Consider the following 121,896-nt stretch of genomic DNA (forward strand, 5'->3'; position numbering starts at 1 on the left):
GTTCCCATATGATAGTGTAGGCTTTTTCATATGGCAATGGGGGAAGCTTCCAAGAGAACAACTGGAAGCATGCATGCAAGGCCTCTTGAATTAGAGGCCTGGAACATGATTTCACTTCCACTGCATTTTGTTACTCAAAGCAAATCACAAAGCCAGCCCAGACTTGAGAGAGGAAAAATTGACTCCAACTCCTGATGGGAAATTCTGCAAAACTGCATTGCCAAGGGGTATGGAGACTGGAGGTGAATAATTGCAGCCAGTATTACAAACAATCTGCCACAGCCTAACATCTGGCCATAATTATTCACAGCCCTCTCACAGGCAAAATACACTCACCTCCTCCTGAGACATCCCAAGGTCTAATCTAATCACGGCAGTATGCTCAAAGTTCAGAATCTTGTGATCTACATCTGGTCTGGATGCAGCTCCTCTTGGCCTAGCGGCCTCTCTGACCTAAAAAGACAAGTTGTCTATCCCCTATGCAGCCAACCTACAACAGCGAAACAGGGCAGAATAACTACGACAGATACTCCCATTCCAAAAAGGTAAGGATCAAAGGCACGTAACATTCATGGTCCACAGATACTGTGAAATCTGGCCAAGCAAATGTTCCTATTAAGAGGTAGAACATACTCCTTGATTCAGGCCCAGTTTGAATCCCTGGAACTGGTTTCTCAAGAAATTGTTCTCCATGACCCTTGGCACTACTCTCTAGCTGTCCTTTTTTTAATTCTGCCAAGTCACCATGAGTATAGCTTCCTCAATGACATGTGGTCCAGCTGCCCTTCTGACACTCGGCTGACATCTAGCCAACCCCCAGAAGCAGAGCTGCCCCACTCAGTGCATGAAGGATTTCAACTGAGCCACTGAAGCGCACCTTAAATTGCAAACTCACTGAATCTGAGTTGAACAAATGATTGTTGTTTCAGCTACTTAATTTTAAGGTAATTTATTACACAGAAACAGGTAATTAACACATAAAGTTAAAAAAAAACAAAAAAACACAAGGCCAGGCCAGGTGGCTCATCCCTATAATCCTAAAACTTTGGAAGTCCAAGGAAGGAAGATCACTTGAGGCCAAGAGTTTGAGATCAGCCTGGACAACATAGCAAGATCTCATCTCTACAAAAAATAAAAAAAATTATTTGGCAGTGGTGGCTCATGCGTATAGTCCTAACTACTCAGTCTGCTGAGGCAAGAGGATCGCTTGAGCCTAGGAGTTTGAAGTTACAGTGAGCTATGGTGATGCCACTGCACTCTAGCCTGGGCAACAGAGCAAGACCCTATCTCAAAAAACAAAACAAAAAAACAGTACACCTACTGCAGTAGCTAAAGCAAAAAAGAAAAAAACAAACTATAGTCCTTATAAAGAGATAAAATAAACTTAACAGAAACATAAAAACAAGAGAAACAGAATCAAGCATATCACTTATTTCAGAAAATAATAAATCGGCTAAATCCCTCAGATAAAAGGCAAATAAATTTCAGTTCAAAATAAATTTCAACTATATGTGACTAACAACATTTCTAAAATGACATGATAGAGAACTGTCATAAAAAGGTGGGCAAATAAATATTAGACAAGTAGAAACAAAAACAAAAAAAGAAAGCAGGAATTGCATTATTAATAATTAAAGACCCAAAGCTTCAAAGTTATTAATGGCCTATTTACTTTTATAAAGGATAAACCAGGCCGGGTGCGGTGGCTCATGCCTGTAATCCTAGCACTCTGGGAGGCCGAAGCAGGCGGATCGCTCAAGGTCAAGAGTTTGAGACCAGCCTGAGCAAGAGCGAGACCCTGTCTCTACTAAAAATAGAAACAAATTATCTGGCTAACTAAAAATATATATAGAAAAAAATTAGCCAGGCATGGTGGCACATGCCTGTAGTCCCAGCTACTCGGGAGGCTGAGGCAGTAGGATCACTTGAGCTCTGAAGTTTGAGGTGGCTGTGAGCTAGGCTGATGCCACGGCACTCACTCTAGCCCGGGCAACAGAGCGAGACTCTGTCTGAAAAAAAAAAAAAGGATAAATCAATAAGAAATACATGGCTGTTGGAAATTATTATTATCAACAAAATATGTAAACATTATTATAAGTTTAAGGAAAACATGACAATAGATATTTATAAATTATTGAACTTGAATCCTATTAATAAGATTGATTTTTTTAGGATTCTGTATTTTATACAAATAAAGTGAACATACATTATTCTCAAGCATACCTAGAACGTGTCTAAAATCTATCATATAGTAGATAATAAAGAACACTTCAAGAAAGTGCCAGAAATTAAAAATTTCAAGGATTCATTTTCTGACCATAGAACAAGGGCTCTTAATCAAAAGTGTATAGGCTTCAGAAAATCCATGGACTTCCTGACAGCATTTTGTGTTTGTGAGCATTTTTCTCAGTGCTGAGGCTATAGTTTTCATCAAGTTTCCAAATAATCCCAATCTCTTGTAAAAATGAAATTGGGAACTACTAAATACTAATAAATGAAAAGTTAAAACTCCAATCACACAAAATTTCTTTATGGTCAGTATTAAATTTAATATGATACATTGTGAAAACTACTGATTGCATTTAATGAACAAATGTGTGTAATTGGAACCACTTTGGGTTTGGTAGTGGTTGTCATTATAGTGAGTTCCTCATGTGTATCACAATACATGGTTAGCTTACTGCTCTGTACGTATAATCTTTATCAATTAGAAATTTTTCCTTACAAATGAGAGAAAATCTAACTCAAAATAACTTAAGCAAAAAAAGGATTTAATGATAATGAAACTGGAAGTGCTAGGGATAGGTTCATCTTGATGCAGAAAATCAACCATTGTCCAACCCTATATCCTGGTCTATTCTCTAAGGCTCATTCCTTAGAGAAGCAAGAGAACTTGAACAACTCCAGAAACATACATAATCTCAGCTTCCCAAAATCTCCCTCTATAATCTCCCTCTATCCCAGAAGTCTCTGACACCTCAGTGGCTCTGATGGCATCACCTGAGTGGAGGACAGGGCAGAGTGGGGAATCTGACTGGCCACACCTGATTCATACATTGCCTGGCTCTCCCCCCAATCATGTTTACTGAGAGTGAGTGATAAGTGGATTCCAAGTTTAAAAATGGGAGTATTAACTAAAATAGCTGAGTGGATGACAGGAAAGAATAAATGTTACTAGTAACATCATACACACATTCTATTGAATATAAGAATTTCACATTTACATGTTTACTGTTTATTTTCTTCATTCTGTAGTTTCTTGAGGAAATGGGGCTGTTAAAATTGACAGATTTGCTGTAATAATTAAATTCTGTTCAAATGCCCTTCCTTTTTCTCACAACCCTCTATTTTCAAAACTAATAGAAATTCTACGTTTACTAGAATCTGGTAGTTCCAGGTGATAAAGATTTATGGAATAAAACTACCTATATTTGCATTATCACATAGTTCATATATTGAAACTAAAATTCAAATAAATGCCCAGATTTTAGCTATTCAACTAAATCTTGAAATTTTGATGTTTATCATTAATGATTCATGCATTTCAGTAAAATCAAATTAGAGTAATTCATTGTTCGTGTTCCTAGAAGATACTGAGATCTAAAAATAATTGAAATCTTTACTTACAAAGATGTTCTCTTATTTATAACTGAAATGACAATGTATGGAAATTCAGTAGAGATAATTAATAGGAGATAAAGGATTCTGAAAAAGAAGTTCAATAAAGTGGAAATGTCATGTGAAGGAAAAGGCATAATACGAAAGCAAAAAAGAAAGCTGGCACACTGAGAGGAAGACAAGGGACCAAGAAGTGTTCAAAGAATGTCTGAGAGCTTAACCTCCCTGACCTCAGCATAGCAGAGAAGAAAATAAAACTTATTTAATATTTCTTGGGCTTCAGAATGTATGGGAAATTGAAGGAACACAAGATAAATAATTTAGACTGTTTCAACCGAGATTGGCAAAACCCCAACCTGTCATAAACAGGGTTTTAAAAGCTTGATACTGCATAAATAATTTATAGTTTTTAAAGAAAAGTTCTAAATTTGAAACCCTGCATTAAATAGAAGTCTCTCTATCAACCACAGGGCCCTCATCTCCCTTCTGGAGCTGACTGAGATACTTTATGGAAAGGTCACCATCATAAATAAAAGCACAATATTTCACCTCTTATTTCCTATTTTTGCAAATGTAAACCAAACACAGGATATTTAAGAGATATGTCACAGCAATTTTTAAGCAAACAAGAACAACAAAAATGCTACCTATCTATTCTTATATTTATCATGGAAGCTATATACTAAATTACCCTATCTTTTTCTTTTCTATAGGAGGATAAGATTAATTCTGTATTTACCCAGGTTCCATATCATAAAATATATCCATGATGCAAGGAGTCTTTAAAGGGAAGCAAAAATTATAAATAAACTCTTTGGGAAAGAAGCTGAGCATAGAATCTTTCTAGAATTTATTTTTTATATTGTCTTGCTCACAACTAATTTGTCATAATTTTTTATATGACTTGCCTTTATTAAGCATATCCAAAGCATTCAAGTAGTATTATAGAGAAATATCTCTTTCTTTCCACATTCATGTTTCATTGGTTTATGTAACAATGCACTTGATTACATGATGAAAAAAACAAGTATAACTGACAAATGGGCTTGGGAACAAGCACAACTAATTTTCAGTAACACGTCAGGGCACCTGGTGAGAGCTGATCTGCACTGGCATAGCCATGACATTTCATGAATATCAGTCAAAATGTTTTGCAAGGGAAATAGAGACGGTTGCTTAACCAGGAGAGTCTCTTAAGTAAGTGGAGGTCAGATAAGAACACTTGCACAGTATAATAAGGAAAACTGCTATCTGTGTAGCGTTTGCTATAGACCTTGGCTCTATACCAAGTGCTTTGCTGACCGTTTGTCTGACTTAAATATATCAGCCGGTGGTGAGACATGGGTTCCATGTGATAATGTCCCTAACACATAAGCAGTTTAACTAATATTTTTTGAAGAGCAATCAAGGTGGACTTCCTAGAGTTTCTTTGCATTTAAAACCCTTCATAATTTAACATCAAATGACTTGGCCAATCTTTGAATACTTTCCCATCTGAACCTAAACTACAGCCAGCATTCCTACAGCGCAGCTGTGCAGGACAACAAAGGGTTAAGAGGGCTTTGCGCTCATACTGCCTGGGCTACAATTGTATTGCTCAGCCTTTTAAAGAGACAGTTTCCTTATCTATTAAAAAAATAGGGATAATACAATAATGAGGACAATACAGTCCCTACCTCATAAGTGAGATATTGCTTATAAAGTAGCAGTCCAATGCCTGGTGATCAATAAATGTTGCATATTGTTAATATTATTGTATTATTATGGTTTTAATTATAAAGAAGTTTGAGAAATGAAGGGCACTTCTCACTAATATTTTCTGACACTTAAAATAGGATGACTTTGAATGACTACTTACTATTTCTTTTCTTTATGTAATAGAATGCATATTTTTAAAAAATATATCCAACCCCCTAGACTGATTTAAAGTACTCTCAGTTTAAAAAAAAATAAAAAGACTAAAATACAACATACATGTAAAATTTTGAAGCCTGATGTGAGGCACCAAACTTTTGCCCAGTGTTAAGTAAACAATAATCAACAATCATCAAAATTTATAACATAATTCTATGTGCTTGACACTATGTCAAGTGCTTTCTATGGACTAACTCATTCGATTCCCCCAAAACAATGAAGTAAGCATCATCATTTATTCTTTTTTAAATGTGAAGAAAATGAAGCTTAGAGCAGTTAATAATTTGCCCAAAGTCACATGGCTGGTGAGTGGTGAGTCGGGATTTGAACTCAGTCTGACATCAGAGCCAAAGCTTAGAATCTCTGTGGTGTGCTGCCAGGATTCTTCACTGGAGAAGATCAAAAATGGCAGACTCACAAGGTGAGATCAGAGACCTCCTGGGCCAAGGTTGAAGGTTGCAAGTCCTACTGATGTTTCTCCATCCCTACTGTAAGTGATCTTGTCATAGGAATACGGGTGGTTTCTGTTATGTTTTGGGAGGAGAAAGGATCTGTGGGTCTTGGGAAGTAATTGAAATCTGGGGTGGTGTTAAATCTTTGTGAAAGCTTTTCTTTCTGAGAGAGGTCCATTTTAGGACAATGTCTGATTCTCACGGCTTGGGAAATGCTGATAACTGTAAAAATTCCCTAATATTCTTCTACCTAATCCTGCACTATGGGGCCCATAGTCATGACAGTGGAGGTGGGGGTAGGAAATGGGTCCTGAGTCCCTATCAATTATTAAGTTTTTAATTATAATGATTATTGTGGTTCGATTACCACAATTATTGTTCCCATTATCACTCATGGTCTTTATAAATGGCATCTCCTGCCTACTCTAAGACCCTGATATTTCCTATCACTTAAATAAATCTATCAAAATACACTCAGTCCCACCCCAGGTAGCTTTTCCTAACCATATTAGCTCCCCATGATTGCTCCTAGATGTGAATTCATATAACAGTTACTGTTTCCATCATGTTTCTCATGGCTGGTTATTTTTTATGCACACTTGACTTATCTCTACTTACACAGAGATTATAAATTGTTTGGGGACTGTGCTATATCTTCTGTGTCTCATTACCCACCTTCAGTATCTTTCTTATGAGAAGCATTCAACCAAAATGTACTGATTTTTCTACTGAAAGGAAACAACTGCAGTACAGCCATACTCAAAAATCAATTGGGCTTAGGATCTTTCTCACTCACTTTTGCAACTCTCATACCAAGGAGGAAGAAAAGTCAGTTATGCCAGCTGTGATGGGTAGAAATTTTATTCGTTGAAAGGATTTAAGATTTCACTCTTGAGATCCTGAAAGAAAAAAATTTAGTCACCCCATTCCTAACATAAACAACTCATCCCAAAATGAATAAATAGAAGAAATAGAGCCTTGACTATTTACCAATGTAATACTGCCGGAGACCTTTCAACATAATGTGGATTAGGAAGTGCAGGACCTGCGTACGAGGTACCAATGACGGCACTCGTGTTACTAAAGAGCCTCTGTCTGAAAAAATACAGTGTCAAACAAACCAAAGCTCAGACATGTTAGCTGCTTTTTCCCTAAAAATAGAGCTGGTTAATAGTTGAACTTAGGTGAGAACGTGTTTCTCATTTCTTGCATTGACTCTCATTAAACAGCCTACAAGTAACCATCAAACAGGTTTTGTTAATATTTTCATTTCATAAGACTTAACTCATTATGACATTTTCAAAAATTTCAGGCTACCATTAGAATCACTGTAGGATTTTTTAAAAACAGAATCAAGTTATTAAGGTCTGCCATGTGTCCCTTTCTCTCTTACCTAGGACCTTGATATTATAACCAAACATGGTATCTTAAGAATTACTTTTAAAAATCAATATTTTATTTATTTGTTTTTACTTTAAGCCTTAGGAAAAAGATTGATAGTTTAGTTATCCTATAATGGCAAATAAAGTTTTTCCTTTCTTAAAGAATTCCAAAACACATTTAAGATACCCTAGTAATTTTCTAGATGAAAAAAATTTTCTAGATGAAATAGAAAAAGATTTTCTTTTTCTGGAAAAATAAAGTAAGAATTACCCACATGGAAGACATAATTACCAAGCAAGAGGAAGAATGAATAAGAGCAACTCATTTTCTCATAGAGCAAAAGATACAAATTCTTACTATTAATGTGTGAGACAGCTATTTTGCTGGTGAACCTCTCTTTGAAACAAAAAATGTTGTCTTTACTTGACAGAAATTAAACTTTGCACTGAAAAATATGCACTTAAAAGAATCGAGGGATTTCTGAGAGGCATCTGGTGAAGATTTGCACAGCCTATCTCTGAGTCACCCCGAGAACCACCTTTTCCCCACCACCATCCATCCGCCAATCCGCCATTGAGTCCTGCCTGCTCTACCTACATCCCGCGTTGATCTCCGTTCATTTCTCTGTCTCCACTGCTACTTCCACATCCCAAGCCACTGTCATTTCTTACCTCTAGACTAGTAACACTTCTCCTTTTTTAATTTATTTTTCTTTTTTCCCTTGGTTATGGGTGCTTATATTTTCTTTTTTATACTTTTTCTAATTTCAAAATTTTATACAATGAACATACTTGATAACAAAAACATGAAAATGATATATTTAAATATATAAAATATGTATTTAGCACTCAGCTAAACACTTTTATGTCACCCTCAATTATCCACTCTACCAAAACTGTCCTTATTAAGGTCACAAATGACCCCTACATTCCTACATTAAAATTATCTTAAATAATTCTCTAGATGAAAAAAGATTTTCTTTTTCTAGGAAATCCTCTACACACCCAGTAGTCAATTCTTGGGCTTCATTTTATTTGATCTATTGAAAGCATTTGACACTCTCTCTTCCTTAACAACTTTCTTCCATTTGGCTTCTTACTCACCCAGTTTCCTTGGTTTTTCTTTTACTTCCCTGGCTGCTGCTTCTCAGGTATCTCTACTATTAATATTTCCTCCTCTTCCCCCTAAACCTTCACAATGGCCCAGGACTCAATCCTTGAACTGCTTCTTCAATCTCTCTGTGATTCAGTTTCACAGCTTTAAAACCAGATACCTCCTAAATGTATATCTCCCACTCAGACTTCTCCCCTGAAATTCTCCCTAATATATCAAAACCTCTACCTACCCTCTCCACTTGGATGTCTTAGGAATCCCAAACTTAGACATCCAGAACAGAACTCCTGTCCATCCCTTGGAATACTGAACCAATACATAGAGAACAGCAGCCCAGGAGAGACACCGGGACCTGCACAGACATAGCATGAGCAACCAAAACAATTTAATTGTATTTAGGCACCCAGATTTGGGGGTTATTTGTAACCACAGTATAAATTATGCTATCCTGACTGATTTCATCATTGGTACCACCGGGGGGCACTACCATAACAATAAACAATTAATATGTAACATTGGCTCAGTGGTTGGAGAGCAGGTAGTGAAGAAACTAATATTGGAGGCAGGAAAGATGGTGATTCATGCTATGTAGTGGCAAAATATTTGGTACAACTGCCATTTGGGAGATAGATCGTGTTATTAATGATCTTGCAGTTCCAAAGGTAGAGGTGGGAAAAATAGAACCAAATCCTATGATAGGTTTCTGTGGGTAGTGTTTGACAGGATATTACAAGAAATAAACTAGATCAGAAAAAACATTGTCTACCCTTCAAATAGGAGTGAAAAGGATCAACTAAAATGAGTTCAGAAATTTGAGGGCATGTTAGGTTAGAAGAGACAACTAATGTTCAAACAAAAACAGTAATAGATAAAATTGAGAAAGTCTTAAAAAAAAAAAAAAGCCAGGGAAGTTCATTAAAACTCAGTCTTAGCCGGGCACTGTGGCTCACGCCTGTAATCCTAGCACTTTGAGAGGCAGAGGCGGGTGGATCGTTTGAGGTCAGGAGGTCAAGACCAGCCTGAACAAGAGCGAGACCCTGTCTCTATTAAATAGAAAGAAATGATTTGCACAATGAAAAATATATATAGAAAAAATTAGCTGGACATGGTGGCACATGCCTGTAGTCCCAGCTATTTGGGAGGCTGAGGCAGAAGGATTGCTTGAGCCCAGGAGTTTGAGGTTGCTGTGAGCTAGGCTGATGCCACGGCACTCTAGCCTGGGCAACAGAGTGAGATTCTGTCTCAAAAAAAAAAAAAAAAAAAAAACCTCAGTCTTAAGCAATGATCAAAGTAAGAATACAGCTGCCATGACCATTATCAAAACCTCTGTGTGGTTTAAATGTCCTCAGATCATCCCATAAATTCTTTCAATTGATAAAATAGCAAAAGGAGATGCTAAATACTGCTTCTCACTAAAACTTAATAGACACAAAATCTTAAGCTGTTAAGTTTCCCCAGAGATGAATGCTCCAATCTCCTGCCTAGGCAGTACAAGCCTGTTGGGAGCAGTCTCAGCTGAGTGGAGGAAGTGAGAAAGCTGGAAGCTTGTTAACCCAATGTGAACAATCTCATTTAATTTCACTGCTTTCCCAGGTGACACCCATCTACCTGAGCTAAGTCAGATGTCCCAAAGCTCTCCAGAGAATAAACCTCCATTCTCCTGCTCAATGCATATGATACAGTTATCTATCATCTCCTATCCACAGTTCTTTTTTTCTTTCTGAGTTCATCCCCTTTTCCCCCCTTCTCTGTTGTTTTAGTGGAGTTACAGGAGGGAACAAAGATAAACATATGTGTCCCATGTACCATATTTAACAGGAAGTTACCTGATTTATTTCTTACCAACTTCCTACTTCTCCAGTGTCCTATAAACCATTCTCAACACTAGAGCCAGAATTTTCCTTTAAAACATAATCCACATCATTTCCTTATTTAAAACCTTCTGGTGGATTTCCGTTGCATCAGTATGGAATCCAACCCCCTAATCATAGTTTACAATCCACACGTGGTCTGAGCCTTGTATATATTTCTAATTACACCTCACATCATTTGTCCACTCATCATCCTCTGTGTTTAAGCCACTCTAAATTTCTGTATGTTCCTTGAAGGTGCCAAGACCATTTCCATCTTAAGATCTTTTCCCTTACTATTCCTTCTTCCAGGAATCTTCTACAGAAGGCCTCTATAAGGCCAGTTATTTATCATTTAGTTCGCAGCCAAATATGACTTCTGCAGAGAAGTGCCTAACCATGCAGGGTGCTCAATCTATCATAGCCTGATTCCAGCCCTTCCAGTCTCTCTACGTCATATTCCTTTGTTTTATTTTTTGTAGTGTTTGTTATTCTCTTAATTGTCCCATTAATATATGTTACATATATATTATCTATGTCTCCCTCCAGCCAAATCTCCTCCAAAAGAATATGAACTCAAGAGACCTTGTTGTCTTATTCATCAAAACTTACCTACCATGGAATATTACCTGGCAAGATTAGACACCCAGTATATTTTTAAATGAATAAATGTATGACTGAGCAAATCATTTCTGTATTATGTTCTAAATTAGAATTATTTATGTGCTTCATTCATCATTTAACTCCATCAATTTGGAGTTTTAAAAAAGCATATGGGAGTATTTTTTCCTTCTATCTATGATAAAAATAGCTTGCTGATGACTCCTGATGAGAACAAGAGATGCAGATAAAACACAAAACAATAATAATAATAATAATAATTAGAGTGCCACTGTCACAATAATTGAGGAAACAAGATTATGAACATAAAGGAACCACAGATAGGCAAGCCAACAGTCTATGAGTTCATTTTCTCTTTATTTGCTGACTGGAGATTAGAGATTGCAGGAGTAGAGACCAGAATTCCTAGCAGAAAAGAAACTCTGAAAAGAGGTGGAGAAGCCAGCAGAGCTTTTGGTAGTATTATTATAAAAAGAAAGAAATGCAGAACACTAGAAATGGTAAGAATGAGGAAAAAGCTATATTAATATTAATTGTACTAAGCAATAATAATAAGTCTTTAAAGATTTGCATATGTGTAGAATTAAAATGACTGACCAAACTAACATAAATGACAGGAGTTGGAGAAGTAAATGTAGTCAGTGTTCTAAGTATTTTACAAGTCTTGGAAGTGGAAAAAAAATACAAGTTTATATTTGACTCTATTAAGTAATGAATGCATGTTTTAATCACTAGGGTGACTACTGAAAGAATAAAAAAAAAAAGAATGTATAACTAAAAACCTACTTGGGAGGAAAGGGGAACATTTTAAAATTTTGATTAATCCAAAAGAAGGTAAAAAAGAGGAGAAAATATGATTAAAAGCAAGTGGAAAATTAGAAAATAAATGATAAGATGATAGATATAATCACATAAAATGTAAATGGACTAATTAGTCCAATAAAAGATTAATATTATTAGATTGATCTTTTAAAAACTATAATGCTGATTACCAGAAGCACGGAAAGGATAAAGACAAAGGATGGAAAATACGCAAATATGAATAAAGAGAAAGTAACTGTAGCTATTCTAATACAAGACAAAGTAGACTTGCAGACAACAAAGCAGACAAAAGCACACACTGGGGAAAAGAATCCTTCTTCAATAAATGAAGCTGGGAAAACTGGATAGCCACATGTAGAAGACTGAAACAGGATCCACACTTTTCACCTCTCACAAAAATCAACTCATGGTGAATAACAGACTTAAACCTAAGGCATGAAACTATAAGAATTCTAGAAGAAGATGTTGGAAAAACTTATAGACATTGGCCTAGGCAAAGAATTTATGAAGAAGACCCCAAAGGGAATCACAGCAACAACAAAAACAAATAAATGGGACATGATCAAATTTAAAAGCTTCTGCACAGCCAAGGAAACTATCATGAGAGCAAACAAACAACCTACAGAATGAGAGAAACTATTCGCATGTTACACATCCATGATAAAGGGCTGATAATTAGAATTTATATAGAACTCAGGAAAATCAGCAAGAAAAAATCAAAAGTGGGCAAAGGACATAAACACAAACTTTTCAGAAGATGATAGACTAATGGCTAACAAACATATGAAAAAATGGTCAACATCTCTAATCATCAGGAAAATGCAAATCAAAACTACCATGAGATATCACTTAGCTCCAGTGAGAATGGCCGTTATCAAAAAGTCTCAAAACAATAAATGTTGGCATGGATGTGGAGAGATAGGAACACTCATACACTGCTGGTGGGACTGCAAACTAGTACAGCCTTTGTGGAAAGCAATATAGGGATACCTTTAACAGATACAAGTAGACCTACCATTTGATCCAGCAATCTCATTACTGGGCATCTACCCAAAAGAACAAAAGACATTCTATAAAAAAGACATCTGCACTCAAATGTTTATAGCAGCACAATTCACAATTGCAAAGACGTGGAAACAACCCACATGCCCCTCAATACATGAGTGGATTAATAAAATGTGGTGTATGTATACCATGGAGTTCTACTCCGCCACAAAAAAACAATGGTGATATCGTACCTCTTGTATCATCCTGGATAGAGCTGGAGCTCATTCTTCTAAATGAAGTATACTAAGAATGGAAAAACAAGCACCACATGTACTCACTGTCAAATTGGTTTTAACTGATCAACACTTAAGTGCACATATAGTAATAACATTCATCGGGTATCAGGCAGATGGGACAGGGGAAGAGGGGATGGGTATATACACACCTAATTGGTGTGGTGCGCATTGTCTGGGGGATGGACACGCTTGAAGCTCTGACTCAGGTGGGGCAAGGGCAATATACGTAACCTAAACATTTGTACCCCCATAATATGCTGAAATTAAAAAAAATTAAAAAAGAAGATTAAAAAGAAAAAGAGAGAGAGAAACAGGACTTAACACCATCACTAAGTTCATACCCTTGAGCTTCTTGGGACAAAGGACTTTGTCCAGATTGATCACAATGGAATATCCTACTGAATTACAGTTGTCACTTGGTATACACAGAGGATTGGTTACCAGCCTCCAGCAGATACCCAAATCCACAGATATACACTTCCCTTATATACAATGGCATAGTATTTGTATATAACATACCCACATCGTCGTGTGCAATCTCTAGATTACATATTCTACCTAATACAATGTAAATACTTTATAAATCGTTGTCATATAGTATAAGTTTTTTATTTGAATTATTTATTATTGTTGTATTTTTTCTGTATATTTTTTATCCACAGACAGCTGAATCAGTGGCTGCAAAATCATCTCTGCCAGTCATCTCTGCATGCAACCATTAGGCAGCACTAACCTTATTTGTAAGGCACCACCTGCCAGGTCCCTCAAAGTCCTGGGAAAAATCCATGATAAATAATAAAGCAGACAAACAGAAAAGGCCAAAACTAGCTCTCAAGAATATACATTTCCTGCTGATTTGAATGGGAAAGGAGGAAAGAAAACATTTTATAGTATACAACAACATTACATTAATACAGAAATTTTATAAAGAGTGAATGTATCAAGTTACATCAAAATTGCTGACTTTTCATTTTGTACATATAAAGCAAATAGAATTATTTATTCTAAAATAGTTTGATGTCTAGATAGTATTGTATAGTTGTTTGTGGTCATTTTCCCTCATATTTTGTTTATTCTACCTATGCATTTCTATATTGTGGTGTTTCAAAACATTCTATTTTGAGTCTCAGTGCTTTTGTTTCCTGATATTACGACCAAAGACAAGTCATGCTAACTTCTTTCAGATTCAATGTCTTTATCTGTTTAATACTATGAGTGCTGTTCTGCCTTCTACACAGACTTCTTAGAAGGAAATTATATACATGAAAACTCTAGGAAAAATTGCATAAAATGTTTTCTAAGGATATTTCCAACTCAAAACCAATGCAAATAGGAATAATGTTTAAATAATTTGATTTTTTATTTCATTGACATTCAGTGCATTTATTCTAAGACAGTATATTATGTATTATTTATATACTTCTGTAGCTGGCATTTATATGTGTCCCAAACAGCTCCAGAATCCATCAATTACAGATTCTGAGAAGGAATCTTACTAATTTAAAAAATTAGTAAAGATAAAAGTAACTTTGACAAACATTATTAGTTTAACCTAAATGGCATCCAATAAGTAAAGAATACGCATTCTTTTCAAGTGCAGATGGAATTTTTATTCTGGACTATGAAACAAAATAATCTTGACAAAATATAAGATTTCCACTACTTGATTTCAATACTACTTCATTTCAAAGCTATATTGATTAATACAGTGTGCTTATAGTGTATGGTTAAGCAAATATCCCAATAAATTGGGAGACAGAAATAACCCCATACTTGTATGATCAACTGATTTCCAACAAAAGCATTGAAGGAGAAGTAGAATCTTTTTGCTAAATGGTGCTGTAACAAATGGATATCCATATGGACAAAAAAGAGCCACAATCCCTAATCCATACCATATATAAAAATTAAATTGATGTGGTTCATAGATATAAACATAAAAACTAAAACAGTAAAGTTTCTACAAAAAAATTTCACGTATCTTTCACCATCTTGGGATAGGCAAAACTTTTCAGGTAACTAAAAACATTATCCATAAAAGAAAATAATACTAAATTATACTTCATCGAATTAAAAATTTTTATTCATCAATGGATGTTCTAAAAAACTGAATAGACTGACCACAGACTTAGAAAAATATTTGAAATAAGTATATTTGGCAAAGGAAAGTGTAATATAAAAAATAGAAAAAAACTTGAACAGACACTTCACAAGGAAGATATCAGAAAGGCTGATTAGTTATTAGGGAAATGCAAATTAAAACCACCATAAGAGAGTACTACACAAGCACTGGAATGGCTACAACTAAAGACTAACAACACCAAATGTTAGTGAGAATGTAGATTAACCAGAACTATCCTACATTGGTAGGAGCATAAAACTACCCAAAAAAGGAGGTGCAGAGAAAGAAAGCATATACATACAAGTGTACATGTCACCAGTAGTAACCGTATGTGTCCTCAATGACAGATGCCAGGCCAGAAGGAACCTAAAACAAATACCAAGGACCAAAAGACCAAAGAAGAGGGAGGAGGAGAAGAAAAGGGTGCAGTAGTGGTATGTGTGCACACACAAGTGTACACACGTGTGTGTGAGATGGAGAAGTAGAGGGGAAATTCCATATCTGTGCCTGCAACAAAGGCAGGTGAACATAAAATGAAGAGCTGGATATGAAGGACAAACTTCTGTTTTGCAGAGGGGTAGCCCTGATTCCTACTTTCAGAAATAATTTATTTTTTTCATCTGTCATAACTATTCTGGAGAAAAGTATAAGCCATAATTTTCACAGAGTAATATTCTAATGGTTGGAGTCCTCTGTGAAAAGTAAAAGAGCATCAGGTTAATTAATGAAAGGAATGAGGGAATTTTACATATTTTAACAAATATGGTTCCTCTTGTTAAATTCTCTATACTGGAAGCTGCAGCACAAATTTGTCCTTGGCATTAGAATAAATTACAGCTCATCTTTTTCAAGGAGAACAGTATTCCTGCCCACCGTGCTCACTGGGGTTCAGCTGGGAACAGTTTAACAGATTACACAGTATTACTAAGTGCATACTGCTCTCATCTGATTGCTTTTCAATCAGAACCTCGCATCTTTTGCCAGATATAAATCAGCTTATATAAAAGAGCTTTGGAACACAAAGCCAATGAAATATTTTTTTTCTGGAGGTCTTAATGCAATCCTTATTTGATTATGAAATCCAAACCTGATCACTGTAATCTGGACAAAGTATAATGTGTTTCTGCAATATAAGTGATACAAAGCATAAAATATATGACCTTTTTATTAGACTGTAAAATATTCAAATTTAGTACCACCCTAAGTTGAAAAATTAGCCATAGTGTATTTTGTTACCTGTTCCAAATTATGTTGCATAATTACAAATAATCTCTAGTTCAATTCCCATGAATAACAGAGAAGATAGAGTATTGTTATGTGTATGAGTACATGGAAGGGGAATTGTGTTGGGGACAGAAAGGAAGCAGGAATAGACAATGGACAATAGGTAATAAAACTTTGCCTTCCTAATATTCAGGCTGGTGGTTTGGAAATATCCTCAAGTATTTTGAAATAGACTTCGTAGTCAAATTGCCTGGGTTCAAAATTCAAACCCTAGGACTAATTCAATCCAATGTCTCTCAAAAATTACTTCATGTCACTACGTTATAAAAAATAATAATATGGTTGAATCATGTCATATCTAAAAATTTTATTATTATTTTCAGATAAACTGAATATACAACATATGTGACACAATTGTGATCTCTACTTCTTTGCCATATTTTTAAGAATTTGCTATAATGTAAATAAAAGTGGAAAAGGCAAGTTCAATAGAATTAGATGCCTGAAATCATTTTTGAAAAGCATCAAGTTTATTACCCAGCTGTTACTCATTAGGTAGCTACCAGGTGGCAAGTACAGTACAGGGCACTAAGTTGTAGATAAATTAATAAATGGGGGTCAGGATGAACAGCAGTGGGAAAGAAGGGAGGGCAGGAGTTAGCAGTTGCTTAGTTGGATACTCAAGCCTATAACAAATCACAGAATGGGGAGAGTGAGCAGTCTATTCGTTAGAACGGAGCTTCCCACAATAAGAATAGCACTCATGAGACATGCTGTAATACAATTTTAGATGATACACAAATGAATACTTTTTATTTTACTGGTTATTTTTTATATTTTTTATTTTATAATGAGTAGAATAAAAGTATTATATAAATATATTTGTATATATTTATAATGATATTTATGTAAGTATGTATAAATACAGATATCTGGCCTTCCATAACTATAATTTTAGGGGTATAATTGATTAAAGTAATGTATTATAAAATAAGTGAGTTAAATTCAGTTTAAAGAAATATTGCATAATAATATAACTGTTAGGTATAGATGCCCAAAACCATGAATATGTCATTAAAATGACTGAACATGGGAAAATTTAAAAGGAAAAGATAAACCCCTGATATTTGTGCTGCCACTATTTTGAATTCATGGTCTCTTTCGTGATTCTATAATTTTTAAATTCTTAGACTGTAGAAGAAAAGCTCATCTCTAAACCAAGAGTTTAAGAATTATATACATGCACATGTATCCAGGCAAGTGTTTTCTCAGCAGGTGGACTCTCAAACAGTTATCAAAATGCAGGCAGTAAATAATCATAAAAGCTTCACAAAAAAATAAATGATACTAGAATAAGAGGTACAGATTAATTTTGGACCTCATTAGAAAACCATGAGCTTATGCACTGATCTTATGTGTGTTCAAAAAAATTTAGGGTAACCTCCCTAAGAAGATAAATGGAGCACGTAACTTTCAAACAGCCAGAGGAAGATTTTTTAACAGGTGTAATTAAAGCACAATCAATCCACAAAAGGCAAGAGAATAAGAAGAAAAGTAGGGAAGAAGGGAGTGGGAAAACATAAACTAAGATGACAGAAATAAATACAAGGTGAATAGATCCATTCCTTAAAGAGAGAGTGACATAGGAAGTCCCGTGTGGACAGGAACTGAATCTCCACCAGCTTTCAGTCAATATCAACCGGGAGATAAGTGAGTGAACAAGCTTGCAGGGAATCCCAGCATCCAGCCTTTGACTCTTCCAGACAGCATGGAGCAGGCTCAAGCCTGCCCTATCCAAATGTCTGACCCATAGAATTTATTTGTATAACAGGGAGGAAGGAAGGAAGGGATGGAGGGAGAATGGAAGGATGGACAGAAGAAAAGAAGGAAGGCGGGAAAAGAGAAAAAGAGGAAGGCAAGAAGACAGAGAGAGGAAGGAAAGAAATAGAACTCATAAATCATAAATCATTTAGAAACAAATGAAAAACAAGAGCACTACATATCAAAACTTGTGGGATGTAAACCAAAGCAATAATCTGAGGAAGATATTTAGCCTTAATTGTACTTGTTGCAAATCAAGAAAATGAAAAATAAATGAAATAAGATTAAAACTTCAAAATCTAATAAGAGCTAATAACAAAAACAGGTTTCAAAAAAAAGTAAAAGAATAAATTAACAAAGACAGAAGCAGATGTAGCCATAACAATTTCATTGACATAACCAAAAGCCACCTTTGAAAAATGTGAATAAAATAATATAATCTTTGCAGGTGGGATCAAAATAATAGAGTAAAAGTATTAATAAATAATATCAAGAATGCAAAAGGAATTTTAACTACAAACATAGAAAATATATTTGAAATAGTAATAAAATACTTATACTGCCACTTAAACTTGATCACCTTAGCTTGAAAATTTTTCTGGATAAATCTGTATTGTCAAAATTATTCCAACCTAATGAAGAAATTCTGAATATGACAATAATCATAGAATAAACTAAAAATAAACATGTCTAAGTACATGTGCATACAAATATATGCAAATGGTAGAAAACAGTCTGAGAATATTTATACCACACTACTAACAGTTCTTACTTCTGGGTAAGAAAATAAGATTTGAGCAGAGAGAAATATCCTTAACTTTTTATTTCCTTTTTCTGTATTGCTTAAAACTTTAACTATGGAAATTTATTTGTTCATTGTTCAAGTGAAACAAACAAACATAAACTCTTTAGCTATATAATACTGGATTTGTGTATTATTTTAGCATATTTTATAGACACATTTCCCTCTCAGTAACTTCTTTAGCTCAAATGATTTCTGTGAACTATAAAATATGCTTACAATTACAGAATATAAGCAAACCCATTTTCTTCTTTTTTCTTCTTTTTATTTTTTGGCACTGCTTCATGATGCTGACTAACCCACAAATTAAATTTATCAAATTACATGAATATCAATATGATTCTGTGTTTCCTAAAACAACGAGATAAATATAGAATACAGAGCTATGAAATGGAAACAGAACTTCACTTAGGTTGATTAATAAATGATTTGAAAATTCCATTTCTACAATTTGAGCAGTCTGACTGCTATACTGACTTTTGAGTGTCTTAGTGCTACACAGTAGAAAGCATTTAAGGTCAGAAGACCTTAATTGTATGAGTTTTGGTACATTATTTATCCTTCCTTACGTTTGTACTAATTGCACTTTCTAGTTCTATTGATTAAGTTATTCAACTTTCTTTATGTTCATTTTTTTCTTCTATAAAGTGGGAAAAGTAATCATACCTCTCCTCCCACCATTGATTCGAGGACCAAATGAGATCACGTGTGCAAAAGTTTTTTACAAGTCTGTAAAGCCCTCTACCAAATAATTAATATGGAAAGTAGTATTTCTTTCAGGTAAAAGACAAAAACAAAGACACAAAGGTAGAGCATAACCTTTTTAAATGCAACATTTATGCTGCTCCTTCTAATGCTAGATAAAAGAAATAGGCACCCTGTATTTTTTTATGTTATTACTCGTTAATGTGTACAAAAGTATTATACACAGTATACATTATTTATTGTTCTTTCTAAATGGGATCTGCTATGTTTAAGGAGAATTGAGAATTTACAAACTTTTTCTTAAATTACCCTCATTCAATGGTGTACCATATTACACCACAAGGGGGCAGCATTTCTTTTTTTAAATCCTCTGTCATAGAGCAGTGTAATTCACTGAGCTAGTGCAATGGAACATCTTTTAATAACATGTCAAGACTAAAACAATTTGGCATCCATGTCAACTATAACTCACAAACATCGGAAAAAATATAGTTTTATATTTCTGGAAACACTTGAATAATTCCTGAAACAGGAAGTTCATGGGTTAACACAGCTATAGAGATGGAATGCCTGCCAACCTGAACAGAAAAAAACAAATGCGTATTTCTGGCCCCAGCATGAAGCTGTCTTCATGCTAGAAGCAGGTGAAGGAGCACGTTGCTGTTTCAACAGCAGCAGCAGTTAGTAGCTGCAAAAGAAACAAAATCAAGTGTTACTTCACCATCCTAATAGAGTTCATTTGGGAAATATCAAATAAACTAAATGGTTGTTTCCCTGGAAACAGGCAGCAGGAATCCTTCCAAAGAACTCCCCACCCAATACTTACAGCACTGACTTATAGGAACTTCTGTTTAATCTATACAAGTACTGGAGATATATAGCCCAATATTTCTTTTCATGGCAGCTGTAATGGCATTTCATTCATGGGTCAAGTCATAGGTCAATGGGAATAACCTCTCTAATGGGCTGAAAAAGTAGAATGCGTAACACAACAGCACGAGCTGAAACTACTAATAGCTGGAATGATTCTAAATATAGGTCAAATGGCAGAGCAGACTAGCCTCCTCAAGGCAACGTGGTGTCATTAACATCTATTGAGTGTTCACCATGCCAGGCTATTGTAAGCTTCATTTAGCTCATTTATTCTTCTCATCAAGACTATGAGATAGATACTGGTACTGATGCACACATTAAATAAATAGCAAACGCTGGACTGGAGCCAAAATTAAACCCAGAAGGTCTAACTCCAGAGCCTGTGCTCTTAACTGCATGATAGACTACTTTTCACAAGGCTGAGTTCTGGACTAGTATTTGAGCAGCATGGATTCCAGTCTTCCACGGCCATTACACCTCTGAGGCCGGGAAAACTGCATCACGTCTGGGCCTCAGGATCCTCTACACTCCCACCCACCAACCACCCACCACCATCACCTCCATAAATAAAAGTACCGGAGTAGCTAGTGTACAAAGTTCTCTTTTTTTGGCTCAGTAATTTATGATAATGCTATGAAAGCAGATATCAGGTTGATGCAAAATGTAAGATTTGTATTTTTAGATATCTGCCTTCTGGGATTGTGATCACCAACAGCAGCAAAGAAAACTTGTTTTTTAAAAATTTCTCAGACTAAGGCATACAATAAATCATCAATTTACTTGTTTAAATAGGTTTACGGCTATTTCTTACCTGCAAACAGGTTTTGATATAGAGGGGTATCTATGAGCACTATATGTCTATAATTAGATAAGGAATGGGGGGTTCTACTATCAAGAAAGTAAAAAGGGAACTAACTGTGGAAGTGCCGGGAAGTAAACACGAACTTCACCTGCTATACTTCACAACTCTCACTTTAGCTGGCTCCAATCTTTCCACTGGAACTTAAATAATGTGACAGCTTTGAGAAGCTTCATAAAACAACGGAAATTGCATGTTGCTTTAAAGATATCCTGACTGCAGTTGCTGACCTTTCATTAAAATTTCCAGAAATTTAATGCAAGACACTGGGATATTATTAGGTAATCGTACAATCATTTTGAGAGGTCTTTGGATATTTTAATAGACTATCAACTCAGCATTAAATTATATATTTCACATTTATCATGAGTATTAAGATTAGTTCTTAAAAGTATAATTTCAAACTAGACATTTCTACAAGTTGGGCATACTTCCTTCTTTTAATGCATTTTTAAACGTTGAATATCTTAAGTCATTTGAGATTTTTAAACATGAAGTCAATTTATTTCTGCCATATTCCTGTTCTGGTCTGGGGTGTTGCCAGAAGCTTATCTCAAAAACAAAAACAAAACTTTTTTTTCAAACATAAATACCTGAATGCTCCATAAAAATTAGTCCTACATGATAGTTCTAAGAACTAAAGATATTCTTTCAGAGTCTAAGTAATATTGACAGAAAAAAGAAAATTTAGAGCTCAACTAAGTCTCCAAATTGCTAAAATTTCAGAGTTGAAATAAATGCTAGTGGATAATTCACAATTGCAAAGATGTGGAACCAACCTAAATGCCCATCAACTGAGGAGTGGACAAAGAAAATGTGGTACATGTATACCATGGAGTACTACTCGGCCATGGAAAGGAATAAAATAATGTCTTTTGCGGCAACTTGGATGGAACTGGAGGTCATTATCCTATGTGAAGTAACCCAGGAACAAAAAAAACCAAACACCACATGTCGTCACTTATAAGAGGGAGCTAAGCAAAGGGTATGCATGGTCACACAGAGTGACATAATGGACACTGGAGGCTCAGAAGGGGAAGGGTGGGGGGGGCGTGCAGGATGAAAAATTACCTGTCAGGTACGATGTACACTATTCAGGTGATAGGTACACTAAAAGTCTAGACTGCTCCACCATACAATTCATCCATGTAAAAAAAAAAAAAATTTGTACCCCCTCTAAATCTATTAAAATACAATTTAAAAAATAAATAAGTGCTAGTGGTTACAAAATAATACAGGGAGTAGTGTTTTAATGAAATTTTAAAGCTTTAGCATTTACCACTCTATTTATGAAGTAGTCATAGCATCCCAGAAGACTTTATAGTTTCTGATTCATGAATTAACTTTGGCCTTTTCCCCCATAATGTAACTGCTATTGAGAAAACTATAAATATTGGAGAGCAAGTTTCATTAAAGCTGAATAACCTTCCTCATCTATCCTCTTAATAATTCTCTTATGATTTGATGCATATACAAATTAGGAGCTTGCTCCATAAAAATTAGTCCTACATGATAGTTCTAAGAACTAAAGATATTCTTTCAAAGGCTGAGTAATACTGACAGAAATTTTGCCATTCAGCTTACATTGTATTTTCGTAGCTGGAAATAAAGAAGTAGGCATGTTATCTATGACGTGAAAGCAAAAAGAACTTCATTTTAGTAGTGTTATAATTTTCTGAAAATCGTACAAATGTTAGAAAATAGTCAACATAATTTTAATTATCTTAAAGATTGACATATCTATTAGTATCTTTATTTTTAAGGGTAATACAGAATTAAAGTATTAGTCAAAATATTCACAAATTCTTCTCTGAAATCCACTCTATTCTAGTAGTTCTCAAAAGGCATATTAAATCAAACCAAAAAGCCTTTTCCAGAGTCGTAAACTAAACTAGAAAACAGGATCCCAGAGAGTAAGAACACAATTTGCATACTAGTTCCATTTTGTGCCAAAATTAATTGAAAAGGTTGTTTGGATTGATTCTTAGCTTGTTATGAGCTACACTGAAACAAAACAACAAAAAAAGCAAAAGTACATCTAAGGCAAAAGTAATCAACTTTAATAAACTTCAAGCCATTTTGAATTTTAGTACCTTATTCTCTTCTTGCAGATGATGCTATTGTTTTCCTTAAGTTGTCATGTTTGAAAGGAGGAAAGGAAACTAACATTTATTATGTCCCAGCAAAGTGCCAAAAACTGTGAATTATCTCATTTAACACATATAATTTCCCTGCAAGGAATATATTACTTTCCAGAGATTCTGATGTGGGACTTCACATTTGAAAAGAATGGTGCTGTGCTATTTATTGGTGTGACTATAAAAGGCTGACCTGGGAGCAACAGTCTTTCCATAGCATAGTTCTAAATTCTTTATGTGGAAAAAAATGCCTGAACCAAGTGATTAACTCAGACTTTAGAAGCCATGGGATTAGCTGACAAGAATTTACCACTCAACAAATGTGTCCTGAATGCCCACAGAGGCCTTGGTTGGGAACTGGGACTAGAGGTAACACAGGGTCCCTGCCCTTACAGGGCTTGTCACTTAGGACATGGACAGAGAATTACTTAAGAATTAAGCACCTACTTAGGTTCCTTAAACATCGATCCCCAGATATGTTCTCTTTCTAACCCAAATTTCTCCCAAGTGCCTTCTAACTACAGACAACTAGGACAAATCTCAGGCTTCCTTCTGGTCTTTGGTGACACTTTCCTCTAGATGCCTTACATGTCAAGATAAACTGGACTCCCTTAGAGCACTGTGCTGTTCCTTAATGGTTTCAGGGACCCTTGGATCCCTGCCCCAGTTGCTGGATGGCAGCATCCAGTTATTTGAAATCCAGGCTTTCGGGACTAACTGCAAAAAAGCTTAGTGCTGCTGCTGGGACTGTACACAACTTGGAGATTACGTGTAACAGTCACTGTGTGGTATCATTTGAGGAATACCACAGTAGGTTCTTTTCTAGATCCCAGAGGGTCCTTGATTGCCTTTAACAGTGCCTGCAACTGCAACTGTAGTCACGCGGTCCCTTAGGTCTATAGGAGAGGCGACAGGTACACGGAAGGTACGTATTGCTCTTTCTCTCTGTGCCACAGCAGGCACCAGCTGTTGATGACAGCGCTCTCTCCAGGTGAGTGAGGATGCCACCTTAGCGGCTTCCCAACACAGCATTGCATCCATCTATTGAAGGAGACTCTCAGGCACATACATCCCTAATCTAGGGATTGCCACCTACTCACAGCCCTGGCTGAAAAAGGCATGTCAAAATGCAAATATCCAAATCCGAAAGGGAATTGCCACAGCAGATTCCAAACGCGGGCAGTGCTGCCGGTTAGAGAAAGAGGTCGCTAGCTCCAGACTGACACACGTAGTAAGCAGAGTCCTGAAACTCATTCTCTGACCAGATCTATGGTCTCCTTCAGACAACTGGAACTCCAATCTGACTTAAACACTCCTAGCTCAGGAGCTCCATGTGAGGACTGGTGCAAGAGCAGGGGCAAAGGTCAGGCCTTTCCCCAGTTCCAGAGAAAGTAATGGGCGTATCCCAAGGAGTGGCAGATCCCACTGGGGAAGGCAATGAAAGCGATCTCATCTGCAATAACAATTAAGCCCTGCATTGTGCTACTGCTTCCAACTATAAACAGCCCCAATCCCATTTTACCCCACACTCTAGGAAAGAAAACCTTTAATCTATCAAAATAAAAAGTTTAAAAATGTAAAATTCTCTCTCTCCTTTATTCGGGGCTAAAATTTTCACTAGAAAGCCATACAATCTCAGCAGAACCAGAGTAAGCAGAACAAAAACTAGCATATGAAAAGTTTCATTAAATGAAAATCAGTGTATTGCCTTTTTGATCCCATCTCCCAATCTCTCCTTCACACTCTGTTCCAGCAACATTGTTCTCCTTGCTGTCCTTTGAACATAACGGACACCCTCCTGCCATGGGGCTTTTGCACTGTTTCCCCGTAGGGCACGCAGAGGAACATGTGTGCTACTCACACAGCCACCCACCTCTCCTCCTTCATGCCTTTGCTCAAACACCACCTTCTCTAAGAAGCCCTCCTTAACAAACTATTGAAAATCACAATCTATTTCCCATTGCCCCTACCCCTGGCACCCCCAACCCCCCTTACCCTGCCTTATTTTTTTTCTTGGCATTTATCATGTTATATTAAACTATACTATTTAATTATTTATTATTGTGCAGGAAGGAGTTGACATAGAAAAGCTGATGTTGCTCTTCAGAAGGGCCTGCTTGGTGGGGCTGACCCTTGGCTGGGCCCGGGAACTTGAACTGTGAAGTTTTCTCTGTTTTACTAACTGCCAACGTTGTTTTGTATGCCTGGGGCACTGAATAACTGTGGCTGGTTGCATAAACAAAGAGTGCCTACCCGATGAGCCCTTAATAAAAATTCTGGACTCTGAGTCTCAAGCAGGATTTCCCATGAAGAAACAATGCCACTGAGCATGTGTTGCTGCATTTCATTGCTAAAGGAAGAAGTAAGTTCTGTGTGACACCTCGTACCTCCCACCTATCCTACCCCTCCTTCCAGACAACCCCTGGGAGAGAGGACTTTGGAAGGCTGTACCTGGACCTCTCCAGATTCTGCCTGATGCTTTTCTCCTTGCAGATCCTGATGGGTATCCACAGCTGTGAGCATAACTATGTCTGTGTCCCGTGAGTCCTTCCAGAAAGTCTGCAAACATGAGTGATTTTGGAATCTTCGAAAAAATTATGTTCATTGCTCATCATATTTCTTCCCCCATTAGAATATTAGTTCCTCAGAACAGGGATTTTAAAATCCCTTTAGCTCATCAATATATCATATATCAATAAAAATCTCTTTAGCTCATTGATATATCCCCAGTCCCTTGAGCAATGCCTACCATATAACAGGCATTTAGTAAACCTTTGTTGAATGAATGAATGAATGAGAAATAAAGCAAATAGTCTCCTAAGAAACAGATTTATTTCTAAAAAAATAAATAATTAAAATATCAATGTTTATCCCAAAAGATTTTTAACAGGACATTTCATCTATAAAAGGAGAACACTCTACTATCAGGAAAAACTGGTTTTAAATGAAAGGCAAGGACTGAATTACAAATATTATGGTGAGAGCAAACAGCAGATTGCATACTGCAGAAATACTGCAAACGTGAATGAGATCATCTAGAGAAATTCTCTTCGAACTCAGAAGAAAAAATAAAGAGACAAACATAGTAAGTGAAAAAGAATTTAGATTTCAACAGTCAAAATTATAAATACTCAAGGAGGAGAAATCCAGTTATCTACACTACACATAGTAGGTTCACAATAAGAAATTGTTGAATGAATTGAATGAAATAGGAAAAAATCAGATTAGCATTAATAGCTCCTCTTCAAATATAAAAGGAACTGAAATGTTTTAAAGGAAAAGACAATGACACAAGAATTCAATAGACAAGCAAAAGATCATATGTAAGGGCAACAAAAAGACTCCCAGATATTTAGTAATACAGAAAATATAAAAATTATGAACTCTTCCTAAAACATTTACTCAAAGAAATAACCCTGCTAACTAAAAAATTAATCAAGTAACAAATTAAAGTAGCAGAATAACTAGTACCAAGATAAAATCATGAAATAATAAAAGCCTTTCTAACAAATTAAGAAACAAGACAGGGACTTAACCATGGCAATTTTATTTAATTTGGTTTCAGCCAAGCTTTCCTCCAACCTTCATAAGTACTGAAACAAGGAGATCTCTTTACGCATGCCCACCCCCTGCCATGAGTGGAAGCAGAATGAGGCCTTCACCAAAATCCAAGAAGATGCTGGTGCCATACTTCTGTACTTTCCAACCTGCAAAACTATGAGCTAAATAAACCTCTTTTCTTCATAAATCACCCAGCTTCAAGTATTCTGTTATAGCAACATAAAGTGGGCTAAGACAGACATTTAAGTTTGTAAATTGTTCTATATCAGCATGGAATATAGAATCTCAAGTGGCGGTGATACTCATAAGCTCTTTAATAAATTTATTTTTGTGTGTTCTTAAAATAGGTAGAGTCCTATAGAGTATGAATCTCAAGCAGAGGGCCTCCTTGGCAGTACTAACCAGTATATCAAGGCTTAGAAAAAATCAGTGCTATAAATTTTGGAAAGAAGAAAGTGAAACTCACAATGTCTACACATGATTGTCCACCTAGAAAATACAATTGTATTGATTAAAAGCCTATGAGAATTATTTCAATAACCTTTAAAACATATAAATATGTTTTTAAAAGCACTGTACAACAATTAACCAAAAAATGCCATTCACAAAAGCAATAAAGACAACAAAACCTTATTAAACACGTGAATAAGTTGAAGATAGTTACATGAACAAAGCTATAAAACACCACTAAGTGGTATAAAAGGAGACTTGACTGAATGAAGGGATGAGCCACATCCTTGAATAGTATGCTGGACCACCTATTTAAAACTTGGCTAAGTTAGCACTCTGTTCCCAGATTCCTCTCTTCTGTGCAGTTCTGAGTTAGAATTGGCCAAAAGAGGTATTTGCATGAAATCTGGGAGATGGAAGTGAACCAGTAGCTATTGCTCTTTGAAGCTTATGGTAGTTATTTGCAGTGACAGAGAGATGCAGAGATTCTGATGAGTTCCAGCTTGTCCTCACTCTCTTCTGCTCCATGTCCTGCTGTTTTCCCTGACTGCTGCCCCTGCTGGCCAATACTGCTCCCAGCCCATCACCAGACACTTGGATGAAGACCCACGTGATTGTGATAGGTAGTCTCCAAAGAGAGCCACCATCAATTTCTCCTCTCCCTGGATGAGTTGTTTTGCCTTTTCCATCAATGGGTAGAATTTCTTTCTCCTCCCTTTGACACTGGACTAGACTTGTGACTTGATTTGGGCAATAGAATGCGGTGAAAGTGATGCTGTGAAACCCTGAGCCCAGACTTTAAGCAACTATAATTTCCACTTTTGTACTCTTAGAAGGATGCTGCCATGCTATAAGACAGTCCAAGCTATCTAGCTGGAGGGAAAGACCTATGGAGAAGACCTGAGGCATCTGTTTTAGTGGCTTCTCTAACAAAGAACCACGGACTTCATGACTTATAAACAACAGAAGTTTATTTCTTACAGTTTTGGAGGCTGGAAGTATGAGATCGGGGTGCCAGTATGGTCAGGTTCTAGTGAGGGCCCTCTTCCAAACTAAAGACGTCTATCTTTTTGTCATATCCTCACATGGTAAAAGCAGAGTGAGGAATCTCTCTGGTGTCCCTTTTGTAAGGACACTGCTCCCATTCATGAGGTTTCCACCTATTTATCTCCCAGAGATCCACTTCCTAATACCATCACATTGGGGTTAGAATTTCAACTTATTAATTTTGGGGAGGACACAAGTCTATAATAGCATCCTATCAACAGTGAATACTATGGCTCCAAAAGTGTGAGAGAGACCTTGGTCTTTCTAGCTCATGTCCTCCTACAGAGTTCCTAGTTGAGTACAGCCACATGAACAACCTCAGCCTACATATACTATGTGGAGCAGAAACACTGCCTGATTGAGCTAGGTCAACCCACAGAATTGTGAGAAATAGTAAATTGTTCTTGTTTTTAAATAAGAACAACTGTGGTGACTTGTTTCATGATTATAGGTCAATGAAACAGAAGGGAAAACATTCTGTAAAGGTTACAATAGTATTTTTTTTGTTCCTCTCTTTGGGTCTTAGATAAAAGTATGCTAAAGGTCATCTGAAGAACATTCAGTGATGACAGCAAATAATTTTTTGAAAACTAAAATAATGAGGACACACTTGCCCTACCAAACATTGGAACACTCTAAGCATTTAGTAATCAGAAAAAAAAATAATGACTACCATTTACCGAATGCTTACAACATCTTGGGCATTGTTGAAAGTATTGCCACAACAAGTAAATAGGTTATTTATGCTTCATGCCTTCAGATGAAAATTTAAAAGCAATTTTCTAAGTTTTTAATTATAATGATTTTTACAGGGCATCAACACTAACCTAGCATAAAAGATACTCAATAAAGGTACAAATTTATTAAGTTAGGCCAAGTCAGACTGTGAGAGTTTGTTAATGAATTGCGTATGTGGGACACTGCACCTGTTCACACAGTGTGTTAAATGAGTAATCATTAGAAGTGAAGAGGCTTCGGCCTTCTGAAAAGTGTCCTAAGGATCTAGAACAACCTTGGCTCTCATCTCTGGGAAAAAGGATCAGGAGAAAAGAACAAATACTCGACGATTTCAGACAGCCTAGCATAGTATTCTGTATGGTAGGGTGCAGCAGGAAAGGGTGAAGTGTGATCTCTCTGTCTAGCACATAAACTTTGCCTCAACAGTTGGGAAGAAAACTTACCTCTTGGGGGAAAGAGAAGATCTCCTACATTCAAAAATTAAAACTGAAAAAATCCTTTGAGATCAAAGAGTAATACATTTATTTCACAGATGAAGGAACCAATGCCCGGTGGGTAGTGTGATTTGCTCAGGGCCATATACTGGTGCCAGAATTATTCCCCAAGACCCCAAATCTCACTTTATCCCGGAATGATTCCTTCTGTACACCCTTTCTACACCAAACCCACTTGAGAATCAGCCTCTCCAGCACCTGCAACTTCACTGTTACGGACCGACAGCAACTGAAAGAAGGAAGAGAGAAAAGGTACAATCTGGTTGACGTTGCTTCCCAGTGCCTGGCTCTGTCCTCTCCACAGAACACACTCAGGAAACACTGATCAAGAGAAGGAAGTGAAATGCTTATTAGCCAACAGTTATCTTCAACTCTACTTAGCAAAGGCAAGCCATTTATAAAAGTAATTTTGTTGAATATGTCAATCATCTGTTAATATACAAGTATTGGTTTCCATCTATGCTAATAAGTTGGAAGACAGAATAATCTTACTCTTTGTGATTAAAAATTTGTTTTTCCAGTATAACTGGGGTTTTTGCTTTCACAATTAATATAGTCATAAAATAAAAATAATTTCTTCTTTTCATTTAACACCAAGAGGGCAAAATGTTTACTTATAATTAATGATCAAAATGATCCAAGATGGGCACCCTGCACTTTGCCTGAAATGCCATTTCGTCTGCAGAAATGTGACTCCTTGTTCATGAAGCCACATTAAGACCATATGTTTCTTTATTTAAAGACACCTGTTCACAAAAGGCAATGCCAGCATAAAATTAAAATTCAAAAGAGATCAGAATGTATTACTAACAAAAGGGTGCTTCAAGGTCATGGGCTTTGACAACATCCTAAACAAAGAAAATTTCCCTGAAGCCTTCAAAATGTATACCATGTCATAATATTTTCTTCTCTAAATATGTGTGCTGCTCATGTTTTTAGGAATTGTTCTGTCCTCAGTGTCACAGTGCTGTTAAAGCAAAGTCTCAGACATTCCCTAATCCTCCTTGGCATTCTCGGCAGAGAGCATCTATCAGTGTTTCTCATCAGTGATGCTTGCATAATTCAGCTAGAAAAATCCTTTATTATTCAGGACTGTCCCATCAACTGCTGTCCACTAGATGTCTACAGCATCCTCAGTCACAAAGGCAACCAAACACATCTTCATTTCTCAACTCAGGAGTCAGCCAGGCTACCCCTGGGCCCCTCTCCCAGCATGCCATGACCTGGACATTCTCTCAAAGCAGTAAATTAGGGCAATTATAGGACTCACCTTATTTGTTTCCTGTTGCTCAGGAACTACTTTCCTTTATCGTCTGATGTCTTAAAAACCATTGTTTCACATATTTTTCCCAGTTTTTTGTTTAATTCAGGCAGAACCATAACTCAAGTGTCTGTTATTTCACCTCGGCTAGAAGCAAAATCAACAATCAGTTATTTATTTTTTTATTTCAGCTTATTGTGGGGGTACAAAAGTTCAGGTTATATATATTGCCCATGTCCTGCCCATCCCCCTGAGTCAGAGCTTCAAGCGTGTCCATTCCCCAGACAGTGCGCCTGGCACTCACCATGTAGTCATACCTCCATCCCCTCCCCCCTCCCCCCACCTCCCCGAGTCAGAACATTCAAGCGTGACCATTCCCGAGACGGTGCACAACGCACTCATCATGTAGGCATACACCCATCCCCTCCCCCCACCCCCCACCTCAGTCTGATATCCAATTGGTATCATTCCCAAATGTGCATTTAGGTGATGATCAGGGAAACCAATTTTCTGGTGAGTACATGTGATGCTTGTTTTTCCATTCTTGGGATACTTCACTTAATATAATGGGTTCCAACTCTCTCCAGGAGAACCAAAGAGATGTCAAATCACCATTATTTCTTATAGCTGAGTAATACTACATGGTATACATATGCCACAATTTACTAATCCATTCGTGAATTGATGGGCATTTGGGTTGTTTCTACATCTTTGCAATTGTGAATTGTGCTGCTATAAACATTCAGGTACAGGTGTCTTTGTCATAGAATGACTTTTGTTCCTTTGGGTAGATGCCCAATAATGGGATTGCTGGATGGAATGGTAGGGCTACTTAAATCTGTTTAAGGTATTAAACTTAATATGAATATGATTCTGACTTAAAAAGAAAAACACAAGATACAGGTTTTGATGGGAATAAGGATGAAAAAAGACCTGAGGTTCAGGGTATATGAGGAGGAGAGGGCACCGAGGGTAGAAACAAGAAGGCGTTGGACACTAATCTGCCCTACCTACAGTTTTTTCTAGGGATGGCCTGGGAAATATAGTTCAAGAACTTCAGGATTATGTCTAGGTTTACGTTTATGATCCAGCATTGACAGTAATGAAAAAGCAATTCCTCACTCTCTAAGACTACCCTGCTTATGCTACACAAATAAGTTTAGATAAAGCCACCTTCTCTATGACAGGTGCTCTGTCGACTGTCCTTACGTCTGCACTTGCAGATGGGCAGCTCTCTGCAAGGCCTCCATGCTCCAACATGGAGTCATGGCCTTCTGCTCCCAGGACAGACTAAATTTATAGGCACTCCTGTGTTCTGCATCTGGGTGCCCACACCTCCTCCCAGCATCCTCCTCAGTCTCCCTGGGGTCACAGCGCATGTAATAGTTACCTGACTGATAAAAACCAGTTCTTGAAAGATGATTGCCATTCTAGCCTCCACAGCCTCATCTATCACATCCCCCTAAAGAATAAAGTAGGTGTGGAGATGAGTTTGAGAAACCTAGAGATTCCAAAAGTAGATTTTCCCAGTGCAATGAGCAGAGAGGCCACTTGAGGCCACTTTTTAATTATTTGACAGCAGTCTCCCAATAATAACATAGTATTATTTATATACACAATGATGTTTTCTTTATAAAGATACTAGAACCCTGGCTTAAATGCATTGGCAGGCTAGATGAAAAACCTGCGGTACAATAACGGACGCTGACTTATTCCAACAAGGAGATGTGAATCTTCTCTAGTGCTGGCCTGTGACTAAAAGTGAACCATTCCTTATCTCTTTATTTGAATAAAAACTAGATTTCTGTCGTCTGAATGTGAAGCCATGCACATCTCACAGATGTTATTTGAACGAACAGGGAGCTGTCAGCACAGCTCCGTTTAGGCAGCATGTTGCTTGGACTCTGGGCACGACAGAGCAGGGCGCAGTGTGGCAGGCGTGGATATCAGAGACGACGTGCTGAGTCAGTCCGTGCTTGGGGTTAAGTCCAGCGATGCAAGCCATTAAGAAGGAGGAAAAAATACCAAATAATAAATATGTTCTCCCTAAAGACCAGCCTCAGTCACTGACTCAGAAGAGAAAAAATAAGCTTACGTCTAAGAATTGGGTTGATACAGAGTCTGCTATGTAGCATAATATAATGAGCTCTAACTTACTCTTCACCCCAAGAGAACAGCAGTGCTTAAGATACCATTTCTGTAGGAAGTGGCTTTATGTGTCACTTTCTGTGTAAGGGGTAGATGTTACTCCAATACTTTTTATATACTTGAATCCAACTCCATATCCAGATATAAAATGTACCAGCACCATTAACTCTTCCTCACATCTTTAGCCAAATTCAACTACAGTCTCTGAATATCTTTACCTATAGGTTTGAGCTCAGGAATTACTAAGGCACTTATAACCAAGGCATGAAGTGCAAAAAGAATCTCCTTGTTGCTTGTTAAGTTAGTTTGCTGTCAAAAGTATGATTAATTTGGTAAGCATAAGCCCTTAGCTTCAGTGGGCCCTCCAGGTAGCACATACTCTCTAAATCCTTATGGGTTAGCCCAGCCTAGAAAATGTGCCTCAATTTCTTGCCTTGTATTCTAGTCTACTACTAGGGCTGTTCTGTTTAATGATTGTGAACCTGGTTAACTATTTGAAACTGCTTATTTATGGAGAGATGGAACCCTATCCCTTCCACTCTTGGCTTCAGTCTGGAGTCTGGTTAGGAACGATGTGATGATCTGGAGAATCTGTTATACCTGTCCAGCTGTGCACGTCAGCACTGCCTACCTCCTCCTGCCGCTGTCTTCCGCCTTCCAGACTGGACCACCATTGAGTCAAAGTGTATGCCGGACATTGTATTGCTGATTATCCAACTTGAAGGCAAACCCTAGAAGTGCTCTTATCTCTAAGCCCGCAGAACTGTAGATGGCCCATTAATGAGTTTTAAGCAATCTATGAACCCCCAACATTAATTTTATGTATGAATAGTTTTAAGCATACGCAAATGCATTCTCTTCAGAGTCCCTAAGGATCCACAGCCCAAAAGAAGTTTAGGATCCACCAGCCAAAAGAGAGGTCCATTTTCCCTGTTGCAGTCCCTCCCTGTCTTAGTTTCTTTCTCCTCCCTACTGATGAGGGCCACTGAAATCCCAAAAAGTATGACAAATGAGCTAGACAGAATTACAACAATGTCAGAGCAGGTTTTCTAGGTCAACCACATCATTCAGAAATATCCCCTTTACTCAAATTTCTTCTTCACATTTTCCACTGTGGTTAAGAAAAATCATCAACTGCTATTCCTTAATAGTACAGTATTCTGAAACAACTCCTTAATGGATGTTTAACTGCTTTTCACCCAATTAAAACATTTACTTTCAAATTCCACAAGGTGCCAGAGGAGGATGTCAATTTTCAAGAATATTCACTTGGTATTAATGTCCTCTAGGTTCATCCATGTTGTTGCAAATGACAGGATTTCCTTCTTTTTTAAGATTGAATGATATTCCTGCGTGTGTGTGTGTGTGTGTGTGTGTGTGTGTGTGTGTGTGTGTGTGTGTTTGTGTGCACATACACCTATGCCATATTTTCTTTATCCATTCATCTGTTGACACATAGGTTGTTTCCAAACCTTGGCTATTGTGAATAGTGCCATAATGAACACGGGAGTGAAGATAACTCTTTGAGATACTGATTTCAGTTCTCTTGGATATATACCCAGAAGAGGGATTGCTGGATCATATAGTTCTTCCAATTGTGGCCAGCTCCCTCCCACTTCTCCCTGGAAATGAAGTTAAGACAGCTCACTGCCTGGTTGATTTTGCAGGGAGATTACCAGGAAAGAAGAAAGACTCTTCTTCTTAGACTGTTCTTAGGCTATTCTATATTTGAAACCCTAATTAACAAATATTATGTTTTCTTTCACTAAAATGTAAATAAATTAAAACTACAACTTCCAACAAATGAGTTTCTTTTCAGTTGAACTATTTTTGCTGGAGAAAAAAAATAATAAAGATCATGGATATATGGGGATGTGTGTCAGAATTTGTATTGCTCTAAGTTGTTGTTGATTTTTTAAAAACCCAAATTTATACATATTTCTGTGGGGAACCGCATTCAGCAGTTCAGTGCAAACACTGTCATTACAGGGCAACATGTGGGCTTGTGTCTGAAAGGAGGCAGACCATGGTGGAGAATGCTGTCCCTGTTGCTAGTTTGGGGGGTAAAGTTTAAAAAAAAAATTAAAAACAAAACCAAAATGAAATAGGACAACAAAAAACACTTACAGGGCATCAGAGCATCCCTTTCCCCACCTCCCAAGCATACAGCCATGGCCTTGTCCTACACAAGCCTAGGGAGGGCGCAAGAACACACCTCCCCATTCCCCATATCCAGCCATGGAGTTGTAATTAGGTTAATAAATGTCTTTGAGATTGGGCAGCCAACATAAATAACTGAAATTGTGCATTTAGTAACAGGCAATATTGGGCACAGTGGAAAACTGAAGACTGCATACTCCATACCTAAAATCTTTCAAATTAAAAAAAAAAAAAAGAAATATCACATTAGCCAAATGACACACATCAATAGGGTAAACCCAGCTATAGTTTATCAGTTTGCTCCCTGGAACTTTCTCCTCCCACTGCCAGATCTAAGTTTCTGATACAGAATGTGGCTTGATGGGGATTCTTGGGACCTAGGGTCAGGGGCTCCTGGGGGTTATGATAAATAAGGCCACTATTTTGGCCAGCACCTTTTCACCTCCCTTCTTATCTCCAGAAATCCTCAAGAATTGGCCAAGCTACTTCTACTTTTAGTGCCACATCTTTTGCTTCTGTCTAGCCCTTTTCTCTGGCCAAATGAGACGCACAGTAATCTCACAGCATTTACCATATTCCCCTGTCCTAAAAGCAAGTGTGGAATGGAACTATGTTTGTGACTTTTATCATAGGTTTACTTTTAATAACTAAAGATAAAATGTGACTTAAAAGATTACTTACTATCTATCTAGGCTTTTTTTTTTTTCTTTCTTCTGCTTCAACTGTTATCTGCAAAGATAACAATGACATAGGTGATAACGGAAGATTTATGTAGTGAAATTGGCTTCATATTCAGAAGAATCCCCATGCATTTTATAACAGCATAAGAGGCATAGTCTCTAGGTAGGAAGCTGAATGGAGAAATGAGAGAGTCGTAGAGAGGTGATGAGCAATACTCTTAAATCTGAAATTACCCCAAGGCTGAGAGGACGAGAGTGTGACAGGAAGCAGCTGACTCAAGGGCTAACAGGCTCACTCCCTCCCCACCTCTCTTCAACTTTTCCCTACCTGTTTCCACAGAACCTACCTTAAAAGACAGTGAGAGAATGAGAAATGGAAGAAACAATTTTGAGAAAGCAAGAGCAAAGGAAAGATGGAGGGGAAAGAATAATCTGGGCTGGAGTAGACACAAGAAAGGTAGGAACCTGAGCAAAGGGAACTACCTCTGTGTAGCTCTTCCGATGAATGGGGAACCCATCAGGTATTGGGACCAAAGTCCAGTGTTGCCACTGTCAGCCAAACAAATATACTCATGGTGGACACTCTGCAAACATCATAGCAGTGATGTTAACTGAGCATTTCCAAAGTAATGTTCAGGATCAGCCACTACATTAGCAACAGTCTCCTCTTACTTCCTGTTAGTTGCATAGTTTCTGCTGTCATGTAATTCTAGACTACTCAAACAACTGAGAGTAACATTTGAAATATTCATTTGGCTTCAAACACAAGGCTATGTACACACACACACACACACACACACACACGTGTGTGTATGTGAGCGTGTGTGTGTTTATTCTGACTGGTTTATGTTACTGAAGTCAAGCACATAAAATTTCTATATTCCTTTGAAAAACCAATTAAACAAAATAACCAAAAGGCAAAAGTTCTGTTAAGCAAAGAACAAATCAATCCAAGAAAGTGAGGAAAAAAAGAGGGCAGAAGTTGGTCTGTAGCATTCATTTCTGTAAAACTAACCAGACCATATTAACTGGAACCAATGACCTTTACTATGTCAATAAGGAAAAAGGAAGTCAACATCTGAGATTGACAATTTTGCTTGGAAGCCTCTCTTAGGAATTTTTAACTTGGTTGGTTTAAATGTTCTCTGCCAGTTAAAATTATGCAATATTCTCAAAGATTAAAATATTCTTAGCAACTACATATCCTTGGAAAAAAATAAATTATGGGTTGTTTTTTAAGTGTTTTATTTAAGAATACCTTAAGTAGGCCTAACCACTAAATATTTATTTTAAAAATCTCATAAACATTTTCTAAATTACTATTTAGGGACATTGAGCATGAAGACCCAGAAGGTTCTCTATTACCCAAACATAAAACATATGAAGTAGTTCCTAATAATTTACTATGTAATAATTTTATAAGCCTGAGAATTTCCAAAAGTTATTAAAGCTATTTCATGGTGATCCACTCCCAGTTGGTCTTTTGATCAGCTACAAATCCAAGGCTTTGGAAACACAATCAAGAAGTATTATTCTGATTTAGGTAGTAAAATTTCATCAAGTTACTATGTAAATAAAACAAAGAACAAAAGACATGAATAGATCATTCACAGAAGAAGAAATCCAAATGGATAATAAGCATATGGAAAATGGTTTCATAACTCATAGTTCCTAAGAGCATGGAGCTCTAGACTCAGATTATCTAGATTCAAATCTAGGGTGTCACTTCCTAGCTGTGTGACCTTAGACAAGTCACTAATCTTTCTCTGCCTTAGTTTCATCTGTAAAATGAGGATGATTAGATAGCCTACCTCATAGGGATACTGTTCAGAAGAAAAGAGATAAGCCACAAAAAAGACGTAGTGAATAATCGTCATGGTATATGCATGCAACAAGTGTTGACTACTACAGGTTGAGTATGCCTTATCTGAAATGTTTGGGACCAAAAGTGTTTTGGATTTTAGATTTTTTCAGATTTTGGAATATTTACATTACCCTATGGGTATCATGCAGGCCTTTTTGACATTTTCTAAAGTATCTTTATACCACAGAGCAGAAAATAAGCAAAAAATACAGTGAGTCATGCACCTAGGTCTTGGCCCCATGGAAGGCATTAAGAGGAATCTGCATTGGAGCATCTGGCCTGCACACATGCCATTTTATGACCCTTTGTGGGTGTGCTTGCGTGTGGGAATGGGCCACGCACAGAAAAGATATATTGCAGCTGAAGGTGGATGGGAGGGTCTTTTTTCCCTCAGAGGTGCTGAATAAATCGTGTGTTGTGTTGTGTGCCGACGTTTTGACTACAAATCGTCTCACGAGGTGAGGTGTGGAATCTTCCCCTTGTGGTGTAACGGCAATGCTCAAAGTTTCCAAGTTTGGAACACTTCAGATTTCGGATTTTTGGATTACTGTACTACTAGTATGCTGTACTACTAGTATAAGGAAGTACTAGTATAAGGAAGTAGACTCAACCTCATTATTAATAATGAAACTGCAAATTAAAATGAGATTTCATTTTGCCATATTACAGTGGCAAAGTTAGATAGATCTATAGTACCCAGTGTTGGCAAGTGAATGAAGAAACTGGTATACATATATATAATAGGTGGGAATACATATTGGTTCTGCCCCCTTGGAAAGAATTGAGGATGAAGGAAGGGAGTTGTAGGAATGAAGTGAAGCAAATACAAACATGCAACATGCCTAAACTCTGTTTACTAGGGGACATGTTTTTATCATCATTGTCGTTTGGTTTGCTCTACTCCTTGCAAGCCATTACTGGAAGTTTTTCATTTAGGTATTGTATGTGACAAACTAAGATAAGATCAAAGGAAACTGAATACACAAACACATCCCATCTTTGTGTGAGAGCTCTTTTTAATCCAATGGCAGACAACACTTTTCTTTCAGTAAGTCCCTGCAGATCTTTAAATTAAATCTAGATTTAATAAAACATCTATCTATTGGTTCTGTACTGTAATTAAGTCTTTGATATATAATACTTAATCCATTTTCTTTTCTTTTCTCTCTCTCTCTTTCTTCTTTTTCTATTCGGAAATTTTCCCAAGACTTCATTCCTCTGACTTGAACCAGACTAACTTCATGTGTTATGGTGAAGAAATTCCTTTGGCCACAGCCTTTTTAAAAAAATAAATCAAACATAAAATAATAAAGTATTAAGTAGTGGTCATGGTGTAGTGGAAAGAAAACTGCAGTCCAGTCAAAAAGCTTAAGTTGTGCCATTTTGAGACCTCAGACAAGACTTAGGACTCAATTTTCTTATTTGTAAATCTTATCATCTTTAACTCCATCAGTCTTAATGTAGGTTAAGACTCTGGGGCAATGTCCAAAAGTCTGGTCTTTATTCCTTTCATTCTCAAGATGTGGGCCAACCTATTCTAGGAGAGTCTGGGGTTTGGGGAACAGGACTTTGGGTATTATTTTTACCTTTTATAATCAATATCACCTCTATTGTGACTCTAAGGGAGATTAGAGACCCCAAAAGGCCACTCTCTCTTCTAGAATTATTGCTATAGTCAGAGAATTAAAAGTGTCTCTAAAGACTGCTAAGTTTCTAAAGACTCATCTCTCAAATAAGAAAGCCCTACAAGCAACTCAAAGTGAATGTCCCATAGAATCCCTGTATTGCCAAGGACTTGTTCTGAGTAACCCTGAGGAACAGCAAGGGAGTACATGGAGCATTCATTTGGATCATTAAAAGTAATGTGTCCACCATTACTTGCTGTCATGGATGATGCAATCTGAGAAAGTGTCCCAAAGTAATAAATGGTGTTTTTTAAAATTAATTAGCCAATATAACATTTTGACTTTTATATGTCCTAAAATACAGAAATTGGTAATGCCTAGTTTGATGTCAACAGGGCAGAGTTAGCTGAAGAAAATTTATGAAAAAGCAAAAGTTTTCTTTGGCCCTCTCCAAACATCATTTATTTTATGCTTTGTCTCCTTGTGAATACCTCTCAGTACTCAAATGACTCTTAATGTCTCCTGGTGGAGTGGCCTCCTATGGAATATCCTTTTCCAACTGGCCCACAACAAGCAGGGTTTCATTACCTAGGTTCTTACTTGATACTAATTTCTAATTAAAATCTTGTCATATATTCTACCCTTACTAAACTCTTTTTTCAGTTTAAAAATTGTTTGTTACTAAGATGATAAAGTCTATTACACATTATTACTCAGTGATTCTATTATTGAACACTAATATATTTTTAAAAATTCATAATATCCACAGTATTTTTCCACAAGACCCTCTGCCAAGTTAGTGACCAGTCAATGTTCAGCAGCACCCCCATTTCAAATGTCTACAGCAGAGATGCTGTCATGTAACATGGCACAATGTCATGTTAAGAACATACAGTGAGGCCATCATGAAATGATGCCTTGAAAATACCGTTTTCCCAAATACAAGCAAGTGGAATGTTTTGTGAATGAAGTTAAAGGATTATAAGATCTGATGTTACATGCTGTGCTTTTCTTCTCTCCTGATAAACCTTTGGTAATCTAGCCTTTTGTTTCAGGACACCTTTCACTATAGTTAGCTGAGGGGACCAGAGTGCCAGGATGCACAGGTTCGACTCTTAAGGAAATTTTAAGGGATTATGAAAAAAGAGATATCTACATCTAATTCACCTGGGGAAAAAGTGAAGAAAAAAAAAAAAACAGATTCAGGATACCCAAATCTAACCCCTGTTTAGAAATGAAGAGTGCATTCAACCAAGAGTGTTTTTCTTATTGTCTCTTGGGAATCTAAGTACAGCAATAGTGACTAGAGGGTACATGGGTTTAATGGAAGCAAATAAGGTTTTTGAGTGGGTTATCCAGTTCTTTTACTAGCAATATATTACATTGCTCTGTAATTGTTTCTTGTTCTTTTCTTGTTTTGTGGCTTCCATACACCATACCTAAGCAATAAATCCCTCTCTCTATTTTTCTGCAGCTCACAAATAGAATTTCTTTTTGTTTTTAGCTTTTTGTAAGCTAAAAAAAAAAAAAAAAATCTTTCTCTTCTTTTTGTAGCCAGAATTCTGGGCTCCCCTTTGATCACTGGAAATTACATCAGTGGAAACCCAGAGATTTCAGGAGCAATAATTTTAACAAAATAAGTTCATATCAGTTGAGACATTCAGACTTTGTCAATGGAGACCTTTTAGCTTGCACCATTTTCCCATTAGGTGGCACAGGCACAGTAACCATGGCCTGGGGTATATGAGGACCTAAGAAAAGTGAGAATATAAAGGAGTTATTAACTGACAAACAAGAAAGGAAAAATAGACACTTCATTAATAGTTGGAGACTTTAATACTCAACTTTAAATAATGCATGAGACAACTACACAGATTAATAAGGAAATAGAAGACTGGAACACCATTATATACCACTACACTCAACAGGTATCTATATAATACTCCACCCAGCAATAACAGAATAGACATCCTTCTCAGGTGCTCATGGAAGATTCTCCAGGATAGACCATATGCTAGTTTATAAAATGAATCTCAAAAAAACTTTAAAGGTTATAAATAATACAAAGTATGTTCTCTAACCAAAATGGAATGAAAGTAGATACAATAACAGGAAAAAATTAGAAAATCACAAGTATGTGGAAGTTAAACAACATGCTCACAAATAGCCAATGGATCACTGAAGAAAGCAAAAGGGAAATCAGAAGATATTTTGAGATAAATAAAAATAAAGAAACAACATACCAAAACTTATGGGATGTAGCTAAAGCAGTGCTTAAATGGAAATTTATATCTGCAAATGCCTATATTAAGAAAGAAGAAAGATCTCAAGTCAAAAGCTCACCTCCCCACTCAAAACACTGGAAAAAGAAGAGCAAAATAAACTTAAAGCAGGTAGAGGAAGTAAATAATAACGAGTAGAGTAGAAATTAAGAAAATAGAGGATACAAAGACAATAGAGAAAATCAATGACATCAAAATCTGGTGGTGTTGGGAGGTCTTTTGTTGTGCTTTTAATTTTTTTTAAGCTAATCAAATGAAGCAGTGGGAGTGGAGAAGAAGCAAAAAATCGGTAACTGGTTGTGACCAATTAGTTCTAAACGTCACTGCACTCAGACCATCCCAAAATCTGTTTTTTGAAAAGATCAACAAAATTGACAAAATCTTAGATAGATGGACCAACGAAAAAAGAGAGACTCAAATTACTAGAATCAGAAATGAAAGATGAGCCATTACTAACAATGTTACAGAAATAAAAAGTATTATAAAGGAATTCTACAAAAATTATATGCTGATAAACTAGATTTCTTAAATGAAATGGACAAATTCCTAGAAAGACCTGAACTACTGAAACTGACTGAAAAAGAAATAGACAGTCTGTTGTAAGCTCTAGTTCTGGTTATAAAAGAAAAAGAATTTTAAAAAAAGAATGAAAGAAATAGTCTGAATAAACCTATAATAAGTAAAGAGTGAATTAGTAATCAAACAACTATCTTTTGTGATTACAAAACTACCCAGATGGCTTCACTGGTGAATTCTACCAAACACATAAAGAATTAATACCAATTCTTCACAAACCCTTCCAAAAAATAGGAAAATAGGAATACTTCCCAACTCATTTTATGAAGTCAGTATTACTCTAATACCAAAACCAGACAAAGATATCACAAGAAGAAAAAAGAAAACTACAGACTAATATCTCTTGTAAATATGAATGTAAATATCATCAACAAAATTCTAGCAAACTGAATCCAGTAACATATATAAATATATATATATATAATATAACCGAAAGGTATTTACCTCACAGATGCTAAGTAGGCTTAACATCTGAAAATCAGTTAATACAATACATCATATCAATAGAATAGAAAAATTCACATAATCATCCCCATAAGTGTAGAAAAGCATTTGAAAAAATCTAACATCTTTTCATGAAAAGACATTCATCAAATAAGGAATAGAAGATAACTTCCTCAATTTGGTAAAGGGCATCTTTGAAAAATGTACAGCTAACATTACACATAATGGTGAAACACTAGATGTCTTCCCCAGAGATCAATGTAAGAGATAAACAAAAACTGAAGTGTTTTTCTCAGTCTCATACAACTCACCACAGAGTACAGACACTCTGGTCTTCAAAATATGTGTGGCTTTTCTTCCCAATTGCCAATTCTCTGTTAGACACCAACTAGGTGTCCTATAATTTGATTCTATCTACCTGGAGATAGTGTCAGATCCCACGGGTTGAGGGCTCAGTTCCACATAACTTCCCCCTACTTTAAGTACCAGTTGCAAGCAGTAGGTTGTCACCTATCCTTCTGACTGACTGGTTATAAATTAGGGGTTCCCACAACCCCCTATTTGCGTTTGATGAATTTGTAAGGAAGGCTCACAGAATTCACAGATATACTTAAATTACATTCACCAGGGACACACTTAGGTTTACATTTATAATGAAGGATATTATAAAGAATATAGATGAACAGCCAATATGAAGAGATGCATACTGCAAGGGGTAGGGGAGGAGCTTGCAGAGCTTTCACGGCCTGTTTGGGTGCACCACCCTTCCAGCATCTCCATGTGTTCAGCAGTCCAGAAGCTCTCCAAACCCCATCCTTTGGGTTTTTTATGGAGGCTTAATTACATAGATATGATTGATTAAACCATTGGCCAATAGTGATCAACTCAGCTTTCAGCCCCTCTCCCCTCCCAGGAGGTTGAGGGATAGGACTAAAAGTTCTCTCAACACACATGGTTGATTCCCCTGATGACAATCCTCATTCTGAGGCTATCAAAGAACCCATTAAGAATTGCTTATTGAAACAAAGATGTTCCTATCACCCAGGAAATTCCAAGAGATTTAGGAGCTCTGTGTCAAGATGTTCTTAGGCCATTTGTGCTGCAAAAACAGAACACCACAGAGGTGATAATTTATAAATAACAAAAATTCATTTCTCACAGTTCTGGATGTTGGAAAATCCAAGATCAAGGCATCAACATTTGTTGTCTGGTGAAGGCCTTCTTGCTGCATCCTCAAATGACAGAAGGTGGAAGGGCAAAAAAGGGCGGAAGGGAAAGAAGGCAAAATGGGAACAAACACTGTGTCCTCACATGGCAGAAGGGTGAAAGAGCAACAGAGCATTCCCTTCAGCCTTGAGCCCTTTTATAAGGGTGGTAATTCCATTTATGAAGATGGCTCCTTCATGATTCAATTACATCTCTAAAGTTATCCTTCTTGATACTCCTGCATTAGAGATTAAGTTTCAACCTGAATTTTGGTGGGAACACCCTCATTCAAACTGCAGCATGCTTCTATCCCTCAGAAAATATACAAAGTTCTTAGGAGTTCTGTGTCAGGAATGGAGTCCAGGACCTAATATTTGAATAAGATTCTCCTAGCACCCCTATATAAAAGGGCTTTAGAAGCTCTATGTCAGAAATCAGGAACAGAGAAAAAAAAATATATATATATATATTATATCACAATATTGTAATCAGGAGCAAGACAAAAAATGTTCACTATTACCATTTTTATTCAACATTGTATTGAAGGACCTAGCAAGGACATTTAGTCAAGAAAAAGAAATAAAAGACAACCAGATTAGAAAGGAAGAAGTAAAACTATCTCTATTCACAGATGATATGATACTGTGAATAGAAAATCCTAAGGAATCCACTCAAAAACTATTAGAACTAATAAATTAGCTTGGCAAGGTTTGCAGGATGTGAGGTCAATATACAAAGGTTAATATTACTTCTACACACTAGCAATGAACAATCCAAAAATGAAATTAAGAGTACAATTTCATTCATAATAGCATCAAAAAGAATAAAATATTTAAGAATAAATTTAACAAAAGAAATGCAAAACTTATACTTTGAAACCTACAAAACACATTGAAAGAAATTAAAGAAGATCTCAATAAATGGAAAAAGTGCCATCATCATGGATTGGAAGACAATATTGTTATGATGGCAATACTCCCCAAACTGAGCTACAAATTTTCAACACAACACCTATGAAAATACCAGCTGACTACTTTGTAGAAATCTACAAACTGATTTTAAAATTCATATGGAATTACACGGAATCCAGAATAGACAAAAAAATCTTGAAAAAAAACAAAACAGGAAGACTCAAACTTCTTAATTTCAAAACTTATAACCAAGCAATGGTAATCATCACTGTGTGGCACTGGCAAAAGGATAGACATAGAGATGAATGGAATAGAATTGAGAGTCCAGAAAAAAAAATCATGTGTCTGTGGTCAACTGATTTTTAACAAGGGTGCCAAGACCATTTAATGTGGAGTCTTTTCAACAGATGATGCTGAGTTTACTGGACAGCCACACACAAAAGAATGAAGTTGGACCCTTTCCTCATACCACATACAAAAATCAATTCAAACTAAAGGCCTAAATATAAGAGCTAAAACTACAAAACTATTAGAGTAAATAAAATAGTAAATCTCGTGACCTTAGATTTTGCAAAAGATTCTTGGACATGACATCAAAAGCACAAGCAACAAAACGAAAAATAAAGTAGACATTATCAAAATTAGAAACATTTGTGCTTCAAAGGGTACCATTGAGAAAATGAAAGACAAACCACAGGGTGGGAAAAAATATTTGCAAATTATATATCTGATAAGGGACTTGTATACGAAATATACAAAGAAGTTTTACAGCTCAATAACAAAAAAACAAATTTAAAAATGGGCAAAAGCTCTGAATAGACATTTTTCCAAGGAAGCTGTAAAAACGGCCAACAAGCACTTGAAAAGCTGCTCAAAAACATGAGTCATCAGGAAAATGCAAATCAAAACCACAGTGAGATATCACTTTGCCCCCACTAGAAGGTGAGAATCAAAAGCCAAATATAACAAATGTTGGCAGGGATATGAAAGAATCAGAACCTTCATACACTCCTGGTAAGAATGTAAAATTGCATAGCCACTTTAGAAAAGAGTTTAGCATTTCCTCAAATGTTTAAACATAGAGTTGCCATAGGACGCAGCATTTCTACTCCTAGTATATGCCCAAAAGAATTGAAATCAGGTATTCTAATAGTTGAACCCAGATGTTCATAGCAGCACTGTTCATAATAACCAAAAGGTAGAAACAACCCAAACAGAAGAATAGACAAACAAAACATGATATATCCATGCAATGGGCACATCATTCAATCATAACAAGTAATGAACCACTGATACATGCTACAACATGGATGAATCTTGAATACATTAAGTGAAAGAAGCCAATCACAAAAGACCACATTTTATATTATTTTGTTCATATGAAATATTTGAAATTAGTAAATCTATAAAGATAGAAAGCAGGATAGTAGCTGCCTAGGGCTGGAAAGGAGGTGGAGGGTCAGAGGGATAATAGATAAAGCACATAAACTTTCTGAATTGATAAAGATGTTCTAAAATTGACAGTTATGATGGTCATTTGTAGCTGTGAATGTACTAAAAACCATTGAATTGTACACTTTAAATAAGTAAGTGGTATAAATGCTCCTTTTTAGAAAGAAATTGATCTATTTTTAACAATAAAAGTTATTGGCTTCAAACACAAAACAAAATAATTAAATATCTACAAAATAAATATTGGGTTTATTTCATTAACCATTAAATTTAATATTAATAGGGCAGGGCAGATCAAGATGGCTGAATAAAAACCTCCAGCGATTGTGCCTCCACATGAACACCACATTCAACTACTATCCATGCAAGCAAACAACTTCGGAAATCAGATGAAGTAATCATACTACCTGGTTTTAACATTATATCAAGGGCAGAAAAGGCAGTCTTCCATTGCCCACGCCACCCCTCCTTCATCCCCAAAAATGCTGCACCAGGACACTGAGTGGAAAGAGAATCTGAGTGCATGGGGAAGGAGAATGAAGTGATTGTGGGACTTTGCATTGAAACTCAGAGCCACCCTGGCACAGGGGAACACAGCACAGGGCAGAATTCTGCTAGTGCCCACAGCGGGAGCATTTAGACCAGCCTGGCCAAAGAGAAATCCTTCACCCTGAAACCAAACCTGAGTTACAGCTGGTCCCACCACCAGCTGACAAAAAGCAGACTGGGGCCTGGACAAAATTCATATGTTAAGCAGTCTTGCCACAAAGGCTGCAGTCATTGGGCAATTCATGTGGTTGTGCTGGCCCAGAGCCAGTGGACTTGGGGTGCATGTGACCCAGTGAGACACCAGCAGCTAGGGCTAAGCCAGTGCCTTTGCCATTCCTGCCCCACCTATATGCAGTGCGGCTCCTTTCCCACTGGGGGAAAGGGAAGGGCTCAGAGGACTCTGTTTTGCAACATGGGTACCAGCTCAGCAACAGTAAGCCACAGTAAAATAAAGTAGTACCAAGCAGACTCTGGAAGACCCTGAGACTAGGCCTTAGTTCATAGATGGCATTTCTAGACTCACTGTGAGCCAGAAGGAAACATGCTGCCCTGAAGGGGAGGACAGAGTCCTGGGAGGATTCACCACCTGCTGACTAAAGAGCCCTTGAGCTCTGAATAAACATCAGAAGTAGCCAGGGAACAGTCATCACTGGCTTTGGGTGAGACTGGGCTGGCTACAGGTGTGACCTAGTGCTGGTGGCCCTGAGGAAGTGACTGTGTTTCTCCTCCCCTAACTCTAGCAGCCCAGCACAGAGAATGAGGGAAAAGAGTGAGAGACACTATCTAGTAATCTGGGGAATTCCTCTATATCTTACTCAAGTCCAACAAGTTAGTATGACCAGGAGTCTGCAAGAGTCACAGCATTACTGGGCTTGGGGGACCCTCGGTACTGATACAGCTGTAGTGACCAAAGATTTAGATCACAACACTCAATTCCCTTTCGATATCTGCAAAGCCATCTCAAAAAGGACAGGTTCAAACAAGTCCAGACTACAAAGATTAAAATCAGTACCTAACCATTCAATGCCCAGACATAAATTAACATCCATAGCATCAAGAACACTCAAGAAAACATGACCTCACCAAATAAACTAAATAAGGAAGCAATGACCAATCCTGGAGCAATGGAGATATGTGAGCTTTCAGATAAAGAATTCAAAATAGCTGTCCTGAAGAATCTCAAATGACCTTTAAGGCAACACACAGAAGGAATTCAGAAGCCTATCGCAGAAATTTAATAAAGAGATTGAAATAATAAAATAAATCAAGCAGAAACTCTGGAGCTCAAGAATTCAATTGACAAACTGAGAAATACACCAGATTCTCTCAACAACAGACTTGACCAAGCAGAAGAAAGAATTAGTGAGCTTAAAGACAGGCTATTTGAAAATATACAGTCAAAAGGTGGGGGGGGGGAGTAAAAAAGAATGAAGCATGCCTACAAGATTTCAAAAATGGCCTCAAAGGGGCAAATCTAAGAGTCATTGACCTTAAGAGAAAGTAGAGAGAGAGATTGGGGTAGAAGCTTTATTTAAAGAAATGACAGAGAACTTTCTAAACCTAGAGAAAGATATCAATATTCAGCTACAAGGTCATAGAACACCAAGAAGATTTAACCCAAACAAGGCCACCTCAAGACATTTAATAATCAAGTTCCCAAAGGTCATGGATAAAATAAGGTCCTAAGGGAAGCAAGAAAAAAGAAAAAAATAACATATAATGGAGCTCTGATGTGTCTAGCGGAAGACTTCCCTGTGGAAACCTTACACAGGAGAAAATGGCATGACATATTTAAAGTGCAGAAGGAAAAAAACCCTTAACCCTAGAATATTAAATCCTGCAAAAATATCCTTCAAATATTAAGGAGAACTAAAGACTTTCCCAGACAAACAAAAGCTGAGGGATTTCATCAACACTAGACCTGTCCTACAAGAAATGCTAAAAAGAGTTATTCTGAGTTAATCTGAAAGAAAAGGGTGTTAACGAATCATAAGAAAATATCTGAAGGCATACAACTAACTGGGAACATTAAGTACACAAATACAGAATATTCTGTTGCTGTAATTGTGGTATATAAACCACTTATATGTTGAGTAGGAAGACTAAAATACAAACCTATCAAAAATAACTACAGCAACTTCTTGAGAGATAGTGTTGAAAAGATACGGATGGAAACAACACAAAGTTAAAAAGCAGGGTGGGAATGGAGTTAAAGGGTAGAATTTCTGTAAGATTTTTCTTTGCTTATTTATTTGTTTGTTTTTAAACAGAACTGTTATATATTTAAAATACTTGGTTATAAATTTTTTTTGCAAGCCTTATGGTAACCTCAAATCAAAAACTTATAACAGATACACAAAATATAAAAAGCAAGAAATTAAAATAACTACCAGAGAAAATCACTTTTAACAAAGGAAGACAGGAAGAAGGAAGAAAGAAGGAGAGGAACACAAAACGAGCAGAAATCAAATAATAACATGGCAGAAGTAAGTCCTTACCTATCAATAATACTATTGAATGTAAATGAATTAAACTCTCCAACCAAAAGACATACAGTGGTTGAATGGATTTAAAAAAAGAGCCAAATATATGTTGTCTGCAAGAAATTTAATTCACCTATAAAGACACATATAGACTTAAAATAAAGGGATGGAAAAAAGATATTCCATGCAAATGGAACCCACAAAAGAGCAGAAGTATTAATAGCTATATTCAATCACATGAAATAGATTTCAAGAGAAAAATTGTAAAAAGAGACAAATAAGGTCATTATATAATGATAAAGGGGTCAATTCAGCAAGAGAATATAACAAATCTAAATATATATGCACCCAATACTGGAGCACCAAGATAAATAAAGCAAATATTATTAGAGCTAAAGAGAGAGATAGACCTCAACACAGTAATTGTTGGAGACCTCAACACTCCACTTTCAACATTGGACAGATCATCCAGAGGAAAAAAATCAACAAAGAAACATTGGACTTCATCTGCACTAGAGACCAAATAGACTTAATAGATACTTACAGAACATTTCATCCAACAGCTACAGAACACATGTTTTCCTCAGTCTATGGATCATTCTCAAGGATAGACCATAGGTTAGGCCACAAAACAAGTCTGAAAAAATTCAAAGAAATTGAAATCACACCAACTATTAAGTATTTTCTCTGACCATAATTGAATAAAACTAGAAATCAGCAACAAAAGGAACATTAAAAACTATACAAACACATGGCAATTAAACAATATGCTCCTGAAATGACCAGTGGATCAATGAAGATATTTTTTTTCTTTTTTTTTTTTGAGACAGAGTCTCACTCCGTTGCCTGGGATAGAGTGCTGTGGCGTCAGCCCAGCTCACAGCAACCTCAGACCCCTGGGCTCAAGCAATCCTCCTGCCTCAGCCTCCTGAGTAGCTGGGACTACAGGCATGCACCACCATGCCCGGCTAATTTTTTCTATATATACATATTTTTTCAGTTGGACAGATAATTTCTTTCTATTTTTAGTAGAGACGGAGTCTCGCTCTTGCTCAGGCTGGTCTCGAACTCCTGAGCTCAAATGGTCCACCCACCTCGGCCTCCCAGAGTGCTAGGATTACAGGCGTGAGCCACTGTGCCTGGTCCCAATGAAGATATTGAGAAGGAAATTAAAAAAATTCTCAAAACAAATGAGAAAGGAGCTCCAACAACTCAGGAAAAATTCAAATAATCCAAATAAAAAATGGGCAAAGGATAGACATTTCTTAAAAGAAAACACACAAATGGCCAAAAAGTATATGAAAAAATTTTCAGCACCACTAGTCATCAAAGGAAGGTAAATCAAAACTACAATGAGATATCATCTCACCCCAGTTAAAATGAGTTTTATCAAAAAGACAGGCAGTAATGAATGCTGGAAATGATGTAGAGAAAGGGGAACCCCCATACACTGTTGGTGGGAATGTTAATTAATGCAACCACTATGGAAAACTGTAAGAAGTTTCCCCCCCAACCTAAAAATAGAGCTACCACATGATCCAGCAGTCCCACTGCTGGGTAAATATACAAAGATGAGGAAATCAGTATAATGAAAAGATATCTACACTCCCACGTTTATTGCAGCACTATTTACAATAGCCAAGATGTGGAATCAACCTAAGTGTCCATCAATGGATGAATCCATAAAGAAATTGTGGTACATATACATAATGGAATATTATACAGCCATAAAAAGAATGAAATCCTGCCATTTGCAACAACATTGATGGAACTGGATAACATTGTTAAGTGAAATAAGCCAAGAGCAGAAAGATAAATCTCACATGTTCTCACTCATATGCAGGAGCTAAATTTTAAAAATAATTGATCTCACGGAGACAGAGAGTAGAATGATGGTTACCAGAGGCTGGGAAGTGTAGCGGACAGGGGGAGATAAAGTGGGGATGGTTAATGAGTGCAAAAAAATAGTTAGACGGAATAGACAATATTTGATAGAACAACAAAGTGACTATAATCAACAATAAGTTAGGGTGCACTTAAAATAACTAAAAGAGTGAAATTGGAATGTTCCTAACACAAAGAAATTATAAATGCCTGAGGTGATAGATACCCCAATTACCCTGATCTGATTAATTCACATTGTATGCCTGTATCAAAATATCACATGTACCCTATAAAGATATATAACTATTATGTACCCATAATAATTAAAAATTTTAAAAATAAAAATAATAAATAAGGAAATAAATTTAATATTAATAATAATTTTAATTACCCTAGAGAGAAATTTATAGATTAGATTGTCTCATTTCAAAATAATTCCCTAGTAAGCACAATGATTCTTTAGAAATTGGAACTAACCATAAATTAAACAATTTCAAAAACAAAACTATAAAAAGCATTTACATTCTGTTCACTGCACAGATCCTGCATTTAATGTGGCATGTGGGCACATTTAAGTGAGTTTGATGTAATGTGAGACAGGATTTCCAAAAGTAAGTGCTGGAGACTAACAATGTCTTAAAATGTCTCTACTTTTACCATGCCTTTCCCCACAGGCACATGCCCAGACACTCTGCTGGCCAGTAAAAAACTCATACTGATTTCAATGCCATTCCTCTTGACTCACATTTTGGATTCCAGGGACTCTTAGCTCCAGCTTCCTCTTCCAGGTTTTGATCAGTAATTCTTTATTTGGCATCATTCACACACTGAGGTCTGTGCTTTCATATAAGGAATAAGAAAAATGTGAACAGATAAACCACTAGGAAACCAGCTCATTTTCATGCAAATATCTTCATGAAGAGAAAATGTCTTCTGTCAAGAAAAAAGAGGGTGGGTGTTGAGGCTCATGTCTGTAATCCCAGCACTTTGGGAGGCCAAGGCAGGAGGATCACTTGAGGCCAGGAGTTTGAACCAGCCTGGGTGACATAGTGAGACCCTGTCACTACAAAACATTTAAAAAATTAGCGGGGTGTGGTGGTATGTACCTGTAGTCACAGCTACTAGGGAGGCTGAGGAAGGACGATCTCTTGAGTCCAGGAATTTGAGGTTACAGTGACCTATGATCACGTCACTGTACTCCAGTCTGGGCAACACAGCGAGACTCTCTCTCTTAATTTTAAAAAAAGGGGGGTGCATTCTATGAATGACTGAAGTGAAATTAGGTATGGTTAAAATATCATTCTTCCTTGAGGTAAAACTGTAGCTATTTTAGTATTGTAAATTTGGCCAATCATAATCATAGGAAGCTAAGAGAGACTCTGGAGACAGAAAGACCTGGATTTGGATCCTTCATCTTTCATTTACTGGTTGTGAGATCTAGCATAAGTTGCCTAAGTCTTTGAACTCAGTTCTGCTATCCGTAAAAAGAATGGGATAACAAATTATACATACATAATAATATAATAAGGAAATCCAAGAATATGTCTAATACATAGACTTATGTCTAATACATAGACTTAAAGGTAGAATCCAAGAAAATGTTCAAGTTTACTTCAGGTCAAACAATAACTTCCACCTCACCTGGAGTTCATGGCCTTGTAGAACTAAGGGGCAACTTTCCTAGTCTGGTCAGTATGTTAAGAAAGTGCAGGTGTTTACTCAGGAGCACAGGCTATTATAAAAAGACATGATAACTGATAGCTGTCTTCAGATACCAGATGAGCTACAGTTTATAAAAGGAGACTAGGACTTAATATGGAATAAAAGTTATTGGGATATGGATTCACTATCTTCCCCACCTTCCTCTGCCCTGGAAACACTAATTCAGAAATTGTGATACAGACTATAAAGAGAGTTTGTTGGATGGAGTTTGGTATAGATAAATTCAGATTGAAATTTGTACCTTTGTTCTAGGGGTAGCAGAAAATTTAAATTTGGGGAAAGACAGTTCTTTAGTCAAAACACATTTTTTCTGTGCCTTCAGGTTATGCAAAACAAAGGAGAAACTGGGAATAGAGATGCTTAAGACAAAAAGAAATTTTTCTTCTATTTTCCTCGGGAGTGTTATCTCTGTAGAAATTATGATGCCATTGACTGGTTTGGGGGGGCGGTTACTATAAACTCTGGAAGACAGAGTTGAGGGGAAAATGAACCAAGCCCTGGATCATGGCATCAAAACAAGGAAAGGACAGAGATGGCTTGCTGAGGAACTTCTTTAGAAGGACATGACTAACGAACTAGGAAAAAAGGCAGCTGATGCTTTGTTTTAGGTTTTCTTTTTCTGAGTTATAATTTTCTATATGTTTATCTATGCATGTGTCATCTCATATATGCTTCTGTAAAGTTTTATAAAATGCTGTGCTTTAGGCAATTAAGGGTTAAGAGCCATAATGATCTTTGGGGCATTACTAAAGTGGGAAGCAAACAGCAAGCAGATGAAGTGTTTATGGCAATGAGTGATGAGTGGAAAGCCTGAAACAGTCATTTTGTGAAGAAAAGTGAGCAAAAACCAGCTAAAAATAATATGTTCACATTTATTGAGCCAGACACTTTTGAACAAATATGTTCTAAGTATTTTCACAGATTATCTCATTTGGTTCTCACAATAACCATATAACCTAATCCCCATGTTATAGGTAGGGAAACTGAGGTACAAAGATGCTAAGTAACTTGATCAAGATCAAATGGTAAGTGGCGGAGTCAAGGTACAAATTCTGGCAACTTTGCTTCCAGGCCAGTAACCTTAACCGTATAATATCCTGTCATTCAGGACAGGTTTGTGGAATAAGTACATATTCCATGTAGACTTCAGAAATCAGGAGGGAAACCTGATAAAAGACACTGTATGTCAATTCAGGTCCTTCACATCACAAAAGCTCTCCACTAGATAGAAAATTGGAAAGGAGAGAACAATTTCCTAAACCTCAAGATGCCTCTTACTGTGACCTATGCTTGGTAATAATTCCTATTTACAGATCAAAAACACAAGTATGAAAATGTACTTTATTTCTTTTTAATCCCCAGATGTCCAAATATATTGAACACTGACTTTTAGTTCAGCATTTTTCCTAGCATGGCTTTGTTTATATGATAGAATAGTTGTAGTATTCTAATATAGGATTAATTAATTTGTTGACTATAGATATATGACTTTAAAAATGCTACCAAGCAATATTAAATTTTAACTTAATCTAAACCTAAACCAGGCAGCAAAATCCCCTTTATTGCTTTTATGGGGCACTTTCATTCTGACTTAATCCAAAGATTACAGAATACATGCCACAGGATCGAATGAGATTGTAGAGATCTTCCCTCTTCATGATATAGTCTGGCCATTTTCCTTCCCTGGGTTGCTTATTCAAATGACCATAATTGTCACCAATTGTTCATTCAAAAGAAATAGAAAACAAAGACCTTTTTTTTTTTTTTTTGAGACAGAGTCTTGCTCTGTTGCCCGAGCTAGAGTGCCATGGCATCAGCCTAGCTCACAGCAACCTCAAACTCCTGGGCTCAAGCAGTCCTTCTGCCTCAGCCTCCCAAGCAGCTGGGACTACAGGCATGTGCCACCATGCCCAGATAATTTTTTCTACATATATTTTTAGCTGTCCAGATCATTTCTTTCTATATTTAGTAGAGACGGGGTCTCGCTATTGCTCAGGCTGGTCTCTAACTCCTGACCCCGAGTGATCCTTCTGCCTCAGCCTCCCAGAGTGCTAGGATTACAGGTGTGAGCCACCGCGGCCGGCCAACAAAGACCTTTTCAATATGTTATACATGACTGAAGGAGGAGAAAGCATTCACCCACTCTTCCTTCCTGGGACATGCCCTTTTTCTACTGTTCTCCCCAAATATTTAGTGTTTACCCAAACTTTTTGTTTCCATAACGATCTCTGATTTTGGAAACGAAATCAGGAAGACAAGACCAGCTGGCCTTGAGCTTCTCATTCCTCTGTATCTCTCTTCTGAGCAGTGAGCAAAGGAAATCAACTCCTTGCATGGGGGAAGGGTAGGGAAAGGAACCCTCTAGAAAGAAAAAATGGTAAATATTTCAAAAATGTTCTGTGTAGGGCACCATGCTCAGCATTTTACATAACCTTAATTCATCCTTAACTCTAATATCATTTATTATATTGTTTAATGTTATAAATGCTATTATTTAATCCTCATTTTTAGAGTTAAGAAACTGAGGCTTGGCAAATTGTGTTACTTAGATTTTGTGATACAGCAGCCTCTGAAATGACCTCCTCATACAATTGTCCCTGGGTATTCATGTGGGTTGCTTCCAGGACCCCTTGTGAGTACCAAAATCTGAGGATGCTCAAGCCCCTTATATATGTATGTATTTGTATATAACCTACACACATCCTCCCTTATACCTTAAATCATCTCTAGATTACTTATAGTACCTAACACAATGTAAATGCTATGTAAATAGTTGTTCTCCTGCACTGCTTTTTAATTTGTATTTGTTTATTGTTGTGTTGTTATTTTTTATTGTTTGGGTGTTTTTTTCCCCCAAAATATTATCTATCTGCAGTTGGTTGCATCTGTGGATGCAGAACCAGAGGATACAGACGGCAGACTGTATTCATACCCTCGGGTCATTCCTTCCCTCTGAACATGGGCTGACCCTAGTGACTTGATTCTAACAAACGGAATATGGCACAAATGATGGGATGTCACTTTTGAGATTAGGCTATGTCCTCTCTCATCCTTTCTCACTTGTTCATTCTGATAGAAACCAGATGCTGTGTTGTGCGCTGTGCCAGGGAGAGGTCCACGTTTGTGGTAAGAAGCTGATGTCTCCGTGCGGGGACCAGAGGCCTGCTAAGGACCCCATGAGTGAGCTTGGAAGCTGTCTTAGTTTGTTTGGGTTGATAAAACAAAAATTTCATAAACTGGGTGGTTTATAAACAACAAATATTTATTTCTCACAGTTCTGAAAGCCGGGAAGTCCGAGATCAAGCCGCCAGCAGATTTGGTGGCTGCGAGTGTCTTTTCCTCATGGCACCCTCTAGCTGCGGCCTCACACGGTGAAAGGGGAAGACAAGCTGCCTCCGCCCTATTTTATAAGAGCACTAATCCCACCCTCCAGGGCTTGGCCCTCATGACCTAAGCACCTCCCACAAGGCTCCACCTCCTAATACCATCGCCTTGGGGGTTAGGATTTCAATATATGAATTTGGGGGGGATGCAAACGTTCAGACCACAGCAGAAGCAATCCTCTCCCGGTCGAGGCTTGAAGTGACTAAAGCTCTGGCCAACACCTTAATTGCAGCCTTGTGAGAGGCCAAGAGCTAGAGGAGCTAGCTGAGCAGTACCTGAATTTCTGCCCCACACAAACTGTGTGATAATAAATACTGTTTTCATGTGTTAAGCAGCAATAAATAACTAATACAGCTGATAAATTTAAACGTAGATGACCTGACTTTGGACATCATGTTTTAATTATCATGCTTTCCTGCTCATTCTGACTTGGGATTGCTTCTCTTAGCTTCTTTCGCGGAGGCCATTTGCAGTCAGGCCTAGTAGGTGTCCCCTGCTTCCCAAGGGCCCAGGTGGCGCCAAGATTCTAGCACAGGGCACACACCATAATCAACTCTCGCATGTACTAAAGAAAGATTCCTGTCTTCTCGCTTGCACCACAAGGTCGTTATTGATAATTTCTATTGGAGTATAACTCAGAAATATCAATTCTTTTTACCATTTCACTTATTTCCACTTCTCTACTTTCTCTTTTTTCACTACTTTCATGCTCCTTTTTTGTTCTCTACTCGTAGACTCCATTTTTTTCTTCATCTCCACTTTCTCTCTCCTATAAACCATTTTCTCTGCTTCGGCTTTTACTCACAGAAGAAGGCACTATTTACTTTCTGGAAATATTAACATTTGTCAGAAAAGAACAGCTTTTTGGAATCAGTATCAGAAAGAAAAACACAGGTGGGGGGTGGGTTTGGGGGTGGGGCAAGAGAACCCTTTTTAGTGGGATTTTTGTTTTTGTTCCCACCCACCTCCCATATCAAAACATCCCCTGTGGCAGTTAAAAGCTGTTGGCTATCCCAATTAAAGTGTTTTTGTAGAAATTGTCAGAAATAGTTCCAAGAGCACTTTTAAGTTATTACATGTGGGTTACATAAGCACCGGAGACTCGTTAAAACATTCACCATATGATATGAATTAAGTGACACAACAGTGAGTCAAAGCTTTAGTTTTTCAGTGTGACTAACATGATCATCTGAGATTTAGGCACCCTGCGAAAAACATGTATCTTTAAAAAAATCAGTTAAAGAGTACATTTTGTTCCTTCTAGGAATCTATAGAGTCTATATTCCTAGCTTTTAAAAATATGGCTATAACTATTTTGCATTTGGGATAATTGTGCTTTTAAATATAGTTGTAGCAGGACCAGTCACATTATAAATTGGATATGGGAAGCAAAGGTAATTCCTTATTTGATTTAAATGAATCTTGTCTTCCAAGAGCTCCACCCTCTAGCTTGTGTGGAGGGAGAAAAAGAAAACTGTTAAGCCACTTTCCTGAACCCAAATGGATGGTATGATTTAAACAACACCTTTTCATATGCCTCATGCTAATTTAAGGAGCATGCAGGGTGGAACAGTTTTTCCTTAAGCTATGCAGACATTTAGCACCTCCTACCCTCTCTCTCTCCCTACCTCCTTTTCCTATAAAATGCCAGCAGCAGCCTCTTCTGGTAGAGGGACAACCTCAACTTTAACTGCCCTTACACATTTCCAAACACCCCCTTGTGGGTTAGTATTGCCCTCCTCGCTAAACAAAAAAAGATAAAAAAAAAAAAAAACCAACTAAATAATGCTCAGGTATTTAAGTAAACCTTTTAGTATGTCCAATCCATCCTTCCCCCCACCTCCTCTCCAAGGTGGCACCTGAGTTTTATAGGAAAAGGGGTTAGTGAGGATCCTGGGATCAGTTCAGTGCTCCTGGGTCCTCTGGTCTCCAAAGCAATGTTCATTACCCAGCTGGCTGGCCTTCACAGTAATATCAACAACTGGTGTCATTCATAGCTGGTCTCCGCATAAAAAGTCAACCCTTGTTGATACATGCTTAAATGAGAATCATTCTCAAATGTGACACTTCAAATATGGCCTTATTGCACAATTGATTTGTTCAATTACACCCTAGTATAATAAAAAAGGAAGAAATATTCTTATGGATCCCATGCAAAATTATATTGCTATGAAAGTAAGGAGACTCAGTAAAAACAGTTGTTTCTCAATTCTTAGGTGTCAGTGAGAATCAGATCCCAAAGGCAAAGACTACTACATTGAGGATTTGAAATAACTTCAGAAGAAAAAACAAAAATGAATCTCTCATATATCCACAAAAATAGAACGTAAATACCAAAAATATTCTGAATAACCACATTAAAATTTCTCTCATTAGTTTATTAAGTCCATTGTTAGTAATCCTTATTCCACTGGACCTTGGTTTGGCAGTTGGATTTGATGAAGTCTGACTTCTGGACAGAAAAGAGTCTGTCCTGACTTGGCCTTCTGGTACAGCCAGAAAGTTTTCTAAGCAATTTTACCTTGGAAGAGTGTATCTGAGAGTCTATTCTTTGAAATAGCTATAGTTTAGAGTACCTTTAGAGTACCTAGTACAGTCTTTTCCATAGGGCTCTGAGACTATCCTTTTTGGAGAGACAAAGACTAGCCTGTTGCCGAAACTAGGGTTTTCAGGTAAGCTTCAGAGGGAAGCAGAAACCTGTTTGAAAATGAGGCTGAATAGCTGTGGTCAATTTATTATAGTACCAGTAAATCAGAATGAATAAGAGTAAAATGTCCTATTAGCTATTTCATAAAATTTTGATCAATGCTTTCTGTAAAATAAGAACTTGTTTTAGACAGTGAGGGCAGTGACAAATCTCTAGGGGTCTTCCCTTAAAATCTATAATCTCTGAAATTTTCATATTAACTTAACCTAGGGAAGACTGAGCATCTCTTCTGATTTGACAGTTCTTCCCATGCAACTCTTATAATAGTATTGAGCTAATTAAGAAATATGGAGCATACCAAACAAACCTAATTATTTCTAGCATCTCTCTAGTGCTAGTACCTACTGTGAGAGATATAGAAACATACACCCTTGTGATGTTCTGACTTGTGGCCTCCAGATGTTAATGTTTTCAGATCTGCCTGAGAGCCCAGGTCATACTCTTCTTGGGGTGGCCCCAGCCAAGGGACAAGAAAGATTGTAGTACAAGGGCCTAAAATTTCACCCAATGCAAAACTCTTCTAATAGGTAATCCTTGCTCTGAACTTCTCTGATGGGCTTTCAGGGACTTTGTCAGTTTTGCATCATGGTGTGTTGACCTTTCCTGCTCAATCTGACTTTCAGCCTTTTATTTTCACAGATGTTACTCTCTAATAAACCTTTTACACTCCTGTCTCTATCTCAGTGTCTGCTTCTCAGAGGACCCAGCTGACACAGCTGTAGCAGGAATGATCCCAAAAAGCAAGTGGTAAGTTGAGATTTTGAGACTGGATCCCTCATTGTGTGAATGCCAGTGAAGAGCCCATCCCAGGTGGTATATGGAGCACAATTAGTCCCTGACACAATATAGTAGCCCGATCACTGAAACTTTTCACTGGTAGAGAACACTGGAAAATATTACTAGATAAGGAAGAATTTATTGACTTTGGGGTACTCTCTTGGGATATAGGATTAAACATCCTAGAAAGAATCCAAGAAGGTGAACCAAATTTGCTGCTAGGGTGACCAGACATCTGGAGAAAGTGATGGCCCATGCTAAAGAAAACTGAAATGCCTAAATTGCCATGAATGACCATGGAGGAAGGAAGTAAAAAGTCCAGGAAAGTGGACATGCTGGAGTGCATGTGAGGCCAGAAAATCTATCAGAAACTTATTTTCCATTTCAGGGCCAAGAGGACACATTATTTCCTAAGAGCATCAGGAATTTGCTAAATGGGGCATCAACATCACCAAGACATACAATGCTGGCTTTTTTCTACAGGTCAGCGCTGCCTGTAGGAGAGGCTGTCATGGAACTTGGCTCATTAGTAACAATGAGGATGATGGGGCCCTGAAGCAAGGGAGGCTGAGGCAATACTTGACCCCCAAAGCTATGGGGTCACAATTATTATAGTGACCCGCAGTATCAGAGCAGCAGCCAAGAGGAAGTTGTGAAGATGGTTAATAGAACATGGTGTTATTAGGAGTAAAATATATGGGAATCCAATGAGGGTGTTGCTTAATACACAAAATTAAAAGAAAGAATGGATGAGCAGGAGGCTGAGGGTGGTCACTCCAATAAAAAGTCACATCTTGCCCAGTACCTGGATCTCTGCCAGGTTTCAAGCCATTGATTGAGACTTGGCTGGGTCTTAGAAAGAAACACCTTGCAACACCATACCAAGTGTATAATGTAAGGATTCCTCTGGTCCTTCCCCAAAGAGATTCACTTGCACTTACTTGAAAGGGAATACACTGGGGAAAGCGAGTACCCATACATCCTGGGAACTACTGAATACAAGGTCACAACTAACATGGATACCTGAACATCTGAAGCAACACCACAGCTCTTCTGTTGGAATGTATACGGAGGGTATATGGAGGTCATGCCAATGAGTCTGTCCAGAGTCTGTCTCACAATGGGTCCACTGGGTTTACAAGACCAAGCCAGTGGACATTTACCCAGTCTTCAAGTGTATAATTGGCATTGACATACTTCATAGTTGGTGTAACTTCCATATATTGTCCTTGCCTCTGGAGTGAGTGCTATCATAGTGGGGAAGGCTAAGAAGTCTTTGAAACTGCCTCTCTTGTCAAGAGAGTAAATCTAAAATGATATCATATGCCAAGGGGATGACAGAGTTAAATTATATCCATAAGAATGTCAAGGATGCAGGAATGACAGTCTCCATCATACCCCCATTCTGCCCTTGCAGAAACCAGATGAATTAGGAGAATGACTAGTCTACCTCAAGCTCAACCAAGTAGCAGTCCTAATTGCAGTTGTCATGCCAAGCATAGTATCATTTCTAAAGCAGGATAATATGGTCCCTGGTACATGGTATGCAGCCATTGATTTGGAGAATGAGTTCTTTCTTATTCCAATCAAGAAAGAAATTAGAAATAGTTCATGTCCACATGAAATAAACTGATATCAATTTACATTAAAACTTTTGCCCTAGGGCTATGTTAACTCTCCTTTCTCTCATAATATAGTACAAAGAGATCTGGATCATCTGGAAATGCTGTAGAATATTATATCAGTCTGTTATATCAATGGCATCACACTGATCAAACAGGTTGAGTGATGACTAGCATGCTGGAGGTCTGAGCTTCAGAAAGTGAGAAATGAGCCCTACGAAGAATCAAAGACCTGCCCCTTCATTAAAGGTTTTAAGAGCCCAATTTTCAGGGTAGTGCTACGACAATCCCCTTCAAAATAAAACACAAATTGCTGCATCTTATATCCTCTACTAAAAAGGAGAAAACGCAGTGGCTAGAAGGCTTCTTTGGGTTCTATAAGCAACACACTCCACACCTAGGAACATTTATTTTCTCACCCATATACCAAGTGACATGAAAAGCTGCCAGCTTTGCAACCTGGCACAGGAAAGGATTCTGCAGCAGGTTTGAGCCATGATGCAAACAGCCTTGATACTCGGGCTATATTATCTGGTAGATCCTATGATGTTAGAGATGTCAGTGGTGGAAAAAATGTGGTATGAAATTTATGGAAATCTCAGTGGGAGAATCACAGTTCAGGTGACTGGGGTTCTGAATCGAGGTTGCAGGTCTTTTGAAAAACAGCTTTTGTCATGCTACTGGTAAAGAGGAAGTGTTTGACCATGGAACACTAAGTGATGCAAAATGAAATATGTCTTGTTGGACACACCATGTCATAAGTTCTGGGAAGCCCAGCTGTAATCCATCATTACATGAAAGTGTTACATTTGGGATGAAGCACAAAGACCAAAAAAATCACTCTACATAAGCAGATAATGCAAACTTCGATATCACCAATCACAGTTGCATCAATACTTCTCCCTCAGCTCATATTGATGACCATCTGGGCAGGGGGTGTGGATTTCAACAGTAAACTGAAGAAAGAAAAAAATAGTAAGCTTAGTTTATGGATGAGTTGCTAAGTATGTGAATGAAAGCTGAAATTGGAAAGCAGCTACATTACAGCCTCACTAAGAAATAGCCTTGAAGACAGTGAAGAGAAACAGTCTTCCTAATGGTCAGAGCTTTGAGCGGTGCACCTGGTCATCAATTTTGTGTAGAAGGAGAAGTGGCCTGAGGTTAGAATATAAATAGATTTATTTTAGGAAATGGCAAATAGCCTGGTTGGGTGGTCAGATGTCTGCAAAGAAAGAGATTAGATTTCAGACAAGCAGGTCGGAGAGGGTTAGAGGTACGTGGATATACATATTGGTGTGCGCAAAAAGTGTAAAAGATCTTTTTATCACATGTCAATGTCCACAAGAAAGTACACACTATGCAAAAGGCACTAAAAAGACACGTAGAAAAACATTATAATAGTTAGTTGATGTTAGCCTGTCTTTGTTAGTGGCTACCCCACTGCTGGCACAATAGGCGCATGAACAAAATGGCCAGGGTGGCAGAAACAGAGTTTATGCATGGGTTCATCAGTATGAAGCCCACCTACCACAGATGACCTACCTACTTTCTGCCTCATCTGAAAGTTCAACCTTTCATGGTGGGCTTTTGACATAACACTATTTCTTTACGAGATCAAATAGACCCTTGGAGGCAAATAGACTACCTTAGGATTTTTCCATCCTAGAAGGGGCAGCAGTTCTATCCCAGGGGAATAGACTAATTTTGGGGGGGGTATGCATTTGCATTTTATACTCAATAAGATTCATACAGCACCAGTATCTGGGGTCTTACACAATGCTTGATCCACAGGCATGGAATACAATATAACATAGCATTCACCCAGGACCCACTTCGTAACATGTCTGAAGATCTCTCTCTTTTTAAGATTTTCACTGAAAAGTGACAACTAAAGACTAATTTTTTTTCCAACTGCAGAGAAATAGTTTTACATTAAAGTAAATTCTGCTAAATACTAACAACTAGCAAGTTTCCAGTGAGCACCTGAATGTACTCGCTGACGCTTCTCTGTAAGAACTACAATTCCCATCGTACATCGCGGCGTTTCTCACTCTAAACTACAATTGCGCTTTCGTCATTTCCGTCCGCACCAGCGGTGAATGCTGGACTATGTAGCTCGTATCAACTTTTTTTTTTTTTTTTTTGTCGCCGTCTTGGTAAGGAGAGAGTGTGGCCTGATAGACTTATTTGAATCTGGCACTACGCTATAGTATTTAAAATAAATTAATAGGATAATGTATCAAAGCCGATTTAGCGTCAGCTATTTATGTATTTCATGCTCCGCCTTCTTACTGCCGGTGCCCGGGAAGGGGAAGTGACGTACATCCGGTGTAATGGCGGCGCGGTGGGGCTCCAGGTAATTATCGAATTTCGTGGACTCGCGGAAGATCCAGCTGGGGGTGGCGGATTGTCGAATTGGGTGGGAAGTGGAAGAGGCCCTGTAGTTGGTGCGGGCGCGCTAATACGGCTATGAACGGCACTGGGCTGCGCGTGGCTCTCCTTCCGCCACGCACGGGCCCGCGAGGTTGGTGTGTGAGAGCGGGTCGGGCCGGGGAGTCTCAGCCAGTGGGGTATGGGCGGCAATGAGCTCGCTCTCCGCCTGCGCGGATGGACCTGGCTGCCTAGGGCCGTTCCTGAGGCTGTCTTTTTGCAGTGTCTTTGTTTGCGAAGTCCTGCTCCAACACTGGTTCTCTCGCTGGCCTGTGCAGTGTGTTTCGGGTGCAGATTTCTAGAGTTTCTCAGGTCTATTGGGCTTGCAGAGGCCCGTTTCCTAGTGCCCGATTACCAGGGCTAGATGGATGGGATTAACTGTAGTTGATTAAAAGGTAGTGAAAGTACTGTCACTCTTACGCATTTTTCCGGTGTTACGTGCCTGTGACTGCTTTAAAATTTTACTAGTCGTTTCTTTTTTATTTGTTTGCCCAGTAAATACTGCTATCTCCAAGTAGTTAATCCTGGGGACACTTCGTCTCTTATTACGTGTCATCCTTTATCCTTCCTTAACTTCCTCCAATAAGATGATAACTCCCAAACTTCGGGTCTCCTCCAGTCTCCACCCCTCTATCGAGTTCCGGGTCCTACAGTACACTTACATATAACGGTAATATAATAGTTAATTTCACTGAGTCTAACTGCATTAACCACTTTATACCTATTTTCACTTAATCCTGACAATTCTTTGAGGTAAGTGGAGAACGGAGGATTTTGAGAAAGGCTATTCTTGATACAAGAATTAGGTTATTTAAAGTGTGTTAAGAGTTTCCTTTGCATTTTTAGGTGTACACAGACTAGAAATAGCAAATAAGCAAACTTGGTCTTCAAAAGATCAGTTAACTTGCCTTCTCTTGATCTGTATTTAGACTCCTCCTGTTTTAGGATTGCTTGTGAACACAGGAGTTAACATAAATTATCATCCCACGATGGAAAAGATAGATTTTGAACTGACATTAAAAGTGTGGTTTTGACCAGAAGCAGCATTGCTACAAGCGGTATCTGTAGGAGGAAGAAACCCACTTGTGTTGGTGCTGGGTGATGGACTAGTAATCCAAAGATTTCAGTTTTGGTTTAGCACTTATTAGGCCTGTCAACTGGGACAAGTTACCTAACGTCTCTAGTCTTAGCTTCCTCTCTGAAAAAAATGTAGATAATAATAATACCTACCTCAGTGGGTAGTTTTGATTATAGAGAAAAATAATACATATAAGGCACTGTGCACAATGCCTGGTATACAGTGTTAGTATATTATTGTTGTCACTACTGTGACACAGTTAATGTGTTCTCTCTGTGGCTCAATTCTTGTTCTTTGGTTCTGAATGTTGCCCTTCGGCTTTTAAGTGTCCATGTCACTTTTATGGAGTCTTTACCAACTCATTTGACTGGGGTTCTGAGAGTCTGTCTTGCTCATACTTTAGATCAGGAATCTTGATCTGATACCCTGGCCTTGTGGTTCCAAAAATGTAATCTTCAGAATCAGCAGCATCAATGTCTTGTTAGCAATGTAAATTATTGGGCTTCACCCCAGTTCTGTTGAGTTGGAAGCGTGGGAATAAGGGGCCATCAGTCTTTTTTTTTTTTTTAACCAAACTATCCAATTGATTTTCATGCCAGTTAGTTTGAGAAACACTGAGCTCTAGCTCATACCCTAGGGATATGCTATGTTTTACTTTCCTCCACCTCTCTCAGAATCAGATTTGCTGCCCTCCTTGCTCCGAAGCATTTGATCCATGGCCAGGCTTTCTTAGCTCTGTCAGCTTTCCCAGCTGCTGAATTTTTAGAGGTTAACTCTCTTCCCTGATGATTATACATTGCTGAGTGACCTACAGTAGCTTATAGCTGAGACCACTTGAAAGAGGACACAGTGGCACATTGTGTATTTGAAATACCCATGTCTTACCTTGAACAATATTTTTTTGTTTGTTACCCACTTAGAATGAATTTTGTAGTCTCTGGTACATCCCTAATTTGGTCATGGCTTGTTCATGGCTGGCCTAGAGCTAGAGAAAGAAGTGGTTATTCCTCTAATGACTTTGAGGGCTCCGTTTTTGAATTTCCCTACTTTTCTATTTAAGTCAGAATCCTAGCATGGGAAGGTGATGGAACAATAAGGCCTCAGGCATTATTTCAGCAAACTCGCAGACGTATACTTTTTCTCAGTATACACATTTCCCAAGTGGACATCGTAAAAGACATTTCAGTGCCTACAACAAAATGCAAATTTTCAAAGCATTTTCTTTAAAAATAGTTTATCAGGAGAGGAAGCATGGATTAAACGAAACCTTTGCTTTGTAACCACCTGAAAAGTTACCCTGTGAATCCTTCCTTGAATTAGTTTATTAGGACAGATATATTTCTAGACCTGGTGACAGGAGCCTCTGTAGTTGAATGTAGTGCTGTGTGTCTAGGGGCTACTTCCTAAATTTCTCTGTAGAGGCCGACAACACCTCCACATTTTCTTTAAATCAGACTATGGTTCACTAAATGGCTCTCTAATTAATCAGAAAGGCCACTTTCAAAGCTGTGCTGTGAGAGATTGTAGAATGTATTCAGCCAGTATACTTAATTAGCCAAGCTGAGAAACAGATTTGGGATGGAGGGGGAGTGATATGAATGTATGATCAAGGCATATGGCATACTCAGTAATTAGGCTTGTTTTTGTAATTTGACAGAACTGCACCTTTAGGGTCAGGTTTTCTTTTGTAGTGCCTGCAAAAGAACTGTTGCTTTGTTTTCCATGTTACTCAATGAGAAGTTTATTTAAGTTACTTTCCAGGTTAACATGGAGTGAAAACAAATAGGGGGATGGCACCTGAGAGTGCTATCTTGATGAAGTTGATGACAAATAGCTTGGTGATTACAAGAAGTAGGAGTTAATAGGTGGGACAAGGCTGCTGTTGTGTGCCTTAATAAGGAAGTTGGCAAAATGGCATTGTAGGGAGTTCTGTGTATGAAGAAATAGGAATAATCATCCAAATTTCACACTCTCTCCCTTTGATTTAATTTTAGAATTGGAACCTATTAAGTGGCAGGCACTGTCCTAGGTCCTAGATAGACCAGTGACCAAGAACCTCAATGATCCAGTGTACTCATACAAAGCCTTTCATACTTTAGCTTCATGAATCTCTCATGTTTCATCTTATTCATATTCAGTTTTCCATATATACCCTGTACTCAAACAGCTTGGAATCCACCTGGATTCTCCTATGTCACTGAGTCTTGACACATGCTTATCTCATTTCCTGAATCACCTTTTTCCCCTTTCCATATTTATAATTTGTATTTGTCCTTCAGGACTCAGATTCAAGACCCACTTCTTTCTGTATGCCCCAGACTCAGTTGTGCCTCCCCTTTTCCAGTAGTACTATGTTTATAATCCTGCTGCATCACTCAGGAGTGGGGAACCTGTGGCCTCAAGGCCACATGTGGCCCTCCAGAGCCCCAAGTGTGGCCCCTCAATTGCATCCAAACTTCACAAAACAAATCCGTTTATTAAAGGATTTGTTCTGTAAAATTTGGATTCAATCAAAAGGTTACACTCAAGGATTCTTGATGCCTTGTGTGCTGTTTAACTTATATATATCTCCCCACTCTACACAGGTACCGCTTAAAAGACCATGACCATACTTCTCTTTCTCTTAGCTTCATACTTCCTCATTTTCTCTGTAAGTGCCTTTCTTTCTTTTTTCTTCCCCCCCCCCTTTTTTTTTTTTTTTGCCCCAGGCTGGTCTCACACTCCTGGCCTCAAGCCGTCCTCCCGTCTCAGCCTCCTGAGTAGCTGGGGCTATAGGCACACACCACCATGTCCAGCTAATGAGTACTTTTCTGAGCCACTTAATATAAATATCAATTATGGCTCTACCTTCATGATTTTTTGGTCTTATTTTTCTGTACAAAATTTTTCATTTGTTGCAGCTTGCAGAAAGAGGGACTTTTCTGCACAAATATAAATTGTAACAAATGCAGGAAGCATTCAGTGGGTGATAAGAAGCACTAGAGCTATTTCTTTATCACAAGGCTTTTGCAAAGTGAAGTGAGGATTATGGTATAGGTTTGAAATTTAAGGTTTTATTTCATCTTTGTTATGAAAATGGGTATAAATTTAGCTTACTCACTAGACCAAGGAAAACCATAATGATACTATTTGTTCAATGAATGAGATGCTGGGGTTATTGAGGAAAGTTAAATCCTGTTGCCAGGCAGCTGAGCCATGAACCAAGGGATGTTATGGAGAAACTAAAACAAGAAGAGGTGGGCTTAGGAGGATATAAACACAAGTGATTGAAGGTATAGTAGTAGGAAGGATGTCCCTTAGGATCTGGTTTATTCAGTAGCAGAAGGATTGCTACTGAGGAACTTTTTTCTATTAGAGACTAATATACAGAGAAACATTGTTGGCATAATAGGCATAGAGCCAAAATTTGCATTTTAAAAACTTTAGAAAAGAACATTTGAAAAGTATGGAATAGTTTTAAAAGTAATGGAAAGAGGTTTTAATTTGAAAGCCTGGATTTTCCTGTGGGCAGCTTTGCAGATACTTAAAAGGATCCTTTTGCCCTGCATGAATGGAATACCATTTAGTAATATACATATGGAATTTTTAGAGGCAAGTTGGTAAAATTCTTGATAACCAGATCTTATTAGGTTAAAAACAATTTGCCTTCTTCTGAAATGAAACTAAGGTGGTCTCGTTATGGAATCTTCCCTAAATGGAGTCTTCCCTCAACCTCCTATATAATCACAGAAAGAATGGGGAGGAAATGGGCAGATTTGTTTCTCCTGTCTACTGAAGGGTAGAATCAATAGGATTTGGTGATTTACTGGGAGTGAGGAAAAGGAAATTGCCAGTTTGGAAGCTTAATAGGTCATATCTTAGAGGAAGAGCTGGTTTGAGATGGGGAGAAGGAAATGGTAAGTTCCAATTCAGATGTCCCTAGTTCAGAGTGCCTTTGGGACATCCACATAGAGGTTTCCTATAGCCAATTGGACATAAGGATTTGGAACTCTGTTGAGAAGATTAGGCTGGAGTGAAAAGTTGTTCTCACATGTCAGTTGAAGCTATGGGATGAGAGATGATCTTCCACAGAGAATATGGAGGAAGAAAAGATAAGGACTGTTCATTTGTTTAACAAATATGTATTGAGAGCCTCCAGCATTGGGAAGATAGCAATGAACAAAACAGACAAAAACCCATGAGCAAAGATAAACATCTAAGGGATAGTAAATGTTAAAGGGGTGGACAGAGGAAGAAAGGAAAAACCAATGAAGGTGGTGTCCCTGTAAGTTGAGAAGTGAGAACTTCAAGAAGAAGGGGATTAGCAGAACCAAACGCTAGAGCAATGTTAGATAAAAGAAGGAAGTTGCCTTGGATTTAGCAACAAGAAGTTCATTATGTAAGCTTGGTAAGTGCTGTGGAATACTGGAAAGGGAAAGCCAAATTATAGTGGGTAAGAGAAGTTAGTGGGAGGTTAAGAATTAGAGACATGAAGTGTGAACTTAACTATCAAACATCTCACCTAAGTTGGGAAAGAGAAAGAAAGTAGAACTAGAGAGGGGACAGGGTAAAGGGAATTTGCCCCATAAATGTCAGAATTTATTTTTAAATGAAACAGAAAAGAAGTTCAACATGTAGAGTTTTTCTTTAAAACAAACTCCAATGGATATGCTCACTTCAGCAGTACATAGACTAAAACTAACATGGAAATCAATACTGTAAATCAAGAGAAAGCTGATTGAAATGTTGAAACTAATAAAAATAGACAAACTCCTGCTCTCATACATTCTACATTCTGGTGAAAAGGAGCACATTAGGGGATCTTCCTATGTACCAAAAAAAAAAAATTAAAAAAACTTTAATAGTATATCCAAATGATCATATCACTCTTTAATTTCTTTGGTTGCTTAAATACAGACTAATATGGACTAACTTCATGATATGGGAAATGAATGGGGGATAATACCACCTCCCAGTTTATAATGAGTTGTTTACAGTGTAGATACTGGTATCACCAAGTTCATTAATTTTTTTTAACTCATCTGAGTTTTATTGTCTAAAGGTGTCCTAAAGTCTCAAATTTGGGCTGTCTCTTCTGTACAAAAGAGTTAGAGACCAGGCAAATGCTTTTATATTATGTTTATTCCTTATCACTTGCCTAAAAACAGAACAATATCCAGAACTATCCGTAGAACTTCTAGCCTTGGTCTTGAACTGCATCTCTTTAGTCATTTGGTTGGTTATGAGGCAGAGAGCATACCTGGTATATGCAATGACTAGGAAGCAAACAGCATCAAGTACGGGTCTGCACCTCTTTATTTGTAGTTCTTGGAGCCAGAAGTGTTTTGATATTCAAAATCTTTTAGATTTTAGAAAAGAAATACAGAACATATACTGTTTATTAAATAAAGCACCTTTTGGGGCCCAGGGCTACATCCTCTAATCAAACACACTCATATTTCCATGTGTCAAGAATCACATTAAATCTCAAGTTCTTACATGTCAAGTTTTGCTGCTAAATGAGTTGCCACAAGCTTAAGAAAAATCTTTGTATTTTTAGAGCTTTTCAGATTTCAGAATTGCAGGTAAAGGGTTGTCTACCTGTACCCAGTGACTTTTCCAGAAAGGGACAGGAGTGTTTTACCTTTTTATTATCTTGAAATTGTGAATCTATGCTGAAAGCAAATTACGAATCATTTTTTTCTTGTGTGATATATCATAGGACTAATTTTTCACTAATATGTACATATAAAAAGACAAGAAAAAAAGAAACAGTTTTCCAAACAAAAGGGTATTCGTTCAGTACAGATATGGAAAGTACATAGCAATCTTATATTATTAAAGAACTGTAGCAAATTTGTTAATCCTATTTGTTTTCCTGAGAAGGAAAATCATTATTTGGAAGGACAGGGGCTTGATTCCTTTTGCGGATTTTCCTGAGAATCCCATCACCACTACCACCCTCATTACATTTGTGCATTTAGAGTAAATTTAAGACAGCTTTTATTTTGAATATTATTTACTATTACTATTTTCCCCATTAGGCAAGTTTGTTTGTTTGGTTGTTTAAAAACCCTGTTTGAAATTCACCAAACCCACTGTTACTCTGTAGAATGTAAAGGAGCAAACTAAAGGGAATAAACTTTGTTGATTCCCCTTTTCTTTAGCAGTTTTATGATAGTGTCTTTCAGTGAGTTCCTTTAACTTGGATTGAGGACACCTAAAGGACAATGGTAGAAGTTGTTCTGCTACTGAAATAATCTAGAAAGCAGTGCATTTCAGCCATTAGTTGAGTATCTTCTCATCTTCTGAATTTTTGAGATAATTGTAAAATTGACAGTTTCATAGCTTCTAGTTAACAGTCTGGAGTACTTACAAATATTAAATATTTTGCTTGGTCATGCGTGCTAAAACTGAGAGAAAAATCGCCTTGATTTTTAAACTAGTGTTATATCTCTTATTGGAAAAGATCCTCCTTGCTCAGGAGAGCAAATATGGTTTTGCTGAGTTGCTTATTTGTGACAAGGGGAGAGAAATTTAATAATTCATCATAAAATCCACATAGTGATACTAAGAAGAGCAGAGAGAGCTATTAACTCTAGATGAATTGCTCTCATTGCAGGAATTTCCAATTATTCTAAGTATCAAGCATGCACATGTTGAACTCTTAGAATTTCCCTCAGGCATATTCTGTATAAATCTGGACAATGATAGTACGTTATGCATTTTTTTGTTAGAACTGCAGTAGCAGTCTACTTTACAATATTGTCAATTTCACACTTACATTTTGAGACACGGAAATGTAACAGATTGTACTTGATTGCCAGAAATAATTTGTTGATGAAGTTTGAAGGGGATTATTTGCTGATGAAGGATGAGAGGGGAAAGATGATGCTGATCAAAAAGAAACTCATTAAATTTAAATAAGGTAATTTGATATAAGATGTATAAAAAATTGCTTTTTTAAAAGTGTGTAGGTAGGTAGGTTGGGAAGAGAAACCGGTTTAAGGCCCCAAAGGAATAGTAAAGGAAAATTCTAAATCTTGTGCAATAGAGTCAAGTGATTTTTTTTTTTTTTTTTTGGCTCATGTTATACCTGGTCACAGTGAATTCTAGGGATGCTAATTAAATAAAGGAATCCTTAAAATTATTATGAATAGTTGAAAAGAAGCAGTGCTTCATTATATTAACATCACAATCTTTGCTATCTAGAACTTTAAAGGAGTGGATCAGTTTAGGAAAGGACAATTTTATAGACAATAGACACTGTGCCTGTTTACATTTTATAATTCTCAATTTGACTTCAATTTATTAATTTTGACATTCTCATTGGGGTGCAATATTAGATGGTTTGGCGTCAGATAAACCTGGCTTTGAATTTCAGCTCTACCATTTACTAGCTGTAATTTACTTGGACAGATTGCTTCAACTCTCTGTACCTCAGTTCTCCCATTGAAAAACAAGGCTAAAAAAATCACCAAAGCAGGATCATTGTAAGGATTGAATAAGATTGTATAAATGAATATAAATTGTGCCTATAATTTCTCCGGTTTAAAAAGTACTGACACAGTTATTCTTTTACATATATCTGTAACCTTCTTGCCGGTGAATTATTAAGGATTAATACATTTGGAATTTATATGTTCCTTTCCAGTTGATTTGTGACTAAATTCATCACTGTATAGTAGGTAGGCTGTGGGGTCTGTATATTCTACTTAAGTGGCTCATAGTTTAAGAACAATTGAGAACCAATGTTTGTCCTTCTAGATATGGAAAGCTGAGGAGAATTAGGGAAGAGCTGGATATTGGGATTACCCTGGGAATGCTTTCATAAAACTAGTGTGCCCAAGTTGTCTTCTTCCCTTTCCCACCCATCTTCTGATTTAGTAAGTCAGGTGAGCCCCAACATATAATATGTACAAGTAATTCTAGTGTCATGCACATTTTCATAATGCAGATTGATTTTAACATAGTGCCTTAATGAACCAGTTGTACACTATTAAGTAATGATCTGAAACTGACATGTAGGGGAAAAAAGCCCAACCAGTCACTAAGATGATGGATACCATCTTTCCCCTTTCATCCTTGCTTCAGTGGCTTAGTGTTTTGCTTATGGTTTATGGATTTGCTTCGTACACCTAGAATGTAAGCGTCATGTGGGCTGGAAATTTTGTTAGAGTTGTTAATTACTGTCTACCCAATGCCTAGAAAGATGCCAGGCAAATAATAGAAGTACAGTAAATATTATTTGTTGTTGAATAATACTGGATGATAAGGATGTTAGGAATGATATGATGATTGTGCTGGTAGAGGTAGAAAAAAATACCATTACCTTTGAGCAAAAGCAGGTTAAGTAAAGTTTTGAGTTTTATCACTGTATTCCTTTATAGCCATAGAAACAAGACCTTTGAACAGAGTCATGCAATTTGTATATGACACCAAGTCATCTTGTTAAGGCAAGTGGGGCCTAAATCCAGCTGAGATAAGGGTTCTTCCTTGCAGGGACCTCACCCGAGGTGAGAGAGGGGTAGCTTCTGTTTTAAATAATTTATCTATAGGTTTTTAAGCTGTATTTTTAAAAATTTATTGTTAGCCATTTCTCTAGGGAACACTATTTGTATCTTTAACTTTTCTTGGGCTACTTAGAGTTGATACTGCATCACCTCACAGAAGACGTAGAAACCTTGCATAGTGTACCGTATTAGTCCCCCATTCTATGTACTGATACATAATCCGTCTGCGTACATTGTAACACCGTCAAGACATTATATATTTTGTTTTAAAGTACTGTGTATTTTAGATAAAAGAAAAAGTAGTCTTTTCTATTTCCTGAGAAAGTTATTTTCAGTAATCTTCATTTCTTTCTGAAAAACTGAGTTTCCATATAGTATCATTTCCCTTTAGCCTGAAGAAGTTATTTTAGCATTTCTTGTAGTGCAGGTCTGCTGGTGATAAATTTTGTTGTTTCTCTTAGTTGTTTTTGTTTGTGTTTAATCAGTCAATGTCTTTATTTTGTCTTCATTCTTTAAATATTGTTTTTGTGGTGGGGAGGATCGGATGGGTATATACATACATAACGAGTGCGATGCGCACCGTCTAGGGGATGGACATGCCTGAAGCTCTGATGGGGGGGGGCAAGGGCAATATACATAACCTAAACTTTTGTACCCCCATAATATGCTGAAATTAAAAAAAAAGTCTAGGTTAACATTATTTTTCAGCACTTTAAAAATTATTCTACTGTCTTTCGATCTCTTTTAGTTTCTGATGAGAAGTCACCAGTAATTTGAATTGTTATTTCCCTGTAGGTAATGTGTTTTTTTCTCTTGCTGCTCTCAGAATTTTCTCCTTATCTTTGGTTTTCAGCAGTTTGACTATTGAACATGTCTATGACTATATGTGTAGGCGTGGTTTTCTTTATATTTATCCTGCCTGATGTTCTCTGAGCTTCTCGAATCTGTAAATTTATGTCTTTTACCAAATTTGGGGAAAACTTGACTATTTCTATCTTTTTTTTCTTGGACTTTAATTATAGATATATTGATCCTTTTAATAATGTCCCACATGATCCCGATACTGTTCAAATTTTTGTCTCTCTGTTTTTTAGATTGAATAATTCTGGTGAGTTATCCAGTGGATCTTCTGGTGAGTTATCCAGTGGATCTTTCATTTCATGTGTTTTCAGTACTAGAAATTTCTGTTTGCTTCCGTTTTATTGTTTCTCTTTGCTGATATTTCTTAGGCATATTTTCCTTTGCATCTTTCCATATGCTTTAAAAACCTTATATGCTAATTCCAGTATCTGGGTCATCTCAGCATTGGTTCCCTTTGCTTGTCTTTTCCCTTAAGATTGGGCCACATTTTTTTGATGAGTTATTTTTAATTGTATCCTAGATATTGTTACTTTATGTTATAGAGACTTTGTATTCTCTTATACTCATCTGAGAAGTGGTGACTTTTAGGCGGTTAACTTGACTGGACTTAAATTGCAAACTCTAGTCTCTTGAGTAGTAGTTGAAATCTTAGTTCAGTTCTTTTATCTTTTAGTAGGAATCCGTCCTGTACATGGTGTTTGTTCAGAGGTAGTTGGAGATTTGGGGGGAGTTTATACCCAGACGTGGGGATCCCCTTCACTGGCTCCCTCCCCTCCTAGATTTCCTCTCACTTTCCAGCAGCTGTAGTTGCTCGGAACTCTGTCCTCTTGTTCTTCAAATGAGAATGACTGCAGCTTTTCTGTCAAAGTTTAGCCACCCCTGCTTGGTACAAACTGCAGCTTGCCCTCAGGCTAAAGCAATATTAAAGGGGATAACTCACAGCATGTTACTTTCTCCCAGAGCCTCAGGTGGTTGTTGTGTGTTTTGTTAAGAGTTTATGGTTGTTATCTGTGAAAGGATTGGGTCCTATAGGAACTTCTTAGCCATTTCGGAAATGGAAGTTCAGGTACCCTTTTTAAATATTTGCACAGAGTTGCCACATAGGCTACCCAGTGGACCTGGAAACCAAAACACTTTTATTATTTAAATTCTTACAGAAAAATAGTACAGTTGTTGTATGTCTAAAACTTTCTAGTCTCTAACCTCTCTTTACCTATTGCAACAATTATTTCACTTTTGATAACACAAGTTTTATTAAGGTTGTAACTCCTGCCTTATATCAGAATAGACGATTTAAGGTAGGGGGACACGCCTCTTCTCTCCCTATTACTACCACCACTAAGTCTGATTTTATGAAGTGTTTTACGTAACTTATTCTGGGATTTTCTTCTTTGTTAATTAGAAACATAACATCTTTATGTTATGTTAGTATAGTATCCAGTAGGAAAAGTTACTCTGAAACTGAGTTCAAACAATGTCATTGTTGTGGGCATAGTAAAGTCCTAGATAGACTGGTCTGTTATGGCTGTTAGGGTTTAGGATCAGAGTAGCTCTTTAAAAAGGAAAAAAGAAAAAAAAAAAAGTTTTGGGACAACTTACCAGCCCAGAACAAGGCTGAGCTTTGCAAACAACTGTAATAGTAACTAATTGAAGAAAGAGGCTGCTCATGGGCTCATTGTGTGAAGTTAGGCACATTAGTTTATTTAACTGTTAGCTGCACATGCGTAAGCTGTGGAGTGCTTTACATTTCAATTATATTTCATAAATTCATAAGTTTATAAAGAATTTTGTTTATTGCTGTTACTAACCTTGATACCATGCTATAACCATTGTAGTGTAAACTTTCCTTCACTTAGTGATTTGTGTACATCCACATCTGATTAAATGGTAGCAGGTTACATCACTTCATAATGTCAAGTTATTTGTATATGTGGTCTAATGAAAAGAATACCTGAGTGTTCTTAGGCTAGATTTCCAGTTATAGTTCTGACTGGTATTATAACTTAGGACATTGAAATGACTTATTGACTTTCAGTGTTCTCATCTTTAAAAAGAAGGAATTGGGTCAAATAATCTGTAATACCCTTTCTAGCACCCAAATAAAATTTTTTTCCTACTTGTATTCAGTTATTTTGGTACTGAACACAGCTCTTTCTCTGTATTCTCCATGTCTTTTAATTCTTTCATTTTCTTCTATTTCATTTCATTTTTGTGATTTCATTACTTTATACCACATGCTTGAATGGCAATTCTATGTGAACATATCTATCAACTCAGCATTTTGCCAGAATTACTGAAATTTACTTAACAGAAGAATGTTCAAAGACATTTTAGCATTTAACATCAATGGCTCAGTTTAGTTTGAGCCAAATACTTAATTCTCATATGTGCATACATCTTAACCTTTTTGCCTTTAATAGATCAGATATATTTCTGTGTGGAGTATATTTGTTTCTGAATGATCATTATTACAAGAACATTGGATATTTCATTCTTAGTTTGCATAGAAGCATTGGATATTTTATACTCAATTTTTATAGAATTTCTCTTCTATAGTTTTCTCAGTTACATTTTTATAATATCACAATACTGTTTTATGATGTAGGTATAGGTCTCCCTCACTGAGGATGTTTTCAGTAAACTTAATTTGTTTTTAAATTAACTTTTGTTCCTCTCAGTCATTAGAATAAAACCTTCTATTTGCTCTCTTGTTCATGGACTTTTTCTACTAGTATGTATTAGATATACATCGCAATGTGGACCTATTTAAGGATTTTTTAAATGTTTAATTATTGATTATATCTGTGCTTATTGATTAAGAAAAATAAGGTGGTCAAATATTTGTTATATGGAAAGAATATATTATTATTTCACACACTTTATCAGTGTTAACAAAGCTTTCTTTGGTATATTTTGTAGGTGATGTTTGCAGACAGAAAAAGTAAACTGTCAAGGAATTCAGACCATTGAGTATTTGTTATTTGGACCAATTTGAGGAATCTTTGATTTATTTGTCAACTGCAACAGAAAATGAAAAGTAGTGTGGCACAGATAAAAGTAAGTGCTTGAAACTTACCATAGAGGATGTAAACATACAGTTAATTATTTATCCTTTAAACAAAAATGCATTTATAGAATTAGGACATTAGAACCAGGCAGTAGAATGGCATCGTGCATACAACTCACTTACACAATTTCAAATGTAGATACCTGGCCAGATGGGAGTAATAGTGGGCAAGAAGCCAATTGAGAGAATATACGGGGGATGTATGTGTGTGTGTACACATTTGCATGTACAATATCAGTGCCTGCACAAATCATGTGAGTGACCACATGTAAAAGAAAAATAAACAACATACAGTGTGGGGAGATTCCTGCATGTCTGTTTAACGATGTGAGTCTCTTGTTGCATATCTCATATGCATAAATGGGCTCTTTATTCTGTGCTGTACTTTAGACAGTACACATTCATTTATTCAACAAATACATATTGAATTCTAACTCTGTTACAGTGACTGTTCTAAGAACTTTGAACAAAATAGAAATCTTTGTTCTCATAGAGTTTACATTCTAGTAGGGGAGTACAGATAATAAATCATAAACTTGATAAATAAGTTATATAGAGTGCTTTGTACTATGAAGAAAAGAAATAGGATAGGATGAGGAGGACAGTAGCACTGAGGGAGAGCGTGGGGCCCATTGAAAAGGTAACCATTTGAACAGAGACTTGAAGGAGACAAGAGACTTAACCATGCAGATATCTGGCGGAAGAGTGTGCCAGGCAAAGGGAAAAGCAAATATAAAGGCAGAGAGTCTAGAGTGGTTGGAACAGGTTATGAGAAGCAGAAAGTTGTAGGATGTGAGGGCAGAGAAGTAACAGGGACCAGTAATTCCATCTGCTTTCAAAACTGTTTTGCCTGTGAGTAGACTGGGAAGGAGAGCAAACCATTCAGCTTCCTTTTCTTTTCAACTGCACGGACTTACAACCCAGCACCACTTCCTGGGCCTTGCAGTCAGTAAAGGGGAAGGTATATTTTTATTTGCTTATACATATAGGCACACCTCCATTCCTCTCCTCCACCAGGGCTGTACCCTTAAACTTCCTTCTTTAGAGAGAACCAGTAGACTACGAGCTCCTTGGCAGTAGGCACTAGGTACAAGGCCTGGTGTGTTAAGTGCTGTTAAACAGAACTGATAGACTTGTAGACAAAGGCATCCTCTGTTGACATCTTCTCCAACCTCTGTCAAGTGTGAGACAGTCTCCAGGCTCCCTGCTAGGGTAGATCCCCAGCCTTTGCTTGTGCACCTCCATTCGTAAGGGGCTCACTGTCTCCTAAGCTAGCTCCATCTGGAGTAGATACCCTCGTATTTTGTTCTGAAATTTACCTCTTTGGAATTTGTACTCATTGGTCTGTTGTTACTTAAACAGTTACTTTATTGAGGGCCCTATAGGTGCAGACTCTGTGTTAAGAGCCAGGGACAAAAAGAGAAAGGAGTTCTTGTGCAGAATTGGATCTTGACTGAGCCGAGTTAGATGAGAGCACTCAGGTCTTTAGACTGATGCCTTTTATACTGAGAAAGAAGTGTTTAGTCTTTCTCAGAATCCTCTTCTGTTTCTCTAGGCTTCCCTGTTGCAGTCCTGATGGATCCTCTGTGGGATCTCACCCCAGCCCAGGAGTAGGTGACTTTAGTCAACATGCTCTTCACAGTTACTTGCTTGGCCCTCCTGGCCAGTTCTGTTTAGTCTGCCTCTTCCTCTCCTTTCTGTTAGCTACAGCACATCCACTATCTGTGTTGGGGCCCACTCTTACTTGAGGGGAAGCTCAGATCTTCCCTTAGTGTTCTGAGGACTCATCTGTTAGATTCATAAAGCTTCAGCAGAGGAACCCTGTTTTTCCCTTGAATCTTACTGCAGCTTCTTTAGCTAGCTAGAAGCAAGCTCCCTACCTCTTCCAGCCCTCCTCTCCTTTCCTCTTGAAGACTTCTTCTCTGAGCCTAGTGGATCCTCAAAGCCACTGGACTCAGGCTTCCTGTTCCTCTTGTCTCCTAATACTGTTCTCTATGTTGTTAGAGACTACAATTGACTGCACGGTATCACGATATTTGTTTTGCTTAGTGAACAATTTAGAACTTTTTTAAAGGTAATTTTTACCGTATGTTATTTTGAACTATTGTACTGACTTATAATCTAAACTCTATGATAAGGGAAATCTAGCTTCTTAATACTTGGACCATACCCCCAAATGACTTTTAACTTATTCATCCACCAAAGCCGAAGTCAAGTCCCCCTTCACTGTCATCCCTCAGTACTCTGTGCCACTATGATTGTTCCCTACTCAAGATTTCCTGTTAGCACTTACTGTGTGTGCCAGTCATTTGTTACTTGATCATATTTACGAAATCCTTCTGATTCACGACTTCAATATTTTTGGTTTCTCCCTCTTGCTCACAACAGATGTTGTGGAGATGTGTTAAAAATCATTAGCACAGAATTGAGGTCTTCTCCCTAATGTAATCAAAATAATTGCCTTGCCTTGTAAAAGAAAAAGTAGGTAGTGCAGTTTTATTGTTCTGTCTCCTCTCCTCTCCTCTCCTCTCCTCTCCTCTCCTCTCCCCCCCCTCCTTTCCCTGCCCCCCTTCCTCTTATCTTCCTTTCCCCACAACACGCTCCACCTCCAGAACATATACTCTGTTATGTTTAATTGTGGAAATCTTGATAACTATCTCTCTCCTACAAGAGCAAAAGCTCCTTGAGGGTCTTTCATATCTTTTGTATGCTTCAGAATGTCTACACAGGAAGGACTATGTGTTATAATAAATGATCAATATAAATACTATGTTTTATGTTACCATTTAAGTTAATGAATCTTGTGCTCTATATGGCTTATGATATTGATGTGAAGCTTTATGGAAACCTATATCATGCATATTTAATAATCCTACTTAGCTGAGGCAGGAGAATCGCTTGAGCCCAGGAGTTTGAGGTTGCAGTGAGCCATGATGAAGCCACCGCACTCTAGCTGGTGAGACTCTGCCTCAAAAAAAAAAAAAAAAGAATACTGATTTTTGTCTCCTAAATCTTTAAATCCCTGTGTCAGAAAGGTTGACTGTATTGACAGGTGATTTTTGAATTTACTGTCTCCCTGGAATCTCTCTAACTGATTTTTTTTCTACAAGCAATATTTTTTGCTGAGTGTAGTTTTGATCAAAATATGTGTAACACAAGATTGGAAGGCAACATGCAGACTCATACACTATTGGCAGGACATTGGCTTAAGGGTAATTTGGCAATAGCTATCATATTTAAAAAATACATATTCTTTAATACACAATTCCATTTCTATATTATATTATAGGCATATTTATTCACTTAAAAGCAAACGAACTGACACTTTTAAAGAGCTTTTACAAGTAAAGGTATTAAAGACTGAAAACAACCTAAATGTCCAGTAGTAGGGGATTGGTTAATTAGAACAGAATGATTTATATGTGCTGATGTGGAATGATAAGATACATATAAATATATATATAAATTGAATCAATTAGGGTACAGCTGCTATGTATGATGTGATTCTATTTATGTACAAAAAGAAAAAGAAATTTTGCATATGCCTGGCATACTTCTAAAAAACTACGTATAGAAGAGTCTTCAACAATGATTGTTCCTGCAGAGGACTGCTGATTGGGAGAAGGAAACTGAACTTTTCTTGTGTGCCCTTTTATATTTTACCACATACCATGCTTTAAGTGGTGGGACTGGAAAAAAACAGGATTTTAAGATGGTTGGATTTAATGTAAAATAACAGCCAGACCGTGGCTACTTTAAATTATAAATTTTGATTACATACTATTCACCTACATAGATTAGTTAGTGCATACTATTTGAAAAATTTCAATAGTTAAAGAGAGTGTTTGGCAATTTACTTGTGATAATGTTAGACTCAAACTTCTGTTAATTAGACAGTCATAAAATCAGAGGAAGTTGGATCTTATTTACATTTCTACTCAGAATAGTTTTCTATTTTAAAATGCGTCTTTTTCTCATTAAGGAGGCAAGCATGTAAATTTGCAGAACAAGTTACTCGTTTGATTTATTTTTTCTTAGATTTCCAAATTAAGGTACTTTAACAAACACTGTTTTTTCTTTCCAGTAAGGTTAATTAAAATTATTTTAATTCTTAAAGGCTTGTCAGTATTAATGTTGACCATTTATATAAAAAAATTCTACCTGTATACAAAGATAAGTATTTTGGTATATTCAGTGTATTTAGATTTTTAAATTAAGATGTGTTCTCAAACTGGATGGTTCATATATCTGTCTCATGTTACATGTCTCATCAGTCTCATGTTACATGAAGTTACTTATTTGTATGTTGGTTGTTTTTCAAAGGATTTGCCATATTTGTATCTTAAAAATCATGTTTTTCAATTTCCTAGAGCCTAACATAGTATTGTACAAATCAGACACTCAAATAATGTTTGTTGAAAATAAAAATGAATTTTTGTAAATATGTTAGAGTCAGTTTCTTCTAGCTATTTGTTTTATCCATATTTAGTAACCTGTACTAAAGTTGTGGTTTTCATAAGCCAAAGGAGATATAGGTAAGTGCAGTATTATAAGACTTGAGCATAACCATAAAAATGACCTTTTGCTAGAAAACCTCTGGCCTTGGTCTTATTTTTCACCTGGAGGAGGCCATTACAAAAACACTGTTCTATAAATTTATAACTTTTTACGTAGAAATAAAATAATGAAGTAAGTGTCATCAAATATTTGAGAATTATTTTCTTCTACCTTGAATCTTTTTGGCTAAAAATTCAAGCATAAATCTGTAGCAAAAACAGATATCTGCCACAGACAGGCCCATCTAGGTTGGCCTGAAAATTCTGTTTTGTTTTATACTGTTTAGGTAACATGAATTATTCCTATGATTAAAAAACATTTTGATACAATTTTTTAAAGTATTAATACATCAATTTTCTGAGACATATATTCATTGTCTATTGTTTTTAATATAAATAATTTTTGAAATGTTCCCTCCCACTTTTTTCGCTTTAAAGCATTCTTCTGGTCATGACAGAAGGGAAAACTATAATTCGTATCAGAGGACCTCCTCTCCAGAAGACAGGTAAATAATTTGATATGTTCTGAATGCAATTTAGATTTTTTATAGTAAGTTTATATAATAATTTAGCTCTTTGTTTCTAATTTAGGGTGGACAACTTCTTTTGAATGGTTTTATAACCAGTATTATTTGAGAGGGCTACAGGAGGAATCATTATTGAATGACCATTTTAGGAATTTCTCATAAACAATTCTAGATTTTACATAATTTTTAGGTGAAAGAATAATTTTGATATCTGGAATACTAATAGAATGAAAGTTTATAAAATGGAAAACTGAGTTGAAATTACATTATTTTGAAGTACTTCTTTTGCTGTTATTGCTATCGATTAAATTTACATAGCTCTTTAGAGTTTCCGAAATATTTTTGTATAGATTGTATTATCTTATGTGAAGATCAACGATCCCAAAATGTTACCGTTAATGTGTGTTATGCATTTATATTAGGACTACAGTTATTTCACTTTGGACCATTAAAAGACCATTAAAAATATGGTCTATTAAAAATAATGACTATAAAAATAATTTTTTATGACTATCAAAAGTACTTTATGAAGGGAGAAGCATCCTCTAAACTTTCTTTCGGTTATCTGATCTCTTCATCATTCCCTGTTTACTTTCTTCTTATTCCACTCTGCTAAATATCTCTAAGAACCTTTGTTTTATGGATGTCAAGTTAATTGCCCTGGTTTGTGACTACTTACTACCTACTTACTTTCACCAATTATCTACTCTCTACGTTAAATATATATATATATATATATATATATATATATGTATATCTTTTTCTCTACGCACACAGACACATACACAGGTATATGTGTGTGTCTATAACTTAATTGTAGATGTGTATATAAAATATGGATTATGTCACTGTGTATTTATTATATGTATATTTATTTAACTTTTCTTAGGGCTCCCTGATTTTAAGATTCAAATAACAGATCTGGTGTTGTCTATCCTTGTTTGCTAGTAATTTGCATCTATTCTCACTGCTATCCAGTAATGCATTTTCAGGAATAACAGCTGATGAATATAGTTTTATGGAGTGGAGTTAAACTGGTCTTAAGAGGCCGACTGATGACATTGGTCTCTCATTAGTTCAGTGTTTTGGTAAATGAGCTAAGCAAAAGGAGTTATTTACAGGATAGCCTTTTTCCTGCCAGCTATATATGATATCCAGATATTCTCCTATTAAGGACAGTGTGAATCAGTATGAACAAGTTTGGTGAATTCTAGGAGTAGTTTTGCTGTATACAAGCTGAAAGCTTTTATAATCCTGACTGAATAAATGAGTGCTAGCAAGAGGAGATGCTTGTTAAAAACAAGATGTTGTTCAGTCATAGAGTAGCTCTAGCATTACCAATATATGACTTTCCTAAGTATTTATAGCATAGCTGTTTCAATGTAAAACTTTGGTTTTCTTATTTTATATGTTAGATATACAGAACAAGAAAGATCTCCACGGGATAGAGATTATTTTGATTATAGCAGGTCAGACTATGAGCATTCAAGAAGAGGACATTCTCATGATGGTAGCATGGAGTCACGGTTAGTATTGTGAATTTTAACTATAGATGTTAAAGCTGGGATTTGAACTCAGTTCTAACTACAAAGCCCGTGTTTTTTCCACAATCCCTGACTGTACTACTTTAGCATAACTGTACCTGTTTGGTCTAGTGTATGAACGTAAGTCTCATGTAATCCACGTGGTCGCACTATGAAGTAAGCAGGCTAGGTATTATGTAGGCTATAAAGGCTAACAGTCCAAAAATGTTTCTATTCAGACTCTAAGAATATTTTATAACTTTTGCACTTGAACACAAACAATAATTGTAAGGATATGATTTTATCAGCCAGCTAGCTGTCATATTTGCTGTTTCTCAGAAGAATCATAACCAATGTCAGTAAATCCCTGCTGTAGCTGTTGTCTTGGAACATGCTATATTTACAATAAGAAGCAACTCAATTGAAAATCAGTGCAGAGAATTGAGAGCACCTGCCTTTGTGACTACTTGGGGCTTATATTTTAAACCCCTTTTTTTCCCCCTCTGTTCACTCTGTCTTAGTTTATACAGACTGTCTGTCCTCCTTGGCTGTCGCTTGAGTATCTTATACCTTAGTTTCAAAACTGTTCCTCTGTAGCTACCTGGGAAGGTTATTGCTTTTCTCCCTCCATGTAGGTTGTATCATTATGAAAACAGGCCATCTCAAACATACCCTTTAGGTTTAGCTAAAATCTATTCCACAGTTTCCTAGTGATGCAGTAACGATGTGAAACTCTTGTTTACTGTATTCATATAACTCATGGTTACACAAAGCATGAACAGAATGATCTCAGTTTCCAAGGCAGTATATGTAAAAAGCAGCTAAGTAGGCAAACTTTTCTCTGGGGAAAGGCAGCAAAAAGCAAGGACTCATTCCTGTTAGTTCCTGTTGGTTTCAAAGAATGATTATTTTAAAAAGTGTTAGCTTAAGAAAGGATAATCACCTAAGTTAATAGGAAATAGTTATTACGGCTAGAAAAAAAATTTTTTTTTCACATTGTTGCAAATAACCAGGAGGTTTCTGATATTCTGAGATTTCTAATAAAAATACCAGTTCTATCAAGAAACAGTTTCAAATATTATATTCTTTATTATAGTCTTATACGTAAAATTGTCACTGTTAAGAGATAAACTCTAGTTTCTCCTTTATACAATTTATCATATATACCACAGGCCAACTTGTCTTCTTAAAACACTATTTTAATGTCATTGTCCCACTCAGGAACTTTTATGATTCCCCATCATCTCTAGTATAAAAACCTTAAAGTCTGTTGCTTGTCTTTTAAAATTTCACAGTCTGACTCAAACTCATCTTTCCAAATACTGTCATACATGATTCTTTGTTTCTTGATTGTTGTACTCCCTCTGGTCTTAACACCCCTGCTTAGTTTTCCAGTAGTTAATTCCCTTTTCTGTTGGTTGCACAGTGCCACCCTTCCTCTCTCTGCCCTTCCCCTCCTTCCCCTCCTCTAAATCCTATCAAGCCTTCAAGGCCTAATCTAAGTTACATTTTCTCTGTGAAGCACTTCCTTACCATTCTAAACCACTTTTCCTAGTCTGAATTTGTGGGGCCACTTATGTTCTCACTCATTTGGTGTGTAGTTCGTTGTCAGAATGGATTTTATATTGTCTTTTCTCCTTTAAAAAAAATTAATATTACAGAAGTAGGGACCGAGAAAAACGCAGAGAAAGAGAAAGAGATGCAGATCGGAAAAGGTCCCGGAAATCTCCATCTCCTGGGAGAAGAAGCCCAGAATCATCAGTAACCCAGAGTTCCTCTGCTCAGGATGAACCTACTGCAAAGAAGAAGAAAGATGAGCTGGATCCTCTCCTTACTCGCACTGGTGGAGCATATATTCCCCCTGCAAAGCTCAGGATGATGCAAGAACAGATTACAGATAAAAACAGGCATGTTGACATTACTAAATATACGTTGAAAAACAACTCGACTATGGTCTAATTAACCTTCGCTGTTGAGAATTTACATTAGTCCATAATGATAGAGACCTCAAGTTGGAGACCTCTTTCCTCTATTCCATAAGCTCCTTTGGAGTGTTGTGTACTACTTACCCTGACATTAGCTCATTATCCTTTTTTTTTTTTTGCATGAATGAATTAAAATGTTTGAGGGAAAGATTACTTACCCTTTTTTTTAGTATTTTCAAACTATTGCTCCTTACATTGTCTCATGCATAAATGTGCATTGATAGTGTCAATTTTTTATAGATAAGCAAGAGTACTATTCATGTTTTTAGGTTTAAAATGGCTCTTTTCAGTTGTATTAAACCAGGAGTCAGCAAACTTTTTCTATAAAAGGCCAGATAGTAAATATTTTAGGCTGTGAGTCATTCCGTCTCTATTGCTGCTACTCAACTTCACCATTGCAACATGAAAATTGTCATAGGTAATGTGTAAACAAATGTGTGTGACTGTGTTCCAGTAAAGCTTTATTTACAAAGCAGGTAGTAGGCTGCATTTGGCTCATGGGTGTAGTTTGCCATCCTCTGTACTAAGTTGGCAATGTTCTCTTTTTCCACCTTTTCTTTAGACCGTAATATCTCAGACTATGCTTTTTTGCTTCTCTAAGGTAAACAAAATTCATATATGAGCAGTCACACTCAAAGCACCCTTCCTTTTTCAAAATAATTGAGATGGTGAGGAGTTATTTAGGAAAGTATAGCTAAATTTTTAAAGATGTTTTCTCTAGTGGAATGAGATGATAACTAGGAAAAGTGTGTTCCCAAATTGAAATGGTTACTCAGTTGCCTGCTAATTAGTAAAAAGATTGGGATAGAAGGTAGCTACACTTCAAGAAAAACAGATTCAAGGTGAGCCAAGGAGAAATGTTTCCACATCTTTTCATGAGTGTTTTAATGGCAACTTGAAAAGTGCTTGAGAACCTTATATAAATAAAATCTAAATTTGTTTCAAGGATTAGCTAGAAGTGGAAATGTCATTTATATAAAAGAAACTATGAATATTTGAAATAAATTAAAAAGCTTGTAAGAGCTAAAAAGAGGCATTAGATGACATAAATTTAAAACTAAAAATTAAGTTTCTCTTTCTGTGTCATATTCTAGTACTTGGGAGTGGTATTTGGAGTGTTGTGTCGAGAAGGAATTTGGAGATGGCTTGTGTGGTTTGCGGGAGTTTCATGATTGTGTAGGTATTTTGCTCTTGCAGAAGGCAGTAATGGCAGCATTAGTGAGAAGTACTCAATTTCTCCAAACCAGTCCAAAGCAATCCTAATTGTAAAAGTCTAGAAATTTTGTTAATCCAAGTCTTGCTTCCTTATAAATTAAACGAGCAGAGAGACTCAGCAATATATACAACTTTAAGCAGATTACCAGAAGATTATTTTATATACAGCTGAGGTCTGTTCATAGGCTGTAAAGGGTACAAGGAGAAGTAGACATCTCTAACACGAATCTATAGTCTTTGCTATAATCAGGTGAATTGTAGGTTCTCTAATTAGGAAGTATAATTGTACTTGATGTGGTCTTTTGATCAGTTTAATAGGAGAAGTTGTGATTATATATCAGCAACATCTTATCAATCAATCTAATTGTTAAGTAATGGATCTTATTTTTCTAGAGATAGTGGCATATCAAAGGATTGGAGTTGGGGGATGGTGGAATGGTCTACCTTGGGTACAGGAAGTAAAGGGGTACATGATTTATAGAGAATTTGGAGACAATAATAAAATTAACTACAAGTTAGTGTGCTTTTTATCCTCACTGTCTGTTGGTAATTCTAAACTATGACAGTGATACAGTATTCTTCCCCGTCAGGGACTGCTCTCACCACCCTTGCTTGTTATACCACACCAGAACAGGAATTTTTAACCTACAAGACCTTCAAGAGGTCCATGAATAGAATTCAGGCAGTCCGTGAACTTGTATGGGAAAAAAATTGAATCTTTATTTTTACTATTCTCTAAGATTTAGCATTATTTTTCTATTAAGAATATAGGTAACATATCATAGTATTAACAGTCTGTTTGTTATGAATATCTCATAATATTGTTTATGGCCATGCTGCTTTGAAATTAGAGTAATTATTAGGCCTACTGCCACTTCTTGTTACTTAATGTGTTAAGCACATAGAATACTATCTGAAACTTTTGTTCTTTTCATGTTTTAAAAACTGTATTTCAATATGATCAATATCCTTGATAATGCTGTGTATTGTATATATTGTTTCAAGAAGTGTATTGGCTTCACTAAACTTCCAGAGAGGTGTATGGAAAAAAAAAGATTAAGACTTCTGAGGCTAAAATCAGATTCCACAGAAAAACAGTTTAAACTCTGTGGAATTGTAGACCTTTAAAAGACCTTAGACATTATCAAGTTCAACCTAAAGAAACTCATTGAGGCTAATTTACCCAAAATATAGTATTAGGTAAAAAATAATATCAGTAGGTATAGCTATGGGACTGTTGTATAAACATAGAGATGGTCTTGAAAATACTTAGTATTTTGGACTTTTTTCCTGTAGTTATTACCATTTCTTTATGGTTGAAAACATTTGATTTTATTGTTTCTGTCATGCTTTTATGAGAAGGAACATAATAAAATTTCCTTTTTGTGGTTTCTATTTGGGTATTTCATATTACAATCAAAATTTTTTAAAATTGCATTTATTTTAAAAGCTTTTCTTTAAAGACAAGTTTAAATGGAGCATTATAATGTAAAATACGCATGTATTGAATGACTAATAAATATACATTGACGTAGGAACAAAACATTATCCTTACTTATCCTTACATAATCTTATTGTTTTACTAAAGGGAAGTGATCTGTACTTAATATATGTACAGAAAATCAAATATGGTTTGGGATATGATCTGCTTATTCCTATAGATATCATATAGTTTACTGCACTTTGGGGTAATTTTGCAAAAATAATGTTAAAAGTAAAAGAACACTAAGTAGTTTTTATGGTCTTATATAGCCTCTTGTTATAATTGCTGACAAAGTTTTAATATTTATTGAAATCAATTCTTTTTAGCTTAGCATACCAGAGAATGAGCTGGGAGGCCCTAAAGAAGTCAATCAATGGTCTTATCAACAAAGTCAACATTTCCAATATAAGTATTATTATTCAAGAGCTTCTTCAAGAAAATATAGTTAGAGGAAGGTAAGTGTCAGCTATTTTGTTTGTAGTATTTCTGTTTAATTTTTTCAAAGGAACATAATATGTGCATGAGCAATAATCACCAATTTTTTTGTGCCACTTTATTTTAAAGGTAGTTGAAAATATTTATTTAAAATTCACTTCTTATAAAAATGTAGGCTATGAAGAAATAACTTGTATCTGTCTGTTAGAAGTTTTTTGGAGTTTTTGCTTTTTGAGAAACTTTGATTTACGTAATGATTTTTGCACAGACATTTGTCTACATCATGCCTCCAATAATTTAAACCCATGAGGAATAAAGAATATTAAAATGTACTACTTCAAACTAATTTAATTTTTTTCCTTTCTTTTTTTAATTGACAAGTAAAAATTGTATATATTTGTGTTGTGTAACATGATGTTTTGATATATGTATACATTCTGAAATGGATAATTAAGCTATTTAACATAAGTGTTGCCTCAAAAACCTATCATGTTTTTGTGGTGGGAACACTTAAAATCTATTCTTTTATCAGTTTTCAAGTGTGCAATATATTATTAGTAACTATAGCAACATACTATACAGTAAATCTCTAGAATTTATTCCTCCTGTCTAACTAAAATTTTGTGTCCATTAACCAGCTCATCTCCTCAATTTCCCCACCCCCCATCCTCTGGTAACCACCATTTTACACTGTTTCTATGAATTTGATTTTTTTAGATTCTACATATTGATGAGATCATGAAGTAGTTTTCTTTCTGTGTCTGACCTGTTTCACTTAGCATAATGTCATCCAGGTTCATCCATGTTGTTGCAAATTTCCTTCTTCCTTAAGGCTGACTAGTATTCCATTGTGTATATATACATTTTCTTTATCTATTTATTCGTCAACATTTACTTAGGTTTTTTCCATATATTGGCTATTGTGACTAATGCAGCAATGAATGAGGGAGTGCGAATATCTATTTGACATATTGATTTCGTTTCCTTTGGATGTATACCCAGTAGTGGGATTGCTGGATCATATGGTAGTTATTTTTACTTTTCTGAGGAGCTTCCATACTATGTTCCATAATGGCTGTCCTAATTTACAGTTCTACCAACAGTGTACAAGGGCTCCCTTTTCCCTACGTCTTTGGCAAAATTGCTATTGTTCACCTTTTTTATAACAGCCATTCTAACAGATGTGAGATGATATCTAACTGTGGTTTTAATTTGTATTTACCTGACGATTGGTGATAGTGAGCATTTTTTCATATACCTACTGCTCATTGGTACATCTTTTTTTGAGAAATGTTTGTTCAGTTCCTTTGCATATTTTTTAAATCAGGTTGTTTTCTTACTATTGTTGAGTTCCTTATATATTTTAGATATTAACTGCTGTATGTATGGTTTGCAAATATTTTCTCCCATCCTGTAGGTTGTCTCTTCACTCTGTTGTTTCCTTTGCTGTGCAGAAGGCTTTTAGTTTGATGCGATCCCATTTGTGTATTTTTACTTTTGTTGTGTGTGCTTTAAGGGTCCTATCCAAAAAATCATTGCTGAGACCAGTGTCATGGAGCTTTCCCCCTATGTTGTCTTCTATTAGCTTTATAGTTTCCAGGTCTTATGTTTAAGTCTTTAATCCATTTTGAATTGATGTTTGTATGTGGTGTGAAATGAAGGTCTATTTTCATTCTTCTGCATGTGGATGTCCAGTTTTCCTGGCAGCATTTATTGAAGAGACTATCTTTTCCTTATTGTGTGTTCTTGACACCTTTGTCAAAAATCAATTGACTAAGTGCATGGATTCATTTCTAGGCTCTCTATTCTGTTCTCTATTGGTCTATATATCTGTTTTTATGCTAGTACCATTCTGTTTTGATTACTATTGCTTTGTATTAGATTTCAAAATCAGGTAGTATGATCCTCTGGGTTTGTTCTTTTTGTTCAAGATTGCTTTGGCTATTCGGCATCTTTTGTGGTTCTATATAAATTTTAGGATTGTTTTTTCTATTTTATCAATAAGTTATAGTATTTAATGTACATAATCTTTCACCTCTATGGTTAAATTTATTTCTGAGTATTTTTTTTTTGGTAGCTATTGTAAATGGATTGTTTTCTTGATTTCTTTTTCAGATAGTTCATTGTTAGTGTATAGAAACACTACTGATTTTTTTATGTTGATTTTGTATCCTGTAACTTTACTGAATTTGCTTATTAGTTCTAACAGTTTGTGTTAGAGTCTTTAGAGTTTCTATATATAAGATCAGGTTGACTGCAAACAAGAATTCTCTCTTTCCAAGTTGGATGCCTTTTATTCTTTCTCTTGCCTAATTGCTCTGGTTAGACCTTCTAGTACCATGTTGAATAGAAGTGATAAGAATGGACCTCCTTGTCTTGTTCCAGATCTTAAAGGAAAGTTTTCAACTTTTCACTCTTGAATATAATGTTAGCTTTGGTCTTGTTATATATAGCCTTTATTCCAATTTAATTTCTAATAAAAGCAAAGTGAGAATGTGAGAGAAATGGGAAAGACGAGCAATGCATTTTAGAAAAGCAAGAGGGAATCATTTATTGTATTCTGTGTGGTTTTAAGCTGCTGGTGATATTTACAGGGGTCAGAAAATAGAAATATTCTGTATTCTGTTTATTACTTTAGAATTTGAAGTCTGTTTTCTCATGTCATTTTACATGACCTTAATCCATCTTTTTAAAAAATTGGGATATAAAGTAAGTACAAAGGTACAGAAAGTTGTCCAAGAGGTAGCCATTATCCTCAAAGGTATGCAGAGATGACTCCATGTTACTTAGAAAAAAAGCAGACTTAGAGAAGTTATATGGATCGCTTAAAATAATAATTTATAAACTGAGTTCTTTTTTTGTCATTTTCTACTCTAGTGATTCAATTGTCGTACTTAAACCTGCTAACTATTAAACATATTAACTGCTATGTGGGTTGTATTTAACTCATGCTAGTTTTTAGCCCAGGGCCTTGTGAAGCATATGTAACTCATACATCTCTTCACCTTGTGTGAACTGTTTTTCAAGTTGCATATAATTCATGCACAGAAAACATTAAAAAATAACAAATTTTTCATTATATTAGAAATTGTTTTCAGAGTTTTTGTTCTGTTTTTGTAATAAAACACTGTGGCCCCAAGGAAAATTTTTGTCTGCTAGTGTGGCAGTCAATGTGTTATAAGGCATTTTTTTCCTGACTTTTGACAGTCTAATATTTATTTGTCGTTCCATTGCTAAAAAAAACTTCAGTTACCCTACTTTGCATCTTCCTCTTCCTTATCAAATGCATATAGAAAAATGACCATTTCAAAATGATTTATAAGTAGGCACCTTTTATTTCTTGTCATTTTAGCATTAATCTTGTAATACATGTATTGTGTCTTTATCTCTCATAGGAGTATTTAGCCTTAAAGATGTAAACAACCCCAATTTGTCTTTAATCACAGAATTAATTTTATATAGATGATGGACCCATAGTAGAAACTTTATGTTGGCTAAATTTTGTATTTTTGAAATAGATGTTTCGTCACTTTTTTGAAAATGTTAAACAAATTATTTCTATCAATATTAAAAAACCCCTCAAATTCATGATTAGGTATAACAAACAGATTAGGAAAAGAGGAATTCTATTTAGAGAGAAAAAATTTTGAAGAAAAAATTGTAGTAAAACCTATTCTATTTTACAGAATTACAAATTCAAATTTTGTTTTCTCAAAAGCAGTTTTATTTATTAGTAACACAAACTCTTTCCATTTAGTCCTGATTGAGTTTTTATGATTATTTAAGAGGAGTAATACTACTGGATTTTAAGTGAGTTTCTTGTAATTAATTTGCTGATTATTATTGACTCTTTTTTTTTTACTTCTTTTTTAAACAGAGGACTGCTGTCCAGATCTGTTTTACAAGCACAGAGTGCTTCTCCAATCTTCACCCATGTTTATGCAGCATTAGTGGCAATTATCAACTCAAAATTTCCACAAATTGGCGAATTAATCCTGAAGAGGTTAATTCTTAATTTTCGAAAAGGCTATCGAAGAAATGATAAGGTATATATGAGTGGCTTGTAAGTAAACTGACACATAGGAACAGAATTCAGTGTCAACAAGAATAAGCAATGTTGATTTCTGCAAAGGAATGTGTTTTAAAAAGTGTGACTTCATGAGACCTTTTTTATTCTACTAAATTTCCCTGACCACTAATGATGAACCACAAAAATGGTGGCTATAACTGTAGAATTGTAAATTTAGGCAGAAGTAGCACTCTTTCACGTGTATTATTTTCATCTTATATAAAAATTAACCTTGTGTGTTACATGTTTTAAATAAAGTATGTTAGTAGGCTATAGATTCTACAGATAAATAAAAATTGCTTTTAGTTTATAGATTAAATCTTTCTCCACCTTTACTTTTCAGCAACTTTGTCTGACTGCTTCAAAATTTGTGGCACATCTTATTAACCAAAATGTGGTAAGTAATTATCTTTAAAACTTGGTCCCATGCAGTTGCATTAGACCACAGGCTTGATGTCATATAGGTGATACTTCCCTGTTTATTTATATTCCTTGGCATAAGTATCTTGAATCATATTTTAGTTTTAAAACTATAATAAGTGTATTTAATATTCTTTAGTATAAAGAGGAATTAGAACACTTAGATATTTTATCAAATTGATCTAACTTAATACCTTACATGGTAACTGGAATACAAATTATTCCTTCAGAGAATGTAATTTAATCCTTTTTATAAAGCAATAAAGTTGGTATCTCTTCTACTCCTTTCCCTGCACTTGGTGTTCATGAAAACTTAGTAAATACTGGTATTCTACAAAAACCTCCATTCCCTGCAGCTACATAGGTGTAGTCATATATTATTAGAATCAATTTATAAAATATAGTAGTTTAAATAATTTTCATGTATTTTAAAGATACATAATTTTATCATTTTATTGTTTAGTTTGTGTTTATTTTGTGTTCAACCGCTATTTCATGGTTTTAATTTAGCTTCAGTTTCACCTTGAAAATATTAATAGTAAAACTGCTCTTGTTCATACTCAAAGTTTTCCTTCATGTGTATATTATTATTTTAAATTTAATATTGGTATATAAGAGGAAGATTTTGAAGTCATACTTAAATTTTATTTTTCTAACATTAAATATTTTTATTCTTACCTACATGAAATTCTGTCCAGTGTTCACTCTCAGAAATCTTTTAGAATTTAACCTAATTAATAGTCATTATTACAATGATAACTTGCTACTTAAGACCATGGGAACTTAATTTCACATGTCTATAACAACAGAGATATGTTTGTTTCCGTTTTTAAATGTATATTATACTTATGTTAGAAATTTTTGGCATTTCTATAAAACAGTTAAAATGGTAAATATTTTGCATCTTCCCAGCTGTGGTACAGAGCAGTATTTTATCACTGATGTAAGACTATTTGATACCCCACTTCCCCTTGGAAAAAAATGCAGGATGTATTTTTGATACTGTGCACAAAGTGAAGAGGATATTCTCCTGAGTTGAAATTTAGATTTCTGTCCCAATCTCAAATAAGTGTCTGCCTTTAGAAAGGCATGTTTGATGTTTTGAACATTCTTTGTAGTTCATTTTCTTCTCACAGCAAAGCTTCTCAGTAAAATTTTGTTGCTACTCTACCTGGCATTGTTTATAAGTATCAATTTTTGAACATGGGCAGTATAAATAGTTTGATTTAATTTGAAAAAGGAGCAAGTATTTAAAACTGTTTTTGTGTACCAGAAACTGTTAAGATATTTTGTGATAAAATTAAGGACTATTTGCTAACAGAGTTGCTGATAGAATAAATTGAGAAATGGATATAAAGAACTGTGGTCATGGAGAAGGGTACTATAAAAGGAATCATTACTATTCCTCATGTAGGGATTATGAAAATAATTATCTCATTAAAAATTAGTATATGATTTTTTTGACTTACATTTTCAGTTTATGACACTTTCTGTGCATAATGTTTAAGAAGAATATTTCTTCTGGAAATAACTCAAATAGTTGTATTCAGCGTAGTAAATAAGATTTTTACAGTCATCTGAAAATTCTTAACAGATACATAATGAAAGTGTAGAAAAGTTATGTCCCACATTTTGAGTATCAGAATAAAATTTTGCCAATCATATGTGCAATATAATCATTGTAAACAGATCTAATCTTTTAAAATTATTTTCAATGTATGTTAATATATTGTAAAAGCATTTTCTCTTTTCCATATGTCCATATTCTACTTAAGGCACATGAGGTTTTATGCTTAGAGATGCTCACTTTGCTCCTTGAAAGACCAACAGATGATAGTGTTGAAGTAGCTATTGGTTTTCTCAAGGAATGTGGCCTCAAATTAACACAAGTGTCACCGAGAGGAATCAATGGTAAGTGTATATTCTTAGTTTGATGTTGAACCTTTGTTTGAGTGTTACAATATTTATTGCTCATTTTATTATTGTCTTTCTGTTTAGCTATATTTGAACGCCTTCGAAACATTCTGCATGAGTCTGAAATTGACAAAAGAGTTCAATATATGATTGAAGTAATGTTTGCTGTACGGAAGGATGGATTCAAGGACCACCCTATTATCCTAGAAGGACTTGACTTAGTGGAAGAAGACGATCAGTTCACCCATATGCTCCCTTTGGAAGATGACTATAATCCAGAAGATGTTCTTAGTAAATTGGGGAAGGGGTGGTCAGGAAGAAGGGCACCAACAAATGTAAATATAGAAAATAAACACTTTTAATTTATTTTTTTAAGATGTTTTCAAGATGGATCCTAATTTTATGGAGAATGAAGAGAAGTACAAAGCTATTAAGAAGGGTATGTAAAAGTTTGTAAAATAATTTATTTTGGAAAAGTAGAAGCAATTTAAATAGTTATAATACATTGATAGAAAGGAAATATTTATAGATCTCTGATTCCCACCCAGTGAAATTTCTGCTCTTCTGAAGTCATTCTTTTCACTCTTTCCCCATGGATTATTTTTTTCCTAATACTTGGCCATGGTATTGCTTCATTCTGAATGATAATATTTACTTCATTGTACCACTCTTCTTTCCTTCTATTTAAAGTATTCAACCCTTAAGTCTCATCCCTCTTAAGAAATCTTCATGGATTACTAGTAGCCTTTATTTAAGTTGTCTACCGTGTACAGTGTATGCTACCCAGTTTAATATTTAATTAGGTAGTATACTTTGTTGTAAAATGCTATACTTTGTTATTTCTCAAGGTCAGGTGGCCATCCTTCTGATAAGATCAGTCACAGTATTGGTGCCTGGTAAATTGATAATTATTACCACTGGTACATCATTAGTATATTGTAAGTACTAACTTTCAAGAGATTTTGATTTTGATTTTGTCCTTGACATTCATTACTAGCTAAGTAACCTGTAACAAGGTACTTGTAGGAGTAAGTGTTACTTGTCTGTGGAAGGGTAAATAAAATACAGTGCATTGTATTGGTACAGACAGTGATGGCTGTTACTATTTTCACATTTGTATTATTATTTTTTTCTTTAAAGCTAATATTCAGGCAAACTTACTTAATAGTTTTATGAGTTTATTTCCCTAAGTTGTGATTTTACCTGAGAAGTACTTATTGCTCTGGAAGCTTTGGGGAGGAGAGAGCAGAGACCCAGAACCCTGTCTTTGCCTACATTATATTCTTCAGTCATGCATAAAAGTGGAAGGTAAAGGTGGAAGAAGCCTTCCATTTCTATAATTATCCAAAAAATCTGGTACAATAAATAGGTTTCTCTTCTAAGATGCTAATTTCCTAAAAGCTTTTCACTGCATCTGGCCAGATTCATTTTTCTGTTATGATTTAGTTTCTAAATATAGAGAACACCTTAGACCATTTTGCCTTCTTTTCTTAGGAAGCTTTTTTCCTATAGTTTCCCTAAAAGATGCCAAATGGTTTTTATGAAATTCTTATTACCCCTGGTATAATTTTTTCTTTTTTAAACTGGGGAATTCCCTGTTCATTTCTTTAGAGTCTAGGCAATTGGCCAATGCCTGGAAAGTAGCGCTTTTCTTTATTACAACAGTTCTCAAATTCTTCAGTCTCATGATGTCTTTACACTATTGAAAATTATTGAGCACTCCAAAGAGCTTCTGTTTATGTGGGTTGTATCTATTTATATTTACTATAATAGAAATTAAAACAATGTAAAAGAATATTTATTGAATTATTTCAATATAATAGTAAACCTAGTACATGTTGACATAAATGTCATATTTTTATGAAAATTATTATTTTACAAGCAAAGAAATTTAGTGAGAAGAATGGCATGTTTTATATATTTTGTAAAGTTTAATGTCTGGCCTAATAGGAAACAGCTGGATTCTCATGTCTGCTTCTGTATTAAATCTATTGCAATAGGTTGTTTTGATTGAAGTACATGAAGGAAATCTAGCCTCAGACAGATATGTAGTAAGAAAAGGGAGGAGTATTTTAGTTGCCTTTTGAGATAATCACAAGTGTTTTTCCTTGAGAAAATCATCACATTGTGCATCTGTCTTTAACAGAAGTGCTATATATATGAACTGCATATATTTTGTCACTCAGATTATGATAAAGGCCTATACTCACGGGATGAGATTTAATAAAATTAGTATTTTACTTCTTCAAGGACATTCTTAAGTGAAACTGTTTTTTTTTCCTTTTGCAAGAGTGTGGCAGTAAAAAATGCATTGACTACCGGTGTAGTTTGGTGGTTTGATTTGTGCTTAGGATATAGCAGTTTTAACCCCCATTGCTTTTGGACCATCATCATAGATGGCAACACAGTGAAAAGGCAGATAATGTCTTGGTATTATTATGAAAATAGTTTTGACCTCACAGACCATCTGACAGTTCTCAGTGGTCCCCCAGGGACTCATAGACCCTTCCTTGAAACCACTACTTTTATTCAGTTAATGAAATCCAGTTGTGATTGCCTAAGTGATTCCAGTAAGTAGATTCTAAAGTGGAGAGATGAGAAGAGGATGATGTAAACGATTAGACAATTCATTTGACCTTCATTCTTTTGTAAAATATTCTTCTAGAGCTCACATTAAAAAAAATGGCCACAGCAGGAAGTAGGCACAGCTTTAGTAATTAGCACCTTAGAGTGACCCAGGTGTACTTGTATTTTAGGTCTCACAACATTTGGGAAAACAGCAGGAGTGCCTGTCTTCCTACTATTGAATACTAAATAATTCTCTTAAAAGTCTGTCTGAGCCATGTTGCATAATAATAAACTTAGATACATTACATTATTTCTTGAATTCACATTTGTTAGGAATATTCTTGAGATGTATATGTCAGATGAGGGCTTAATGATTTGTTCCTCACAGTATGAAGTTCTCTGCTCACATTAATTATGTGTCTTCTGATTTATACTATTTAAGTAAGAAGATATTTAAATATGAAGAATTTTTCTAAAAATGAGTTGTCCCTAAAACTTTGTGTTAAAAGCTCTCTGGTTATAATATAAATGCAAAAGTGAAGAATTAGCCAGGTTTGTAAAATCTTTTATCAAGCTAACAGAGCACCATTGGGCAAAATATAATTTTAGTTTTTGTTATATGTTTACTGCTAACATAATGGCTGGACTTATGTAATCCTAAGAGACTACAAGCATTGCTGTTTTCATCCAATTCTGAATATGGGTTGTATTATTATTTTAAGATGTGATCTAATAAAGTGCTCAACCTACCAGTTTTCTTAAAGGCTTTTAAATTTCTGTTTCTGTTTTACATATGAACAGTCTTTGGCTTCATTGCAGTGTTCAATTTAATAGGTATACATTTTAATAAAAATCTCATTACTATTTAAAGTGAACACTAAATTATGCAGTTATTTTCTCTCCCTTCTATGTCTTTCCAAGTACATTCTTAGCCTAAATTCCTGTTTTCTATATCTGACCTTATCTTTTTATAGTGGACTGTCTTATTTCTGATGATGAAATAGTATTTTGACTCTCGAATGCTAGTTTCCATTGTTAATATTTTTCCAGTGTTCTTACTCTTTTGGAATACCTTCATCTACTTGTTCTTTGTTTTTCTCATCTTCTCTTTGTTTCATGGCCATTTTTATCTGACAGAAAAATGACATATGGCTCTCTCTAGTCAAATCAGTTGTTAAAATGCTTTCTGACCACTTAGCCTATAACCCAAGGCTTGTGTGATCATCCTTGTTGACTGGTAAACTGTTAACACCACAGTGGATTTCAATGAACTCAGAATTATCTTCTCAGAATGAGATACATTTATAGTACTTGCTGCTTAATTGTTTTTTTCCTAAACTTACTTTGTTCTTATAGAAATTCTTGATGAAGGAGACAGTGACTCAAACACAGACCAAGATGCTGGAAGTAGTGAGGAGGAGGAGGAAGAGGAAGAAGAAGAAGGAGAAGAAGATGAAGAAGGTGAAAGTGTAGTTTATTCAAATAATGTTATAAAATACTCTAAAATTAAACTAATTCTAATGTAATCCTCTAAAACAGTGGTTCTCAATCTGTGAGAGGGGTTGGGAGGGATGCTGCTCGGCATCTAGTGGGTGAAGGCTAAGGATGCTGGTAAATATCCCACAAGTGACAAGACTGTCCTGCACAACAAAATAGGATCCAGTCCACAATGCCAGTATTGCCAAGGTTGAGAAACCGTGCTCTAAAAGTATTAAACAGTGAAATTCTTTTTTAACAGCATAATTTTAATTTGGCATATTATGCCTTTGATTACAGTGTAAACTATGAAAAAAGTGCATTCATGTCGAGTGCATGTGATTTACGTAGCCCTGACAGGAATGTGACAAATGAGAGTGACTGGATATTTACTATTCATTTTGGCAAAAGAGTGGGGAGGCCAAAAGCTACGTTTGCAGAAGCAGGCACGAGGATGCTCTCTCTCTTCAGCTTTGATTACATTATTTTAACAGGAAAAATACACTCAGAACCTTACTTTGTTTAAAACTCAGTGAAAACATCAGAACATATATAAACTGGTCATTATAAACTGTATTACATATTTCAAAATATTAAAAGTATAGCTTTCCCTTTTAGGGTATAACATGCTTTAGTTCTGTCTTACAGTATAATTGTTTTTTTGTGATATATTTTGTAAAAAATAGATGTAAGTCTTTTTCTAATGTTTTCGTTATTGAAATCATCTTTTAACTATCCATGTACTATATTTTACTTCAGAATTTCTTTGTTTTATGGGAAAATGCTGTTCAATTAAACTATTAAATATTTATAAGGAAAATTTTCATGTATTAAATAAGAGAAAATCTTGGCAAATATGTGTATTTATGATGGACCCATTTAGCCTGTCATGATGATCCAGTGTTCTCTGAAACTGAATATCTATCCATCAGTTATAGTTCTTCTAAATTATCAAGATATTGTTTATAAGTCTAGAAATAATATTTTACCAAGCAACAGCATGTGTGCAGCCTTTAATGTCAGAATGAGCAGATGACACAGAAACAAAAAATCATTTTCTTGGTTTGGTTCTGGACTTCTAGCTAACATTCTGATAAGGCAAAAGACTTGAAATACTTACTTTGAATTCTGTAAATACTAATTATACTACTAATATTAATTTTCTACTACAATACTGAGACTAAAAAAGAATATTACTGAATTCTGAGAAATTCTAAATAAATTTATGAAAGAAAATATTATATAGAGATACATTTTAAGTTCTTCACATTTATTCTTCAGTTTTATGATTTTGTTATGTTGATATTCTTTCAGGACAAAAAGTGACTATTCATGACAAAACAGAAATTAATCTGGTCTCATTTCGTCGTACAATTTATCTTGCTATTCAGTCAAGGTAAGACATTAGCTTAGTTGATCCTTGATTGATTGATTGATTGATAAAGAAGATTTATTTATTGGTAAGGAGATCGAGGATACATTTTAGAATCTGATAACAGAAAACTAGATACCATTTCAGCATTCATTCTCAAATCACCTGTGTTTCTACCTTTATCCCATACTCAAGCTCATAGTTCCCTACAGTTGATTCTTTACTTTAAAAAGTCTTTACTTATTTGGAAGGTCTAATTGCATTACATAATTAAGTGCTTTTTTAGCTATGTCATTTATTATAGTTAAATATCACTAATAAAGACCTGAAAACAACTCTATATTGCAAGGTAGCACAGTATCTAATTGGATAATGGAAATTTAAATTTTTTTTTTCCTAACAGTTTCTAGTTCTAAGCAGAGAAGTGCTGTTGTGATGACTTTTGGACACTGATTTGCTATGTAGATGTACATGAATATAAATGAAAATGGGAATTAGACTTAAGGTTTTGAGGATGCTTTGAAGTAAAGTTAAGTGAGAACTACTATGATGTCATGAAAACAAAACCTGTTCCCTTTGAAGGCTGTGAATTTGGTTTTGAAAAGAAATAAATGAGAATATTAAACTCTTAGCGCATCTGTTATTCTGTATATAAATCAACCTATTGATTTAGTGGTCACAGTGTTTACATTTTATACTGGAGGAGAAGTGTGTTCTTAGCTTTGTTTTGTTACTAAGTTTAGTATATTTTCATTTAGCATGATGTAATAGCAATGATGATTCATAAGCAGAAGTCTTGTTTTCAGTCTGAAAATTTTTTGGCTTTAGATTCATCTTCAAATAGAGGAATGTTACACAGTAAAACATTGGTTGGAATTTGGGGGGGGTGGGGCTTATCCTTACCTGTTTCTTTGCCTTTCACATGAAAGAGAAAACCATTAAATTTTTTTTCATATAAACCTAAAGTGTAAAAAATGAGAAATATTTTATTATAGGTAGATATTGTTAAATAGAGTTTGACCTTTCATTTGTGCTTTTTTAGAAATCCAACAGCAATCAGTTGTAAGCAGCAGATTTACTGTTTTAGTGCTGCTATTAACATTAACTTTGAAGAGTTAAAGGGAAGCTCTTTGAATAATTATTTAAAAGAAACCCAACCTTGATAAATCTCTGATTCACATAAAAGACTTGAAAAATTAGAGCATTAAGAGACAAGTAACAGCCACTATTACATAGTGGTACCAGTCCTAGTAGCAGTCACTATTATCTTATGTGTGGTTCTTTTGTTTTTTAAAACTTTATTAATTTTAATTAATTTTTTGTTAATTAGCTTTTAATTTGTTACTGACACATAATGTACATATTTATGGGGTACAGTGTGATATTTCAATGCATGGATACATTCTATAATAATCAAATCAGGGTAATTACCAAATCCATTACTTTTAAACATTTATCATTTTTTTATGGTGACAGCATTCAAAATCTGATTACATTGTTATTTCCTATAGTCACAGTACTGTGTAATGTGAATCAAAGTCTTACTGTCCGTGCCATTTGGCCTTTGTTTTTCATTATTATATTTCTAAAGAAATAAACATTGACAGAGAATTATATACAGAATTGCTTAGTGCAAAAAAAAAACTTGGAGACAGTCTTACTTTCCAGCACAAATAATGAAAGTGTCCAATCTGTGCCACCAGTGAAAATTAGGTTAATGGAGAATGGTTCTAAATGTGGGCAAATGGTCTAATACAGTGTTAGGTAGGAAAAAACTATATAACTATGTAGAACTGTGCTTGTGGTATTATTTTAACTATAAAAATAGGCTGGTTCTGGAAATAATACGTAAACATATCAACAGTGATAATCTTGAGGGAGGTTGGATTATAGATTTCTTAGTGTCTTGTTTTTCCAGTTTTTTATTTGTTTCAAAAGTTTTGTGTTTATAGTACACCAGGCTAGGAATCAAGCATAGAATGTAATTATCTACTCAGATGGCTGTGAGGGCATCTCATACAAACCCAGTTCACCTTTGAAAATCTTGGGAACAAAACTGTTCTGGCAACTGAATTGTGGGAGGATTTCATTATTTCTCTTTGTTGACTGATCTCACCAATACTCTTATCTTCTCGCTGTTATGGCTCTTTAAATTACCTTATATTATTTACATAAAACTACACAGTTGTCTTTGCTATTGAAAATAATGCTTTTCTGTTCTTACTTTTAAATGATGTTCTAGTCTGACTGCATTATTGAAGCTGTAACATCAGAGGGAGATGGACTACTGTGTTCTCCTCGATTTAAAGTTTCTTCAATTGCACATGTCAACAAAACCATTTGTAAACACAGCTTAAAAACTGGCATCATATAAAGAGCCCAGTAATTTAGTAAATGTCTTCTTTTTCCTTCCATCACTTAATTTGTGTTAAACCTGGAATTCATTTGGTTTAGCAACCTAAACTAAAATACCAAGAAAATTTAATTCATTTAATGTTATAATTAGTGTTATTTAAAAACAATCTTAGTGTAGAAAGTCAATAAATACTTTTAAAATAAAACAACAAAAAGGAAAATAGACTATCATTTAGTTACCTTTATCCTTGATACTTCACTTAGTAAATGAAGGAAATTTCTTCATTGGCTACTTGACTTGTTTTTCATAAATTTCTTTTTTCTTTTCTTTTTCTTTCTTTCTTTTTTTTTTTTTTAAGAGATGAGGCTCTTCATTGCCTAAGCTGCAGTGCAGTGGTGTGATCATAGCTCACTGCAGCCTCGAACTCCTGAGCTCAAGTGGTTTTCCTGCCTCAGCCTCCTGAGTAGCTAGGACTATAGGCATGCACCAGTAGTATGGCTGGCTAATTCTTAAAGAAATTTTTTTGGAGAGACAGGACCTCAGTATGTTGCCTGGGCTGGTCTCAAACTCCTGGCCTCAGCCTCTTGAAGTGCTGAGATTATGGATGTGGGTCACCATACCCAACTTGTTTTTCATAAATTCTAAGGTTTTTGTCTGAATACTAATTCTGTTTTTATAAAGTCTAGAAAAAAGGTCTTATCTTTTTTTTATACTTTTGGTATTGCTATATTACTGAAGTTTATCAACTATAGTTTAATATTAATGTTAGATTATTGTTTAATATTACCTGTTATGAAATCTCTTTCCTGGTAGGTTTCTTTTTCACTTTAGTTTTCTTTTGATTCCATTGCCTTGTACCATTCTGGATTATTATCCTGTTGTGCTTATAAAACCAAATAAATAATAGAAGCTGAGAAATACAGATGAACTGCAAAACTAAATTCATAATCATTATATTTCAGTGGGTGATAATTTTATACTGCTATTATCAAAAGAATGAGGATTTGAACATTCTACAAAAGATGCAAATATATTAGCATTATTTCTGAATCAATAAGCAATTAGCAAATAGAGTTTGCTAATTTCTTAGGTGAAGTATATTAAAGATATTTTAAATTCAATTCATATGGATGCTGTAAAAGCATATGTTTTTCCTTGCAAGTTATTTTGTTTAATTGCTATTTTTGTACTTAGGTTTTATAAAATGTGGAACCCCTGTGATTGGGTAGTAACCAAGATAACTTGCAAAAATGGTGATTAAGCACTAGATGTCATGCTGAGCTCCTGGAGCATCTTTCACCTCTTCCTGACTTGGAAGAGAAGTACATAAGTTTGTAATATCTAGTAAAAGTAAATGTAGTTATAATATGATAGAGTATATCATTTACTCTTCCACACAGAGATTTTATGATAATGTAAGCATGAGAAACTTAACCTATGTTTGCTCCTTTCTTAATTAAGACTTTTCCTGGTTTCGCTAAACACATAATATATTCTAAGAAACTGCTTTTCAAATTAAATATTAATTATAGCCTTTGTTTATGAAATATTGGGTGAGAAAGTGTAAGCATTTTCAAGTCCTACTTTCAGGGACTTTGTGGCCAGAAACAAGTTTTACAAACACCTATGATCTTTTTTTTTCTCATCTATAAAAACGAGAGGGTTGAATCAGAATATCTCTAAATCCTTCTGAAATCCTAACTATGTATAAACCTAAATCAGGATAGTATCCTATAGGTGTTTTTACCTCCAGTTGTCACTAATTTAGGTGTGCATTTGTGATGGGTGAAAAAAATACATTTGAGCTAGTTATAAATATTTATGAAAAAACTAACGTTTTAAAGCTTTTATTTCTTTGTCCTCATTGTTGTTTATCTAAGCTTTTGAATATAGTTATTGATCTTTTTCTTCTTTAGATTTATTTAACAAAACAACGTAGAACAGAATACCTAGCTCTCATGAATACCTTGAGCATTAGAAAAGACTCTTTGAGATCTGGGACTTAGTTCCAGAGATTTAGTGTACTTAGGTTTATCCTGTAATACTGGATTATCAAATCAGAACAGTTAATAAATTCTTTATGTGCCATTATTATCCTTTAATGTTGGAAGGAAAAGATATTGCTAACACATAAGAATTTACTACCATTGTACTTTAGTGACCAGATTGTAGCAGAAGAACATTTGATAAGCATAACATGATTTGCAGTAATGAGAGAAATTTATACACTTTTAAATTGGTTTTTTACCTAAAAATGAAGAAAATCATATATAATATAAACCCTTTTATCTGACTAGTTATGGCTTGAGGTTGGTTGTTTTGAGGGAATAATAAAAAATCAATGTATGTACTTTCATCTTTTTTCTTTTTATTTTTGCCTTTTTAAAATTGACATTTTATTCACATACTGTAAAATTCACCCTTTTAAAGTGTATGATGATATTCATGTGCCACATAATTACATTTCAGTCAATGACAGACCCCATATACAGTGGTGGTCCCTTAAGATTATAATACTGTATGTATGTATGTATGTATGTATGTATTTATTTATTTATTTTTTGAGACAAAGTCTCACTCTGTTGCCTGGGCTAGAGTGAGTGCCGTGGCGTCATCCTAGCTCACAGCAACCTCAAACTCCTGGGCTCAAGCAATCCTCCTGCCTCAGCCTCCTGAGAGGCTGGGACTACAGGCATGCGCCACCATGCCCGGCTAATTTTTTCTATATATATTTTTAGTTGTCCATATAATTTCTTTCTATTTTTAGTAGAGATGAGGTCTCGCTCTTGCTCAGGCTGGTCTTGAACTCTTATGCTCAAATGATCCACCCGGCTCGGCCTCCCAGAGTGCTAGGATTACAGGCCGTGAGCCACCGCACCTGGCCTATAATACTGTATTTTTACCATACCTTTTCTGTGTTTAGATACGTCTAGCTAGATACAGAAATACTTACCATTGTGTTATAGTTGCCTACAATAATCAGTACAGTAACATGCTGTACAAGTTTGTAGCCTGGGAGTAACAGGCTGTACCATATAGCCTAGATGTATAGTGGGCTATACCATCTAGATTTATTAAAGTAGACTCTATGATGTTTGCACAGTGGTGAAATAATCTAACAATGCATTTCTCAGAAAGTATCCCCATTGTTAAGTGATGCATGATTGTAAGTGGTTTTAATATATTCACAAAGTTGTACAATCACCACCACTATCTAATTCCAGAACATTTTCATCACTCTAAAACAACCCTGAACAATCACTCCCTATTCCCTTAATCTACTTTCTGTGTCTGTGGATTTGCCTGGATATTTCATGTAAATGGAATCATACTATTTATGGCCTTTTGTGTCTGGCTTCTTTTACTTAACATAATTCAAGGTTCACCCATGTCTTAGTATGTGTCGGTACTTCACTCTTTTAGAGTTAAGAGCTATGTTTTCTTTATATACATGATATATTAATATGAAATTATAGTTAAAAGATTATTCAAAACAATTATTAAAATAAGATTCTTATATATAAAAGAGTGCTAGCGTTTATGCTGCAAGCTTTTAACCTACTGTGATCATCTTATCTCCACAGTTTAGATTTTGAAGAATGTGCTCACAAATTGCTGAAAATGGAGTTCCCCGAAAGTCAAACAGTATGTTGATACTTTTCTTCTACTGTGAAATATATGTTGGTCATAAAAATATTTAAGACAGTTAGTAGTTAGGTTTCACAAATTGAAACAATAACTCAGTGCTAAATATTCATTTTTAAAAGTAGCTTTTATATAATTTTAAAATAACTCAAAACTTAGGAACCCTGGGGTATTTCATAGATGCTACTCCAGTGAATTACATTGTCTGCTTAAAAGAGATGTGGGAAAAGAGAAAGAGTCCTGAAATACCACACTTCACGTATAATTTCTGAGTGCTTTCCTGTAAATCCAGTTGCGACCTAAATACAATAGGAAATTTGTTCTTTAATGAATTACCTGGCCCATCTTGTTTATACATTGAAGCATTCTTTTGTGGTAGAAATTACAAAGATCACAGCACATGTTGTTAACATTGCTCTAGTTGGATATAGAAGAATCTGTATTATTTTTTTCATTCATTATGTTCATTCGACAAAAAACGTATTCGGCATATACTATGTATCGAGCATTCTGCAAGGTGTCAGGGATTCAGCAATCTATAAAGTACATATAGCTCCTACTTAGCCCCGTGGAACTCATTGTCTTATAACTTGGCACATACTTCACTACTCACAGTATCAGAATATTAATGCTAAGGATAATAAAGAGCAGGCTGATAGAGTCTTATTTTTTCTTCCAGGTTTTTTTTTTTTAATGTATATTGTGTATATTGCTCCCTGTCCATTTAGGTTTTAGGTCCTTAGAACCTGCGCCAACACTTTGGTGGTTTTGTTTTTCACACCTTACTTTACATGTGGTAGACGATAGACCAGGCACAGATGCTGGAGTGAATGTATCAGCCCTAAAAGGCCGTTTAGTTTCTAGTTCTTCTAGGTCTTCTTGATTATCTGAGCTAAGTGATTATAAGATGTAAGTTCTTTGTCTTAAAGCTTTGCATATGATGTGTTACAGGGGTTAACAGACTGGCCCAGACCTGCTGCCTGTTTTTATAAATAAAGTTTATTGAAATACAGCCACACTCATTCATTGATGTATTGTGTATGGCTGTTTTCATACCACAGCATGATTAAGTAGTTTTATAAGACCAGCAGTAAAATATTTACGAACTAGTCCCTTACAGAAAAAGTTTACAAATCTTTTGTCTAAGTTATAGATTCATTCTTGAAATGCCATGGTATGGAATTTTGAGAAAAGTTTATTCTATTCAAATTTAAAACATTTTCCCTTTCAAAGTTTCTTTATTGGTATATTAATAATAGAGTACCTATTTGTACTCTGGCTGCACTCGGTATGTCATCATTGGAAGGAAATAAATTAGTAAATTAATCTTTAAAATTATAATTGACACTGAAATTACTGTATGATCTTGTCATATTATTTGAGGCATATAATTAAGTAATTATAAATTTTATTGATATTAATCCAGAGGAGAGTTATTGTAGAACTAACCTCAACATAGTTTGATAATCTTTGGTGCATCTATTTTCATACACTCAAAAGACTCCTAAAATTGCTGTAATATTTAATTAAAATGTTAAAATATTTAATTATAAGCCAGAGGGAATAACTTATAATTGCATTTAGTCTAGGGAAGAGAGTAATTTGTTTTGCAAGTAGTGCTGACTATTAACAGTGCTATCAGCATATTACCATGTTTTATTGTTTAAAACCCAATTAACTTCTATATTATTATAAAACACAATGTTGGTAGAAAAAGTTGAAAATGAAGTTTAATGTATCAAGTTAACATAAATTTAGCAGAATTTAGAAAAGCCTAATTTTTTAAAGTTTTTAATACTGTGTAAAACTTTGGTAGAATACACCTTTTCAGAACTTATACATTTATAAACATTTTTTAATTAAGATAATTTGAAACCAATTTTAAAAAATATGGCAATATAATGGCATCTGAAAGGAACCTCGTAATTGTAAAGCAAGGCCTTTGAATAGATTGTTCCATGAGTAAATTACCAGCACCTAGAGCAATGCCATCCAATAGAACTTTTTGCAGTGATGGAAATATATTCCCTACTCTCCAGTATGGTAGACATTAGTCACACATGGCTTTTGAGTGCTCTAAATGTGACCAATGTGACTAAGAAACTAAAATTTAAATTTTAAATAATTTAAAGTTAAATAACCACATGTAGCTAGTTGCTGCCATGTTGAACAGCACAATTTTTAGAGTGTCTGTTCTATGCTTCCTCTGGGTTCTTGCCCTGAGTCCTTCCCCTGGAGTCTCTGACACAAACTATTTACATAGATATGTGCAGTAAATGCTTATTGACCTAGTTTTTTTTTTAATATTTATAATTTTTACTTAGGTTGCATCCCATTTTTTTAAATATGACAAAATGTCAACATTGTTAGTTACTGTATTTGGGGAAAAATTTTTTTTTAACTTTCTGAGAAATGTTTTAAAGGAAAAGATGTTTAGTCAGTTCTATAGTGGTGATCAGAGAATGAATTTATGCCTTTTTCATTTTGTCTCTATTCACTTTATGTTACTTGAGTTTCTTCATCTATGAAATTACTATAATCAGTATGTATTTCGTTATGATTATTTTAGGAATTAATAAATGATATTTGTTAATTAAAAATTTCTTATTAGTTAAATATGAATTAGTTGTGATGATGGTACTTCCTAATCGTTAATTCAACAGAATTTTCAGAGAAAGGTTTTCAAGGTATCTAAATAGTTGATTGGACAATGTATTATTCCAGCAGTTATTGGATGATTACTTGGATAGATCCATCTATAGATAGATCTATATGCATAACACTTATTTTGAGGTGAGAAAATTCAGCCACAGAGGTGGGGTTTTTTGTTGTTCTTTTAAATACATCTTTTCTTTGTCAACCAGAAGGTAATTTATGTTAACATTGAAGTTGTGCCCATTTATGAGTCTGTAAAGATACATCATGTTCCGCCTTTTCCATACTTACTAAATATATTCCTTAGCAATTGAGTTTGTATTTTTGGGAGATGTATTGTTAGATGAACTGTTAGATGTTGTGTTGGTAAGACTATATTTAAGAAAGTTCTGCATAGAATCCTTTAAGAATGCAATATATGCCATCTTTCCCTGATATATCTGTTTCATATACCAGGTTTTCTTAAAGTGGTTCATACTTATGTGAATTTAGAATTTTATAATTAATCTGATTAGCATAAATGACTGTGGAAGCTGTCAACCAGACCAAAGGCTTTCAAAAATTGTATGCTTGAAGGTAGATTGAGGTTTTTATTTTGTCCTAATTACTTAAGTTCAGAGAGTTTTTGAAGTATTTTAAACCTTTACTTAAAAATGCAGACAGTTGCTATCCTGTTGGTAAATTATACAGTATAGATCCCCATTGTGTTTTGAATCATTAATGTAATATTTTTTCCAAATAGAAAGAACTCTGCAACATGATACTTGATTGCTGTGCCCAACAAAGGACATATGAGAAATTTTTTGGCTTATTAGCTGGGGTGAGTTCCATCGTTGTTTTTCATGGCAGAATTTAATAGATACATTAAAGGAATTCATAACATGAATATTGTGAATTAATTATTCTGTTTTGTGGTGTGGTCTAATATAATAACATATCTTTGCTAAAAGCAAATTATTCTCTTTCTTTCTTAGGTTTCCCACTCTCTTCAGCATCCTCCTTTCTCTTTTTATTTTTGCAGTGCCTTAACTTTGCATATCACTTTTCTAGAACTTTTTGAAATTTTATATGCTTTGTAACAATTTCCCAATAGAGGACAATTAAATGCTATCTTTTCAAACTCTCAAAGCAGTTACTAAAGTTAAGTACATGTTCAGACGACACAAGTAAAGCATGAGCTAAATTATTTTTTTAAATCCAAGCTCTACCCACAGGGTAGAAATATATGTGTACATATACAGATGAATGTGTCAGCTATATGTATCATTTTGTTTTAGCATATAAATTCAGGTAGATAGAAGCCATGTATATTAACTACTTTTGAGCATCATACACCACAAAGATTTAGTGATGTAATGTATATTCATTGAAGATATATAAGATATTAAGTTTTGATTCAGTAAATTTAGGAGGATTTAATATGTTCATAATTGACATTGAATTTTTAATAGTGCTGACATTCAGGGTTTTTTTTATTTATTAGAGATTTTGCATGCTAAAAAAAGAATACATGGAATCTTTTGAAAGTATATTCAAAGAACAATATGATACCATCCATCGCTTGGAAACAAACAAATTGAGAAATGTTGCTAAGATGTTTGCTCACCTTTTATACACTGATTCACTTCCATGGAGTGTAAGTAGATGGGTCAATATTTATACTCTTTTCCTAATATCCTGTTATTCTTTAATAGGTATTAGTATAAGCTATCCATATTTATCTTGTTAGGAAATGTGCTTTAAAATTCAATGTGTAGTAAACTTTTAGTAGAACTGCTATCTTTTAGATTATGTTCATGTAACATGGAATCAAAATGCTAAGTAAATAATACATAAGAAATACTATCCTGGATTATATGAACTCTAAACATCACAGTGTGTTTTAATAGTGATGCCTAGGAGTATTTTCAGGGAAAATATTACAGATTTTCATCTTCTCTGTGTACACACTTAATGTGTGTACACTCATATATACATATGCCATTATTTTGATGGCAAATGTGCCTCCTCTGAATTTCTGTCCCTGTTTCCTAAGGAAGTAACTCTCAATGGGTCCTCTTGTGAAGATTCAAAAGGAATGATTGTCCTAGTGGGATGTGTTCTTTTTAGCAGACATTGAGGTTAGGTAAATGACAGGGAGGGTATTGTGTAGTGATACTTAGAACAAGGAAAGATAAATTCTTGACGGGGAAATGTGCACTGGATTAGAATTTGAAATGCATCCATTAAGCTGGCATTTATTGTACAGCTGCTATTCATTCAGCCATCACTATTTAGCCACTGCCTGTGTGGTTATAAAAGCAAAGTCACTAAAGGAGTTAACTTTTTTTAAAAAAAGAAATTATATCCAGGAGGAAAGAAAGATGAGGATCACATTGTAGAATACCATACCTAATGGTAGAATGAGGCAGTATCATCAAGGTTATAAACATTAGATAAATTTTTGTAGTACTTTAAATACTAAGTATGTCTGGCTACATTAATAGGCATTTGTAAGCTAACACAGGAGCCTAATTGTAATAATTTTTGACTTCTTTTTTTCCCCTCTTTGAGGAAATGAAGTCAAAGTTTTAAACAATTGACAAACAAATGGGTTCCTGAACACATAACCCTTAAAAACTGGAGGTTACTTTTATTTTTATTTGCCCTGAAATATCTCTCTAAGAGTTTCAGTTTTTAAGCCACAATCTTAGTATTCAGAATAAGCCATCATTCTTTCTGTCTACTTTTATTGTGTATTATATGTACTATACAAAACCATAGCCTAATGCTCTAAGTGGCATTTTGCCCCAAGCCCTCATATATACCACATTTTGATGAGTGAGGTTTAGGAGCTAGTAATCTTTGCTTCAACTTTACATGCTCAAGGCAGGATATCTTTCCTGCTATAAAAAGCACATTACTCAAGAAAGAGAATGAAATCTATTTCTGTAACATCTTAACATTGTGAAAATTAGTTTAGAGAAGTGATCTTAAACTTTATGTCAGCATAAGGGAAGATATTCAGAGATAATTCTGGTTGAAGAATAGAATAAATCATAATTTTGAGAAACACTTAAACTTATCAATACTGGTCACTTTGTCCTGTCTTTTGAAAATCAAAATAAAATTGTCCTTTTTTTTATTTTAATTATCAGGTTCTTGAATGTATAAAACTTAGTGAAGAAACCACCACATCATCCAGTAGAATTTTTGTCAAAATATTTTTCCAGGAACTGTGTGAATATATGGGTCTCCCTAAACTTAATGCAAGATTAAAGGATGAGTAAGTTTCTCATTAAGCACTTTTTATTCTCACTGACCTTGGGTTTTCCCCCACTTCAGTAGACATAAGTCCACCTCTGCTCGTAAAAGCAAATGTTAAGCCCTCTAGGACTTCATCCATTAGTCACTGCTCTGAACCTTATGTTATGTGGCATAGGACAACATGCAACTTTTATAATGGTTTTTAGTTCAGGTGGAAAGAATGCAGAATTAATATGTTTTTAATTTAGTTAGAACACACAAAATTATTTTTGCATGCTCACTGGAATTCTCTAGTGATAATTATAGTTTTATTTTCATTTTTACTCTTATTTTAAGCCTTAGAATAACTAATACTTTATTATCAGTGGACAATTATGAATATATACACATAAATATTAGTCATGTAATTGTTCAAATTATTACATGGAACTAGCGTCTTATGCCAGAACTATTACGTAATCTCTCTCAACTTCCTTATTTCCTATTTATTCAGATTGCTCGTTGCCTCTTAGATTGAATTCTACACCGTTCACGCTACTGAAATTATCCTTTCACATTTCTCCATGACCACTTGCCAAATGTAGTAGTCTTCCTCAGTCTTCCGGCCCCTCACTCCTCTGCCTCACTCACACAGTCGACCACTTGCTCTCTGTGACTCCTCAGTTTTCTCTCCTTCCTCTCCTCAGTCTCTGTCTCCTCCTCAGCCTGCCTCTCCAGGGTTAAGTTCACCAAGGTCTATAAACTGTCTCTGCACTACTCCATCCACTTCTCTTGGCTCCACGTGTTTGGCCCCTGTCCACCTGACCAGGCTCATCTGTGTGCTCTTCAGCAAGCTGCACTGCTGCCACACCAAAATTGCCAGGCTTGTTAAGCGCCTCTGGCTCTTTCATGCTCCTTACCCGTGTTTCCGCTGCTGGCAGTCCTCTCTTTTCTTGATCTATCTAGCAAACTCTTAAACATTCATTTTCTCCGTATTTTTCTTTTTTCTATGAGACAGTTTTCCCTGATTCCACTGAGTAGTGGAACTGTATTGTTACTATCTTTCTGGTCATTTTACTTCGTAGGTTTTGTAATTATATGTTGTCTTCAACCTTGATATCTTCCTTTTGTTGACTACTTCCCCTTCTCCCCTATTGCTTTGCACATGCTGTGTATGAGTGCATGTGTATATATATAATATACGTACACACAGCAGAGGAGGTTTTAAACGTTTTTTGTACAAACTCCATATGTATATAAATACATATGTATGCATACATACTATACATATATTCACATGTGTAGGCATATGTGTGTCTATACATTTATCTCTTCTATGTGTATTGGTTTGCATACCAAAAAATTGTTAAAAAATCTCCTCTGTTGCATAATAGTAGAGATCAAGTTTAGTAAATTATTATCTGACCATATTCATTTCATTTCGATAGCATGTAGCCTAACCTAATAAATGGAATAAACCGCTTATTCATACTTCATTTAGTAATTTAACATATAGAAAATCTGAAAATTGACTGTGTAAAGATTTTGCCTTTTTGTCTTTAAGCAATACATTCTCTTTTGTTCATTTTTCTTTCCTTTTTTAGAACCCTACAGCCATTCTTTGAAGGATTATTACCCCGAGATAATCCAAGAAACACTCGGTTTGCCATTAATTTCTTTACTTCTATAGGTCTTGGAGGTTTAACGTAAGAATTATTTTTAGAATTTTATTTTCAACTTACAAAATTGTCTCACAGTTGCCTTTGAAGTAGAATCTAACATTGTATTTTTCATTAGGGATGAATTGCGTGAGCATCTAAAAAATACACCAAAGGTCATCGTGGCACAGAAACCAGATGCTGAGCAAAATAAATCCTCCCCATCTTCCTCTTCAGCATCCTCCTCTTCTGATTCAGACTCTGATTCTGACAGCAGCAACAGCAGTTCAGAGTCTTCCAGTGAAGAGAGCGGTTCTTCATCTACCAGCAGTCACAGCTCTGCCCCAGGTAGTGAAGCTCATTCATAATTTATCTTGCTCTTTTCTGACAAGTGTTTTTCTGGTGATATTTATAATGAGAGAAGAAAATAATTTGATTGCTTATTTATTTTAGAGTTCAGTTGTTGAAAAGCCACAATTAATAATATAAATAATCATCTATCACTGTTGCAGTCTATAGTGTCTTATATTTGTAATGCGGAGATACTATATGAATTTTCATGAAGAGAACACATCTATATAGCTAGCACCCACATCAAGAATTACTAGTACCCCAGAGGTTCTCTGTGTCCCCTCTCCTAGTTACTACCCTTCCGTCCTTATGGTGGCTACTATTCTGATTTGTAATTCCATAGGTTAGTTTTGCCTGTTTTTAACTTTAGAATTATATATTATGGACTCCTGCATGTCTGGCTTATTTTTTTCAATATTATGTTTGTGAGATTCCTCCATTCTCATTGCCCTATAGTTTTCCAATATGTGAATATACCACAGTATATTTACACTTTTCACTCTATGGACATTTAGATTTACAAAGTGTTTCCATGTGTACTCTTGTACCTGTCTTTTGATAGCTATATACATGTGTGTGTGTTTATGTATTTTATTAATATGTGCACATTTTTATTGGGTATATATATTTTTAGGTAGAATCACTGTGTTGTAGGATGTGCATGTATTTAGCTTCAGTAAATACTGCCAGTTTTCCAAGTGGTTATTCCAGTCTGCACTCCACCAGCCACGTATGAGAGTTCCAGTAGCTCCCAGCCTCACTAACACTTCACATTGATTGTCTTTTTCATTTTGGCCATTGTGTTGGATGTGTAATGGTATTACATTGTGGTTTTAGTTTTAATTTGCATTTCCTGGTCACTGTTGAAGTTGAGCACCGTTTTATATCTTATTGGCCATTTGAATGTTTTGTTGTTGTTAAGTGACTTGTCAAGTCTTTGTCCATTTTTTTCTATTGTCATCTTTTCTTTTGATTTGTAGGAGTTCCTTATGTATTTTGGATATGTATCTTTTGCACATACATGTATTGTAAATAACCAGCCCTATTGTCTCTCTAGCTCTGCGAGGGTTCCAGAGCTCTGCTGTCTCCTGCCCCTCAGCAGCAGCCCCGAATCAGCAGATGCTGCCGGAGAGAAAGTGGCTATAAATGTCAGCTTACTTCTCTATGCTTCTGCCTTCTCATCAATTTTGGCTCTTCTAGTCCTCATTTTTTCAGTAGCTCTCTGATGACTTTTACTTTTTACCTTTTTATTTTGAACGAATTTTATAGGAAAGTTGCAAAGACAGCACAGAGAATTTCCGTATATACCTCATCCAACATCCCGTAATGTTAGCATCTTACATAACCATAGTTCAATGATGGAAATTAACATTGGGGATCATTATTTTTAACTAGACTACAGATCTTGTTTGAATTTGACCAGTATTTCCCCTAATGTCCTTTTCCTTATTTTAGGATTCCTACATTTAATTATATTCTCTTCAGTCTTCTGCAGTCTGTGATAGTTCCTCTAAGCTTTCCTTGTTCTTACTGGCCTAGTCACTTCTGAAGTCACTTATGTTTATAGCTGTCCCTCAGTATGGAGGTTTGATGTTTTTCATGATTAGAATGAGGTTAGGCATTTTGGGCAAGAATACCATAGAAATGATATGTCCTTCTTAGTGCATCTTATCACTAGAAAAATAGAAAATCACCATTAGAAAAACACCACAGCAATAAGTGTTGCAGATAAGATCCAAAGACTGATATTAAAATTAGTAAGCAAAAGCTGGAAGAGAAAGATTCACACAGTATCAAATTATCTCCCTACAAGATATTAATTTTACAGAGAAAAGCAGTTTCCATGAAGACATCCAGCAGACACCACCTTACTCAAGTGATCAAGCTTATGGTCACCAAAAATAAAATGTATCAATATTTATAATTTTCTATTTTTCTATTTTCTTTTATATTTAGTAATTGCATTTCTTCTGTAAGAAAGAGTTGTCCTTTCCTCGATTATTTATTTATTCAACCATATATTTATATCACTGTGGACTCAGCATTATTTATCTTGTTCTGTGGGTTAAAGTTCAATACAATCATTTGTTTTGTTCAAATCGTTTCAGCTCTGGCAGTTAGAAGTTCCTTCAGCTTGACTTCTGTGTACTTTTGACGATCTATCCCCATCCTTTTTTTGAGCACTTCTTTCCGTTATAGCATCACAAGTTGTTCCAGATCTTTAGTGCCTTTCAACGGAAGATTTAAAAATTTTATCTGGCATTTCGAGTTGTTTGCCGCAGGAGCACAGGTTTTTTACTATCTTCTCTATCCTACGTAGAAGTGGAAATCCTGCAGTAAAAGATTTTTTCAAAGTTCGATTCTGTTTCACATTTTCTGAAAAGGTCTGTGTTGTTTTACACAAGGTCAACTCTGCTTTCTTCCGTCATAGTATCTTGGTCTAAACAAGGATTGTCTGCTTGTCCAAAATGCATGTCATTCTTGTTTTTTTTTTTTTTAATGCCGTATTTCATTGAAGTAGTACTTTTCCCTGTAGCCTTAAGTTAGAAGGTTAATCTTTGCACTTGTGTTCCCTAGCTTGTTACTAACATTTCAAAGAATGTGGCATCCAGAATTGTGGGGCTCTTTGTGTTTTGTATTATCAGAGCAAGATTCCATTTGCTTACAAGAACTTTTATTCTTGAATTGAAATATATAAACATTGTTCATTAAACATTTGCCTTTTTAAATTCTACAGAATTTGTTATTTCATGATATCCTTTTGAGAACAGATGATAACACAGCATGAATTGCTGCAATAAGGAAACTTGCTGATTCAAAATTAATTTGATTTATTATACAATTTCAGTAGAGGACTTTGTTTTATTAATGAAATATTAAATAGCATAAAAGCAGTATGAACTACCCCCAAATTAGGCGATTGTAAAGCAAACATAGCAAAGGGAGAGGAGATTGCATATTGTTAAATGGCTGGGTTTTAATGTCAGTAAAGCCCTGAGAGTGATGTGGAGTAGGGTCAGAGAGACGTTGGTTTAGCACAGAGCCAGATGGTTTCTGCTTGGGTAGCTGCAGCTCAGCTGAGCTGTTCGATAGGAACCAGAGAAATAGGTCCTTAGTGGCAGACCAACTGACTGTGCTGTGTGCCAAGGGTAGGCATTTAGCAGAAGAAACGAGAGGTTGGCACAGTGCGGTTTGGGTAGAGTTAGGGTGAAGAGAGGCAATTTGCTACCATACTTTCCTCTTTTTGTGTATGTGTCAATTTGACAGAAATTTGGGTCATTTCAGCACCTTTATTTAGATACCTAAATTAAAAAACACAGATAAAGTGATTAAATCTGTTTTATAGCTTAAAGTGATGTTATTTCAGTATAATTATTTTATATTTGTGATTATATCAGCAAAATTAAATTATTGAAGGCATTTTTAGAAGAGTTTTTTCAGAAACCAAGCCTTTGTGGCTATCATCAAGCCTGTGACTATATCTTAACATACCTTCTCTTACTAGTGCGGCCAGGGCCTCCATGATCGCGTCAGAGAACAGAACTGTTGTTTTTTTTGTAGGAAGAGTTTTTCATCTGAGATATGTGTGTTTGTGCTGTCAAGCAAACCCAGTTCTATTCCTCTCACGTTTAGGAAGTGATGGTGCTGGTGTGTGTGGTTGTGGTATTTTGATTATGTACCAGACCTGGCATAATACTTCATATGATATACACACATGGGCTGGAATTTTCATTTTTAGGTAAAATTTGTAAGTGGAAATGTACCATTCTAGTCACTTCATACAAAGTTTTACAGTATTTTCTATAGTTTATTTAAAGCTTCTGCTTACTGTCTTGAGTCTAAAGATTAAAATAGTACTTTGGTGTAACTAATGTTGAGATACGGTATATTCTTAAAAATTACGCATTTTGTAAAATGTTCTGTCATCATACTTTCCATTCAATCAACTTGGCTTTGCATCCAGTTTATCTGAATTAATAAATCTACAATATATCAGTAAATGTGATAGTTAAATTATGAAATTAAGACAAAAACAAAAACTAACTGTGTTTCATTTTACAAATGCAGCTAAAGAAACAAGAAAGAAGAGACAAAGGAAGACCAGAAGTAAAGAAGTAGATGAATTGGTTAGGAGCCAACAAACAAATGATAGGAAACACGAAGAAAGAAGACTAGAACAAAGGCACCAGGAAACAAGGACTGAGAGAGAGAGAAGGTCGGAAAAACACAGAGATCAAAATTCAAGAGATCCAAATTGGAGAGATCCCATAAGGAAATACATGTCCGACAGAGATGTTCCTCCTGAACGAAATAATTACAGTAGAGTTGTGAATGACAGAGACCAAGAAATGCACATAGATTTGGAAAATAAGCATGGTGATCCTAAAAAGAGGAGAGGAGAGAGGAGAAATTCTTTTTCTGAGAATGAGAGGCACAGACACCGAAATAAGGACAGTGAAAATTTTAGAAGAAAAGATAGATCAAAGTCAAGGGAAACAAACAGAAAACATTCAGGCTCTAGAAGTGATGAAGATAGGTATCAGAATGGTGCCGAGAGGCAATGGGAAAAATCTAGCAGATACTCTGAACAATCCAGAGAATCAAAGAAAAATCAGGACCGCCGAAGGGAAAAGTCCCCAACAAAGCAAAAATAATTCTACAAAATGACACAAACTGGACATGCCTTATATTAGGTTGAAACAGATTATTTTTTACATTGATTGGTGAACTTTATAGAGAATTCTTGTATAAAGTACTGATTTGTATTTGTAAATTTTAAAAATGTTTTCTTTGTAACATGTTTTATAATTGATACATCTCATGGTCCTCCACATAAAATTATTTGAAGAGAACAGTTTCACCAGAACAGGATGTAAGTCTTACTTATATTTTGTGAATAAAATGATCAAATACTCATTGAATCAGAGACTTTTTTTTTATTGATAAAGTGTTTTTTCCAATAATGTTTCTAATTGTTTATTAAACTATTATAATGAATATTAGTGGTTTTTCATTTGTAATTGAAGGCCAAAATAGGTTAACCCTTTAGGTTTACAGACATTTTTGCTTTGTTAATGAGATAGGTATCAGAATGGTGCTGAGAATGAACCTTTTTCAGGTGGTCATCCTTTAAAAAAAAAAACAAAAAAACCCAGAGGGTTTATTACAAGTTTCATATTATGTTTTGAACAAAATAGATAATGTATAATTTTTTTTCAAAAGTGGTTTGGTGAAGCTAGGTGTATATTATTAGTCTTTAAACTGCTACACAGCTACATTGTTTATAATTAGGACAACTTCTGGACTGCTTGATAACATTTAATTGAAATTCTTTGTGATTATTGCTTTTTCTCAGCATTACAGTTATCTTTATCACTGTTGGTGAGTTAATGTGTATTTAATTTTTAATTTAGATTAATAGGTAATTGGAAAACATAAAATTGTGAGATATACGGACAGCCTGTGAAATCATTCCAGTTTTTTTTATGAGTTTTAAAGGCTTTCATCATTGTAACTCTCACCAATTAATATGTGACCATAGTATTTATTACTTTTGAAATAAAATATTGCCTCTGAGATCTTAGATTTGCTGACAGACATTTGACCTTTCTTACTGAACAGACTTCCTGTGCTTGCTCACTTTAAAAGTACATACAGTCCATTTTAGCCCATGTGTGGGTTTGACAATAGTGGAACCACCATCTTAATGTTTAGCTTTCAGGCATATATAAATAACAATAAAGTCCGTGTAAACATATATTATCCTTTCCTCCTCTCCAGCCTCTCCCCAAAAGTATTAGTTGAGTAAGACAGCTTAGTGTTTTCTGCTACCATGGAGGTTAAAAGCTGGTGTCATTGGTAAGAGACTATCATAAGCATAGTGCATTTCACAGAACTATGAGCTGAGCAAATTGGATTTAATGAGCACATGGGCTATGAGCCCTCAAGGAAGTAAATAAGAGTTTTTTTTGTTTTTTTTTTTTATCTCAACCTTGATCTTAAGGAGTGCTAAAAAAGAAAAAATAGTAGACTAGAAACTTTAGTTTACTTTCTTCAATTTAACCTTAATTCTTAACTTTTACATGTAAAAATGGGAAACCATTCTTTTTATTGAGTACTTAAGACCATAAAGATTTTTAAAGTAGATTGTTTTTTAAATGTTACAAATACTTACTGAGCATCTATCAGGTGCCCAGGTCTATTTTAGATACTAGAGATAAAACAGTGAACAGTCTCCACTCTTACGGAGGATGTGAAAGACGACAAACAAATCTGTCTTCTATCCAGTGGTGATAGGTGCTATGAAGAAAAGTGAAGCAGAGAAAGGAGAGAGTGAGTGAGTGGGGTTGGGTGGGGGGCATGCATAGGAAGGACAGAAAAGTTCTCTGATAAGGCGATGTTTACCCAGGTATCTGAAGGAAGTAAGGGTTCCAGCCTTGTGGATTCCTGTGGAAGAAAGAACCTTCTAGGCAGAAAGAATAGCTGAAGTATAGATGTTTATTGATAGTAAATACTGCCTGGAAATTTTTGTTAACATTTCCTGTTCTACTTAATTTGGATTTTTTTTCTTCCTATTTTATTTACTCTTACAAAAACAATTAACAGAACACGTAAATACCTCCAGCAGAAGTATAGGAGTGTAAGTGAGTCATCAGGAGAAGGTGAATAGGAGCTGGGGATAGGAGCTGCACTGTTGTGCCTTTAAAATGCACTTCTACGGCATCAACTGCGATGTGTTCACATGTTCTGTGCCACTCAGACTTTTTTACTTTCTTTCTTTTAATATATAGACAAGAAATATGTTGTCTATGTTTGCTGTTTCCAATTTTTTACACTAGTTTTAGAATTAGCATCTCTTAAGGATCAACTGAGTTCTAGATATTTTGCATGCATTACTCATGACTTTC

General features: G+C 35.7%; 1 protein-coding gene across 2 annotated transcripts; it reads left to right on the forward strand.

Moving 5' to 3' along the window:
- The first annotated feature begins 63,793 nt into the window (after window positions 1–63,793).
- CWC22 (CWC22 spliceosome associated protein homolog) lies at window positions 63,794–119,910 on the forward strand. Of its 2 annotated transcripts, none has more exons than XM_045559847.1 (20): window positions 63,794–63,983; window positions 77,408–77,545; window positions 82,550–82,617; window positions 84,054–84,164; window positions 85,823–86,068; window positions 89,171–89,299; window positions 93,157–93,325; window positions 93,692–93,745; window positions 95,544–95,679; window positions 95,767–95,973; window positions 96,059–96,121; window positions 99,607–99,711; window positions 101,041–101,122; window positions 107,039–107,099; window positions 110,497–110,574; window positions 111,238–111,390; window positions 112,892–113,019; window positions 114,584–114,685; window positions 114,777–114,985; window positions 119,057–119,910. In XM_045559847.1, exons 2-20 carry the CDS (start codon window positions 77,519–77,521, stop codon window positions 119,641–119,643), a joined length of 2,715 nt encoding a protein of 904 aa, XP_045415803.1. In that variant the 5' UTR covers window positions 63,794–63,983; window positions 77,408–77,518; the 3' UTR covers window positions 119,644–119,910. The 2 variants fall into 2 exon arrangements, with proteins under 2 accessions (XP_045415803.1, XP_045415804.1); XM_045559848.1 differs by lacking the exon at window positions 63,794–63,983 and adding an exon at window positions 74,722–74,759.
- Window positions 119,911–121,896: the final 1,986 nt, after the last annotated feature.

The sequence above is a fragment of the Lemur catta genome, chromosome 8, assembly GCF_020740605.2.
Source record: "Lemur catta isolate mLemCat1 chromosome 8, mLemCat1.pri, whole genome shotgun sequence".
In the NCBI taxonomy this organism is placed as follows: Eukaryota; Metazoa; Chordata; class Mammalia; order Primates; family Lemuridae; genus Lemur; species Lemur catta.

Excerpts from the sequence above, each read along its gene's own strand:
- CWC22 (XM_045559847.1), top strand. The coding sequence starts at position 77,519 with ATGAAAAGTAGTGTGGCACAGATAAAA. Across the intron at positions 89,300-93,156 it reads GAAAATATAGTTAGAGGAAG|AGGACTGCTGTCCAGATCTG; the intron begins GTAAGTGTCAGC and ends TTTTTTAAACAG. Across the intron at positions 107,100-110,496 it reads AGTTCCCCGAAAGTCAAACA|AAAGAACTCTGCAACATGAT; the intron begins GTATGTTGATAC and ends TTTTCCAAATAG.